Source organism: Mchenga conophoros, linkage group LG1, assembly GCF_057382185.1.
Source record: "Mchenga conophoros isolate Kocher_MC1m ecotype Shallow Benthic linkage group LG1, M_conophoros_male_GT1.1, whole genome shotgun sequence".
In the NCBI taxonomy this organism is placed as follows: Eukaryota; Metazoa; Chordata; class Actinopteri; order Cichliformes; family Cichlidae; genus Mchenga; species Mchenga conophoros.
The window spans coordinates 11635869-11780047 of NC_140526.1; the positions used below are offsets into that span (position 1 = coordinate 11635869).

The following is a 144179-nucleotide window of genomic DNA, read 5'->3' on the forward strand; positions in this document are numbered from 1 at the left end:
AAATGAATGCAGTCATTGCAAATTGGTAGAAGATCCGGTGTTGGCAGGAAGAACAGTTCAAAACATACGAGATTTTGTAAGAAACAGAGGATTAACTGCAAAAAGGCAGAAAAAAATGAACTAAAATAACTGTTTAGAGAGCTGTGGTTTTACATCTTGGTCAGATTGCCAATTGTTGTTAACACTGATGTTCTGTTTAAAGAAAAAAAAGTTCTTGTTAAATACAGAAGTAGTTTGTATTTCATAATTTTTACATTTAATTTATTTAGGGTTTTTTTTGATGGGTTATATTTAAAATAAAAAATTATAAATGCATATTTTCTCCCCTTAATATTTACCTTTAAACTATTAAAATTCATTTTAAATGTTTTTAATTTTTCTGTTTTCTATATTTTTATATTTCTGTGGGAAGCGTGGGCATTTTTGTCCATAGATTTCTTTTTTTATTTATGGTTAAAATTAATGTTCAGATCCAAGAACACTAATAAAATGATGTTCCAGTAATCCTGTGTCCTGTCAGATGTGTATTCATGGTAATGATGAGCTATTTACATATTACATCATTGTCCCTTTAAAGACCCAATATTGCTTTTTTTGGACCTCATAAAACACATTGTTGTCAAGTGGACAATGTCTCCAGAAAACACAATAGAGTCTGGTTGGTGTGTATCAGTGTATCTAGACTTCTATAGGGAGTGTATGAGGTCTGAAGTGACCCAAATTTTTTTCAGATTTTTTCGAACACTTTAACCTCGCTCCCTTGGCTCTAAGTCCTTTCAAAAGGGTAGTCCACTTAAACCACCACCGGGCGGATTGACGTAGTATAGTCCCGCCATACCACATAGACCCGTATGTGTGTGTGTGTGTGTGTGTGTGTGTGTTTCGAAATGGTGCAAGTAGATTATTTGGAAACTATATTTGAAATTGCATCAGCAGGAGCATCATGCCCTGCCTTGCTCACTTTTATTTTCTTAATATTATAAAGTGTTAATATATACTTCCACATACATCCTTCACTTGAACTGGAATTACAATGGAAGCACTTCTCTTTAATACGTTTCCATTTTCACTCATACTGTTGCTTAATCACAAATACTGTAAGGTTTCAGTTCAAGTTGAATGTCTCTTAGCAACAGTTAAGTGGAGGTGCCTTTTCAGATCATCAGAGATCAACTAAAGCACAGTGCAGCCAAACTTGCATGGTTTGAATAAAAAGCACAAGTTAAACATGATTCATGGGTTTCCATTAACTAAAGAAGTTTGTTAAAAGGTTGTTAATGTGTGACTTCACCTCCAGCAGTGAAACTCGTGAAAATCCATTATATAATAAAAACAAAATACTTAAAAAATGTTTGCAAGATACTGAGAGGGGTCTGGTAATTGTGTGATGTAAGAGTTGCTCAGTAACATCCCCAGGCCAGGTTAAAATTGAGAATGAGAGGAACTATGTCCTTTTCAGAGGGAGGACCATTATCCTGCAGAATCTCCTGAAGCTGACATTGGTGCAGTGAAGGACCTTAATAATCTACTTCACCTATGCTCAAAGCTACTGACCCACTGCATAAGCTAGGGGCTTATAGGTTGGGTCAGTAGAAGAATTGTCTTTTTCAAATTAAGTTTGTGACATAGATAAGAAGCAAATACCAGCAAATACCAGAGTCTAACTCAGTATTGACCCTGTAAGATTCAGGACTATTTAAAACAGCACATGGTGTGCACAGCCATTCTCAGTCAGATTTTCTTGTTGTCTTTCTTCCCAGTTCTTCACTGAGTGAAGGATAATTGGAAGCAAGTGAAAACCATCAAAGCGGAACAGAAAATTACACAAATGGGAAAAACAAGGGCAGGAAGTAAAAGGAACAATGACACATATTTAGAAATATGTTTGTCAAAGCCAAACAGAAAATATACAAATGAACCCCATCGAGCATAAAAATATGGACCATAAAAGTATTTCTGCTAATCTGATGGTATGTGCTAACCATACCTTTTTAAAGTTCATTGAAATTACATTAGCTGCTTAAATGAGCTTACTATATCTATATACTACATCTTGTCTAATATTGCAACAAAGCACTTTATTTTTATTTTATTTATTTTTAGGCTAACATGCTAAAAAAAATGTCAAAATAAACTCAATAACTGAAAGAAACCATCGACTGACCAATTCTTACAAAATATTTATTACCAAAGGAATGTCAAAGATTGTCCACATTCAGAGAAGTAGCAAGGAATTAAGAGACAAGAGCTTATCTGACCGTGTTGCTGGCGGTCGAGATTATGCATTATACATTTAATGGTAGAGAAATCAGAGAACCCAAGGGGGGAAAACTTTTAAAATGTTGCAATGCTGGCATGAACTTAAAAAGAAAGAAAGAAAGAAAGAAAGAAAGAAAGAAGAAAAAGACAAAAAGCTCTGGAAATTCTCATGAGAGAGTTTTACAGTTAAGTTTGTAGTTTGTAGTCTTTTTAAGAAAACATTTTTCTTTTGGTTCAGAGCATATTTTTTCATCCAGTCATTGGGTTTTCGTAGCAATCTGGTTTGTTAAGAAACAAAAAACAGGGATTTTAATGTTTTAGTGAGTGTAATACCAGCTTTGAGAAACGTAAAAAGTTCCTTTTTGTGTGACGCTTATATTTATATTAAAGTGCCAAATACCAGAGCACAGGTCATAGCAGTAAACACTGTTCTTTTTCTTCCAAATATAATCATGAAAAAATGTAACTAAAAACTTCTTCCTGTTATTAGCTAAAAAAGAGGAGGTTTTCCCTATTTTCAGTTGGAGACTAGGGATGACTGGTGTGGAGCTGCTTTTTGTGTGGGTGTGTGCGTTTACTGTCAGCAGGTCTGGCTACAGTCAACATGCTGTTTTCAGACTAAAATCACACAAAGATTTTTTCTGATGAAGAGACTTTATTGCGAGTCAGTATATCATGTTTCCTGCCTGCTGTCACCAAATATAAGAAAACATTATAACAGCAGCAGGTGGATGCAAAAACAAAGAATATTACGTCTTTATTTAGGCATTATTTGATCTGAGGACAGACTGTCAGAACAGTCATTTATATCACAGACTAAACATATATATATATACTTACAGTGTTATAGCATCTTTTGCCCGCCATCTGCACATCTAAGATAAACACAGCTGATATTTAACTGCATATTTCTAATCTTTGTCTTTATAGTCAGTTAAATAGAATAGTGTCTTTTGTTGTTCCAAAGCACACCAGCAGCTCTTTCCCTGGTGCATTTTTCAGGCTGAATTTTGTTGTTCCCTGTTTTCTGTGCTTCCCTGTTTGAACCACCTGCCAGCTCTATCACCTTGCCCAAGGGTGAATCTTGGTCTGTGACCCACCTGATAATGACTTTGGGTAGCTTTATTCTAGCTTGCATTGTTTTATAATTCCATTTTCAAAAGGCATTAAAGGAAAAAAATCCCAAGAAATAAACTGTTTCATAATTTATATAGTGTTATTTTCATCTAATAGGTTTTTCACCCAGTATGTCTTTTCGTAAATCATATACATTGCTTTTTAGTGTCGTCTGTTGTGTGTATTAAGTTATTTTATGTGAAATAATTCTTAATTCTTAATCTTGTAAAGGCAGGTGTTGCTCAGATAGATCTCATATGATCAAATACTCAAAGAGAAAGGAGAGAGAGGGAATGCTGGGGTATAGAGATAAAGACAGGAAGAGGAGGAGGCAAGGAGAGAGGTGTCTGTGTAGAAGGTCGTGTTATAAATTGCATTTAGACCTCATTCTGGCAGTTTAACCACAAATGCTGTTGAAGGGCAGTTTACTGACAGGAAGCCATACATCCACGCCTCCTTGAGGGTGCAGTACCATAAAAAAGTATGAGCAGGTCTTCTCCTATGAGTATACACGTTTCAGCTAAATGGTAAAGTAACGGCACTTTTGTTAATTTCTTTCCGTGTTTACACATACAGAGACATTTATTTTGCATGATATTACATTATGTTATAGATAGACACTAGGTGATTCATAGGCAAGGTGCTTATTATTAGGTATGAAAGTAAAGCAGTACTATATGTGAAACATAATATGCTAATCTATGCATCACAGCTTACTGTTACTTACTGCACTTTTTATAGATTCACTTCATGAACCAGTCAGACCTGCCCCAGCCATGCAGCATGCCTTGTACTGTTTATCCTGCAACATTTGATCCTATTCAGAGGAGAGCTTTTTTATTGATGCTTGTAAAAGCGCTGTCTCTCTGCCTTCCAAATTTCAAACCTGTAGCTCATTTGATAAAATTGTGTACCAAGCACGCTTTCTTCACACGCACTAGAAATATATCACAGACAGTACAGGTGGAGATACGGAAAGCCTAAAGTTATGGCTATATATTCTATACCTTTTGAGGTACCTTTGGAGCAGTGAATGGGTTGGAAGGAGATTTTGTGCTGCAGCCACAACAACATGCTGCAGCCAAGAAAGCCATCAGCAAGAGATCAGTCAAAGATGAATTTGGCTAGCTTTCTATCGCTGTACACATGGCACTGACATTCAATAATCTGTAAAGAATGTGTAGGGTATACACTTTGCAACCAGGATTGGAGCATGTGATACCTTATCTTGGAAATGCTTCAGTGAAAGAATGAGCAGCCAAATTTGGAGGAGAGTGGGAGAACTGGGCAACTTCCAGTCGCTGTAATGCCCAAAAACTGTCTCAGAGAACAGAGTCTTTACTGGGTTAGAAGGCAAGCTTACAGTAAGGAGTCATTCAGATCGCCAAAAAAATCCATAGTGTAAAATAGGAAAATAAAAATCGATCAGTAGAACGAAGGCCAGTGCATTAAAATAGGATAGTTTTGGGTGGGATTTTGGTTTTGCTGAGAAACATGGAAGTAGATGGAGGTAGAGTACGAGCACTAAAAAAAAGGTGAAAAATTCTTTATTAATTAATCTATGTTGAAGGTGTAAATTTGAAACTTTAACCAGAGATAACAAGTAAAGAGGTAAAGAAATAAAACCTCAGCGACAGGCATAGACACAATGGGAATTTGAAGAGCAGGCATATATGCCCAGTCAAAGGCTTACTTTTCATTTAACATATATATACTCTCTCTGATCCTGCTGAATTCAAAAAGTAGGATTAGACGGTACAGGTGAAGGAAGTGACTTAACTCTTCCCCTTTAGGCCAAGGTGGCATATATTGCGCATTTAATAGCTGTAAATCTTATCCTTCTAATCTTATACAGAAGGAGGGGAGGAGGCTGTAGCTGAGAAAAAGAGGAATCAAGAGGGATCTGTCGAGTTCACTTAACTCTCAGGTAATTACACCTTAAATTGGGAACACTGAGAACACCTACGCTCACACACTCTGCAGTTTCTCTACAGGCCGTTCACATAGACACACAAATGCACTTATACCCTCTGTCAGACACATGTCCATTCACAAACACACTCACACACGTAATAACTGACCTTTTGTTTTTTGTTTTTTCTTTCCTTTTGCTGTCCATTCCTCCTCCTTCCCACTTTCCCTATTTTTCTCAATCTAGCTTTGTATCTATTAGGTGTGACATTCCATTCTGCTTTTAATCACCTCTTCCTGCTTTGTCCTTTTGGAGCCAAATAACTTTACAGATGATGGTCATAAAAGCTATACATTTCCTGTCAAAGGCTGGACGTGAGTGCAAATCCAAATTCATGATATTGCCATTCACATGTGCCCTGCTGCTTTTCCTCCACATTTCTCCATCTCAGTGCAAATATTTTAAAAGCGTCCTCATTTCTCACATAAAATCAGTATTAACTGATTTAAGTAGAGAAATTATTTAGTTCTTTAGCAAGTTGAATGTTGAAGCACTGAGTGATTTTTTTGAATAATTTAATTATATTGACAGGCAGGCAGAAGATACTTATTTTTAAGTATTAATGTCTTCAGCACAATGTGGGCCACAAACAAAATATATGGATGTAGCGTGGGCATCGTGCGATCAATCGTGTGAAAGTGTAAACGTTGATGTGTTATAGGGTAAAAGGAAAAATGGAGATGACTCATATATATAACGTAAGTCATATGGTATCTACCTTTCATTCATCATTCATGCTGCGGGACTTGGTTTCTTAACCTGGGTCACACATAGTATATCTGTAACATGACAAGTGCTTCACGCCTTGAAATGCAGCATGGTTGGTGGTTGATTTTCCAGTGCGACACATGACTGGCGACGCGACAGCAAGTCAAACATATGTATTCAAAGTCTCAATCTCAATGTGGCTCCAGCGGTACCGACCTCAGGCGGCCGTGAAAGCACTGCCATATTGGGTTGGCTGAAATCACTCTTATCTCGCCCTGGAGAATGTCTTTGGCTGTCCTTGGAGGGGAGTAGTCAGGGATGGAGGGAGGCAGGCAGAGGGTGGTGGGGATGTGGGAGTGGGGATACAGCCATGGGAGCAGGAGGGGGTGGGGGCTGAGCTTTAGGGACTGCAGACATTTGTATTCCTCTCTCATCTGTGACGGCGCTGGAAAGGTGGGGAGGAGGCACAGGAGCAAAGCGCAGCAGGGGCTTTGGCAGGACTGTGGCAGAGGTTCAGGAATCAAAGATGGAATGTTACAAGATCTTTACATCACTTGTCGCTGCTTGGCCTCTACGGACTGGCACGGAGATATTGAAAATAAAGAATGCGATGTCAGATTCAAAGTGAAGGACCACTGAAAAAAAGAGGAAAAGAAGGAGGAGTAAACACACTCTGGGGAGCTTAATGCACTTTGGATTTCTTTGCAAAATCTGGGGGGTTTTCTTTGTTTGTTTGTTTTCGATTGATACTGCAGAAAACACTGAAATTTTATTTCTGTCTCACTCTGGAAAAATTTTGTCACACTAAATTCTGGTGTTTTCAACAGTGTATGTGCTTGTTGTTGTTGGGGTTTTTGTTTTTTTTGTTTGTTTTTTAAGAAGTGTGCTCAGTGTAAATAATCAATTTACCCTTTATGCTCTAACAGAACAATGAGTATTCACCTTTCAGTCTCTCTCGTGGTCAATAAATTCCCTGCAGTTTCAAGTCTATGTTCAGTTCTATGTGTCACCCCACTTAGTAGATGATCTCAAGCAGGATGACTGAAAAATCAATACCACAATAGACACCCACTATACCTAATCAGGATCATCAAAATGGTTGTTTGACCCAAAACAACTGATCTATTCGGGAGTCTGCTACAGAAACACATATCTATCAGCGAGTGATGATCAAGATGTAACCCTAAAAATGAGATGTGGACAGTGTAAATAATCCCAGAGCTACACTATTGATCCGCTGACAGAGCTAAGTGGCTCAAAAAGCCTCTCTGACATCACTTTACCATTACTGAACATAATGGCTTTTTCTGAGTGTGTGCTATTCATCATACAAACATATATGTTCATGCACACACACACATATAGGCAGAGTACACAGGGACACATCTGATCATGTATCACTGTAAAAGTTATTAGCCGAAAAAGAAGTGATGTTGGTGAGATAATGTGTGTAACTGAATAAGACATAAGATATATTGGTTAGGAAATCAACTAGCCAGTCACAGGGAAAATCCATTGATATTAATTTTTGCTTGATAAATCTTCTAGTTTGTTTATTTTGTGAGATTATTTGTTGCCCATCCTGCTTGTTTGTTAGTGAGAACACTTGTTTATGTTTCTGCTTATTTATTTATTTTTGAATTTAAATGAGATAAAACACATTCATTAATATAAAGCCATAATTCCATCATCTAAATATGTCACATTTAGCCATACAGGCAAAAATCCATCTTTTGAAAATGATGTCGTATTCCTTAGTTCTGTCTCGAGTACTCTGTGTTGTTCAAGGAAAGAAAATAGTGACTTTTTACATTCCTCTCTAAAAACTGTTAAACTCCTTTTACTCACTAGTTCCTTTTATGAACTCTTTGAGCAAAGGAGAATGAGAGCGTATCAAATTTAATACAGAAGTAAGACATCTGTTTTCCAAATGTAAGAAACAGTTTGATTGCGGTGATGGTGGGTGTAATGTCATTCTGCCTGTTTGCGTTCAGACAGTAAGAAATGTAATAAAATCACACGCTATGCAAGATTTTACCATCTTTTTGATCTTAGCTTAATTCACACTGGTCTGTATTATTTGTCGTGAATATTCCATGTTGCAACAATGGCTTTTTTGTGCAGTGCATCAAAGGGATAGCAACTGGAGCCCACGATGTTATTTACATGGTTGTTCAGCTTTAGTATTTATCATTGTCAGAATAAAACAAAGACGGATGCCAAAGAGATCCTAGCATCACAGCTTTGTAATTAAATCAACACAACACATGAGCCAACCAGTTCCTCTAACACTCAGTAATTAGCAAGTAAAACAGTACTGAGGCTAATGCACTAATGAGACTAATGGGCAAACTGTGCAATGCACTCCCTGGAATAATGCTGCATTCGTAAGTAGTAAGTAATGTAATCTAATTAACTAAGGTCGTCCATCTACCTGAACAGTCTACAGGAACAACCTTGATATAACCACTAAATTAAGTTAATCAGTTTATTTAAAAAAAAATCATATTCATTTTAAGCTGTTTTGTTCTCTTTTTGAATTGATCTGAAACGGGCCGTATTGACAATCTGGAACATGTTTTATTAAAAACAAAGAATCATAGTGATCTAAAGCTAAGGAAATATTCTGCAACATGTGTTCTCACACTGCTTTGTTTTGTTGCTTTAATTGTTCACAAACTCTTATTTGCCTAGAATTAAAATGCAGTGTCTGGCAGCGTGTTTTGCCTGGAGAAGAAAAACAGTATGTTAGAAGAAGAAGAAGGAAATCATCTGTAAAGCTTGTTTTTATTGAGAATCGTTTTGGTGGAAGTAACCATGCACAAAGACAAGGATTTCAGTGTAGAGATGTGCATGTGTGTTCATTTGTGTTCTGAATGTGAGTTGGTATATATGCCAATCAAGTATCTTCTCATGGTTGTGACTCTGCACAACTGGGTGAATGCAGAGAAAACTGTCCGCTTGAATTTTCATGCGATGCAGTGCATTTGTGCAATGCAAATGAAGTCAGTAGATCAGAAGCCCAGCAACCTGTCTGCAGAGGCCCTGACCTCTGTGAGGCATTGTCAGAGGTCTGATCAGACGAGCACACAAAAGTGAGGGTAGACATCAAAGTGGTTTATTAGCATGACCAACACACACGCCGGCATATGCATGCATATCCACACACTTAAAACACCCATTATTTTTTTAGAGAAGAGGGAACAGGATGGGGTGACTAAGCCCCACTGTCCAAGTTCTTGCCTGGTTTTCATTGCCTGGAACCATTTTATTTAATGAATGCTCCACAGTTAATGACTTCGCCTGTATAATAGTTTATGGTCGAACTATTGGGTCATGGCCCTGTAATATAACTCACAATTTATCCTTTTATATCATTTGCTTCAATTAAATATATTGTGTGTGGACAGCTCCTGTGGGGTTTTGTTTTATCACCGAATGCTAATTATATTCACTCAGATGGGACATGAGTTGTATTCTTCTGAGAGAATGATAAAACGGTGCCCTTTGTAGAAGGAAACGTATGCGGTGGTCACTGGATCACGCCTGTCCTGCATTTTTCCTGGTCACGTGTCCACCTGTGGTGTAATTGCATGGCAGCACTTTTTTCTTTTTTTGCTCTTTCAATTTTCAACAGAAAGTGCAAAAGAAGAAATATATACTTGAAAATATGTCCAGCATTAAGAACTAATGTGTACTTTTCTCTATGATATGAAAATTCTGCTGTAGTGCTGAAAAAAACACGAGGGTCATGAGATGTAGCCATGGACTGCTATGGTGCACAAGAGTATTTTTAGTACACTGAACCCAGTATCCTCTATATATCTCTCTTATACTCTCTGCATGTCTCTCTGTTCTTCCCAGAGCTTCCTCACTATGAAGACACAGACTGTTCTCTCAGGGGAGGAGCTGTCACAGGAAACAGAGAAGGTGTGCATCGCTCCATTTAGAACTCAATTTCTGTCATGCTGAAGGCAGTCAGGGTACATGCAAAATAACTCCAAGTATTTTAGGCACACTGCACAGCTGGGTTAAATAATTTCCCAATACAGCTTGAAGAGGTGTTTGTATAATGCAGCATCTTACAGATCATGTTATGCCAAGGCAACTGCCAAATGGCAGACATGTCTGGACACCTTTCATTTTTGTCCCAAAGGAGCCAGTTGGATTTTCAGCTGTCAACTGGGAGACTTACTTTGACCTTCTACTCTGGTAAGCATTACTTATTCAAATTCCCAGCAGTCTTGTCCACCCATCTAGTTATTAGAACTTTAATGCAAAAAAAAAAAAAAAAACACCCATTCAGAGACTTGTGTGCACCCTCACTATATACCCCTTTATTTTTCATTCAAAAAAGTGACTCGTTTTTTTCAGTTTTTCTCAGTTAAATAAGGAAAAATAAAACACAATTTAAAAAAAAAAAAAAAGCTATTTTAACAGACTCTGTATAATGTATAACCAGACTCTGTAGTGCTTAACATTTCTAGTCCATTATATAAAGTTACATTATTTGAAATTCTGGTCACAGTTCCCAGGTTTCCATAGACAGCAGATATGTCATCCTGATCCTCAAGATATGATCTGGGGGGAAAACAGTCTGAAAGAAATCCATTAAATGGATCAAAAAATCGTCTTTAATTAAGAGCTGTAACAAATTTGACATGTTTGTGCCAGTGCTGAGGAAGATAAACAAATAATTATGGAAATTAATTAGACAACTTCTTAATTTAAGGGATTAAAAGACCATGGCGATTTACTGGAAACGTAAACATCAGAGCTATGAGCCCTGTTCCTGATGTGCAAGGGTATCATCACGGGCAAAATTCTGCACGTGATCATCACACACGTCTGAAATATACGGGAAAAATTGTAGCTCCCTTTGACATTGCACATACTTATGTGGAGAAAGTGTGGATTTCAAATGGCTGCTATCAGCCTAACAGGCTGAGAATTACAGCTGCACCGAGACAACAGTCAGAGAGGAAAGGAAGGGTAAGACAACCGCCCGGAGCTCTCCCGGCTTTCACAGCACATAAAGATACATCTAATAAACTACTGCTAGTTATTGCCAAGGTGGCTTCCCAGAGAAAACAAGCCTGGGTCTCTCAGTGGGAAATATATGTTTGCCTGGTGTGTGCTTTAACATAAGCTTAACGCACAGACTGATTCAATTAGTGGAGAAGTTGTTACTGGAATGGTGTGCTATGTACACAACAGCTGTCACAAGGGAGAAATGAACCCAAAGCTAGTTGCAATACAATGCTCTACTCACTACCTCAACAGTGTTAAGCAATGGTGAAGTTCACTCTACTAGATGACAGAGGTCTAAAACACCCTCACCAAGCTGCTAGGTAAAGCCTATAGACGTGTTTGTTTGATCCTATTACAAAAATGCTATCATATAAACCTATTGGTGTTATACAGGATTTATTTTTTTTATGTTAATTAAAAAAAACATGACAACGTCTTCAAAAGTGAGTTTTTCACATTGTCAGACTGTTTTTTTTTCCCTTTCAGCAGGCTGAGAACTCAGGCTGGCTTTTTCATCCTGTCACTGAACCATACTATCAGATGAAATGTGCCCTGAATTGTTTGGGTCAACAGTTTGAAACAGGTCAGTGCGTCTCTATAACAGGCTTTGATGCTGCCATCCATTCCAAAAACCATATGCTAATAGAACCTTTGTAAGCTCACACCAGGGATGAGCTAAAGGAAAATCTCCTCCAGAGCGAAATGAGCCTTACATTTGCATATGTTGTATATCATTAAGTCATTTTGACATTTCACAAGTGAGAAATTAATCAGTTTTGCCACTTTGCCTCAGAGGGTGGGAACAGAAAGAGATTTTTTCATTATATAATGCTCCCATTTATTCTTTAAAAGTCTTTAACAGACTCCCACCTGAAACGGGGGTGTGAATAGCTCTGCTTAATTGAGCAAGACTACTGAGATCACCTGTCTAATCTCCATGCCACAGGATAAAGAGCTTATCTCAGGCTATGTGTGTAATGAGGCTGCGGTTATGGCTGCCAGTGGCGAGTCATCAGCCACCTAGCATCTTGGACATCCTCCTGTCTCCCAGATTATCTAGCGCACATCCATCATTTTCAGGATGCAATCATCGCTTCTAAAACACTACACCTACAGAGTCTGAGGCATCCGCTGCTGTGCGATGACAAACTGACGATGAAATTGCTTATTATTCACAGCTCTTTGATTGTCGAATATACAGCCAGTCTCTGTATTTCTTTTTAGGGGAATTCTCAAAAGTGTTTTCTCCCCCCTCACTCGTTCTTTCCATTTTCCCCCTCAGAACATAAAAAGAAGATGAGAAGCCCATTGTCTTGTGATAATTTCCCATGGGTGAAGCCCATTGAGTGTTACTGAGCTGTGTCTAATTTGTCCAAGAAGGTGTTAGAGAGGTACTCAAGAATGCTGGATGCTCGTGTTTAGTGGAATGTGAAAGCTCACAGCAGATACCTTCACCATCTGCAGTTCACCACAACGCGGGCATTTCTGCATGTAAACAGAAAACTGTGTCTCTCGGTGCTTGACAAACAGTTATTATGCCCACAGAGGCCACAAAAATATGTTTTGTACACCCCACAAAAGAAAATGAAAAGGGCTGCGGAGATCTGTCTCAAAATTCACCCAAAAAATTCAACCATCACGTTTGTTGAATCAATATGCAATTAGAAGGCAAACAGGTTATTGATAAACTAAAGATTAGGGCAGCAAACCAAGCGCAACATTAAAACACAAGGCAGGGATCAATAATACAATCACAGTTTTATATATTTTATAGCTCATGAAGTACAAATATAAAGAATCATGTTATCTCAACTTTCCAGATTTCCTTAATAGTAAATGTGTTACCCTTCATCCATCAGTCTAAGTATCACTTTGGCAATTAACTCATCAGCAGTCTTTATCCTTACTTGACCTATTGCAGTGGATATTGATGTACAGTTAGAAAAAAGGGAGGAACCTTTTTTCTGCCTTCTGCGTTGAATACTCTGCTTAGACCGATGCATTTGAACTACTTTATTGTTTATATAAAAACATGTCAGTTAGGGCAACATTTAGGGAGCAGCCATCATCAGTTCTGCCTTTGACACGGCATGAAAAACCCAATAAAGCAGTTATTAGTTTTCAATACATGCACAGCCAGTCAATGCTGAAGCATTTGCATGACAATAGCAGTAATGCCTGAAGCCGCTGGGTAACATTTTTCTTCTTTTACATCCCCTCAAAATTGCTGTACAGAGTATTTCAGTGAGAAACACCCCAGAGAGTTTCTACGATTCTCTACAGCTCTCTGCAGCTCCACTATTAAGCAAAATCCATCTTCTATGTAAGCCCTTGATCCTTGGAGGCTGTTTCACCATATACCACAAGACTGGCACTAATAGGCTACTATGAGGCCTGCTGTTAAGATTGCCAAATTCACCTTATTGCACACCAGCGACCGTTTACCTGCTCAGTTGGAGACTTTCTTTGTTGAAGAAATACATTCAGATTTATAATGAAAAAGAAAATGAGGGTAGTTGCAATGGGGGGCTATCGAATCACTCGAACCTCCAGCAAGGCAATCAATATGAGTTGAACTGTTGGGACTTATACTTTCATAATTGTGCTTTGGAATAATTAAATCACATTCAAGCTGAAGTATCACTGACACACAGTAATAATCATTTTACTGATACTGTAACTAGGGGGAGAATTAGGAAAAATATGTAGAGGGTTGTTATTATCGGGAGGTGGAATGCTTGCATTTTTGAAATAATATCAAACAGCACTAATCTTGGTGCAAAAAGAGCTTTAAAATTATACAACCAATTTAAGGTTAAGTCCATTTGATTCAGGGAGTCGTGGTAACCTAATCTTATTTTGATTAGGTCACTACTCAGTGACCCTTATCAAAATGTGAATTCACAGTAAAAAATAGTGTCCTCATCACCTCACAGCAGCGTTACTGTATTCGCTGACAATGCTCTGTTTTCTGTTCTCTGTTTTTGAAGTTTTGGCCTCTCTTGTCATGTCCAAACATGGCACTGCAGACTGGCAGTGCATAATAAAGGGACAGTGAAGAGAGAAGAGCAGTACATTTTCATTCGTCAGAGGCCATTGACTGTGTCACGCTGACTGAAGAGGCAGACTTGTGAACCATGCTGCTCTGATTCATCACAGTCACACACAATACACTCCCTTGAGTAACAGTGATACTAAACGACCGTCTTTCTCATACCCGGAAAAAACATGCAACCCTCAAGAGTGCAATCTGAATAAACATAAAAGAATGAGATGAAGAACAGATTTTTCTTTCCAATCTTACCTGCAGAATATTTTTTAAATATGCCGTGCAAATGGGAAATCCTTACTTCCAAACATACACATCGTGGTTGATCCATGTCTGTTACTGTTGGCAACGACATCAATCACTCAGAATATTCTTTCTCGTTAGCAAAGCTCAGCAAGGCTTTGCACCATCTTCTTAACCAACCCGTGCACACACTTGGATCCCAGTTAATAGGCAGTAAATCCTTATTTTGCATGGTATGACAGCGTGTATTTTATCAAACTGGGTGACACACTTAGCTGGGTTCAAAAGGTAACATGTCAGCTGGAGTGCTTCTCTTGCTGACAAATTGAGGGCTTCAGTGGGAGAGTGATAGGAGAATCGCTAAACCAACACAAGTAGAAAATTTTCCAAGGGGATTCAGTGTTGCAGCTCCTTAATAATTGACAATGCTACAACTTTCATTGTTAAATGTTATTAAATCTACAAAGACGATACACGGGGAAGTGTCCAGTTAGACATGACTGGATCAGAGGACCCCTCAAAGTTGGGAGTGCCAAAAGGGAACAGGGCTACTGCTGAGGAAGGGTCACACTCTGCCAACATCAAACATTTGAGATTAGATCTATTCCTTATCTGAGCCAGTCTGGATATACTCTGTTTACCCTGCAATAACAGCAATACGTGATTTGTGCGAGTGTGAGGAATGAGTTTTTAGGGATACCAGAGAAATGCCTTGAATAATTCCATATAAAAAAATAGAAGTAGGCATCTCCGCCTGGTTCTAGGTCTTCAAGAAGCAAGTAAACCAGTGGTTTTAGTTTGCAGCTTGAGTCATACTACCTATGCAAACCAGCCTTTGACAAAATCTCACACAGTTGTTGATTTTATGTACAAGGAACATTATCAGACTCTACACACGAAAGCTCTGACAAGCTCAAGAATATGACAAATCACCACAAACTTAGGGGACTTGAATATAGTGTTTGGGAGTTAGAAAGAATAATGCTTTTCAGAAAAAGAGGTACAATGTAAAATTTGAACACTGAGCAGAAATTGTTTATGTTTCAAAATACTAATGGATTTAGTGTTTCCGTGTGCAAAAAAGGTGGACTTTTTCTTTTTAATGGTTTACTTTATCAAAATGTTAGACTTATGGCTGAAACAAATGTAAATAGGTGGACAGGAAGGACAATGATATCACAGACATATAGTGAAGCACAATGGTATGAATGTTCAACTCTAGAAAGGGAAATTAATTAAATGAGCCCAAATGGACCTCAAAGCTTTGTGAGGTCTACTTCACAACCAAAGAAGATCAAGAAGTAGTGATTGCCATAGCCATTCCTCCGCAGTCATTTACCTACAACCTTAACCCATTTAACATAAATGGAAGAACATAGAAAGGGTGACTGAGAAAGCCATGGAAGTTTTTTCAGATTTTATCTCAGCTTATAAGGGTTGAAATGTTGTGGGTGAACTAAATACTTGGATGTATTCAAATCCTGTCTGAGGAGCTGTTAATTGTAGAGGAGAGTGCTGGAGTGGTTATCACTTGTCCTAGGCTTGAATCCTCTAGGAAGCAGCTTTATATGGGATGATGATGAGTTGGGATGTTCTCCCTGTACCTGTCTGTGTTCTCTTTGAGTTCTGCTCTACTTTCCTTAAAACTCTAAAGACTGTGGGAGGAATGAGCTGTTGGTTTTTGGCCATAGGTGTGAATGGTTGTCTGTCTCTCTGTAGAGTGGTGAAACTCTGATAGACTGGGTCTACATCGTTAGCCATGACAGCTGGAATAGACTCCAGCTCCTGTGACCCTGAAGCAGAGCTGGTAAGAAAAGATTTGTGACAAACGTATCTTCACCAGGAGGCTCAGAGTTTTGGAAACAGTGAATTTTAAACTACCCCACATTTTATAAGGCAATTCAAATGAACCAGCTAAAACCTGGAGATGTGGCCAGTAATTTAATGCATCAGTAGCTGTATTCAAATTATGTAATGATACTGAATAAAAACTTCTGTTAATTTATTTTACTTTTAAAAATGCTATACATTCTTATTCTAGTAAAGTTTATATTATGCTATTTGTGATTCTAATAAATGATCTATATAGTACTTCTATCCTCCTTCTCTCAGACCACAAATTTTTTTGCTTTAAATACTCAAGAAGAAAGACACACACATAGCTAACAAGGTCAGGCTTCACTTCACTGCAACACACTGCACCTGCACCTTCACCATCAAAGCATGTTATATAAACTAAGTCAGCATGTCAATGTCTCCATACACCATATTCAATTCAATTCAGTTCAATTCAATTTTATTTATATAGCGCCAAATCACAACAACAGTCGCCTCAAGGCGCTTTATATTGTACAATAGATTGTACAATAATAGATACAGAGAAAAACCCAACAATCATATGACCCCCTATGAGCAAGCACTTTGGCAACAGTGGGAAGGAAAAACTCCCTTTTAACAGGAAGAAACCTCCAGAAGAACCAGGCTCAGGGAGGGGCGGGGCCATCTGCTGCAACTGGCTGGGGTGAGAGAAGGAAGACAGGATAAAAGACATGCTGTGGAAGAGAGACAGAGGTTAATAACAGATATGATTCAATGCAGAGAGGTCTATTAACACATACGGAGTGAGAAAGGTGACTGGAAAGGAAAAACTCAATGCATCATGGGAATCCCCAGCCTGCGTCTATTGCAGCATAACTAAGGGAGGATTCAGGGTCACCTGGTCCAGCCCTAACTATATGCTTTAGCAAAAAGGAAAGTTTTAAGCCTAATTTTAAAAGTAGAGATAGTGTCTGTCTCCCGAATCCAAACTGGAAGCTGGTTCCACAGAAGAGGGGCCTGAAAACTGAAGGCTCTCCCTCCCATTCTACTTTTAAATACTCTAGGAACAACAAGTAAGCCTGCAGTGCGAGAGCGAAGTGCTCTAATAGGGTGATATGGCACTACAAGGTCATTAAGATAAGATGGGGCCTGATTATTTAAGACCTTGTATGTGAGGAGCAGGAGTTTGAATTCAGTTCTGGATTTAACAGGGAGCCAATGAAGGGAAGTCAAAACAGGAGAAATCTGCTCTCTCTTTCTAGTCCATGTCCCTTGCTGCAGCATTTTGGATTAGCTGAAGGCTTTTCAGTGAGTTTTTAGGACATCCTGATAATAATGAATTGCAGTAGTCCAGCCTGGAAGTAATAAATGCATGAACTAGTTTTTCAGCGTCACTCTGAGACTGGATATTTCTAATTTTAGAGATGCTGCGCCAATGGAAGAAACCAGTCTTACATATCTGTTTAATATGTGCGTTGAAGGACATATCCTGGTCAAAAATGACTCCAAGGTGTTATCTGGCTTCATGGACAGATAGAGCTGGGTGTCATCTGCATAGCAGTGAAAATTTATGCTATGTCTTCTAATGATACTGCCTAAGGGAAGCATGTATAATGTAAACAGAATTGGTCCTAGTGCTGAACCCTGTAGAACACCATAACTGACCTTAGTGTGTGAAGAGGACTCTCCATTTACATACACACATTGGAGTCTATTGATGATGATGATACAAACCACTGCAGTGCAGTACCTGAAATACCTACAGCGTGCTCTAATCGCTCTAATAGGATATTATGGTCGACAGTATCGAATGCTGCACTAAGGTCTAGCAGGACAAGCACAGAGATGAGTCCACTGTCAGAGGCCATAAGAAGATCATTTGTAACCTTCACTAAAGCTGTTTCTGTGCTGTGATGAGCTCTGAAACTTGACTGACACTCTTCAAATAAGCCATTCCTCTGCAGATGATATGTTAGCTGTTTGACAACTACTCTTTCAAGGATTTTTGATATGAAAGGAAGGTTGGAGATTGGCCTATAATTAGCTAAGACTGCTGGGTCTAGAGATGCTTTTTAGGTAAAGGTTTAACTACGTCCTGTGGTACATAGCTGATTATTAGAGATAGGTTGATCATATTTAAGATTGAAGCATTAATTAATGGCAGGACTTCTTTGAGCAGTTTTGTAGGAATGGGGTCTAAAAGACACGTTGATAGTTTGGAGGAAGTAATTATTGAAGTTATCAATGGTACTAAGAGTAGCTGTAGATAATATTACATCTGTGGGATGATTACTGGTAATTTTTTCTCTAATGATAAAAATTTTATTTGTGAAGAAGTTCATGAAGTCATTACTAGTTAAGGTTAAAGGGATGGTTGGCTCAAAAGAGCTCTGACTTTTTGTCAGCCTGGCTACAGTGCTGAAGAGAAACCTGGGGTTGTTCTTATTTTCTTCAATCAGTGATGAATAGTAAGACGTTCTGGCTTTGCGGAGGGCTTTCTTATAAAGCAGCAAACTATTTCTAAATGATGATCTTCTAAATTTGTGACACGCCATTTCCTCTCCAGCTTACGAGTCATCTGCTTTAGGCTACGTGTTTGAGAATTATACCACAGAGTCAGGTACTTCTGATTAGAGACCTTAGTTTTCACAGGAGCTACAGTATCCAGAGTCGTACGCAGTGAGGAGGTAAAATTATTAACAAGATAATTGACCTCTGTTGGAGTAGCGTTCAGGTAGCTGCTCTGCTCTATGTTGGTACAGGGCATTGAAAATGATAACAGTGGGTGGATTATATTCTTAAACTTAGTTACAGCGCTTTCAGAAAGACATCTACTGTGATGAAGTCTACTCTCCACCGCTGTGTAATCAATTATTGTAAATGTAAATGTTATCAGGAAATGATCAGACAGGAGAGGGTTTTCAGGAAACACTGTTAAATGTTCAGTTTCTATACCATATGTTAAAACAAGATCTAGAGTGTGATTAAAGTGGTGGGTGGGTTCTTTTACACTTTGAGAGAAGCCAATTGAGTCTAATAACAGATTAAATGCCATTTTTAGCATCTACATGAATGTGGACGATAGATGATAACAAGTAAGACTGGTTTCTGAGATTCACAGCTGGGGTGGACAGGTTAAGCATCAGGCTTTCAAATGAATTAAAAGTCTGTCTTGGTCTTTCGTGTGAAAAATTGCTGCCACACCGCCCCCTCGGCCTGTGCTTCGAGGTTTCTGGTAGTTAGAATGACTCGGGGGTGTTGATTCATTTAAACGAACATAATCATCCTGCTGCAACCAGGTTTCTGTAAGGCAGAGTAAATCGATTTGTTGATCAATTATTAAGTCATGTACTAACAGAGACTTGGAGGAGAGAGACCTAATATTTAATAATCCACATTTCACTGTTTTACTCTTTGGTTCAGATGTGGATACTGTATTGTTCTTTCTTTGTGATTTTTTTATGTTTAAGTTGTTTATTGCTGGTTTTTAGTTTGTTTTTGTCTGTTTGGGAGCTGACACAGTCTCAATGGAGATGGGTTTTTTGGGGGGTAACAGGAGGAGAGAAGCTGCAGAGCGGTGTGTAAGACTGCAACTCTGCTTCCTGGTCCCAACTCTGGATAGTCATATTTTGGGGGGTTTAATAAATTTGTCCATATTTCTGGAAATGAGAGCTGCTCCATCCAAAGTGGGATGGATACCGTCCATCCTAACAAGACCAGTTTTCCTCCAGAAGGTTTGCCAATTATCTATGAAGCCCACATCGTTTTTTGGACACCACTCAGACAGCCAGCAATTTAAGGAGAACATGCAGCTAAACATGTCACTCCTGGTCTGGTCTGATTGGGGAGGGGACCAGAGAAAACTACAGAGTCCAACATTGTTTATATAATGTACATCCCCACCTACGTCTGAACAGATGGAAAGATCCACATTTAAGTCAAATTAGTAATTATAGTAATTATAATTATGATGCATTCAGAGCACCAGTCTGCAGCAGCCATCGTTTCTTTAACATTCAAAGATGACATACATGCTGTTGCTAAAGGAGGTAGCTTTTAAGCTCCCAGTGTTTGTTCTGATTGACAGCCATGGGAAAGCAAGCACAGTCAGACTAAAAAAAAAAAGCATAACACTGACGCACACAGAGACACAAGGGATGAAACCCCACAGAATAGCATGCATGTATTGGTGCTCTAACCTCTTCTGTATATATTACATCACTTTTGTTCCGAACTCCATTTTTGGTTTGGGCACTGAACTTGTAGAGGTTGTATCTTAAATTTCATTTTGACATTTCGTAATGTAGAGTCTCTAGACATGTTATATACTGGATTAAAGCCTATATTTGACTGGTGTCATGTGTTTAATACCACTAAATCTGTACCAGTGCATATCTTTGTAAAGATAATGGATTAGCTACTGTATGTTTCTCTACTGATTCCTTACTGATTATGGTTGAAAGCAATGGTTTAACTTCAGTGTTTAACTGGTCCTCAGTAGGGCAACAAGTTATGTTAAGCATACTTTCTGTTTATCAGCAGTTGCTTCCCTTCATTTCAAACTGTTCCTGCAGTACATTCACAATGGGAGCTTCACAGTCCGACCACTGTCTTCCGCTGTCTACATGAGCAATAAGATATATTTTTTTTGCTTGAGGATCTTGTTGTTGATGGACAGTAGACTTTAGTGTTTATTTAGCAAAAGAGACCTGGTGGACTCAGATTTTTTAAAAACAAACAAAAAAAGCAGTGGTGGTAAGAACACGGTGTATATGTGCCAGTGTGGGTGCATGAAAAAGCAGTGAGAACCATTTAGAAAATGCAAAGCAGAGAAAAATAAACATTACATTGATTTTTTGTGTGTATGTGTGTGTGTGTGTGTGTTTGCTACATTTATTTTAGGTGTCAGGAAGCCAACAATGGTCTTGTGTGCTACAGCACAATTTAGCATGACAACAGTGTGTTTTGCATGCAAATATGATTAGGATTCTTTTAAGCTGTTTTCATGTCATCTTGGATTTTGCTCATTACCACTGAGAAATGTATTAGTCAAACTGAACATAAACATACATATTTATATAGAGTGCTTCAGTTATTTCCTCAGCAATTTTTCACATACTGTAATTTCTTTTCAGCTGGTTTATTTCACAGATTCACAGCATAAGTGAGAAGGATTACCAGCTTCTTTTCATATGCAAAGCTTAAATGCTACCAAAAACATTTTTAAAGGATTTGCGAGTAGTTATTGCTGAGCTGTTGTGATAATAAAACATGCAATTACAATATTGAAAACAGTGAGCTTAGAAGATGCTGAACTGTCTATAAAAACTGTTGTATCTTAACACAAAACATTAAGTTAAATGAAACTCTAAAAATATAAAAATGGAGACTACATAGCCTAGTTTCATATTTAGTTGATATGACTTTTTAAAGTTTTTCTTATTTTTTTCAGCCGTCACTGGGGCATTTTCTCTTCCCACATTTTCAGAGCCAGCAGATGTAAAGAGGAAAATAAACTTGTCATATGTCTTGCACTGCATATCAAACATTTGAGTTGCCAGCAGTAACTCCTGAATGCATTAATATTCACCTGGAGCAAACCTAAGCTGTCATCTTGTCTGAACTCTGTAGATGAAAATCCTGCCATGCTAACACCCCTATTACTGTCACCTCGATGAAAGGAAAGTTTGCACTAGATCCTCTAAGTAACTTGTTTTTAATTAGTAGCACTTTGTTGATGATACTCGCAGTTCATTTAGACAGCAAATAACTTGTGCAGTATCAAATGATCACTAGAATAACAGATTCCCTTTTAGATTAAATGCAAATGTGGGAATGTAAGCAGTTTAGCATATTAATCAAACACTGCCGAAATTCTGACTCAGTCCATTTCTTTTAAAGAAGGGGTTGTCACTTCTGTAAGTATGAAAGGTTTTTCTGTCTGTTCTTGTGAGAAGTACTCATATTTTTGCCAATAAACTACCAACATTTCTGACACGGTTTTAATACTATGGTTTAAGCAGGATCCTATATATCCATCCATACGTACATCACCTTTCTTCAGCTTATTTACCAGGGCTGTGGGGAGGCTGGAGCCTCAATACTATATCTTCAGAAATTAATTTTTATCAAACCCTGCTTTTGAAGGCTCCATAAGACTCTATTTGAATCCTATGAGGTGCTGGATTACAGGGTTTGCATTTTAAATAGTGTTGTTGAAGGCAGCCGGAGAAAACTGGTGAATGCATTTGCAGCAGTGGGACAAAGGATCTGTAATATCAAGCCTGGCAACCTAAATGACACACCTGCTCTTGCCTAACACTGATCCTCTTAGACCTATAGGAGGAGACAGGTTATTAGCTAGCATCACTCTCTGTACTTATTACATTGTGAGTCCGAATAAATGCAGCAGAGCAGTTAAACATGCAGTGTGTACTGTAAAGGCAAACTTGAAATATACCTGAGGCCTAAATTATTGTCTTCTTCTGTTTGAAAGGCTATTTTTCCCAGAAATAAAAGAACAGTGCTGCAATAACTAAGCCTATCCCAACCCATTCCTTGTCTTTTAAAGATTTTTTAAATGCATGATACACTAGCTGATCAGTTCAATGCCCTGGCGGCAAGGTAAAATTGTCCTCGTAAAGTGCACGGGAATTACAATGGTCAGATTTTTTTTTTTTTTTTTTTTGCAAGTCGATTGTGCAGAAATGGCAGAATTTCAGGACAGAAATAATAGATTTAGTTTTGATCTCTAGAGCATGGAGTTGTCTCTCCCAGGGGCCTGCCAGGGTTAAACTCTGATCTGCACACCATGACTTGCTCAAGGCTATGTGTGTGGTGTTATTAAAAAGAAATATTGCTTCATAAAAACCTGCTGCGCTGCAACCAGGACTCCCATTAATGCAGACTGTTGCTGTCTCTGGGAGGTGGAATGGGACTTTTTTTTTTCATCTGTCCTCCTATTGCAAAGGCAATTAGTGTTGTGGCCCCAAAACCCTATCAGTCAAATAGATTGAAAGACACATTGGAGAGAGATGTTTACTTGTATTGTTCCTTTAAACAAATCACATCCTCTACCCGTGGATTTGTATAATGGACTTAGCAGGAAGGTACGCAATTTTAGTTCAGGCTCTGGCTGGTCATTTGCAATGCAGTTTGCAATTAAAACGCACTGCAGTGGCCATCTGGACAAAAGAGCAACAAGAATAAGCAAATGACAGTTTACCCTTGAGCTCCACTGGTGAAAAAAGGTCTCTTTTTAATACTGCTTTATATGTCTGGACAACTGCACAAGAATGGGACAGGTCCTATTTATTTTAATGACTCAATTTCACTGGTAAGCTACCTCAAAGTCAACATAAACCGTTCCAACTATATGGCAGCAAGCGATTCATCAAGTATTGTCAAGGACCAGCAGTAAGTTTAAGAAACCTCCCTGTGTTATTCAACGGCTGCCTCACACCCAGAAGCTCAGACATGCTCTGCATTTACCAGAACATGTCCTCATGGATGCCAATAGAGAGACAAGCTAGAGATTAGACTCTACTTGGTTAGTACACAGAGGTGCGATTGTGCTTTCGACGGTTACGATAAGCTTCCCGAAGTCCGGTAGGTGGCAGTGCAGTGTTCTCAGGTAGGGAGGGCAGGTTGTGGAGGAGTGGGGGGGCGTGTGTTCCTCTTGCACAAGCGCTCGTATGTTGCTTAAACCTGACGTGGGTCGCAGCCGAGCGCTTAGAGCGACAGCGGCGTGTGTGCGCGCGAGAGTGTGTGCGTGTGTGTGACGGGGACAGAGTTGCGGCAGGGCAGATCAGAAAGTGCCAGTAGCTATTCTTTGGCCGGCTCGCGCAGTCCTCTTTGGACCGCCAGAGTCGCACGAGACTGGCGACACGCTCCGAAGCCAGTCGGCTGGCCGCGTGTGACCCGAGAATCCCTCACTGATGACCAGACTCGGGCTGCTCTGGCACGAAAGGTGGAACTAAACTACATGAATTGATTTGAGAGCGATGAACTGGCAGCATGGCCAAGTGGTTCAAGGAGCACCTAGGATTCAAAACTACCAAAACACCACCACCGGCTCCTCCGAAACCGGACTACAGACACTGTCACACCGGTGTGCCCGGTGCGCCTGGCTTCCAACAAACAAGCTCCGGGACCACCTTTCCGAGTCCCGCTCAGCCGGACATCCTCGCTGCCTACAAACTACAAAAGGACCTGGATTTCGAGGATCCGTACACTCCAGGTGGAAATATCTCATTCCCCCCGAGCTTGAACACTGTGGGGTCACCGGATATCAAGTATGTGTCACCAAAGCACCGACTTATCAAGGTGGAAACAATCGAAAAGAGCAGCCCAGCTCCCGGCGGGGGTGTCACGGTCACCCAGGCTGTCCCCGTAGGGAGCGTTAAATCTCCTACTTCACCTCCCTCGGACCTCGACAACAAGGAGAAGGTGGGTAAAGTTTGGTCCTTTCAGCCTGCCCCCGAGTCGTATACAGAGCAACAACTTTCTGCCTCCCACTAATATTTGTATGTGAACAAATCGTTTCCCTCAAAACCAAATTAGAGCTATTTCGTTTAAAACTTTACTCAAGGGAAAACGTGTGTGGTGAACATGGCACTTTACTGCTGTGAGGAATTAATCGTCACAACCGGCAGAACTTGTTATCACAATCGCACAACGGCTTTCCACCAGAATTGCGACATCAGCCCCTGTAAAAAGCTACACCACAGAGACTGTATGCCGTATGATAAATAGCTCAGTTTGTCAGCTGATATGCCCGGTTTTCATTTTAATGCAAAAAATGATCTTTCGCTCACCTTTTGAGCCTTCACGTGCAGACGCACTGCTGTCAGCCCATCTGTAGCTTCTTCTCGAGCAACTGTGATCTCGACAGTGGCTTTAATTTAACTTTAATCTAATCTTGTTTATCTAGACAGACCAATTTAGCGAATGTTCATTGCAGTAAAGCCTGCTGTCTTAGAGGGAAATTACTTGTGATGAGTTTATGGATATATTATGCTCTAATTTGATCCTCTCCTGGCTCTGCCAGCACATACTTCGCACCTTTTGCTTTTTTAACTTTCTCAGAGTGAATGTGGAGACTGACAGCCAGACAACACGCTGTGCCTTGGAGCATGCTGTCATGCCAGGCTTCTCAGGAATCCATGCACTGGGCTTATTTGGAGAAAGCTGAGATGTTTGGTATTAGTGGGCGTAAGGACATGTGGTTTTATAAGATTGATCCAGCTTAAGAATATTTTCAGTCTCTGCATACCTTGTTAACTGAAACCTGTGCTCATAACTCAGAGCACGCCTCAGTCACCTCTCTTATAAAATTTTTGCGTGCCTCTTGGCTTCACCTGCATGTTACTTCCTCCAGCACCTTTCACACTTGTCTTGTGACATTTGGAGTGTTCAACACTTTCATTTATACTCCAGTGTGTCTGCAGCCTGCCACAAGAGTGTTGCGCGAAGGAAGTCCAGGTTTAATGACGCGCAAGAAGATTGTTACCATCCCCTGAATTTCCCATATACCCTCAACACAAAAAACAGGAACCAAGTGAAACTCATAAAATGATATTCTGTTTCAGTGTTTGTTTTCCCACACTGTCAGCTCGTTTTCTTTTTTTTCCTATTTTTTTTATCAGACCTCATTAACTTGGTATGCCGGTTTGAGAATCAGGCAGCTATGTGTTATCAGAAGAAAAAGCAGGAAATGAAAATACACAGTTTTAACCAGGCACTGCAGCTGTTCTAGCTGATTAAAGAAATTACAGTTGTCTCTTGTTAATTGAAGCTTATTTAGATCTCACTAATTTAGAATTACACTTGCATCTGTGCTTCACCTCTCTCCCCATATGTGCACACATGGCTTTAATGTACAGACAATTGATGGCATAGTATGGGCTAAATACCTCACGCCGAGAAGCATGTTTGGTGTTATAGATGAGCTAAATCAATACTGACAGCTGGGGAGCTTAAGCAGTATGTCAAGAGAAGGTTTTTAAGGCTTTCTTGTCAGGTGATGAAGTTTCAATAAAAACGTGCAGTAACGGAGAGAGGAGTGAGATGAAGTAGCAAAAATAGCTGCCAAAAAATATTACACTGTTTCACAAATCTTTCCCCCACAAAAAAACATGGGTATGTCCCATATATTTACTTCTCTAAATGATGGATGAGAAATTTGGAGAAAAGCCCTTGAAATGCCGTAAGCTACGCTCCTTAACTTCCTGAAAGAGCATTGTGAGGCTTTTGTGAGGATTACATTTTGTGTGGAAGCTGAGGATTTCTTTTCCGACTGTTGCCGGCCACGGTAATTGTTTGTAAATCCTTGTTAAAGGGATTCTCCTGGTGTGGATTTTAAAAATGCTGTTAATGAAGTTATGTGTTCCATCAATCTCTGCAGTAAGCCTAATGTTAAGAGGTTAAAGGTAGGTGGTCGTCTTTGTGAGTTCTTCGTGTTTAACAGTTTCATAGCTATTTTTCTTTAGGCATTGTGTTACCACAAATGTAGGGGTATCTGCATAATGATAAAAAGAAGTGTGTTTCCACCTTGTAGCACATATCTAAGCGTAGATTCCCAGTCATAGTGATAGTTATTTGTCTTGCTGTAGACTAAATGCTGACTGCTAGGAGACTCTGTAAAAAGCGCACAAGTGCCTTAACAGCACTGCTCAGTTACATTGATGTTTTAATTACTTGACTCATGAATTCTAATTATATCACTGCTTGCCTAATGCCTGAAATGCCAATAGCAGAGTGGAGTGAATTTTCTGAAGTGAGAACACTGTATCTATTCTTACAATTTCAAAGTGTTCCATTTCATCTCATAAAATTTCAAATAATCTTTTTGCGCTTACTTTGATTTGCACTTTTAACATGGAGTTTTATGCAGACTATGGCGTTTAACTCATAGATTAATATTTTCAAAGTATTGTGATGCATTTTGTTTTTAATGATGCCAAGCCCTTCATGGTACAGTGAGCTGAGAGAGATGATCAATTATCATCCTGCCTTGGAGATAATTAAAGGCCTCATCTCCCAGCTCATCGCTCTACTCAGCACTAACTTAACTTCTCTCAAGGACACCCAAAAGTGGTGATGAGCTCCATTTGAAAATGTGTAAACAAAAGCAATAACGGAGAGCTGACAGGGTGCTGCATCTGGGCGGAGTGGTGCCTGTCATCATCGGTATCTGTCAATGCACCTGGGAAACGGCTGTTCCATCTAACTTTGGCTCTTTTTACTGCCCGTAGTACCTTTGATTCAGTGATCCCACAAGCCAGCTTGTATTTCTGTCTATAGAAATGAGTAGTTGGATCAGGCTTGCAGACAGTTGTTGTGCAGCCTGCAGAGGCATCTGGATAGACAGATATCCTCTATGCTTATTTTCCTTCTGTGCACCTTTTTACAAGACCTCACTCTGAATTTCAATAGATTTTGCTGGAGGAGAAAAAACTGTGGTATACCCTCCCAAGATCGGTAGTGTTTTTCGCATTCTTGGAGGATATAAGAACGTACTATGTGCTGCTAGTGTCTTCCATTACCAACAGATAGTACAGCCCCCCCCCCCCCCCCCCCCCCCCCCCCAAAAAAAAAAAAAAATCACGTTAAGTTCCCATTAATATGTTCCCTTGTATCTGAACTGGATTGGTGAACAGTTGTCGATAAACGCAATGAGAGACTGATACACAGAGATTCCTACATTTGCTAGGGTTAAAATCCAATCTTATCAGCCATATGCATTAAAAGTGATCAGCTTGGGAAAAGTTAATGTGCTATTTCTTATTTTTTTTAACTTTACCATAGCATTCACGTATAGCTGTTGTCTTGGGGTAAAGTTTAGGGATTGTATTACTATAAAAAGGTCGGGAATGCAAAAACATCAAACTTGGTACGAGTTCATATACTTCTACCGACACATTTCCTTGTCTTTTGCATTGGTCAGACTGTCTGGACTGCATGCACATTACACTGCCGGTAGTGCATGTTTAATCTCCGCTCAGCTTCATTTCCCCACACCCTGAATATTTCCGCTTGGCCTTTCACCCTGGCACTCCAGACATCAGTGGAGTTGTATAAATGCATCCCACTGGCCTTTCACGGTCTCATCTCTGCCAGTGATAGGAAAAATGTCAAGCACAAACATCAATATCACCTGGGTCTGCGAGAGTGCTTTTCTTCAGGGAGCCAGAAAATGGATGAAAACATGAGAGCCCATCATGTTTTGTTATAGCTCACCTTTTACTTGCAGTTCTCTGGCTTTTTGTATCAGACGGAGGCTGGCGAGGTTGATAGCAGGCCTGACTGGTTGTTGGAGCAGTGCGGTTTGGCAGCTGTTTCTCTAGTCTTTCACGAACCTATTTGTGTTCGCTCAGTTGGAAGAATATATCTTAAAGTCATGTCTTTCGTATGTTGCATTGTTGAATAAATATAGTATAATGAAATTATTGTATAGCAGTACTAAAAAGGGATGTGTGGTGTTTTTTGTTGTTTTTTTTCCACTGCTGTGACAATTTTATGCCCAAGTTGAAATAATCAACAGATTGGTGTGAAAGCTGTGTCGTGCTGTCTTGTGTTTTGCAGCTGCTGTTTCTCATAATCATGCTCGGTAGTTGCGGGCACATTGTGACTCACTATTTTGATAAATTGTGTTAAACTGTGTCACATAATTAAGTTTGCGTGTTGTTATGGCTTTTCTGAATCATAGCAATGAGGACTAGACAGTGATGTTACTGGTGAGATATGCCAAGCTTGATTGTAAGAGTGTTTTCTTCATTTCCACTTTGACCCATGTATCCACTAAAGGGCTCAGGAATGCCTTGAATTTCCTGAGTTATGCTAAGCATCTACAGCATTTTTTTTTTAATCATACTGTCCAATAATAAGTTTTATTTGCCCTCTGCCACAGATGTAGTCTTTCATTCCAAACATTTTTTATACTCACCGTTTCTATGCTCTATTGTTGTTGATAACAGAGCTTTACAATGCATTCCTGACCTGAACAAGAATCTTAGAAGGGCTCTTTGAACGGAAGGAAGGATCACTGAGTTTAACAACTCAAATGTTTAAGCTCCACCTCGTCTAAAACAGTATGAGGTCATCTTGTTGTGGAAGATGTGAGCCATCATGTAACAGTTACTCTTTTAAAGTATGGAAAGGTTTTGCCTTTTGTCAAGATATCATTTTGGTGGAAACACAAATCCATTTAATTTACATCATGACATTGTAAGCTAACATCATTGAGTGTAATAACTAGCCATGGCTAAAGTGGATTTTTTGTTTTTTGTTTTTTTTCCCCAGCCATCCCACCACGTGCGCATAAAAGTTGTAGGCCTCGGGAATAATGGCCCTTAGCCATTGTTTGCTCATTTTCTTTTCTCTCCAACAGGGAACCTTCCTCCCACTTTAAAGAGTCCCGATGGAGTCTGTTGTGTTTGTTGCTCGATTTGCTTTTTCCAGCTTTGCGCCGAAACATCAGTCGTATAGTTCCACCAGGTCACAATTAGCCTGCAGACTAGTGCTGCAGCTCTGGCGGCTAGGGAGTTGTAGACACATGGCTCTGTTTTGTTTAATGACAGTGTGTGTAGCTGAGTGTACAAGCAGGCAGCCCTGGTCTGCAGGCAGGTCGTCACACACAGATTAAAAGAGAAACAAATGAGTTTGCATGCCATCTGAGACACAAAGAGAGAATTTGCATAAAGCAGTGGCTTTTTGCCGTATTTTTGCAAGCTCACTCTAACTCTGATTTAAAAGCCATGCAAACTTCATCTGTAACCAAATAGTTATTTTTTTTGCCTTGCTGTAGAGGTCCTAGAGATAGACTGATTTGCTTTTTTTCTTTTCTTTTCTAATTTGGTGCATGCAAGTGGCTGCTGTTGTTTTTGTGTCACACTGCAGGAGGCAGCCAGACTTCCGTCTTGCAAACAGAGCTGCCCTGTGATCTAAGTGCCCACCAGGAAGCCGAACACTTCCATTTCTTCTGAGCGGGATTCCAGACTTTTCATTTCATGCATTCTTTGAATGAGAGAAGATTTGAGTAAAAGAAATAGAACTGCTGTAATGCTACTGCATCATTTATGCAGACAAGATAGTGTTTTACTCCTTTTGTTTCTTAAAATTAGTCTGTTTGTTTGTTTTTTTTAATCAGTTGTTTTGGTGATAAGATTAAAGGAATAGAATTAAACCACTGTCTGAAGTTGTATGGTAGCAAATGCAGAGTGGCTTGGTTGCTCCAGGATTAAGGAAGTGCTCCCTTCCTGACAGGAAGTGTTTACAACTTGGTGACATTCCCTTTTTAACTTGACAAGTTTGTGCTTGCCCCTCTTTTCTGGCTGCCTATTCTGCTTTTCCCTCTTTTAATAAAATGCTCCTGGTGGCTGTTTTTACTTGAGAATTCTGAAAGTTTCAAGTGGCAAAAGGCACATAACTTTGTTGAAACAGAGTAGTGACTGTTCCTCAACCATCTGAACGTAGCCTTTCTTGCCGTTTGCTATGCTCCTTAGAGAGGTGGGAAGCCGCGTAGCAATAGCAGCGGTATGGAACTCCACCCTGCGCTAGCTCTATTGTCATAGTGGGCAGTGTATAGCAACCTTAGTACATCCTCACCAAGCAGAGGCAATCTGAGGCCACAGAGCTCCCAGTCTCAGTCAGCTCATCCTCACATAGCGTGAAAACATTTCTAGCTTTGTTTAACGCCGCCAGTGCGTTTTGTTTTCCTCCCTGCTCAGTGAATCACACTTTCATAATCAAAGCTTCTTTCCCTGTGGATCCCATCGTGTTATTACATGAAGCCCTATTCTCCTGTTTGTCACTTTGTCTTATAGAAGCTATCACTAAAATATGGCGTTTTTTTTTTTTTACATGTACATTATGATAAAACCATCAAATGGGAGCATATTGCATTTTCACTGCAAATGCCAGCATAAACATTCAGTGGGCAGACAACTTTTTCTTTCCATCTTAAATTATTCTTATATCTTAAAACCGAGGCATTATATCGTAATGCCTGTAGTGTTGAGGACAAATTGTTTGTTCACACTAGCACAGGATTATCATATTTAATGAAAATTCCTACATTCCATCACAGTACCTGAATTATTCTTGACTCTTGTGTGGCACCACTTAGTGTATGTAGCAGAAACACTGCCAATAAATCTATCACACAAGGATGGGGACAGAGAAAGGAAATTGGATTTTGTCAAGCGTGTCGTCAAGTACTTAATCTTGAATATCTGTCACATATTAAAAGCAGCGTCCCCTCTACAGGGTGCAACCCGCTGGCTTCTCTCTCCCCCCCCCCTCCCTTCCCCTCGCTGGAGTTTTTAAGTGGCTGTGTGGAGTGCGTTTCAATGAAGGGGATCCTTGGGGACAGGTTGGGGTGTTTTCTGCTAACAAACTATGCATATGCATTTATCAGGAGATCGGGAAAGAGTAGGTAATTGCAGAAAAGTGGGGGTGCAGATTTAGCTCTTTATATATGTGAAATAATCCACACTGGATACTATTCGTGGAGTAGATCCGCAGGTAGATCCGCAGGAAATGTTGTTTGAGCAATTAATATAAGAGACCATGTCATAAAACATGCTTATATCTACTTACTTTTTGACCTGTAAAATTGATTGTTTAGTGGCTTAAATGTCACATTGTAGCTTGTTTGGATGATTTCTGAATCTTAATTTAAACCCTTACTTCTTGCCTTTTTCCAATGCCACCAAATTATTTTCTTACACTGTCTTTCTTCTGACTTTTTGAGCTTCCCCCAACAAGTCGATACAAAAAGCCATACATTTTTTTCAATAGCTAACGATGACTGGCTTAATAATTATTATAATCACTGAGAACAAGCTTTTGTTTCAAGTTAATTTTGTGAGCACTCTACATAAAATTAGGAAAAGGCACAAGACAGCTTTAATTGGAGCGATTGTTTAAATTGCCCTATTATTGTGGTCGAGGTTGCAGTGTTCTGTGTTAAGTACAACCAAAATGCAGTTTAGAGTGTAGAGGTTCTATAGCCTACTCTCATTTGCTTTTAAAGATGCTTTTGGGGAAGGTAATAATGTCTAAAAAGAACTCTGCACTACAAAGGCAGTACTTCAAAAATTACACTATGTGATTCTGTCAATCTCCCTTATTGAATTAGGATCTGTGAGAATCCTAATCCACTTGTAAATGGGATAAGGAAGGCAAATGATTTGATACTCATGATTGGCAGTTGTCTTAGTAAAGAAGTCTACTCACAGGTGGTGATGTTAAAGTGTGAAATGTGTGCTTTTCTGGGTCACTAGCAGCTGATTAGACTTGCTGAACATAGTTAAACCTTTAGTATAAAGGCACATGCTATACAGATATAAAACATACCATATTTAAAACCTACAAACACTGCACAAGTGTGTCTGCTCAAGTTGCACAAATGCACACATTGAGATGGGTTTCAGCAAGGCCTTGATCACTCCCAAAAGTGTTCGTTATCAGTCCACATTACTCATGAGTATCAACTATCCAAGTTGATTCTCATGAGCTCACAAAGAACTTCCAGAACGTCTACTCTGAGCTGAAAAAAGATCACGAAAAGGTAAAAATAACATAGTCTTCTGTCATTTTTACTTGCTGTCATTGTGGTTGACAGTTGTATTTCTTCCTCTGTCTTTATTTCACTGCACAGTTAATGGTGCTCTCACAGTGCCGGTGTGGGGACGATCCAGGTGTACTTGATATCTTTTACATCCCCTTCCTTTCTGACTCAACTGTTTTCTACATTGCCGGATTGTCTCTCCACTGAATTGTGACGCATGGTATCAGTTTTGCTGTTGCTGCATCTGGAAGCATTCCCATGCAAACCATGATTAACAACAGCCTAAATCACTTGTGCCAAAAGAACCAGCTTCACCCTAGCTGGCGTGCGAAAGCCGCTCCACATGGGCAAGAGTGCAGAGATCAGAACAACATTTTAATGTGGTCTAAATCTTAACAGGGGTGGGGTGTAATAAATAAGTCAGCACCCACAATGCAGATGTCTGAGGACGACACGTGCACAACTGATGGCTGTGCATGGGCTGCAGTATTTTTGAGTATGCTAATAGTAGCTGCTGGTACACTAAATGGTGCTATGAAAAGAAAATGAAAGGGGCTTCTGTTTATTTTACAGCGCGACTCCTGATCAGGCTATAAATGCTCTGAAGAAGTGTGGGGGGTGCTTTTATCTTGTTTCCTTCGAAGTCTCCATTTTTTTTTCTTGCCTTGCTGATGCATGTTTACTGACACTGAATTGCTGCTCTCGACTGATTCTCCAATTAGATTAAAAGCAAATCAAATGAACACACCTTGAAATAAACAGGGTTTTTGTTTATTTCCACTGAAGTGCTCTTCATTGCTGCATGGACTGCAGTAGCTTGTGACTGATTGCAAGGCAGCGCCTTTAGAGCAAATATATTAATTTGATTAGGTACCCCTGCAGACTCCTAAGCAGGCCTTTAAAGGATGCACATCGCTCTTCAAAGCTTCCAAAGAGGCAAAATGCTCTAACAGCAACCATGTTTCTTAGGAAACATTTCAATAAAGTTTCATTAATGTCAGGCCTGTATGGTAGGAACTGCACTCCTGCACCGTCTCTCCTTTAGAGGCAAAGCCAGTTTTCCATCTACCTAATCTATTTGGGAGATGCAGAACCCAGCAAAGCTCAGGACTGCACAAGGGGCTTTCAATGAAATGTAACCAGATTTGTGCTTGCTTCTTAGAAACATAAAAGTATCTTATTGATGGTAACTGTGTTATGTCAACAGAGAGCCTGTGATCGCTTTTGCTTAAATAAATTGCCTTGAGGGAGTGTTTCTCACTGGTATGTTCTTTGGGGGGGGGGGAAATGTAGCCACGTTATCTTAGGATGACTGCCCACACAGCATTCATCCTGTGTTTATAGACAACGATAAGGTGGGAGAGCTATCAGCAGAGGCATTTCAATGAGGTACAGCTTGCTGAGTTTGGATTTACATGAACATTTTTTTCCACCCCACAGGAGAAAGCATTCTTTATACAAGTCAGTCTCCAATAGTGTCTCCTCAGCTTTTGTCTTTTCTCCCCTCCCCTCCTATATTCTTTAACTTGACTGTTCTTTAAATAGTGGCATGTTTTCCTTTTTTTGTTACACCGAAGAACAAAAGAGCAACAAGAACAAAGAAGCCTTTTGAAATGCCTTAATGCAATTGACCCACTAAGCACAGACTTGTATTAGGTTATCGGTGGCTGAAATCCCTTGTGGCGCGAGACATAAATCACACACGTCAGTCCTCTTTCTTTTTTTTTTTCTTTCTCCCTTCTCCCTCTTTCTGCAGCCTGCTGACTTTTGTGGTAGTTATAGGGCTTGAACCCTGACTAGCCTCTGATGCATTCTATTCCTCATGTGTATATGACATTAATATCATCACTCTGCTTGCGTTTATTTAACAGGAGTGGTGTTAATCCCAATTTTCCTCTTTTTTTTTTTTATGGTTAAAGTCTTTTTTTTTTCTGTTTCCTGAAAAAACCATCCATTTGCTGATGGATTAGGGTTGTAAAATGCCAACAATGGACATGTAGCTTGCTCAGTATTCAGCGATCTATTGTGTTGCCCTTAAACCATTTGTGCTCAAATTTCATCTAATGCAGTTTGTGGATTTCAATTTTTTTCGTTTGGATTCTTTTGTTCTTGATTATCTGATGAGCCGACTAAACACATTATGCTTTAAGACTGCTGGAGGATCGCAGCCTGCGCTTTCTCACTTCTAATGGAAGACCAGGGTAAAATCAAAGTGTAATCCTAGAAGCTCTAGCATCACGGACATTGAGCCAAAGTGGCAGGTGCCTATTATAGCCTCCCTCCATTGCTAATGTTCTCCCTCTGTTCCCACTGATTTGAAGTCGGTTTCATCGCCTGAGAGCCGCAGTGCAGTTCAAGAAGTCTGTTGCTATCTCCTTGGCCACGTCTTATACCTGCCAGAGCTCTGGCAGGTATAAGACGTGGCCAGCCGAAATCTGAACTGTGGAATGAAAGTAATTGAGTGAGTTCTCTCTCTATGCTGCAGACCAGTAAAGGACCTAGATACCACAGGGACATGGCCTAAGCCCGTCAGGTGGCTTTGTGAGATTTATATAGACTTACATCACAGCTTAGCAAAGACCTGATATATGGAGGCACTGCAGTCTTGTGCTGAGGGGGGAATTTTACTTTCATGACAAGTGTGGCTTGGCTGCAGTCTTGACACACCCTGGCATGCCGTAAGGCAGATGGTGTGTCCCCAGGCGACGCCACTGCTCTCTAGCACCCCTCTCCTCAAAGCCCCTTGTTCGTCCTACTGACAAGTAGTCATTAGTGCAGTGGGACAAGAAGAACACATTGGAACAATTTGGATATATTAACCACCTCCTCTGTCCTATCTTGAATTGGACTGCAGGGCTTGTATGATGGCACCAAATAGACTTTATCTGACTGTGAGTAGTTTAGAGATCTCCAAGTGCAAAACAATGACCTGCGTGGGATGAAATTCATAATGTTCTTACCAGCTTATGGATGACAATAAAATACCATACGTGTACACATTACTGGTCTAAAGACCAAAATAATAATAATGATCATATAGTCTACAATTTTCCGTGAGGTATTTATCAAACAGCTCAGTGTCACTCTTTTTAATGAGATTTTGCCTCATAACTCAAAATGAAACTTAACTGATGACCTCGATATATCAGTACTACATAGTTTCATTTGATATTGGTGGGGAGACTGAAAACTAGTTGGTCTGATACTTAAGTTTGGTTTTGAATTAAAAAAAGATGAGTTCACATTCGGTTCTAACTGAAATACAAACACAAGCAACATGCCGAAAAACCATTTACTTCCCAGCTTTGAGCCTCATATATACATGCACTTTACCATGCAAATCATTATGACAAGCACTTATGAGCAGGAATGAGAGATCATGATTAATAGTACTGTTAATCACAAGTGTGGATGCATCCCTTTAATCCGTCCAACAGATTTCTTGATTGTAGCTCCAAAACAGAATGTTTTAAATTATTTAAAGGGTTTTTGAAATACTGAAAGCTCCTGCAGATAAGCAGAGAAGAAGAATTCAAGGCCCACTTATCACTGATTGCACATAGCTGTTTTATGTTTGTAGTTTAGGAAGGTAAAATGATGCTTACGTTTGAGTGAAGTGTTTTGCTTTCTCTGCCCACCCGTGCTATGCTACTATCTTTGTTAAACAGCTAACATTTTGAAGCCTTGAACATTAAGCACTGGTAGACTGCAAGACTGATTAATTTAAATTCAAGCTTCTGGCAAAACAAAGGATGGCGTTTGAATCTCAAATGATGGCTTTGGTTTCTATCCACGATCGCATCCATCCCCTCTCTTTCAGAAGTTTTGTGCCCAGCCTTTATTTGTCCTACATTATGTCAACAGGAAAGGCAAAGTATGATGTCATGCATTTGGTGTGGTTCCACGCATTACTCGAGTGATTGCCATTATTTCCTGAAATTTGCTCAAACATCCTTTGGCCCATGATGAAGGTGCATTAAGTGGTAAGGTGATTGAGTTCAAGCAGGGAGCTCTGCTAACACACTGCTAGGAGTAAACATACAGTATAGTATAGTTTTTGCTATGTGAACATGGGAGCTCTAGCTTGTACTCGTACATTGCTGTGCAGTTGTATTGTGTTAAAGTGAATTCATCTGGAGGAAAGCAGTTATGTAAATGAATGATACACCTTTTAAAGTCACTTTAAGAGTCACTCTGCTGCAATAAGTAAACCACAGTAAGATATCTACTGGACTTGTTTGCCATTAAGGAGAATCCAGTTTTTATTAATGAGGGTTACTTATTCTTAGATTTTGGCTGTGTTTGTAGTTTCTGTGTCTGAAGTGGATTTGCCACATAATATGATTACCGATGGCTGTTTTCAAGCAAGAAGGTGCAAGCTGGTAATGATACTGGATCTGATGCATAATTTTAGGGTCTCTTGGGCTGCAAAGATGTCACTTATCAGACTGCCTGAATTTTAATCTCGCTTTTCTGTAAATATGTATATCTTTTGCAGCGCAAAAACAAACCAGGACGATGTTTGTATTGGATTTTTCCCGCTGTTTGAATTCACAGCAGCAAAACATTCAAGGAACCCATAATTATGTTGTGGCAGAAGAAAAGTCCTAGTTATTTTCCCCAAACAGATGGAGAGTGAATACTGAAGAAAGCAGATTTAACTCAGAGTAGCTGCTATGAACACATCCGCGGTGCTTTACTTTCTATGCTATTATAGCCTAATCCACATATAGTGAGGATGATCTGAGCAGGAATATACCTGCCAGCGTTTCCCTGTCACTAAGCAGCTTACAAATTATCCCTAGACAGTGAACTTGCATTTAATACTTGGAAACTTTTCAAGATGTCTTTTTCTTCTTTTTTTTTAAATGTGTGACTGCATTAAATGATACTTAACCTTGATCGATGATGTTAAAATTCCTGCGTTTCTGGCACGAATTTTGAGGGTGTATCTGTGCATTTTCTTCCCTGAGGGTTGGCAGGTGTGTGTGTGTGTGTGTGTGTGTGTGTGTGTGTGTGTGTGTGTGTGTGTGTGTGTGGCACTCTCATGGGTGGCCTGGATATGGAGTTGGCTTTCGGGGAGTATGCTTTCTCTGCGGCAAAAATGGACAGAGGTTTCTCTCAAAAGAACGCTGGCTCGGTGGAGGCACAGCATGGCGAGCATGAGCCTCAGTCCACCTCCACTCTGCCCCTCCCGCTCCCATCCACCAGATGAGTGATGAGCTTGTTTATAATGAGACCAAATCCCTTCCTGTTACACATGACTCATTGGGTGTAGTGCCAGTCGTACATATTCACACAGTCATTTAGGTGTTTTCTTGTTTGTGCACTGACCTTTAAAAAAAAAAAGAAAAGGCCCTTTTACTAACATGTTTTCAGATTACGTAACACGCACTGCCCTGCCCTTCTCTTCTCTTGTAACCACTGATTGGTAGGAGCAGACAGAGGCTCCAGAGAAAAAGTGCGTTTTCTAGCCACTGGTCCAAATGACCTCAGTCACACACCCTTATTAGAGCCAGTGCTCAAGAGGACAGATGGTTCAAATGGGAGTTTATATCCTTTCAAATTCAAGGTCCATAGTTTTGAAGTGGTGTGCTCATAAATGAAGCAAACATTTCAAGGAAAGCAATATCCCCCCAAGGCACTGTACAAGTGGGCTAGCTTTGCTCCCTAAAGGTTTGAGCTGTATTTCTGGGTCTCAGGACATCCACCTAATTGCCATCCACTGCACAAAATGCTCAGCAAAAAAGCAAGACTGCAATTAGCCGTGGCTCACTGCCAGCTCGGGATAAATCTGCCAAATTGTTTCTCTTAAGAAAGTTGAGCAGTTGTGGTCTTCTTTCCTCTACTTTTGAAATGTAGGCCTGTCACAAGGCTATCATATAATTAGGCAAACCAGCAGTAGCAGAGTGTGCTGTAAGGCTAAAAGCTGAGGCATTGTGGCGGTGTGCTGGGGCATGCAGAGGTGGGGCATTATTTATGTATTTCACCCTTTATTCTCTGGCTTGCCTCAGTGGATATTGCTTGGTACTGTCCGGGGCCAAAGTGGTGTCTGTCACAAAGCACCATACTCATGTTGAGTGTTCAGCAGTGTTCCCCGGTTGCTCTTTCAAACTTTTTCTCTCCTTCAACCTGACCTTATTTCTTTTCTTTTTTTAAAAATCTCCTACAGCTCATTATTCTTGAAGACTACGCGGACCCTTTTGATGCCGAGCAGGCTGGCGGCACTCAGACCACCACAGAAAAAGTGACAACTGAGAACGATGGTTACATGGAGCCATACGAAGCCCAGAAGATGATGGCAGGTAGGTCAACATGTTAAATCTTCTCTCTAGTCACCCTTTTGTGTGTCCGCATGTGTCACATGACTGTTTCTAACCCTCTCCACACCTGCAGTAATCACAAGTTAAGGACTTATTGTAGTGGAGTGGTCATTAATATGCAGTGTGATGAGGTTATATGAATTAATGAAGAGGCTCAGATGCCCTGATGCCATTTTACAAGACAGGTGCAGCAGAGCATAAATGACTAGTGTGTCACAAAAGATGTCAAACCATTTTCAAAAGCTGTGATTTTGCCCATAAGAAAAAAATCATGCAAGGATTTAAATGATGCAATGCTTCTAGGAGAAGGAGATTTTATATGTATATATTTTTCATTGAACTGTGCAGACACGGAGACAACCGCTTGCTGTGATTTCCAGGAAGGCTTTTTTTTTAAATTCTCGACAACAATAGCTGTGTGCTAACACAAGAATTTAGTCTAACCACATTCCCCATATGGCTTCGTCACTGCACGTTCATCCTGTGGCTGAGCAAAGCGGTGACAAAGAGCAAGGAATATGCACAAGGAAAAAGAGAACTGAGGAAATATCTTTAAGCAAACAAAACAAGTGGCAGCTGTTTTCCTCTCTTTTACTGACTTTAGTATCCAAGATGAGAATGATGGAAAATATGAATAGCAGATTTGGAACTGTGAATTGACTAAAAGGTATTGTATATGATAGTCCCGATCCACAGACATATGATCCGTATACTGTTTCCTCTAACCAGCCCTTACATTGCTCCATTTGCTACCACGGAGGCAGGACGTGAATGTCTCTGTCCCTCTACAACAATTTTCTTTTAATGGGCCTCCAGACAATCTCTTGTTTTTATCTGTCTTACTGGTTTGACCTCTGGCCGAGTCTTTGCCTCTGCAGAGTACAAAAACTCAGGATAAATCTCCTCTCTCGGAATGAGAAAGCCGTAAAAGGAAAAAAGAAATTTCAACAAGACTTGTGGTATCGCTAGAATCTTGAGCTTATTCCAAGTTCTTGGCTGCTTTATAAATTTTACTTGACACAGCTCTGCATTTGGCTATATTGACAAACAGTTCTATTCTGGCAGTAGCTGTCTGTTTGATTCAATTAAGTTTTCACTTTATTTTTCTGGTCGTTGCTATCTTTGTAACCTGAGGTGGTGTTATTTTCAGGCTTCCTGCTTTCATTTTTTATGTATTGATTGCCATTTTTTGGTGGGGTGTTGTATAAAGAGAGCTTTGAAGAGATCTATATATACTTACTGTCTATATTTTAATATTCAAAGTCCTTGGATTGCTATTTCCTCAATGGATGCCATCAGGGACATGAAAGAAGTTATTACATTTAACATACTGGCCACATACAGCGCTGTGCAAAAGTCTTGAACATCCCCTTCGATCGTTTATATTTTGATGCCCAGAAGCGAGATGTTCTTGTGATGCAGTAAAAGCATACCTGGATAGATAAAAAACCCTTGGATTGGCCTCCCCAGAGTCAGGACCTCAACAGTATAGGATCATCTTGACACAGAATGGAACAAAAGCCAAGCAACATCCAAAGAGAAAATACATTTTGACTGTCTTTTAAGAGATGTATTCATGAAGTCCACTTAAAGAAACCACAAGAAAGCTTCAGGTTCAGGCTGTGTTGAACAGCAGAGGCGATCGTAGCAAATATCAGAAATGTACAAACTCTGTTTTTGCCTTATACCCTGTATTTCCATGTATGTTTGCGGATGTTGCAGTAAATCGCTGCACCTATTCCCCTGGCAAAATATATAAAGAAATTATGGGTGGCTCAAGACCTTTGCACAGAACCAAGTATAGAAGAAACACTGGGGATGAATAATCTTTTTAGTAAATGCTTTCCTCCATATTCACACAGCTACCAAATTCCAGATTCAAACTTGGAAGCTGCACACTACAGCCCCACTGGTACAGTTGGGGGTCAAATGCCTCACCCAAGGGCGTCTCAGAGATATGAGGGTCAGGCTCTTTCACTTTCTCCCACTGTGCAAGGCCGGATGCACGCACCAATGCATCAACATACTGGCTATGCTATAGAGTAATTGCTGCATCTTTCGTTCTGACAGCATCTTAGTCAGGCAGAGCTGCACACTCAGAATTTCATCAGCTAACAGGAGAAGGAGGAACTATTGCACAGACTGCTGCACTCTAGCAAAAGAGGTCCTTTTGACCCTAATTCTGTCTAATTATGTCACTACTGGTTCCACAGATGGGTGCAGATGGACACCAAACCCTAAACATGCCAGCACAACACAAACTTTTCTATTTATGACTGTCAAAGCAAGTTTTAATTATTTAATTACTGCTGGCCAAGTTTATACCGTCTATAAAATGGTCTGTCTACCTTCTCATAAAATGGACCGTAACCGTCTCAACTTGCAAACTCAAAGTTGTGTGTAAAATAGTCTCTTATGAAAACATCTTTCCAATTAATTTTAATTCCGTTGTTTTCATTCTAATTCTGTTTGTTTTAAACTTCCATTGTTTTCATTCAAATTCTATTCATTTCATTGAAATTCCGTTGTTTTCATTCAGATGCTGTTGTTTTCATTCAGATGCTGTTGTTTTCATTCAGATGCTGTTGTTTTCATTCAGATGCTGTCGTTTTCATGTTGTTTTCATTCAAATTCTGTCGTTTTCATTCAAATTCCGTTGTTTTCATGTCGTTTTCATTCAAATTCCGTTGTTTTCATGTCGTTTTCATTCAAATTCTGTCGTTTTCATTCAAATTCTGTCGTTTTCATTCAAATTCCGTTGTTTTCATGTCGTTTTCATTCAAATTCTGTCGTTTTCATTCAAATTCTGTCGTTTTCATTCAAATTCTGTCGTTTTCATTCAAATTCTGTTGTTTTCATGTCGTTTTCATTCAAATTCTGTCGTTTTCATGTCGTTTTCATTCAAATTCTGTCGTTTTCATTCAAATTCTGTCGTTTTCATTCAAATTCCGTTGTTTTCATGTCGTTTTCATTCAAATTCCGTTGTTTTCATGTCGTTTTCATTCAAATTCCGTTGTTTTCATGTCGTTTTCATTCAAATTCTGTCGTTTTCATTCAAATTCCGTTGTTTTCATGTCGTTTTCATTCAAATTCTGTTGTTTTCATGTCGTTTTCATTCAAATTCTGTTGTTTTCATGTCGTTTTCATTCAAATTCCGTTGTTTTCATGTCGTTTTCATTCAAATTCCGTTGTTTTCATGTCGTTTTCATTCAAATTCTGTCGTTTTCATTCAAATTCTGTCGTTTTCATTCAAATTCTGTCGTTTTCATTCAAATTCCGTTGTTTTCATGTCGTTTTCATTCAAATTCTGTCGTTTTCATTCAAATTCTGTCGTTTTCATTCAAATTCTGTCGTTTTCATTCAAATTCTGTTGTTTTCATGTCGTTTTCATTCAAATTCTGTCGTTTTCATGTCGTTTTCATGTCGTTTTCATTCAAATTCTGTCGTTTTCATTCAAATTCTGTCGTTTTCATTCAAATTCTGTCGTTTTCATTCAAATTCCGTTGTTTTCATGTCGTTTTCATTCAAATTCCGTTGTTTTCATGTCGTTTTCATTCAAATTCCGTCGTTTTCATTCAAATTCCGTCGTTTTCATGTCGTTTTCATTCAAATTCTGTCGTTTTCATGTCGTTTTCATTCAAATTCTGTCGTTTTCATTCAAATTCTGTTGTTTTCATGTCGTTTTCATTCAAATTCTGTCGTTTTCATTCAAATTCCGTTGTTTTCATGTCGTTTTCATTCAAATTCCGTCGTTTTCATTCAAATTCTGTCGTTTTCATTCAAATTCTGTCGTTTTCATTCAAATTCCGTTGTTTTCATGTCGTTTTCATTCAAATTCTGTTGTTTTCATGTCGTTTTCATTCAAATTCTGTCGTTTTCATTCAAATTCCGTTGTTTTCATGTCGTTTTCATTCAAATTCCGTCGTTTTCATTCAAATTCCGTCGTTTTCATTCAAATTCCGTCGTTTTCATGTCGTTTTCATTCAAATTCCGTCGTTTTCATTCAAATTCCGTCGTTTTCATTCAAATTCCGTCGTTTTCATGTCGTTTTCATTCAAATTCTGTCGTTTTCATTCAAATTCTGTCGTTTTCATTCAAATTCTGTCGTTTTCATTCAAATTCCGTTGTTTTCATGTCGTTTTCATTCAAATTCCGTTGTTTTCATGTCGTTTTCATTCAAATTCCATTGTTTTCATTCAAATTCTGTCGTTTTCATTCAAATTCTGTCGTTTTCATTCAAATTCCGTCGTTTTCATGTCGTTTTCATTCAAATTCTGTCGTTTTCATGTCGTTTTCATTCAAATTCTGTCGTTTTCATTCAAATTCTGTCGTTTTCATTCAAATTCTGTCGTTTTCATTCAAATTCCGTCGTTTTCATGTCGTTTTCATTCAAATTCTGTCGTTTTCATGTCGTTTTCATTCAAATTCTGTCGTTTTCATTCAAATTCTGTCGTTTTCATTCAAATTCCGTCGTTTTCATTCAAATTCCGTCGTTTTCATTCAAATTCCGTTGTTTTCATGTCGTTTTCATTCAAATTCTGTCGTTTTCATTCAAATTCCGTTGTTTTCATGTCGTTTTCATTTAAATTCTGTCGTTTTCATTCAAATTCTGTCGTTTTCATTCAAATTCTGTCGTTTTCATTCAAATTCCGTCGTTTTCATGTCGTTTTCATTTAAATTCTGTCGTTTTCATTCAAATTCTGTCGTTTTCATGTCGTTTTCATTCAAATTCTGTCGTTTTCATTCAAATTCCGTCGTTTTCATGTCGTTTTCATGTCGTTTTCATTCAAATTCCGTCGTTTTCGTTTTCATTCAAATTCCGTCGTTGTCATTCTAATTCTACTCTTATTCCAATTCTATTGTTTGTTTTAGAATTCTGTTGCTTTCATTCAAACTCTGTTCTATACATTCTAATTCCGTCGTTTTCATTTAAATTCTTTTGTTTTTGATCAAATTCTGTTCTTTTCATTCAAATTCCATTGTTTTCATTCAAATTCCGTTGTTTTCATTTTAAGAAGTGGACTGAAAATGACTCATCCGCTGACTTTTTAACTGTTTCTTTATAGAAACTGTTTCATCTTAACTGTTTCATCATCTTCTTCTAGCTTTTTATGTGTCTACACGTCTGCGCTCACCTCATTCAGCAGACACACACGTTGGTTCAGTCGAAGTGTGAGCGTTTAATACATTTTCTGATCAGTGACAGTAATTATACTGTAGTGTCTTCAGATAACCTCATTTGAACTGCATAGTTCCTTGTTTTGTGACACAAAAGCCATGTCATAAACACCGGGAACCACAGACTCAGGTATACAATTCCAAGAGTTTGATGACATCTTTAGAGTTTAATCGTTACTTGTGGTTTTGCACAGCTTTGAGTAGAAATTTGGTTGTGATCAGCCAAAAGGCAGCTGTATGAACAACAGCATGACTAAGCGGAAGTTACTTCAAAGACTGGGACATGCCAGCAATTTGAAATATAAGGAAAAGAAGAAGAACATTTGAGCATTGCTGTTATTTTCAGATTGCTCCCTAGAGGTGTATTCTGGTCACCTACATGTGTATGTCTGTGATCACTGTGAGCTCAAATTTGAACACAATTTCTGTGTTAAACTGACCCAGATTTCACTGGTGACAAGTGCTTGGTTTCCAGTTAGGATTTAAAAATGAAAGGGAAGAATTCAGTGGAAAAGTCTGTAGCATCCAAACTCAGAAGAAGCACACTGATCTTCAGTGTCAACAAGACTTTGTGCACCATGAGTTCATTTCGAGGGTCAAGTTTAGAATCAGTTCAACTTTAACATCCTAAGGCAACTGAGGATGAACATAACTTGAACTGTGGTGCGTGTCTTGTTGCTGTGCGCCTACACACAGTGCACTGAAAAGCCTTCACTGTGTCAAAATGGCAACTCTCAAACTTGAGTTGGAGGAAATCCAGTGTACATTACAGATGCACATGTGCAGGTGGTCACAAGTGACAGTGGTAATGGAAGCAGTGCCTGCCTCGAAGATGAGTCCAGTCTATTTTACATCTGCACCCTAATGATCATACCTTGTAATAATGAAAGAAAGTCTCCCCTTATACTATATACTATATAAGGATGCTTTTCTTTTACAACTTTGTATCAAAGGCATATTCCACTGACGTGCACATGCATTGATTGTTTTCTTGATCCCTTGCCATTGCTATAAATGAAATTTGAAAGCTTGCACACCTGAAAAAGATTGCTGTATAGATTCTATTATTAAAAAAAGAATTATGTTTTTAACTGGTTTCAAGTGAACTGTTTTGAGACCGGAAGGTGTTATTTTGAAGATACAATTATAATTCCTTAACAACATTCACACCTTAAACACACAAAGACACACATTCAACCTCATAGTGGGAGGTGTGTCATGTAAGGCCTGAGGTGAAGTGCCACAGCCGTTTACATAACAAAGTGTGCATTCCTGCTATTTGTGTGTGTTGGCACGCGCACTGTCGGGTACTGTTGTACGCGTGTGTATGTGTTTGAGACCGAGACCTGTGTGCCTGTGTATGTGCTGTGTGCTCCGTGTCTCTTTTCCCAAGAGCCATCCTTAGTGAGGTTGAGCTGGCTGATTTATGGGCCTACTGGAGGGGCATGTCACAACTTCCTTAACCTGAAAAGCCAGCCCCACCCCCCATAAGCTTCTCCGCACTGGCTGCTGGCAGGGAATCATTGCACCTCCTGTAGTTATGTGAAGATGTGCACAGACACACTGTCTTTATGTTTCCTGCGTGTGTTTCTAGAATGCCTTGAATGTTTGTCATGTCTACACGCGTCAGCCTTTGCATGTGCTATTTCTGTTTGAGAGTAGGAGTCTGTGGTACATGTGTGTATAACCCCAATAGAAGACTATCCCCCCTTATTACTTGTGATATTAATGCTTATTGTGGCATGCAACTAATTTGAATGTTTATGACAAAAAGACGTTTTCCTTTCTAGTATTTCACACCTTCCCCTACAAGTATACACACACATCTCCTCAGCTATTACAGGAAATAGCCTATGACCTAATCATAGGAGGAGTTATTTGGGAAAAGAAAAGCCTGAATAAACCCTTGCAATTTTTTTTTTAATTTTTTTTTTTAATATTATCTCCTCCACTTGACTCCGTCATACATTATTGTAGCTGTTGAGACTTGTTCCACTGACAAGTACAAGGGGCTGGACTAGTACTGCAGGGCAGCCTGCGTCAAGCTATTTCTCAATGAACGCGCACACACACACACACACACACACACACTCATCCTCATGCTTCCCAGTCAGCTAGCCAGGCAGACAACCATGTGAGAGATTTCCCACAGTACAGAAGAGGCCTGTTGTGCAAACATCTTGCACGATTGAGCTCTCCTGAGCAAACAAACTCCAGCGCGGCCCACTTGCCAGTCCTCAAACCGTAGCTACACCACACCAAAAATGTGTTTGTATTTGGAGGTATCGTACAAAAATAACCCAGTGTGAAATATTTTATGCTAGTGGTGAATTTATTACACACAGTGTCAAAGTTGTAACCTCAATTTGTCCTCATCCCATCTTTTAGGTCATGCTCTGTCATTTCACGGCATGGGAGTTGTGCAAGAGGGCCAAAATGCCCAAAGCAAAAAAAGAAAAAAACCTTGATGTTTTTCCATGATGGTTGACTCAGAGTAGATGGGTATTCATTCCTTCTCTTACTCTCTCTCTTTTGTGACTGAAACACATGCCGGGAAAAAGCTCCTAGATTTGGCACCTCATGCACCGCACTCAAAATGCTGTGGAGACCATCCATTGCCAAGGATGATTCATTAGCCGTGGAGTTAGTTATTTCAGTTACTCATGATAGTGTGGTGTTAAGCCTCTGTTGCCTCTACAATATAGGTGCCAGGAATATTACCAGTTTAGAACTAGTTTAAGTGGATGAGAGAACATGTTTAGATGTGTCATTGTTGGAGATGGAGAAAGTGAAAGCAAAGAGTTGAAATAAAAGCAAAAGGCAGGAGAAACTAAATCAAAAGAGAGCAACTGTCCATGACAGAAAGTAAAGGGAGTGACAAGAGAAGAAGACCTAGAGGCAAAGACGGTGGGAACAAATTCGTGTTACAGCACCTGTGGGTTACTTTGTGGAGTCTTTTTTTTTTTTTTAAGGGCAAAGAATGGAAGCATAGTGTGCCAAAAGGTTTCCACCTCCCCCACACTCGGTCATGGCAGTGTAAACTCACCCCAGGCAATGGCAGGTACATGTGGCTGCACATTTCTTGGCCTGTAACACGGCTTTTATTGCCTCAAGCTGTAACTCGAGGGATATCCGGAGCCTGTACTGACAGTGGCACTTTTGTAAAGTGATATGTTTTTTAACATTTCTGGAAGTCCGTGCAATCATTATATGAATTTAGATTCCCAGGAGTGTTTTGTTAGTTTAGCATAAAATGATTCAGCAATTATCCTCTCCGGTTTGGTTTTCTGTTCCTTCACATCAGTCTCGGAGTATTTGAAGAATTACTTAAGAATTACCTCAGCAAAACATTTATGCATTACCCCAGCTGATTATAGGCAGCTATAAATAAGTCCTGACTGCAAGGCCAGTAGCTGTGAACTGGATAGGAAAGTGAATAATTAACACCCTCCTCCTTCTCTTGCACCTTACAAACTACTATTTAAGTTCATTTGGGCCATGTAATTAACTCAAAGCTGCTCTTTTTTTCCTCTCTCTCTATTTTTGTACCAGTTTATATAAAAAAAAAAGTTAAAACATGAAGATTTCCTAACAAATGAGAGAAATGTCTACAACCAGTTTTTGTACTGTGTACTGACTGGAACATTATGATGTGCTGCTAATTTGGGGTAAGAAGTGTAGGTGGATTTCACAACAATGACTAGCAGAAGAACATTCATAGTGAAAAGAAAAATCAAAAGTGAAAGTGCATTACTTTACATTCTCAGGGGTAAACTGTTATAATGAAGCTGTGGAGCCAACAGCACGAGATGTGGGAAACGTTTCCATGCCAGCCTCTGCTTTAAGCAGGAGTAGTTATGTGAGGTCACCAGAGTTCACTGCTTGCACCTCACTAACAAACTTTATCCAGGAGTCTGTATTAATAAAAATAACATCAGTGGCGTCACTCTTTTTAAGTTGTAGTGCAGAAAGATACAGCATGTGTATATGTTTATACTAATATAATCTAATATAATATAATGAGTTTCTATTAAGTTACTTGACCTTCCCCTTCTTCAGTCTGGGACTTGGACACTTTTTAGACATGATTTATTGCAGTGTGTCAAATTAATGTTAGATCGGCAGGACAGGTAATGTTTCCTATTTAGCTCCCACGTTAGCCAATAGCCACTACCATACTGATAACTTAACAGATGGCTTACGTTAGTTGTGTGCGCTGCCCATGTTAGCATTGAAAATGATACAGTTCTTAGACGTTGCTGAAACAGCAGCTTGGCTGACCTCTCCCTCTCGACTGACCTCTCATAACATGCTGTTCGGTGTTGTGCGTATCAACTACTTTTCATGTGTTCGACTGTTAGTGAGGGGAGGGGCTGCGTGCCTGCCTGTTTCCAACCGGGTTCCATAGTTACAGTAACCTTATTTTCAAGGTTTTCTACTGACCACAGAGTCTGTACTTATCCCACTGAGGCTGACTATAATTTATGAGTGTTTATTTAATAGATAACAGCGAAACGGTCCTCTTTTACACTCTGCTCTCTGACTGGTCATTAAGTCTGCACCCCATTCACTGCTGCTTGCCAGATGTTGTCAGAAGCGAGCTACCCATTTATGTCACGTCTTCATGATCCCATGAGAAGTGACTGACAGTTATTACACATTGATCTGACAGGGTGGTACCAAGTGATGCAAAACCAGTCCTTCACAGTCCCAGAGCTGGTGTCAGGTGGTCCTTTTTTGGCTTGGTGCTATTGTTGGGCCCATATTATTTTAACTTTTAAAAATGGTCTTGTCAACAAAATGCGCTGTGTAATAAGAGCAGAGCTGGGTCTTATTTCTAGAAATACTGAACTGTAAAGTGATCCTGCTCAAGAAAGAAACAACATTTAGAGAAGAACTGCAGTTTCATCTAGCTGTTATGTTCAGCGTGGAATGGTTCGGTTTGATGGGTTTCAATATGGTATGCTGGTGTTTTGGGACATAAATTTCCTTTTTCATTATTTCATGAGAACATGAACTACAAATGAATAAAATGTGGAGATTTTCTTTGGTTACTTCTAAGATTTCATTGGTTCTTTGATTCATTTATGAAGCCTTATCCTCACATAAGGAAGATAAATGTCAAGCTCTGCTCAATAATTAGCTTAAACAAAGACACCCACTTTATAAATAGTCTGACTTCCTCCTCTTCCTTGATTCCCTGTGGCTATAATCTCTGGTTTGTTAGAGGAAGTAAAGGCTAAGTTATTTCAAAGAAACACGTGGAAATTTTGCTGTTATTTGAACTGTTGTTCAAATAAAAGGGACGTAACTTTTATCTGATGCTCAGCCGCCAGAATGTGAAAAATGAGCCTCTATTGAACTGTGCGCGGTGCTGAACAACAACACATGCTCAGCAAAATATTTCCTCCCTATACTGGTGTTTTTAAAACAGTTTTTGTGTGCTTCCTTGACTTTGACAGTGACATACAGTCCAGCAGGTTATGGCTATGTGGTTTTGTGTATGTGTAAGTGTGTCTCTGGCCTGCTGGATAATGGCCAGCAGCCTCCGTGGTGTGGACGGTCATTTGGCAGAGCTGAGGAACGGAAGGTGTAGGAGGTGGGAGGAGAAGGGAAGAACAGGAAGACTGACGACTTATTGATGAAATGAGAAATCTCTAGCTCAGCCTGATAACCTCCCTCCCTCTCACTTAGTGATGAATGGCATCCAGCACTGGAGCTCAAGCAGCTCACACATGGCTTTGTGCACGTTGGTGCTGCATTTGTCGATATATATTCTGCATTTCCATTAGATATTCACACACGCGGTGATGAGAGAACAGCATTTCAATTAGCCGTTGGTGTTTCGCTCGGTAAATACAAAAGCAAAAATATCTGATGACATGAACTTTCTTTCTTATTCTTTTAAATTTGATAGATTCAATGATTCAGCGGTTCACTGAAAAAGCAGCAGTAGGTTAGTCAATATTGAAAATAACTGAGTTACTCCAACGTCACTCATCCATAAATCACATGATGTTGTTTGGCTTTTGATGAAAACATGATGAAATCGTTACTTATGTAAGAGCCGATTCCTAGAGCCAAGCAGGTTTTTGAAATGGAAAGTGAGGAGGTAACGTGACTTTCACATTACAGTTCTGGTATGAAAACCACTATATAGACGCCCTTATCATGCTTTCTGTGATGATGTCACTTGAGCGTAATTTGGTCCGTCGAGGAAATATTTATATATAACTGCAGTTATTGTTATTATTGTGTTTTATGGTCACACACTACAACTGGTATGACAATGAATGATTTTTAACAAGCTTGCAGATGGACATAGACACAAAGGCACCAAAATTAGCAGCACGTCTGCAAGGAAGCAATGGGTACTGGCAAGAGAGTTCTCTCAGGCCTCTGATATCCCACTGAGTCGGTCTGTGCCAAGCCAAGGATGGCAGACCCACTATCCAGACCCACTATCCATCCGTCACAGCTGAGTGGATTGGGAGGGGGGTAAGGAGTAGAGATGAGGGACTGGGCAACCGCTATGGCGCAGGTTGGAGGTGCTGAAGTCATTCATTTTAAAGGTAAGATTAATGACACCATTAATCCATGTCTGGGCCACTGCAGAGGAGGACAGGGCAGAATTCATACCCGCTGCTGGCTACCTGGGGCCTGCGGCACACATGCATGAGCTCTGCTAATGCACGCGTGCATGCACAGAGGCTGCTCTCGTGCGCTCCTTAACACTTTTCACTGAGTCATTTTATATGTCAAGTAGCCATTTGCCCTGAAGTGGTGAAGGAACTTCAGGCTGTAGTTTGTGTCCTTGTTGGAGGCAGTTACTTTATGGGAGTTATTGGTCTGATTTTTATTGGCTGGCTGCTGAGAGAACAAGCGAGAGCATGACAGACTCACTGAATTACTAATAGACAAACTGATAGCACCAACCTCACCTCAGACGTGTGTGTGTGTGTGTGTGTGTGTGTGTGTGTGTGTGTGGTTTTTTTTCTCTGCGGAATCGACGGTTGAGCTAGAGTGGAAATCGGCCTGTTGACACTCTGGTGTGACAGGGAGCATTTAGGTGTGAGTATGTGCGAGTGGGCGGCTAGCACTCTGCAGCTGTTGAAGGACACGAAAAGAACAGATGGGGAACCAACAAAAAAAAAACTGGAAAGACTGGAACACTCGGCACTCACAGGGATGCAAATGTACAATATACTTAAGCCAGTACAAAACATTTAAAGGCATAGAAGGCGCTGCTTCTTTTTTCTTTTTTGTATGACAGAAAGATTCAAAATGTGCCTCATTAGTTTATTAGTTTCAGTGGCATGAATTTTGAGGTGATAGTGTGTGAATGTTCATAAATCTCATAAAGTAGAAAGCCAGTCTCAGAGTGTTACAGTTTGTGTTTGTCACTTTTGTAACTGTACAGTTCAAGCCGTGCTCGCGTGCAGTTTAAGCTCACCTCCACATTCACCTGACTTTAGGTGAATGTGTTTTAAGGACAGCGAAAGAATGAAACAGAGGAAGGAGATGCTCTGCAGTGCATACAAAAGAACAGCTTTATAGTGTCTGAAATTTCATTCAAGCTCCAGTTCTGATGTCTCACATCAGATATTTCACCAAACCACCCAGAATGTCTCAGGCTCATTTCATTAGAGACTTAGAAAAATGAGAAATATTGCGATTACATTTTTTCTGGCACTTTAAATTTCTTATATACAGTGTTACTACTCACTGTTGTTTCTGGGTGCTTCTGGGTGAAACGGGTTATTTTTATATCTGATTGCTCGCGCTTGTCTGTGTGAGCAGTGCAGTCCGAAGACACTTGGCCGGTAACTGCTGTTTCATTGTGATTAATGCAGGTGGAGAGGCCCGTTGACAAAAAGGTTTGGATTCAGAGGGTTTGAAGTGCCAGCATACTTCTTCTCTCCTTTTCTTTCTGCCTTCTTTGTCTTGTTTTTTGCTCTAGTATTCACCTCATGGTTTTTCAGGTTCTTGCTATCATCTAGCCAGGAGGCAGAAGTCTGGGACATTCCTGTTGTCCCTGTGATAGACAATGGATTAAGCTCCTTTATAATAAGCCTTGTTGTCTTGTAAAATAACCCAGCTTTTTTTTTCCTTCCCTGGAAGCCAATTTACTGGTGACATTTATTCAGGAATGACCTTCTCCGGATTTGTCTTCCACAGACACACGCCGTTATCTCCCCTAGCAGAGTAATCCAGCTATTATTGTAGCTTGATTTAAACATTTACCCTTTCCTTTTTTTTAGTTTTTATGTCTTCACGTCTTTGTGCTGAACAATGAATACGTGTGTACTATTTCTATTAATGCTGTATCACCTAACAGTCATTTTGGCTCCAGCGCATCTGTTCTGCTTTGCTCCGTTCGGCTCACGAGCACGTGATGTCAGAGTCCCTCTTCTTTATAGAAGATGCCATCCTAAACTTGAGGTGACTAATTAAAATAGGGAACCAGCACTATAAAGACACAAGGGAGATTATAACCTTATCAGAGCATGTCAAGTGTGTGTTCTAAGATTCGAGATCCAATTAGCCAGATGGATGGTTACAGCATAACACGCTCTCCTGTGCATACATTCCCATCTGCATGTTTTAAGCCTGGTGCTGGGGAAAAAAAATCTTTTTAGGTCTTTAAAACTGCAAGTTTTTGTAGCAAACATTTAAATCAGAATGAGAATACTTTAATAAACCCTAAGGAAATTATGTGGGTTACTGTTGCTCCAAGACAGTAACAGTAACAGACTAAACTAATTAAATAATACAATATATTACAAAGTTTACAAATTTAAGAAATGGCACTAATATATACAAATCACTCAATTCTAAATATCAAGAATATTTCAGTAGTGAAATATATAACATTGACATTTAACTCTAACCTGTGAACTTTGCACACACTCTACAGTAAAATAATAAATGACAGAGTGTAACTATTGCAGTGTTTACAGTGTGTTAGGTGGAGGAGTTGTACAGGGAGATGGCCACGAGCAGGAACGATTTCCTGTGTCGTTCAGTGGTGCTTTTTGGTAATCTCAGTCTGTCACTGAACATGCTCCTTTGACTAGCCAGCACGTCATGGAGTGGGTGGGAGCTATTTTCCAGCATTGTCCTTATCTTGGACAACATCCGCCTCTCAGACACCACCCTAAGGGAGTCCAGCTCCATCCCCACAACATTACTGGCCTTGCGGATCAGTTTATTGAGTCTGTTGGCATCTGCGACCCTCAACCTGCTGCCCCAGCATGCAACAGCATAGAGGATGGCACTGGCCACAACAGACTCGTAAAAAATCCTCAATATTGTCTGACAGATGCTGAAAGACCTCAGAAAATAGAGACGACTCTGGCCCTTCCTGTAGAGTCCAGTGGTGTTTTTAACCCAGTCAAGTTTAGTGTCTATGTACACTCAAAGATATTTATAGTCTTCCACAATGTCCACATTGACCCCCTGGATTGAAACAGGGGTCAAGGTTTTCCAGAAAAAGAAAAGATACACATTTGCAGCTATAAGACCAACACTAGCATTTAAACGTGGCCTTGGGAGACTATGGCAGCTGTTGTTGTGTCTTAAATCTTTTTTTTTTTTTTTTTAAAGATGAAATATTTCACACAGGCAATCTGTGACCTTTTCCCCTCATTACTGATTCCATCAGGAGGATAATTGCTCTTTGGAAAGCCTAATATTTGTCATTACGGGACAAAATTCAGAGTTTGGTGTTCTTTCTCTCTAGGTCTGTAGCACACCCTACTCTCTTTGTTCACATCCCATCTTATCAATCACACAGTGCGATCGTGGGTGCAATGAGGTAAGGCGCTGGGTCTGCCCGGGGCCCGGCTGGTGGGTATGGGTTGTAATAGTTTGGTGCAGCCTGTTAATTTGATACGGTGTGTGGCTGAGGAGCCTCATTAAGGGCAGCAGCTCACCGAAGGAAATGCGGCTCTCCATCACCAGCAGGACACCACTGGCAAGAGCAAAATGGGATGGAGGTAAATAGATGGAGGAAAGGAAGAGACATCATTTGGAAAGAGGATGAAAGTGAAGGAGAAAAGACTCTAGGTCTGACAGTATTAAAACAGCAAACATAAGTGGAGAAGCAATGGGGACACTGAAGGGGCACTGATATACTCTCATCCATAGACCATAAATACTCCATTCAGAAAGGAGTTGTTTTTTTTTTTTTTTGTTTTTTTTAATAAACCTTACACACAGTTTTCCCCAGAATAGTTTACCTGTCATTTAGACTAAAATAAATCTTTGAGATGAAAGTCAGAAAGTATACTCGAGGCTGTCATCCGCTTTTTATTCTCAACGGCATTGTTGGTTTAGAGAGTGAGTGTGGGAGGCTGAGTGTTTGTGACAGTAGAGAAGCAGAAGAAATGGCACAGGATTGCTATCACCAGCCAACCAGAATGAGTATGAAGATGGAGGCTGAGAGAGGGGAAAAAAAATATTGGAGAAACAAATAAGAGGAGAGAAGAGGCAAGGAAGCAGAGAATGAGGTAGTACAGCGAGAGAGGTTCATTTCCATTCAAGCATTGCATTTTGTCGCCTGCTCTGTGCACCAGTGTGGTCTCACTTTTTTTTGTAGCACAGAGGAGATGAGATGCAGCCACGGACAGAGTGAATTATTAATGTAAAAATCTCCTTCTCCACCGAATCCAATAAGTTGCCTATGATTTGGCTGTCAGAAAGATTGGTGGTCTGGATAAGGGAAACTCGTGGATGTCGAGCCTTGAGTTCTCCTCCCCAGGTAATTGACTCGTGCGCTGTATTGACTTTCTGGTGGTGGTGATTAAGGGAGCTGGGGCCAGACTTGAGCACAGACTCGGGAGGGTGGGACCTCACAGCAAGCCTATCCCTTGTGGCCCTTGCCCAGAGCAACAGGGTCATGGTTAACCCACATCTCAGTGATCTGAAAATACTGATGGCTGTATTGATGCAGATGAGTGGATACTTGGAACTGAAGTAGTGTCTTTGCTTTTGCTTCTTCTGCTGTGTTCTTCTCTCACGCATCCTTACTTCTTATGTTAGGTTATTCAATCTTCAAAACTAAATGGGAAAGAGGACACATTCCTTCAGTCTGGGTAGTTTCATATTTAGCTTCCTACAAACTATTTTGCACTGAAATTGATTTCCTTCTAACAACTGCTTCTTTTCACAGTTTTATTCCCATTTTATTAGGTGTATATATTTGACTGTGGAGCGATAATTTGATTTGTTTTCTATTTTTATGTTTCTAAAACACAGGTTTGCTATTCTTCAAAGCACACAATTTTCCTGTCTTTGTAGCACAGTTTGAATTTATGAGTTGTACTTAGCTTGTGCAACATTTTGATTCAAAACATGTCTTCTCCATTGCATATGTCTTTCTCCTTTTTTCCATAGCTGTCTATCTTTTGTCAGGGAGTATATCAGAAAAAGAAAGCGAGTCAGAGTGGGTTGTGGGTTGTGAAGTTACCTCAGAGAAATCCAGCAGGAGCTAGAAGCTGACCGCTGTTCATGTGGGATCACTACAGGGGATAAAGCACTGGCTGGTTGACCTGGAGTCGTCCCTGGCGGACAGTTAGGCTACCTGATTGTACTGGTTCATGCCTTCACAATACAGAATGACAATAGATTTTTTTGGGACTGAAAAACAGGAACTGAAGCTACACATTGTAAGTTCTTTTTTTCTTTTTTAGTTTTAGGAAAAACTAAAGGTATAGTTGTCCATATTCATCCCTTTCTTTTCTGAGTTACAGCAGCCTGTGGTGCTTTTTACAGAAGAGCATTTGCATTTCAAATGACCATTGTCCAAATCTCTAAACAATCAAAGTTCAGTATAATCATGACATCATTAATACCAAGCTGACAGTTATCCTCTCAGATTACGGCATCTTTTAACCTGTGTTTATTTTCTCTCTGTATGATTAATGCCACTTCAGATTTCAGAGTCAGTGCCCTGTTAGGGATAACGCAACCTCACAGTCTCTGGTTTGGTCTTAAAACAACATCAGTCTAACTTCCAGCATATATGTGTCCTTGTTTAACCAGCCAGATGTGTCATCTGTGATCTGACTCATCCTCTGAAGAATCGTGGCCAGTCTTCACTTTACTGTTGGTTAGCCAGTGAGCAAGCATGGCTGAACACACACACACACACGGACCTTCCTTTTAACCTTCATGGCGTCACTTGCTCTTGAGTTACTGCCACTCGCTGTTAGTAAATTGGATCTGCACTGGCAAACACGGCACATGCCTTAGTCTATTATAAATCACTGCTTTTGTTTACATCCTAAGAATCAGAACATGTTATAGTCCGTCATGTTGGAAGCCTACTCAGAGGTGTGGCAGTTGTGATGTTTTACATTGACCTGATAGGATGTGAATTTAAGTCTTGTCTAAATACTACTGCATTGTATTGTCAGGAGACAGATTTTGATGATGTACCTTTGAGCACTGGTATATCTTCAGTCTACATAACCTTCCCTGTATTGTAACCTAAAATGGACATTATTAAAAATTATATATAGTTGATATAATAGAGGTAGTTGACTCCCCCAGATTCTTTACCTATGAATAAAACAGGAGCATATTGGAACTTTTTACAACAGAGCCACAGACACACCAAATATTATACACAGAATCCTATATCCTGTCTTGAAATATTGTCAAAGCATATTTGTATTAAGCAGTATCAGCCTGCGTTATATTTGGGCTTGTGCGTGGCTCGGACACTGTTCATGATGACGAGCACCTAAAGCGTTGGGCTTGAAGGAGTAAAAGTGAAGAGAGTGGCAATAAATATCCCAAAAACCACAACTAGTGACATTTCCGATTTTCAGGCCTCGCTGACAGCAGGAAATCCTCCATCCTGTTAAGAGTGGCTTTATGGTGCGCCTTTCACTGCTCGAGCAGTCACCAATCACCCAGAGCCAAAGAGACACATCCAGTGCAGCAACGTGTGTGTTAAAATGGTCCTCAGGTGCACAAGAATCAATTTGCACTGTGCCCACGTCAGTTGGTTTTTTGATGTGGTGTTTTTATTTGGGGTATTTATTTTTCCAGTGATACTTACAGACATGATGCTTGATAATGCAACCATTTCACCCTTTTCATATGTGCAAGCACATCAGTATTGTGTGCTGAGTGCTCCTGAATGTGAGTGAAGAAAACCTCTTCACAGTGCTGTTTTCTGCAGGCAGTAATTTCATTATCAGACCTCAGAGCTCATTAAACCCAAGCAGATGTGGCAGACAGAGATGTGTTGCTTACACAAGGCAGCAGGTGAATTAGAGACCAGTCTAAGTAGCATGTGCTGTATGTCTGTGTCTCAATACAGTCTAGATAAGATTAAATGTTAATTAGAATATGTTTAATAGTTGAAATACATTTTTAAACGTTTAATAAGTCAAGCCTATGTTAGGAAAAATGATAGTAAACATTGAATTATTCTTTCTTTATTTAATTAATTGTAACAGCTTTACATTTATTATTTACATTGTCTTATTTTTATGAAAACACCATCATTAATCATATTTAAATCACAAGTCTTGCAAAAAAATGTTTATTAACACATCACATTTGCATCTTATGATATCACATAAGCAGCGTGAAATTTCTTTCTGATGAAAAATGGATTCTGCCATGAAGTTCATTTGAAAGTGAGATTAAAGAGTAATTACAACTTCACATCCAGTGATTATTGCCTCGTGAATATAATCAATATCTTTGTTTACTCAGGACAATTCCAGTGCCTGTTTTGCTTCTTGCTCTGATTGAGTGGGGTGATTGGGACCATGTTATTATTCATGATGATGCCAGAGTATCTCAGTAGGCTGAGCATATGTGCTTTCTTTTGAACTTTTATCATTAAGATAAATGACTGAGATTAGTTAGAAAGGCGTTAGGCTTTCCTTTAGAGTTTCCAAAGGTGGGAAGTTTTTTGCATTCCACCAGAGTGGATCCATTGCCAGTAAAGTGAAACATTTAAGACCTGCCACTCTCAGAAATTCAGAAGTAAATGATTAACCGATTCCACTCAGTTGTTCCATTATTTCCTCGTCTGTTCATATGCGCTCGTGTTGCACTCACTGAAAAACAAAGCAAAGGTATTCATTACTTTCAACCCCTCCATCTCAGGGTTAACCCTCCACTGCCCTGCATAAGTCCACAGATGTCTGGCCTCACCGTGCTCCTCTCTGCTCCCGCTCAGTGCTCCGTCAGCAGGCCCACGTGTCACTGTCAGTGGGTCACTAGCAGGGCATCCAGGCTTGGACTCCAAGCCCATCAACACCTCCCTGGGGTCCCCGAGGCCACCTGCAGACTATCTGTGCCAGGTCAAGCCAGGCCAGTCGTGGGGTCGAATGGAGGTGGACTATGTCCTGAGGAAAAAGCCGAAGAAGGAGCAGAAGCTTTGCCCTGCTTAGAGCATATGGTCTTCCCAGCTATCCTGGAGCCTGTTGGTCACCTCTGAATGGAACCCCTCACAAAAGCAGGCTTTGTCAGTGTGTGCGCCGTAGTGAAGCTGTGCCTGTCCTTCTTTTTGGCAGAGACCTGCTGCTCGGTGGGCACTGGGACACGAGAATGAGCAAAGAACAGCTGGCCCATTCAGAGCAGACTGCTGCCCCACAGGAAACCCTCTCCATATCCTCTCTGCCTAGCTCATCAGCACCCACAAACACACAGAGGAGACTTGGCTCTATTTCTTTCCCTTCTCACTCCATTCTTTTTGCTGCCTTTGTGTCCCCTGGCTGCCTTCTCAGTTTGGATTTAGCAAATAGAATAAACAGGACAGATAAAGCAGACTGAAGTGAACAACTTCAGTCAAAACGATTCTCCACACCAAAGGCTGGTGGTGCATAGTAATTTTAAGTTAACTGCAAGTATCAAAGAACATTATGCGTGCGATTTCTGCCTATGGACATGGTGTTGGTGCTAGTCAGAGAACGGTGAGACTCACTCGACAAGAGAATGAAGTTGTGTACAATGCTTTTTGTATGTGATGTCGTTAATTAGACAGTGTGTTAGCTTAGATTCTTTTTCCAAAGTGCGAAGGAATGAAGCAGTCTAATTTGATTACATTGATTTAACTAGAAAAGAGAGTGACAATGAACTCATTCTCATGTTGTTCCTGGAAACACATTTAGCTAAGTCAGTCTGACTTCGAGCCAACACATCCCCTGTGGTTGTTTTGTGACCATGCTCATGAAATTGTTTAAGATATTCATATGTACATATGGTCATTGCTCTTATTTATTTATTTTTTTTCCATCTTTGACCCACTATGAGGGTATGCAAATACCCTGAGCACCCTGAAAGCTCTCCCCGCTCCTCAGGGATCAGATGGAGAGACCCTTACCCTCTTCAGTCTCTGCTCAGTAACCAGTACTCCCTCTGTGTTAAGAGGTAAGATTCAGTACAACAAAACACTTGAGCAATAAAGCCTCTATACTTGGATTGCACCAGGTGGGTAATTTCCTGACCATACAAAGCAGTGTTGAGTCTCCAGGACCATCAGAATAACAACAGGCTTTTCTTATCCTGTATAACATTTTTACCCAGTAACCCCAGATGATTGTAACACCAAAGCCACTTAAGGGAACATTACCTAACTTTTTTTTTTTTTTTTTTTTTTTTGTAAAAGCCAGTTAAGATTTGATTTTTGAGATACTCACTATTTTTAAGAAAACGACTTAAATGAAATATTTTCAGTTTAATGTGTGTGACAGTAGTAAAAAAACTGAAATGATGGCATTACAAAAGTATTTTTTAGTAACCTGTGGCCTTCAGCATGCTGGTGAACAATTTGAAGCCTCACATGCAGCAGACAGGATTATCAGTGCTAGGTAGTCCTGGGCCATGGTTGGCAAATAGAAAATTGGACTTTTAGGAAGCAGGAACAAATTTCCAGAGGTGGGACCAAGTCATTGTTTTGCAAGTCTCAAGTAAGTCTCAAGTCTTTATCCTCAAGTCTCAAGTCAAGTCTCAAGTAATGTCAGGCAAGTCCGAGTCGAGTCTCAAGTCACTGGTGTAAAAGTCCGAGTCAAGTCACAAGTCTTAAACTTTGAATTTCAAGTCCTTTCGAGTCTTTAAAAAAAAAAATGAAAAAAGAATGTTGCAGTTATGCTAAATGTAAATATTAGACCATGTAATTTTAAAATCTGTGTTTTTCTCAACACATGACAAAATAGTGAACTTAGAAAATATACACAAATTGTGAAATTGCACCTCTATAAAATGCAGCTCAATTAAACCTAGCTCCAAGAATAATTTTCACCGACAGTTCTGAGATAAGCTGCATGTTATTCTTGGATGCGGTTGTAGGACCAGCTTTAAAATCGCATGACAAAAATATCATACATATTAAAAAAAACTGCATCACCAACGTAGCCTGGACAACATTTGCTAGTTAGATGAAGTCAGCTATCTCATCGTAGCATATTTATATGCATATTTATAATTATACGGTTCTTGGAGTGAGTGCACACACTCATGAAGTTTAGCGCAATATTGTGTCAGGACAATTCACTATTTATGCACAATAAACAAAGGAGCATAGCGCGACAATTTCTGTTCAGCGCCAGACTTGCTTGTAACCTATATCACCAATTATGTTATGAAAATGACGTATTAACTACTAAAAAACACTGACCTTCGTGTAAATGCTTGGAGCAGACTAACCTGTGAGCTGGAGTGTTCTGGGACGTTATATTTGATCTTTAAATGGCTGAAATCCAGGCCATCCGTCGCGTCTTTGTTACTTCGGAAACATGGCTCGAACAATTTCTCTTCAACGTCGTAATCCGATAACAACCGATCTCTTTACCCGTCAGCTTCCCGTGGCTGTCATGTGACCGGCTATTGCAGTTAATGATACAACAGCTTCTTGACATTTTTGTGTTTCTTTTTATCGCTGTATAACTGATTTTAATTGAAAGCCTGCGTGCGCTAGTACCTCTTGCCACGAGTTCCCAGAATCCTTTGCGGTTTTACCCCTGAATGACATCACATTTTCAATCTCTATATAATATGCATGTTAAGTTTTATATTTGGGGTGAAATATCAAGTCTTTTCAAGTAAACCGGTTCAAGTCCAATTCAAGTCCCAAGTCATTGGTGTAAAAGTCCAAGTCAAGTCACAAGTCTTAGAACATTTTTTCAAGTCAAGTCTAAAGTCATAAAATTAATGACTCGAGTCTGACTCGAGTCCAAGTCATGTGACTCGAGTCCACACCTCTGCAAATTTCTACCTTCAAGAAGAAATTGAGAGATTTTTGTCTCTTGATTAGAAATCTTCCAGGGTGAGATTGACACTTTAGTAACAGGAAGTCATGTGAAAATGGAATTGGAGGTGGAAGTTATCAGTTTTCCAGTGGCTCAAATTCTCATTTGTAGTCATGATTTGTGTGAAGTGACCAAAAGAGTGAGAGAGCCACTTTTTTAGTTGTACAAGTGGCGTCATCCTCAGCATAGGGCAAGGAACCCAAGCTGCTATTATATGTGAACTTAAGACAGTGTTTAGCAAATCTGTTCGCCAAACATTTCTCAGTGGGATAATGTTTGTAACAGTGTGTATGCATAAACAGCTTTAGGCATAAGTTGATTTGATTGAGAAATGGATTTTAAAAAAATTTATTACTTTACAGTACTCCAAGGGCCAGATTTACTAATGGTCTGCATTAGCAAAAAACAAACAAACAACCTCTTTAAACCCTTTTTAAAAAGCTACTCCCAGTGTTTACTAAAGGGGCACAGGGTCACTTTGGTGACTGAAAATGTTGGATACAGGTATTTTTCAAAGAGCCTTGCAATATGTGCTTGTAGAAGTTTTTCTTAGGGACAGACTTTGTGAGGGCCTATTCAACTGAATCACGGAAGCATGATTTGCTAAGGTTTGCAGCAGGCAATTTACTGCAACTTTTTTTTTTTTTTTTAATTGTATACAATATAATAAAAAGTATGCCTTATTTTATGCCTGGTGTTTTTGTGGGAGTTGACACTAGGAGGGTTATGTGGACTGGGGGGGGGGAGTGATTTTATCGGAGGAAGTGGGTAGATGTCAAAGGTGGATCGCTCAATGCTGTGAGCCTAGTCCTTAAGCTTTTGCCGTGTCCTTTTACTCTACATTGAGTCCTCACTCTGCATGTTTAAACCTGATTCCAACATATTTCATCATCAGGAGTAGTGGGATTTTGATGAAATGGAGCATAACTTAACTGAACCAAAGTGAGAATCCGAGGGAGCTGGAGAATCTCACTACGAGACTCATACATGGGTGCATGTTGTTGTACAGGCAGTGTTTCAGATTTTGGCACATAACGAAAATATCTTGTGTCTCATGCGTGCCTGTGCTCAATGCACTCACGCACACAGAGAAACCTTTTTAAAAATGTATCCTTCCTGGTATCTGTTAGAAACCAAATTGATGTTTGCCAGTAATAAATAATAAACATAAATGCTTCATGTTCTTCTTCTGCATAGCCTACAGGTCAAGTTAGTTTCTATAATTGAATATTTTGTAATAAGCAGTCAACCTATTGGTACACATTTCTCCAGAAAACCACAGTCTCAACCAGCAAGATGATAAGCACTCCTCAGCAATTTCTAACCGAAGCATTTGTCTCAATATCAAAACGATATGGATTCTTCTTCAGCTGCTTCTCATTGATTTGAATTGGCATACTGTTTCTGAAGAGAAATGGATTCGTATACCTGTGTTTACGCTGTATTATTTTGGTTAGATTGCTCAGTCCCTCGTCCTCTTTGCTAATTTTGATGCACTAATTTGTGGCGCTCTTTGGAGAATATTGGTCATTAATGAAATGAACTTGCTGTGTCTATGCAGTTCTGACCTCACATTCTGGCCCTGAGTGTTTTATGTTAATGTTTTGTATGTTGAAATGCAATAGAGCATGTATTTGGTTTCTCATTTACTTGCCCCATGCGCACAAATATGCCCAGATTAAAATATCGAAGGCTTTATCCCCATTACTTGCAGATGCATTGAATTTTCTGAGGCCTCTTCCTTGGATGCTCTTCTCATATTTAACTGGAAGTCCTGAGGGATTGTTTGCTATGAATACTGGATTTATGTATGCAGGTAGTGATTATTCAAACTACTGCAAGCAAACAGTGAAGTGAGTCTGTGTATGAGTTTCCATATATGTGTAAACATAGGGATTAGAGTGCCAGATGGCTTTATGAAGAGTGACATATTTAAGTCTGTAAAAGACTTGTGTCATTTCTACTTACATTAGGTAAAAGCTATGCCATCGCAGCTGGATTATAGATAAACCGTCACTAAACTCATTTGGATTTTGTACATCTATGAAGCCCATTCTTCATAGTGGACGTTTTTCTCTGTAGGACTTGTTCGCATGCTGTGGTTTCATCTTGAGTAATTAGACTCTTTGGGCTTTCTTAGAGCTGTGAAGTGCCATGCAGAAAATCCCAGCATGAGCAGCCCACAGTCTTTCTTAGACAAGTGTGACCCAGTATTTCCTGCAGCGACTGTGCACACTGAGGATGCAGAGAGGGGCTGCTAGGGTTTTGGAAGGAGAGGAGGGGGTTTATGTACAGCAACCGCAGCATTTTTTGCGAAACCTTGTGGCTTCTCCATTTCTCATTCCAGCTTGCCTCCTGCTCCCTGGGGAGTTTTGGTATCACCCGCTACATATATCAAAGTTCCTTTGCAGTTCCAGCCGGGCCCCCTTTATTTTCCAAGTCTTCCAGCTTGGTAGCCCGTTCAATGGAAACTTCAGAATTTCTAATGGAACAGTTGGGGACCTGGTGAGAGACAGGGGCCCCTGATTTCAGGTGGGCAGACACAGTGTTTACTTGCTGCCTGGTCCGATTATGACAGCTGCGTGGAGGCGTGTGGCAACAGAGTCGCTTCATCTGCGAAGAAAGTGTGCGAATGAAGACGGAAGCACCACCCACCCACGCTCTCCATATCCTGACAAAGGAAAGCCATTCACCGGGTCAGACGGTGCCAGACACTTGCAAGGATCACTCGTCCCGCACTCTTTTCGTACCTCTTTGTCTCTTTTCACTCTGTGTTTCTTTCTCTCCCCCTCTGCCACTTAGCCTCAGTGTTTGGAGGAAGATTGCATAAGCGCTGGACTGCTTTAACTCCGGGCAAAGCGAAGGAGTTTAATTGAAAAGGAGATCCGGAATGAAAACTCCCATTCCTTTTCAGGCCTCTGTTCTGTGAAAGCACGGAAATGTACCAGGGGAAAGAAGACGAAATGTACAGGAGAGACATTGAAAGAAATAGGTCATGTTCTTAAAACAAAATGAAAGGGAGGCAGTCTGACATCCCGCCGTCTCTGCACTACCTATAATGATCTTGGGTTCCTTATTTTTATTTTTATTTTTTAAACTTAGCCGAGTCTAACAAACTGTATCACATGCAACATACTTTTCTGTCCTAAGAAAAGGTATGCAGTTCCTGCAATAAAGCAAAACAAAACAGTCTCTAGTGTGTAGCATAATACAAAAGAGCTACTGAACTATCATTTTCTGTAATATAATAATATTACAGTAAACCTTTTGGGATGTAGGCTAAGAATTCTTTGTTTACGTATTGTGTTTATGAACCCTTTTTTTTTTAAAGTGATGGATGGGTATGTGCTGGTGAATATGAGTTTTATATGCAAGCCTGTCTGTCTTTGCACAAGACGAATGGAACATAGTGTGGTGCTGTTGTGTAATGTTTGAATTTGCTCTAAAGCTTTCTTTTCTTTTAGCTTTGGCTTTTTCCCTTTTTACTCATTTTGATTGACTTTAATCCCTGAATAAGGTTGCAGCTTTTGTTCAGTGACCATGTTTGTCCTGCAGTTCAACGCTGTCAGTACAAGGCAAGGCGTACTCTATGTATATTTAAATGTGTAACAAGGTCATGCTGACAGAGAGCATGTTTGCTTTTTTCCCAAAATAAATAAAGCATCTGGTTCCCCGCCATCTCTCATCTGAGAATGCCACTCCTGTTTGTCGGAGGATTCTCGTGCTCACACTCCCGATTGTTGAGCCTCACTGCTTTGACACCTTTTCTTCATACTGATGATGTTTACTAATGGGACTAGGTGTCCACTGCCAAAGTTAGGACTGAGTCAGCTGATGTTTATCAGTGTTTCCTACAAAGAGAAGTATTGCCAAGGCTGCAGATATACCAAGTCTTGTAGAAATACCCAAGAGGCCTGAGTAAGTCTAAAAAGATAAGTGTGCACTCCTGCCCACACAGGCCTTTCAATCTTGAAACGACACTATGCAAACACAAGATCCCGTTGGCTGATAATTTATTCAACAGAACTGAAGGCCTTACAAGGTTAAGAGCCACAGAGTCAAAAAGGCTCTTCTGCCTATTAATTGGCTTTGATCATTAGATGATGCATTATTAAAATGTCCTAAATAGCTGAGGCGGATCCAGGAAAGTGTTGAATCAGAGAGATGAGGTTGCAAAGAGCAGGATCTGAATGCTTGCCATGCTGAAATTTTGCCACTGCCTTAGGTTAATGGTGAGAATGTCTAAGATATAAAACGATGAGATATCTGGATATATGTCTTTTATTCCGTATGTCTAAAATGATTGTTTTCCTAAGATCGGTGCTTCCCAGTTAATGCACAGCCATGCCCTGCTGTCGTAAAGCCACAATATATGAGTTAAGATAATGCAGACCTTAGTGCCGGTGCTGCCATTATGTATTCACTTCACTACATTTGTGGGCCTCGAGGTTGATTTGTCCTCACTTCATAAGTGGCCTCAGGCATGTTCTGAAGTTCAAGCTGGCCCTTCAGATGCAGGGCAGAAAATCCGTTCGGCAATGTCACTTTTCAAGTAGAGTTGTGTAAACTCTACTTCTGCTGCGATAAGTCGGATAAGATGAGTTTTTATCGGGTTGGGAGTCGAGGAGTTCTTTTGTTGTTTCCTTGATGCTCCCATTTGGCCTCTACTGCCACAGAGCTGGTGATTTATAAAATCTTAAACTATAGTACCTTAATTTTTCTTTTGTGAGGATTCATGGATATATTACTTCAAATGTGTGATGTTTGTTTTGGCACTGCTATTTGTTTTCTTTGCCAGACTGTAATACTGTAAATAGCATGTTTATGCATTAAGCTAATTTAACACCCTTATGTTTGCACATAGCATGGAACTTTTACTCTAAAAATAGCTTTCTTAGTCTCGACGGTTGGTGTGTTGAAACTTCACCTGTGCCTGAGTCAGCATTGTAAATACTGAGACTGAAAGTTATTGGATAGCTGAAAATAACCCATCAGATGCCCTCATATGGAAAAGGTATGTCATCTTGCTCCAGTTAAGTATGACTGTTGATTCATTGTACCTTCTCCTTATGACAGGCAAGCAATTGTGTGGCTTGTAAAGGGCTATTATTACTGCTCTTATGGTAGGTCTACTGTTGGAATTCTAATTCTATGTGAATTACAGTGGCAATCTGAGAGCTGCCCAAAGAAAAAGCTTGAATTGAGACAATGGAGAGTAACAGCTAAAGGTTTTCTAAATAAAGCCAACATCAGCTCGGTGATGCAGACGTATATGCTTTGTAGCCTAATACTGTAAATAGTCAGCAGTTGTAAGTTTGTCGACACAGCTGCAGTGATGCAACTGCAGCAGCACTCCAGCTATTTTTGAACCACTCAGTCTGTTTTTCATTGAGGCATTCCTACCACAAAATGAATGGATACACACAGAAATGTGTCCATTCAGCTACTTAAGGACTCTGTCATGTCAACATTACTTATCTCACCCTTCTGAGATACAGGTCTTTTATGTTACCTTTTGTAAGAAAGCAAAACAAATGCAATCAATGAGGAGCAAAAAAAAAAAAAGAGCGTATCTCACTACTTTACATTAAAAGCTATAGATTTTTCTCAGTTATTAGTGCTTAGTATCTTTTTTACTGTCTCCAAAATCAGCCTGTAATCCATTTATTTTGGCTAAAATAAAATAACATGTTCAGTGCCATCTAACAGCAAATGTAATTTTTACCTGAGTTAATGTATAAACTGACATTACCTAGGCTGAGGCAATATAGCTTCCCCCCTTAAGCGAACGAAAATACAAAATGCCTGCGATTTACAACCCTGTGAAAGCATGCTTTTGGTGTCACAGGAAGGTTTTGATCTTCCTATCTGGATTAATAAATGTCACTCACAAATTAGTTTACATAGCTGCTGCTGCTGTTGTTGCTGAGTAATACTGTAAACATAGGGACACAGACAGGAAAATGATAAACATATGGCTTATAACAGTAAGCCTGATTCAGTTTCAGAGAGCACAGTGATGTTCAAGTCAAAAGCTGTCAGTTGTTCCTGTGTTTATTCCTGTTAGCGTTTGATGAATTTAATGCAGAGGTTCGTAGCAATGCAGGGGGAAATGCTGTTAAGCTGATATTTGACTTTTCTGACACATTTGGATGGTGCCTCCAACTCTGTTCTGTGTGCAGTTGCCAAATATCTGCTTCTGGATTGGCAGCTCTCCTTCATAGCTGATTTATATTCATAGAGTTTGTCCTGTGCGCCCCTGACCCTACATTTTCATAGTTGAAAGACCTTATTGTTCGTGTTGTAGGGAAATAGCCTGCGGATCCCAGTATCTGCTAAACATGATGAACAATCGCTGCCGTTATTGTTATGATGATGATAATAAGAAATAAGCACTGTAGATATTATAAAATAAAGCGCACAGCTGTGTTGTTGTGGGGGTTTTTTGTTTTTAATTTCCTTGTACCCGCCTATAAATAACGACAGAACAAATTTATTTTCATAAGACATAGCAAGCTTTAACAAAGTTAAATAGACACTTGTCAGTTTCCAGTTTTATTCCTAATTTCAATAAAACAGTGGAACACAAATATTTCAGTGGATTGCGATAACATTGCCTCTCATGAAACTGAAGGTTGAATCTCTGATCATGGAATTTCATTCTTAGGAAAATTAGGAATGAAGCCGTGCCACGCTAGCTTTCAAGTGTTTGTAAAATACACAGATTTAACACTTTCAGTACTGCATCACTAAGTAATATGATATGAATGCAGTGGTTTAATTAAGTGGGGCGATTATTAGACAGGAGAACCACTCTGATTTTTAAGGATGTACATGAGCCAACTAGCCAGCATTTATGGCACATAAACACACATTTTAGTGGTTTCCTTTGATTTCTGAATGTGTGTGTATAGTTTTGGAAAAGTGGTTTAAAAAAAACAAAACACTGCCACCCAGTATCACTCTAACTACATCCCAATAAATATAGTTTAGCATCTGGAGAAAACTGAGCCTGACAGGCCTTGACAGGCCTAGTTGTGGTTGCTAAATTATGTCTTGAGGATTGCTGTTGAGGGGAAAAGTTAAGTGAAAGGTCAGTGGTCCAGTCATGCACCGTATCTCTCCTAACTACACTCATTACATGCATTTATTCAGACCCAACAGCAGTGCAGAGTTCCAGATGCAGTGTGAGGTTTAGTTTAGACCAAAGGGTTACACGTCCTCCTGTTGCCATGAATCCATCCAGCCACATTTCAGCTCCCTCCAGTGCTCCTTAGTCCGGTTTCTGTTGCAGTAGCACTGCAGTTAGCCAGCTAACAGAGTCTGACGTCTGACTGCCACTCTGTATTCTAACAGCACACACCTTTTCATTCAAGACACATTTAATTAAAATGTCCTCAATTTTCAGACCATGCAAAGATATTTTAATCTGCTCCCATTACGGACAGTAGAGCGCTAAATAAATGGAAGAAGTGGAAATTAGATTGAACTTGAGTTTATATGTGATGATAGGATGGTTGGCTGTGACTTCTAATGGCATTAAAAAGAATTAAAGGTATTAACATCACCAGGGTGAGAGCAGGTATAATTGAGACATGGCACACAGCCAGCAAAGTGACAGAAGGCTCTGTTTTAAGTGACAAGAAAATGAGAAATTGGGAATGCTCCGCAGCTACTGCTGATTGTGATAAGCTGATAACTGTGCAAATGTGAGATAAATGTGATGTGGATAAAGCCCATCTGTGTTCCTTCCATTAAAAGGTCGATTAAGAAAATAGGCAATTGTTAAATTTTGCATTCACCACAGGTGTTCCTGTTTAAGAAACCAGGTAACTTTTAAGAGTCATTCTTAAAGTAAAATTATTACAGTTTTTTTTTTGTACAGCAATACAATATTTTGCATTTTTTTTTTTTGTTAAACTTCTCATTCCTGAGTAAAACAGGATTGCCAGTTTGCCTCTGTAACGTGAAGCTCATTGAGCAGTTCTGTTCGTTAGCAGCACAATGTTAGAATAAGATGCAGGGCTGAGTGCTGCTGTTTGCCCGGCCATCTAGCCTCCATCATTGTCACAGGAATGACAGAAAAACTGAGACCAGCTGCCCCAACCCATTACTGCTGCGAATGTGCAGAGTGGTGCCCACACACACACACACACACACGCACTCTCCACTCTCCGACACATTTAGCTGTCTGGCTTTTGTTCTAATGGAAGAACTGGCTTGGCTTTTAAAAGCGGTCAATTAAGCCCAATTGAGAGAAGGAGGGAAATCAGCATGTTACTTAATGAATGTCAGGAGACAAGTAATTATGACATGTCTGGAGAATGTGACTCTGGCATGAAAATGAGCTGATCCGGACATTTGTGAGGCTGGCGATTGATGCGTTGGATGTATTCGTCTTTATCGTGTAATCATCCGTGGAGTGTGTCATGACTGAAAATTAACTCATTTATGCAGTCTTTGTTACAGTACCATCATGAGCTACCTTTTGACAAATTACAACTCCTCCTTAAACAACTGCTTTTCAGACAAAGTATTGTACATACACATACAAACTTGTTTTCATATCTTAGTGAGGACCTCTTATTGATATAATGCTTTGCCTAGCCGCTTACCCTAACCATCAAAAATGAATGCCTAGTCCTAACCCTCAGCCTAAACCTAACCTTAACCTAATTGTAACCCTGACACTAAAACCACATTTTGAGCCTCAAAAATTCCTTCAAACTCATGGGGACGGGCATTTTGCCCTTATTAGTGACCGTTGGACCCCACAAGTATAGTACCATGGGTATTTTCTGTCCCCACAAAGATGTCTAAATATGTACACACCCACTTTTCAAATCAATTCATTTCCATGTTATTAATATTGCGCCAAATCACAACAGTTGCCTTAAGGTAGGGCTGTTCGATATAATGATATATATCGGATGACGATATAAAAACGTCTATCGTTTCATTTTACGCTATTGTTTGTTTCGTGGTGTCACTTTACGGCAATATTTTTTTCATCGTTTTGATGGTCACTGTAGTGGCTATGTTAATTTCTTAAAGTTCTCTCTTTCTCTTACATTTAATATAACCACACTAAGGACAGACAAGCGCCTGTTTTTATGCGTTGTGGTTAGCAACAACGACGGTAACACCATCGCGTGTCCACTTGTTTATTTTCCACATAAACCTTTCACAATAAACCTCAACATCCTGTTGAGATTTTTCAAAATAAACTGAATCACGTGAAAGAGCAGATTATTTACGGATGAGAAGTAAAAAAGAGCCGCCAGGTGCTAAAAAAGAAACCTTAGACTCAAACATTAGAACAGGCTTTCCCCCGCAGCACGCCGTGTAATAAATACTCTCAAAGAAAACGGCGGCCGTTACAACTTATGTCTAAAAATTTATAGTTTCATACATCGGTTAAAACACTCGACTCCAGGTACATGACGCGCAGCTGAAAACACTTCCCGCAAGTCGAGCTGCCTGAGATTCACAGAATCTGCAAAAATGTTACATTTTTGTGATTTATATCGTTATCGGACGATAGAATTCTTATATCGGGATATGAGATTTTGGTCATATCGCACAGCCCTACCTTAAGGCACTCTATATTGTAAGGTTAAAAACTCCACAATAAACATTCTGTGTTTGTTTGACTGCTACACTGTTGAAAATACTCCCCACCCCACCACCACTTACAGCCTAAAACACTGATGCCTTATCTGAATGAACTTATTAGAAATTTGTGTTAAATAGCAGTTGGACAGGTGTATCTAACAAAGTGGCCAGTGAGTGTGTATAAAAAGTGGATTTTTTTCTTTTCTTGGAGCATCAACTCTAGATTCAGTTTTATCAGATGTCAGAGAGCGCCTTAAGTCTCCAGCATGGCATCATGCTGCACCAGCAGCAGCAACTACAAAGGCATTTGTTTGACACAGTGGTGTCTCTCTCTCATTTTTCGATTCTTTTATTAACTCAATTTCTCATCCGTTTCTGTAAGGGGGTGGCGGAAAAATGCTGAAATTGACCCTGGCTCCTTTTCTCCTTCCTGAGTACTCCCTGAAGTCAGCACAGTGTTGCTTTCACTGTGTTTTTTAGCTTTACGTTGTGTCTTGTCATTTTAAAGTCCTCAGCATAAAAAAAGTATTATTTTTAAGTGAGAACAAAGGAAATCAGGTAGAAAGCCGATTCTACCTTATATATCTGATTTACCTGTTGTTTTTAGTTTGGGTATATTTCTTATTACTGTTTGACTGTCCTGTCAGTCTGCATCATCTGCTTCTTCTGTGTTGTGTTTAGTTTACTACAGTACAAGCATTCTCTTATAAAGGGGCTGTCTTAATTTGTCTCATAATGAGGTTGGTAGATTAGATAGCTGTAAGGCTAAAATTAATTTCCTGCTGTTATAAATATGCCTTAAAATCAGATGACCTTGCAATAAAGATGACACTGACAATACTTAAGATTAATTTTCAACTATGAGCTTTCTTATCTATCCATTCTTTTCTGGTGTCACCACCCCACTGCTTTGAAGTGGTTATATTTGTAGATCAGTGGACATGACTTTTGTTCAACTTACTGTAGCAAGAAGTCATCTGTGTCCTACTGCCAGCCATCAGTGTTGTAAACACAGCAATACTCTTTGCCAAAGTACTTCCACAGATGGCTCAATGAAGCACTCTGCCTTGTTGTTCCTGTTTATTCAGCACTGCTCATCCCCATAATGAAATAGCTTCATTACAGCAATTTGCACTCATTCAGCAGTCTGGGAGAGCATGCAGATGCTCAAGTTGCACCGGTAAGCATTGAGAAAATGAACCCGTCCCGCTCTTCAAAAAACAGCAGTAATTCTGATAACATTGAGAACTCCATGTAATGTGTTTGTCAAATTACAGATTTGGGCAACCAGAACACATCCATTCACTTGTCTACATATGGCCTAGCTGGAACGAGCAATAGGAGATGCAAATTATGGCACAAGAGAATTCAGACGGGATTTCTCCCAGACCTTGTAACTTATTGGATTTTTGTTGCAGTTTGGCAGGTGGTCTGCGGTTGAGATTTTTCATTGCTCCAAAAACGTTGGACCCCATCTGAAGCAGACCTGTGGAATCTGATCTGCATACATTAGGATTCCAATAAAAAAGGGATAGCTGAACCCAACAAACAGCCTACCTGAAACGAAGGATAGCTGAGCCCAGTCCATAATGAGGCTGTAATGGAGAGAAAACAGAAACCTCATCGGCAGCACAAGGAATAACACGAGCAGCGAGTAAGAACTAAAAGGAACTAAAATAGTTTGCTTATGTGCTTCATAATTTTATATAAAAATTAATCCAGACATTTTACATATTGACCCACAAATCCTGTAAAGGATCTTCCCTGACCCAATTCGACTAAGTGGCGTTTGTACCTTTTCCAACTCAACTGAGTTCAAAAAGACAGGTCTGACCGGACCTATGAAGACTTCTAATTTCCACTACATCTCCTCAGAGGCATAGCTGTTTTCAGTATTTTTAAATAAATGGTTTTAATGATAAAGCCATAATGCTCTGCTTCAGTGTTAAACCAAAATGCAGACTTCTTAAGTATCTCTCATAGGCAGTTTCTGTATGGATGAGCACAGTCTGTGTCCATCCATACAGACACTGCCTATATGGATGAGCACAGTCTTTGGGGATCCAGCTGCTCTCAGCACATGCTAGCCTTACAGAAACTTTAATTCCCTGCACTAGTACCCATAACTGGAAGAAGTTGTTCATTGCATGCGGTTAAGATGGCAGCAAAACGTGTGTGCGATACAAACAGTAACCTGCTGACTCAGTTCATTTTGTGGCAATGGTTTCCTGCTAATAATAGAATAGAATAGAATGTTGACCTGCTTTGATTGTGGAAAATCAAAAATTCTGACAGGAAATATGCAGTGTTTGTGTGACTTAAAGCTAGTGATAGAAAATCATCAGTTATTAATAGATACACGGTGATGTTTCCTTAAGGGCACAATGTTTATGTAAGACCAGCAGATGTTGGTGACTTGAGGGGAAATCCAGGCTTTGATCACCAGGATAATCGTTTACTTCATTTGACTATAAATCAAAGTCATCTTCTTAGTGGGGAACCTGTTAACTATGCAGCCATGCAGCCAAGCTAAGGACCAAAAAGCAGAACACTCTTCACCAAGTTATTCTCCTCACAGCCTCCTCGCAGTAATCATCTCCAGACCTGGTCACGCCACTGCCCGGTGACTCAGTTCATCCTTTTCCGAAAGTACTGTTTGTGTCATTTCACGGCACTTCAAAGCACTGTGAGTAGCTGCCGCAACACTCTGTTGTCAAAAGAAATACAGCAGAGAAATAGTGTGGCGAGCAATCTTAGGCATATGACCAAGAGTGTTGTTGTTTGGATTTCTTTCTGCCAAGTCTCACTCTGTGTTTCATTCCACTCTTGTCGGCTTACCTGTTCATTTTTTTCTTCATTGTTTTGAGGTGCAGTAAGCTAACCTGTATTGCGCTGAAGCTGGTTTAAGAACTTAATTTCCAAAGGATGATGTTCACCGCACCAAAATATTGTCATGTTTATTCACTTGATAATGATAGACTTGGATATTGCTGTTTTCAGTATTCACTTCTTACAACTGTGTTCTCCTTTCACTCCAGAATCTGGAAAGTAATTTTCTATTTTTCAAAGGTCATTTGAGGGCCCAGTCATGTAAATGATGAAGCCTCGCATGTTCCTCCATTTCCTATCCTTATAAACAACCAGGAAATTGAAAGAAATAATTCTTGATAGAATGGTAAACCTTCCTGAAATGGGTTTTCCATGACATTTCAGTACGCTTTGCTATCCTCCTTTTGGTGGTACAAATATAGTTTCCCTTGTGCCAGTGTGGGTGCTGCAGACCTGCAATCTCTATTTAAATATTATGAATTTATTCTACAGCTTTCTCTAATTCACATCAGAGAATGTTAAGTGCTGGGCTGTGTTGCAACTTCAGAAGACCAGGATGGTCTTTGATCCAAGAGAGTGCAGTTAAGAGGTTGTCTGTCTCTTAATTGTTCACTGCTGGAGAAACTGCAGCACCAACAGCTGATTGAACCTACAGTAATACTGAAGGATAGTCACTGCGCATCACTGAGCGTGTGTGTTTTTATCTATGTTTACAGATTCTGCTTTAGTAAAGTTGCAGTTTGGAGTTCCCGTAATAGCATGTTTTACATCCTGCAAGTGCACATTTACAAATGTGCTGTGCTGTTGCATTTGTTGGTTTATATCGTGTTTTTCTGACTAATTCGATGTTGTTCATGAATATTAGAATGGTACCAGGTTATCTGGAGACAAACGAAAAAATGTGTTAACTGAGGCCTGATTTAGACTCCTGCTGTGAATCACTGTGGAGTCTAATACATAACCTACATAAGTGGCTGACAGCGTTGCTTGCATTTATGCTTGTGCTGGTAGATTATGTGTCAGTTAACTTGTGCTCATGTCCCAGAGTTTTATATGCAGTGCAAACAAGTAAAGTGCTGGGACTTTTTTACTTCCAGCGTCGTCGTCTTTGTTTTCAGGGTGCAAACATGTTTTTCTTCTTTTGTCCTTTTACGTTCCCTCACCTACATTCTAATATTTTTCAATCGCTCTTCAGGAATTTGCTAACATTTGTGAGTCTTTATATTAATTGTATGATTTGTATTCCATATACTGTGACATGGTTGTTATTCTGTTACTGAAAAACTCAAAAATTGCAACAAAAAGTAGCCCGAAATGCAGATGGCAGGTTACGTCATAGGTTATATTGTAGAAGTTTGCAGTTACTGTGTAGCAATGACATAGAATTCTTGCCAAATAAGGCTGAAGTTTGCATTGATACTGATCAAAGATCACTTTTGACCGTGGTTGGGATTTGGGACTTTATAAGGAAACAGACTTGAACTGAATAAAAATAAATTAGCTTTATCCATTGCTAGCAAACAAAACAGCTAGCACCAAATTGGAGTTGACCTGTGATGTTCGATAGAGATGAAAGCAATAACTGAGCTGAGCTGCAGTCCATGTCTTATTGCCCTGTGCAAAATATTCACACTTATAAACACTTAAAAGAAGTAAAGAAAATCTGCTGCTTTCGATTATCCCAAATTCTAAAAATAAACCTGGAAAATAAACGTTAATTATCTAAAATGCTACTAAATGGACTAAAATGTTGCATCATAAATCATGCTTGATTTGTCCAGAAAGAATGCTTTTTCGATTTTTGTTTTGGAGCTCCCTGATTATGTCTTGTTTTGAAATTGTGGTGCCCTGAGAAAAAATTGGACTTCATTTTTGCTTGCCCCCATATGTTTAGCATTTGAGTCCAACACTGAGCCTTAAGGTTGGGCCTGAGGCCTTTCGCAGTGTGGCAGATGGTGGATTATCCAAACAAGTGGACAAATTACCTCGGATTCCCCTCTGCGTCTGGGTGCTGTTGAGAGTAGCAAGAGCCCAGCAGCCAGACCTGCCAACAGTGGGTCAGCTGGCACAGAGGGCTGTTCACACACTACCCTGCCTTACTTCCTGGCATCTTCATTTCCCCTCTTCTGTTTTTTTTTTTTTTTTTCATCCCATTTTTCAACTCTTGCTCATTCTCCTTCCACTTGGCAAGGTTTCATTCACCGCAAATGGACCTTGGAGTGGTTTTGTTTCAATACAACTCCCCTTTTTGGTTTCGGTGGATATTGTTCATGGCCTTGATTTGTGGATGATTTAAAGAGACATCTGCAGATGGGCTTCTTGTGATTGATTGTTTCTGCCTCTGCTGCTCTCTCCTGGAAACTGTGTAATTATGATGAGAAGGACAACAAATGGCTTGTGTTCAGTCATGATCTATTGTAGGTAAAAACAATAAAAAACAAGTGAGACTGTATCATTAGTTCTTCGGGGCTCCATTTTTTTTTAAAGAGAGGAGGAGACTAGGCTAATCTCATTTACCCCTAACAGTTCTAAGAAGCTATGTGTCACCTTCCAGAAAATGCTCAGGACGTCTAATCTAGCACTGTCATACAATAGACCTTGATGGTGATAAATTATGCTTTTAAGATGTGAGTCTTAAGTCTTAATGGTGATCAAATGCCTCTTTCCTAATTGAATTGTCCTGCAGGCATTACATGGTCCATGTAAGTGTATCAGGACGGGAGCCAGGGGAGGCTGAAGATTCTTGATGCTCTGTTCAAATAGACCCTGAATGGCTAATGAATGTTATTAATGAAGCCTGCTAATGCAAGCAGACAGCCATTCAAAATTAACCATTTCAAGGGAACAAAAGCGTAAGGATGGGATAATCCTCCTCATCTGCAACAACCGTGTCATCTTTTTCATCCATTCACGCGTGTATTCATGAGTTCTTGGAGCCGTAAATATTTTTCAGCCTCATCTGCCGCTCCGCCCCTTGTGTCCTATCAAGACTCACTTGTGAGCTGGGCTCCCTGTTTTGCAGACTGCCAGTGGAAAGGTCAGGTATCATTTAGCCAGCAGAGAATGCTTTCGCTGGTGCCACATCCTCCACACTGTGTCCACAAGAATTTACACAACAGCAGTGGAAAATGTCAGTACACACAGAGCATGATGATAAGACGCTTCCGACAATATTCTCGTCTTTCCCACTGTTATTTAGACTGTAAGTGTTGAATCGTTCTGTTTCTCTTGTGACATGATCGCATATAGAGTACACACAAGAAAGGTGATAATGTCATTCAGCAATCTTGGGTTTTTTTGTTTTTTTTTGTCTTTCTCTGTAGTGTGTGAAGCAGAGGCTGACAAGTTATAGAAAATTTGAGCCAGAAGAAATTGGCCCCTCCTGTTCCTGACAGGATTTTGGTAGCTTCCTATGTCTCAGCAGGAAGTGCAAAAAGTCAGACTTCTCAGTCTTTCATCTCCACGCCCACAGAACTAGAACACAGAACCCCTGTCTCCTCCGTATGTTTTGTAGGGCAGGGCCTGCCTACATGTTTGTTTCTTTCCCTGTCACACATTTCACACACGCACACGTATATAGACAAGTAGACCTACAATCAAAAGTCTTACTCCTCGCATAAGATGGCAGAGATTGCTTCCTTCCTCCCCGCTAACATTTCTTCATTTGCCTAATGTCCTGTCAGTCCCGTAGAGGCTCCTTTTCAGCAAAACTATGTTTTATTCATTGAAGAAAACAGAGCGCTCAAGTTAGAAATACACTTGTCAGAAGTTAACAGCACAACTGTGCATAGCAGAAAGATTATGACCGTTCAACAGTCAGCCGCGACACGTGTGGAATCCGGCGTGTGTGCTCCCTAAAGAGAGCGCATGAGGAGCAGTCGGGAGTGAGGCAGCAGGTGCAAGAATGTGTTAGCAGCTCTGAGCGGGATGGGTCTTGTCAGCCCACCCCTGTTACTCTGTAGGGAGGTGGGGTAGGGAGTATTTTTCGTGGCAGTGCGGCACATCCATGCGTGTGATTGTCAGCCACTGGTATGCATCTTGTGTGCTCTCCACACATTTGTGCCAATCGTCTGTGGCGTCAAATGTGTTCATGTAGCTACTTGTCTCATATTTGTGCGTACCAGGTGACCTTTCATTAACATGGCCTTTTTTGAATACAGTCGCCCACACAGCTGCAGAAGGAGACAAATCCAGAAGCCTCCCACTCGCTAGTGCTATAACCAGCTAAATACCAGACTAACAGCAGGTATGCAGCCTTGTGAAGCCATGATATTGTAGTTTAGACCACAGTAATAGATGGTTTTGACCTAAAAGGTGGAGTTCTCTGTATGTGTGTTCTCGTGCATGCTTGAGTATGTGAATAACTATTGTTAAAAAAAGGCCAGCATGTCATTCCTTCCAACTAGCGTGATATACAGAGGGAGCTGGCTTAAATCAATAGTAGCATTCCTACAAAACATACTCGGCAGCTGCTTATAACACTTTGATATCACGCTCCCTGCCCTAGTGACAGAATGAGCTTCATCCTGCTCCACGGCCTGGCTCTTTGTGTTTTGCTTGCATCCACATTTTGTGAAAGGGATTTTGGCAATGGAGAAGGCATTCCTGCTGGGGTTGAAGGAGGCGGCCAAACCACATGGAGGATGATTACACTCCTGAGGGAAACAGTGGAAGAAGTGGGAGAGTAAAACCTAGTTTGGCTCATCTTTACTACATGTTGACTGCCTGCAATGGCTTCCGTATATACTATAAATGTAAAAGTGCATTTTTTATTTATTTTTTTTGCCACAAAGAGTTAGTTGCAGTGCAAACAAGCCGTTCTTTTGACTTGTACTGTCACACCAACTTCTGCTGCTTCATCAGTGGGATGAGCCTTATAGCTTGGCAGTTCTTTCAGCCTTCTGCTGGGTTTTTTTGTTTTTTGTTTTCTCTGCAATGGCATGGACCATTATTGGATCCGGGAAAGGGATGAGGCAAAAATTACTCACTCAGCATTATCCAGTTTTTATTGGCATGAGTGTTTTTACAGGATTCCCGCTGACTTTTAAAGGCGGGGTATGAATATATTTTAAGGGACATTCTAACGCAAGTCCTGAGCCTGATTCCGGTCAAATGTTAATAACTGTTCTGCAATAGTGACACACTCTTTCCCAAAATACAGCGCTGGCAAACTGTAGTTTCATTGGTGGTGTTTTTTTGGAACTTGAACTATAAAAATCAGGAGAGCGCTGACGGATGTTTGGCAGAGGAACGACCAGCGCTGCTGCTGTTGCTGCTGGCAAATTTGTGGAGAAGCCCACATGGCATACTGCAGGCACATGTCTGGGGTCCAGCCAACAGAGAGGTGTCATAAAAGTGTCAAAAAGGTGTGGGACCTGGCATAGCAGACACTGACATCGTATTATTACGTTGCGAGCTGTTTTTTACTGCGAATCAAGGCAGCTATGTTTGTCTTTCCTCAATCCTATCTGATTAAATCATGTTCGTAGCTATTATACAGTTTTGCACATTTTTTAAATTATATTTGATTGAATTTTTTTTTAAAGACTAGATTGGGATGCACTTATGATTTCAGATTGTCTGCAAGGCCAATTTATACTTTGTTAAATTAAAGTCAGCAGCTCATAAATAAAATTTAAACTAAGAGTAAGAAGAATAACGTTACAAGTGTAAATAAATGAGCAAAAAGTTGTGCTAAAAAAACAATTTAAAAAAAAAAGGTTAAGAGTGAAGTTAAACTTCCGCTGAATTTCTTTTTTTTTTTATATATATATTTCCACAAGAAAATGCAAAGCAGAGATCCTGTCGTCAAAATTGTATACTAATTCTAGGGTCGGTCATTACGAGCCTTTATTGACGAGCCCTTTTGTTATGGTAGTACTTTAACCTGACACATAGAAAAAAGTCGAAAATCTTTAGCACTAATTCCCACACACCATCAATCAGCTGTCCATAAATTACTCCTGCTCCTGTAGTTTATGAAGTGCCACATGTCATACCCCACTTAAGGACGCGAGCGCTGTGGAAGTCGTTTAGGTGCTTAAGAAATGTATTCATGAGGAGCGATAGAACTAGTTTATTCCAGGTTTACTTTGCAACTTTTTTTTTTCACTGGTAATCAGTTTTGTTTACAAGAGCTCATTTTCTACAGTGCACTCTTGGGGTCGATTAGCATTCATTGTTCAGTCATCTGGAGTTTTTGTTTTGTGTTTGACTCATTAAGGAAAATGAGCTCGCTTTTATGTGATAGCTCCTTGTAGAGTGTGAATAAAGCAAATTTGAAGAAGAGTAAAATTAAGAGCTTCATTTGGAGTGAGACTGAACTGACGTTTGAGTTTCATTACATACCGTCACCATGAGCACACATTGGCTCATGTGCCTTTAATCTTCACCATAACTACACGTCAACTTTTATCACAATTTTTTTTTTAATAAAATCGACTTTGGTTGGAAACAAGATTTGAATTGACAACCGTGTTGAAATGTATTCTTGTCCTTTCTTTTGAAATGACATTTCTTTTCTTCTTCTTTTTGCCAGCTATTGCATTGTCTTGTTTACTCCTCAAGGGCAGGTGCTCAGCAGTATTGATGTGTAAGCTCGTGCCATGAATTTTAAAACGCTTTGATTAACAGTGAGCCATGTGAAAGCTAATGAAATTTTAATATGTATTGTTTGTATGGAAACAAAAAATATGCATCATCCCATTCGCTGTTGTCAAATATTGACCTAAATACCAACAAGGGATAAAGAATTTTAATTTTGATACAGTGTGACAAATCAATCAAAAGGCTTTTGAGTGTCATGAAAGATGATGTAATAAAACAAGAGAGAAAAGCGTTAATAAAAAAGAAATCAATACATCATGTGAGTTAATAAAAGGCACGGGTACAAATTCATGAGATAAAAATATGCTATAAATTTCTTGTTTGGATCTGAATATCACAGCAACACAGCAACTGTACTGTGACACAAATGCATTCCAGCTTGTGGATGCATTCATTAGCATGACCAACATTCATGTTTACTTTCGCTCTCTGTACATCTTATAAGAATGGTGAAATATTGCGTAAAAACCCCTGCTGTTATACTCCATTTCTGCCTTTTCCTCAGTGCCACAATGGCGCATGAGAAAATGATGCAAATGACCATCTGCTACGACGGTGTTTGTTCTTCCAGTCTGCGCTGTAGTCAGGCAGGTCTTGGTCTCAGCTACACCTGTTGGGAGCTTGGTTAGCATATTTGTGCCAACTGGTAGGCATGCGGGTAAAACGTCCATGAAAATGAAGAGAGATTTCGTGGGAGCATATAAGGACTTTACTGCACTTCCCTTTCTAAAACCCAGATTTAATGTGGTTTGGTTGCACAGAGAAAGAACGATGCACATTTGGATGTTTTATTGCAAATTGCTCGGTCCTTTTTACCTTAGTTTTATAAGAAATGCCGTGGCCCTTACTGCTAGCTCATATTTCATGTGCCTTCCCAGCTCTGGTCTATCAGCCCTGTCAGACTGAATCAGGTTGGACAGAGCTGAGAGGTCTGACTGGACTTTATCAGAGGTTTCTCTCCAGGCTGTCTAATGTCTGATCTAATGGAAGCTGAAGAGGACAGACAACAAACACACTAACATACACACACAGGGTAGACTTTCACTCTTGTGCAGCTCACTGGATATATTGCAGATCCAAAGACCAAAGTACATAAAGGCGCTAGAGGAGTGAAGTGTATGACGTTAATCATTTTGCTTATATAAAGCTTTTACGATATGTTATTGGTTTTCTTTTTCTTTTGTTTGCTTTTTGAAACCAGTGCATATGTGTAAAGTTTAGCTGGAGTAACCGACAGCGCAGTCTCTAGCTGTAGTCAGACACTTTTACAGTAGGTTTTAATTAGGCTTTGGCTATTTGCAATGATTCATGTCTGATCGTTGGACTGGATGCTTTCAGTATTAGAGCGTGGGCTTTATACAAAATGCATTCCACCAGAAACATAAAACATGAAAAACATTATCCACTCTCCCATTATATCGTTAGAGCCACATCTCTGCCACATCTTTTCTTTTTATAGAGGATGAAGTTGAATGGCTAAAATAAAACCAGCGCAGCACAAATGCCTGAGTGATCAAGTTATCAATTACGTCTGACCTCAAGGGAGTCTGTTTTCTGAATGCTGTTGGCAAAATACACTTCAGTAAAAATTCGATCATTTCCTGAACAAAGGTCCAATTTTGAAAGTTTATTTTGTGTATTTGCCAAAAGACTTGTATTGCTCATTCTGCATTTTAGCTCAATATGTTGCAGTTTGCTGTGGAAATCTGATAAGTGGACTGCAACTATCCTTTTGTAAAATATTTCGAACCCACTTTCTCTAAGACTGTTGGTGTTCCCCATTGTTTAATCTGCTGGCAGTCATGTTGTTTCATTTGCTCAGAAGCAGGGTGACAGGGATCAGATCACAGGCAGTCATGTAAACACTGTTAGCAGCTTACAGTGGTAATCCGCCTTTACTGTATTTACTTCTCCTCATGTGTAATCAAGTGGGGAACACCTACCAAGAGGCAGCACTCATCTGAAGGTCAAAACAGCACAAGTGTCAAGAGAGACCACGGTCAATGCTGTGTAACTATTTGCATTGCCCGAGCCTCGCTAATGCACGTTTTCCCCAAGGACACGTACGTCCTCTGGAATAGCAGGATTGGTACACAGGTCACAATGCTGCACCAGCAGAAGTAGCTATCTCGGATAAAGAGAACAAATCAATACCAAGCACTCTGGCGTCTCCCTATGTACCCCCCCTTTAGCCTGAAAATCTAACTTTTTTTGGACATAATAAATATTTATGCCTTTCTGTTGAGCTAATTACACTATTTCTCCTACTTCGTTGCAATAGCGTCCTCATTTATGCGCAATATGACTCATAAATGAGCCATGACTTTGAAGTGATGGAATAGTAAGAGTGGCATTATGCTTTATTATTTAAATGCTCATTGGGTGTATTTGTAGTTTAGACTTTACTGTGAATTACGAGTAGCAAAACTGAGGTCACGCACAGTTCAGGTTGTATAATTTTGCCACAAGAAATGATTTGCTTCTGTCCTCTGTTTGCAACCCAGTTTGAGAGTAAAATATGTCAGCGTTTGAGCATGAATCTATCTCCACTAATGAGAGACAGCCTAAGGAGAGCGCGGTGTCTGTCAGCACCGTTAAGTGCGGAGGTGATAGAACTTAATTTTCCTCATATTTCTAGGCTGCGGCTTCTGTCTGCATTGTTGTGCTGCAGGGGGAGATTATCGGATTATCACACAATGAGGCAAAATGTAGAAAAAAAAAATAGACTTAAAAGCGTGAGATTCTCGCGCCTTCACCGCTTAAGTGTTTAGTGCGTGTGTTGTTTTTTCTGTTTTTATTTGTTGAAGCTAGACTCTTGGGGAAGTATAACTGGAAATCCAACGTGATTATCTTTGTATATTATACAAACTTATCTTTAAAAAGTTGTGAACCAAAAACACAAGAAGATGATTTGCAGATCGTATAAACTATATATTTAATTGGGAATTGTATGATTTTTGAATGGTGATATTTGGGAAATTTGTAATCTTTGGGGTTTTTTGGATGTTTTTTTTTTTTTATCAATCTTTTTTATGTAAAATTTTACAATTTAAATCTTTCTTTGTTTGTTTATATTGGCAAATAATTTGGGGAGGATAAGACAGCCCTTGTAGGCCCTATATAGCACTTTCCTTTCCAATGTCCAGTCCATTTTCCAACGCATTTTCTTTCTAAAAGAGAAGTAGAATGAGCTGTCTTGACATTCCCGGGAGGAATGTGAGCTAGTTGAAGGTTGTGGCAGCAAGGTGGTGGGGGCGCGAGTGGGTCTTTGCTGACTGTTGCTGGAGGCCTTTCAACATTAATGGGCTATTGACCCCCAATGGGGTAGAGGCATGAAGTGGCAATACATCATAGCCACATCCACGTGTCATCTGACTCCCCTGTCCCCCTCTTCTGTGACAACCCAGGAATCAGGACAAAAGGTGCTTACCACTCTCTTCTTCCCATTTCCATTCCCAAAACCAATCCCATTCCCATGCTGTCTTCTCCTTTCACCAGCTATACACAACCTGAACTCTGGATGCACTCCCCTCTAATCCACCGTATGTCTTATCTCAGCTCAGGAACAATAGCTACAGAGTGTAGCATGGCTCAGAGCTACAGTCGTCAGAAAAAATGTTCTGCTCCCATAAGGCTGTGGGACACTGCATCCAGCAGCATCAGCCAAGCAGCCTGTCTCTGCTTCACATGAAGTCTTCCTCACTGTTTGTCGAGAAATTATTTCGGCTTCTGTGTGTTTGACTGTCGGTTGAAATGGAATTTCTATTACTGCAGTGCAGTTGACAGCCAGAGCAAATGACTTCTCGTATCTGTGCTTGCTGTCATTGTGTCAGTATGCTGATCTGTCGCTTGTCTTTTGTTTGTTCACCATGAAGCGGTATAAATTAGCTGTTCGGACTATGCTGTGATTCATGTTGTTAGGTAGGCACCTGTCCAAGCCACTGTTCCCATTAATCTTCTATTAATGAGCTTTTACCTCAGTCCTAATGAGCTGTGATTGCAGCTACGCAAAGAATCAATGCCACCTTATATGCGCTGGTCCTACAGTGGGCAGGCGTTTATGTAGGTGAGGCAGTGCCAATCAGACAGTGATGCGAGAATCAAATCACAGGGAGTCGATTTTACAGTGTTAAATGATCCCATGGTAATCAGAAAATCCAGTTAATTACTCATTACTGCCAGACTGTGTCAGCTATTAAGCTGATCCTTTAAATAAAACAGGAAGCTCTTAGGCTTAACTCAAGACTTATTCAAGTGTTAAGTTTGTGTGTGTTGAGTGCTTGACCTCATCAAGTAGTTTGCTGACAGTGATGACGATGTCAGTGAGTTGGGAGTAGTCCAACACTTTGGCCAAAATTTAAATATGACCTGAATCCTGCTGACTGATAATCTCTCAATGTGTCTTAGCACCACAGTCAGATTGATATTTGTAAAATATTTGCATAACAATTTGCCAACTGTATTATGAATTCTGGATGACTTTGTTGATCTCTTAGGTTTTTACCTGCTGTAGACAACATTCATGGTTCTCAGACAATGTTTGAAACCAGTGTTGTGAAAATTCCCATCATGCATCCTGATCTGTCACAGTCCAGATACTGGATCTCCGAGGGTACGCTGTGGAGTCTAGCAAGGGGCACAACCTACAGAACTTGCAAAGTAGTGCATCTAGAAATCACATTCATTCTGGACATACAAGAAGTGATCAGATTGGAATTTGGGGAGTTTAGAGGCTGGGTCATTTTCGGACTGATTTTATCTTCTATTTATTTTGGCGCAAGCATTCCAGCAAAAGTACATCTCTAGGCTGATGATGCGATTATATACATGTATGCCACCTCTGTAGAGCAGGCAGAACAAGAGTTCCAGACTGCATTTCACTCTTGAAAAACTGCATTTAGAACTGGTTGTAAATGTTCAAAAGACAAAATTTATGGTATAGTCAAAAGCTCACCCACCCACGCTTGATGGTTTTAGCATTGTTACTTCTGAGACTAAATCTGTTCCACCACACCTACAAGTATTTGGGTTCATGGTGTTTCTCTTGAATGTAAACATTGCTAAAGAGGTAGAGCTGATCGTCTACCAGTTAGAGGTTCAGTGGTTTGATTCCCGCTTCCTCTAGTCTGCATGCCAAAGTAATTAAGTCATAAATCTTGCAACTGATGACTTGCAGAAGGCAGCACTGATATATATTTTTTCTCTATAAAGCAATACTAGGTACACTTGTTTTCTTTGTAGCCTTTCCTGATACGAATAGTTAAGTGTGCTCCTCTAAATGGTTGTTTTTGATTTGCTTAGACCTCGGATACATCTGGGGAAAAAACTGTTTTCATATTACGCACGTTAGACATGGATCACTCTACAGAAAGAAATCATCTTAAACATGAGTTTAAAAGCATCATAAGAAATGCAGTAAAGGAAATCTGAAGATGTTTTTTCTTTAGAGGCTGGTAAAATTTAGAGTATTGTGTATTAGTTATAGTTGGTAATGGTGTGACTGATTAGTAAGGATTTCCCCTCCTATGAGAATTAAAGCAAGAAGACTATGTTGAAGAGGATTTTTACGTCTCCTTCATATTTAAAACCAGTTCACAGCAAAAGCCTCCTCTTGGCTCCTGACCCTTCAGAAGCAGTGGTCTCTTAATATTGAGCTTCAAATATCAAGTGATATGTGTTCATTAGAGCTGTCCGCTGTTATGTATTTTTATTATGTATATCTATTCTTGCCACACTCTCCCACCATCTGTGCTTCCTGCTTTCATTCTCCTCAACTTCCTGATGTTCTCTCTTTATATTTCTCTCTGTGGCAAACTTGCATCACCTGACTGTCTCTAATTTTCTTTTTTTTCCTCCCCTTCTCTATTCACTCGCTGTCACTGTTGTCTTTTTTTTTTTTTTTTTTTTTTAAATACATCCCTACTGTCTCCTTCCGATGCTTTCCTCTCTTCCCCTCGTCGCTCTCTGTCTCCGCTACTTTGTCTGGCTTACTTCCGTCACCGCCCGCCTCTGTCTTGTTTTCTGCTTTGTGTATGTTGTCTCTTTAGGCTTACTCTCTTTTCCAGTAAGGGAATGAATCCATATACATGTCAGAGTGCTGTGGAAGACACTGTTCATCTTCTACTCCCTCAGGCCACCTAGAGAAACAAACAATTTACGCATAAAGTGCACACACTAACACAGGCATGCCTTCGCTGGGACATGATATGTGACTGGCTGGTTCCAATGCCTTCTTTTATGTTTTGCTATTTTGATAGAAGGTTCTTTTTGTACCATCGCTGAACAAATTAGTACATATTTATGTCTTGTATTAAATAATTTTAATAGATTTTCTTTCACCAGTTCACAAAGGTGACCCAATTATGTGGGTTTGCTGACAAGCGCCTGTCACTGTGTGTCATTTGTTTCTCAGTAAGTACAGCCTTCAACAGAAACAGAAATTATAGGAAGGAACGAACCAAAAATAGTGTGGCAAGACCCAAAATATTCTCCTCTCTGGACCAAGCATGAATAGACTAGATCTGACACTTAGTTTCCAGGCTTCCCATAAATATATATATATATATATATACATAGGTGTGTGTGTGTGTGTGTGTGTGTGTGTGTGTGTGTGTGTGTGTGTGTGTGTGTGTGTGTGTGTGTGTGTGAGACTGTCACAGGCCTCAATGTGTATCCACCTCAAGTGCAGTGTTAAGCCAGGAGAAAGGAGGAGCGAGAGAACAAACGACATGGCTGTTTTTGTTCCATCTGCAGGAGGCTGATGGAGACACAGATGCACGTCCTCCACACACGTGGACAAACGTGTCACAGCATGAGCATGGATAGGAAAAACATTTACGCTGAGTGGTTCACAAAAACTCTTTATAATATATATTTATTATGAATTTTTTTTTTTTTAAGTTGATATTTTCAGACTGTTAAAAAGGCATACATAAATGTATTCATGTTTGTCTTTTCTCCTTTTTGTTCTATAAAACATAGAGATGAAATCATAATTTAGCCAAGATACAGACACAAAGATGACAGGACTGTGGTGTCTTTGTTTACTGAAACTTTTCTCCCAGAGATCTGTGGGGAACCGTCAGCAGCAAGAGCCTCCTCTTGGCTCTAGTCACTAAGCAGATTTATACTCAACACAGAGGCGCCATGGGTCAATGAACAAACACCTTTACTTGTCAGTGAGCTTTCTGACTGACACACAGTACCTGTGGGTGGCCCCCGATATTGCTCAAATCTCTGGCTTTGAACACCAGATCAACCCCGTTTTCTCGTCACAGACTAGGCCAATCAAACGGAACGAAATCAAAGCTTTGTTCATCAGCTCCTTTTCTACCTCTGTTAAATATGTGTCTTTGGGAGGACCATGTCTTTTATTATTTTAGCGAATCAGAAAGCAAATGCAATTAAATGTATCTGTTTAATACATGAACAAAAAAGCCATTTTTAGTCTCATTTTCTACATCCAGTTTCACTTGTGATATTTTGTAATTCACTTTAAGGAGTTGCTGTCAGCAGAAATTCACCTTGTTAAAAAGCAAGCCAACTCAAATGATAAAGGATTTCTTTTAAGAGTGATTTAGCTGGTAGAGCAGGCAGAGCAAATCCTTAAGCCTGGATATTTTCTGCACATTGTTTTCTAGGGGTGTAAAGTCAGTCACATTTAATCCTTCAGTAGTGCTCAAGAGATGCCCTCAATCAAATCCAGATATTCCCTGTGCCCCTGAAAGCGCCTCACAGCAGCAAATTCTCTCTGGCTCAGTGTGAGTGGGTGGGTGGTAGTCAACCAGAGAGGCAGATAAATGTGTTTTTCTTTTACATATTACACTCTTTAGCCTCACAATAAAAGCACGGTTATGTAGTTGTTTGCTACTTTCTTGCAAATGCAGTGAATTTACTGACGGTCAATAATGGAAATGGAGGAAAATAACACAGAATCGGTCTGGATGATGGTGATGGCAGGATGGTTTGATCAGTTCTTTATGTGCAGCAGGATGCGGCTGCCAGGTTTGTTGCAGTTAATGTTTTTTGATTTAATCCAGAGCTTTCTGACTGCCCTTGCGCTGCCATGATAATATGCCCAGAGGGCTACTCATGCAGTAAGTAGAACAGGAGCCTCCCTGGATTTATAGCAAGGAACATGTTCCTCTCTCTCAGAATTAATCTCCTTAGTTTGGAACCACAGGAAGAAAAATGAAAACAAAGATTGGATCTGCCTCTTATTTTGGAGATTAAATTTTCTTTTTCCTATTTTATTTTATTTTACTTTGGTTTTTTTGCCTTCAGTTGTGGACACCTATTATTTTGGCATGCAGTATTTGTCATTTTTCATTAGGGAAAATTGCTTCTCGGTGCAAAGGCAGATGTTCGGTTCTCAGCAGTGTGCTGCCATCGCAAACATCTTTTTTAGTAGCACTAAACAGATGGTTGTGGGTGTTAGATTGCTGCCACTACATGACTTTTGAAAACCCTGTTGAGGGTGGTGGACTGTATTAGGGCTTTTCCAACATACAAAAACAATGTTGCTGCCCCCTAGAGAGGTTTATAAATCACATTTTGCAAGCTTTTTTGGGGGGGTGGCTGTAAAAAGCAAAAAGTGGAAGTGCAGCATCTGGACAGGAACTCTGACATCCGGGGAGGGGAAGGTATGAGGTAGATCAAGAGAGGGTGTGGTGCTTGACTTCTGACCCTGATCAGAGGGTAGGGGTCAAATGCAAAATATAGGCTGCAGCAGTGTTGCTACATGCAACCCCACGGTCAGGCCAGTCTCTGCAATTTGTCTTGACAGATGTGCCCCCTCCCTGTTTACTAAACGTGTATCAACAGGAACTGACGAGATGAATAAGACGAGCAGTAGGAAAGAAGGAAGAACGAAAGGTTGGGAGGAAGAATTTTTTTTTTTTTTTTTTTTTTTAAATGCAAATAAAGGTAAGGAGGCCAACAAGGCTCCTGTCTCCATACACAAGCCTGGTTTAGCAGGGAGTCTCAGTCCACCGCAACAGTTTATTGAAGGCAGCATGCCTTCAATTAAAGGGTTCTTTCCACATGGTGTACTCACCCCACCAATGTAACACCTCCCCCATTAATTTTCCCCCTTCCTTGCAACTTGCTTTCTTTCCCTTCTTCCAGAGTTATTTGTTCTTCTGCAACAAAGGTAGGGCCTAATCGTGGTAGGATCTCATAACACCAAGGCTTTTAACTGCCAAGATCAAAGAGTGCAAGTTTGTCTAATGCGGGATTACGTTCAGATACGGGACCTGGCAGCCTCACCTCACTCCACCCCTACACCACCACCAGTGGCGGGTAGCTCCATTAGGCTCAACGCATTGCTCATTTTTCCGCAAGAGCTCCCTTGGGCCAAGAGGCAATTATGCAGTAGTGTGGCATAATATTTCATTCTCTTCACATCGCATTGCTCTATGGTGGTTCTGGCCGCTAACAGCTTCATGTGGCCCAGGAGGAAAGGTGCAGGCTGCTAACAACTTCATGTGAGAAGAGGAAGGTTGGAGAGGGGAGGAGGCGGTGGAAGAGGGAGAGGAGAGTTCTCAAGGGCATGATGCTTCATTAGCATCGTCAGGTCTTTTTCACCTTCTTACATGGAGAGTGAAAGGGTGGGCATGCGTTTTAGTTGTGGTCAGGTGATGTTAACTAGATTTGCGACGTGACTCATGAGTATAAAAATGTACACTGGATTGACAGTTTTGCTCCTTGCATGCAACAGTTACAGGGGGAAAGTCATATTTGGTTAACACGCTTAAGATGTTTTACTTTGTATTTCCACCGCCTTTGAACAACAAAGCAACGTTCAATGCCTTCTGTTTCACTGATGATTATACATGTAAACAAAAGAAAACGTAGACGTTTTATAACTGATGTCTATAGACAAACTGGCAATGTTCCAGAAACCAGTTAATGGTGTATGTTCCAGGAGGGTACCAAAGTTTAAAAACAGAGCCCTTTCTTGAACTCTACAAAGATTGCACAAAGTATAATGTCATTATGCCCACATTTGTTTTTGTCCAACCACCATGATAGATAAAATCACCTCCTCCTCCTTCTTTTTTTTTTTTTTTTTTTTTTGATCCTGCTATTTCTTTTCTGGCACTGTAAATCCTCTCCTGCATTTCATCTTTTCCTGAGTGGTGGCACATAAACTTAATACAATAAGTATTTGCTGCTAAATGATGTCACATTCATAAGGAAAATCCCTTTCTGGGTTGAACAGCAGGGTTGAGGATGTGGGTTGTGCCCACATCTTTTCTGCCAGTTGCAAACATCCGTGTTTCTTGAAGAGAGGTCATTCTGAAAAAAAAAAAAAAAAATTCTAATGCATTAGGTCACCAGGTGGTCATCATTTCTGTTTGTGCGTCTAGCCAAGAATTTAAGTCTGATGGAGAAATGCTGACAAGTAGTACAAAGGTTGCTATGAAATCATACATTAGGTAGGTTGTGGGGAAAATATCTAGTATGTCATATTTCTTCTTCAAGTGATACTTGATGAATACACTGTAGCACTGTTTCTGTGTTTTTGTATTATTAAAACGAGCATGTCGTGTGTCAGTACTTAACCACTTTGTGTGGTGACGCCATAATGCAGTGAATCACTACATAATAGGTGTTTGTCTGCTTTTTCAAGCTATTTTTTATTACTCAGTTACACAGATATTATGGAAAATTGTTCTACAGTGTATTGGGAATTGCTTTTTTTGTGACACTGTTATTATTGTGGCTAACCTGTCGTTCCTGTATTATATCAATAGTTATTCTGGGATCCACCTCCAAAACCAATGATTAAAGTATTTCTACACTAGAGGGAATAGGCTCAAAGGATTTAAGGCTTTATGTGGCTTGAGAACTAAATTGAGGCTACAAAACATTTTATTTAAAAGAAACCACAGCTTGCTTCACTTTTGTGACATCAAGATCAGGGGCGTTATTTGGCCCTTTGACATTTTCACATAATTTACGACAAAATTATTCTAACGCTTGTGACGGTTTCTGTTGGTTTCAAAGAGTTGTTAAATGTTACAGAGAGAAAGAAAATTGGTACTTTATATTCAACTCAGTTCTGACAGTGATGGGCATGTTCATCGAGGACCGCTGTGTGATTTCTACGCTTTCTGCAGAGAGCTGCTTTTGCATGAACTCAACCTTTTTTTTATTTTTTATTTCAGTGCAGACTCGCTTCCCACTTTCTGCAAATAGCAACAGCAAACTGTCACTGCCATTCACTGAATAATAGTTGTAGGAGGCCCTGCCTTTCAATTTATTCATGCCCAATTTTGCTTTCTGACTATTGTTGATGGCAGATTTCAGTGAGAATAGCCTGCTTTTGACAGTGCTCTGTACCTGATATCGCAGGACTTGTGCTATCTGCACCCATCTTATGCCGGTATTAACTATTGCATTGCCTTGCTATTTTACATATGGCCTCTGACTGAGATGCTTCTAGCTGTTGTACAAGAAATGCATTTGGTATTTTAGACAAAGCACATTCTTTTAATATTGTACAACAGTGTTTTGATAACTTGGCTCACCACAAGTTACTACATTGTTAGTCTGTTTTTTTGCTGTTTATTTTCTAAATTTATTATTATATTTTATTTATTATTTCTATATTACTGTAAATTTGCCAAACCCACTAAGTGAGGGACTTGCTCAGCCTATGGATACTTTCTCATTTGAACACATAGAAAACAAGATTCTAGTCTTCAGCTTGATAGGTGATGCTAGTTGTGCCCTTTGGCCATCAAACTGATGTCACTGGTCACAGTTTTATTCCTGTATTAACACAGATGCTAAAAGTGTAAATGTGAGGCTACTTCTTCCATATTTCTTCCATATTCCGTGCTTTACAAGAAATATCCACTTCAGGCCTGATAAAATATGTTGTCTTTGTGTTTGCCAGTGAACCTACAGTCATAACTTTATAGCTTTCATCTATAAAGTTTTATGTCAGAGACCTAGCATTAACAATGAGTCTTTCTCATGTTTTTTAGAGATCAGGTCTGGCGGGAGAGGTCCTAAGGACGGACCCGTGAGGCAGCTGCCCTTGTACGACACACCATACGAGCCAGCTGAGAACGGTGGCGACTCAGACCCTGACCGATTGCGCTGCCCCAGAGAAAGCAGACTGCCCCAGGATGATGAGCGACCCCCTGAGGAGTACGACCAGCCCTGGGAGTGGAAGAAGGAGAGGATTTCCAAAGCCTTTGCAGGTAGGACTGACTGACCGAATTGTTATGACCACTGAAGGAGAATATAAACCTCACTGTAACTTACGGCACAGAGAGAAGTAAGTGAAATAAATCTTGAAAGTACTGCAAAGAAGACTTTTGAACAAGAGATGCATAATGCACTTTTACTCTGAAAACATTATTTCTACCTTTTTAGTAAGTATCTTTAAAAAGGGGGGAAAAAACAAACAGAATTTCATTTCGATCTGTTTCGCAGTCTTTGTTCTAATGTCAAATGCTCAGAGACTGAATCTAACGGCTCAACTGTCAAGCTTTTAACACAACGTAATCTGAACCTGTTTCTCTTTACTAACCCAGACGTCTGTTTTTCCAGCACTAACAAATTTGATTATGGCTTCTGTCAGGTTATGAGGCTCCCGTTGCTGCTGCTGCTGCTGCCTTTACCTTTCTGTTTAAGCTTTTTTCCCCCCCTCTCCTCTGCACCTGCTACTTTCATTTTGCAGGTGTCCAGAACACTGTTTACTGTTTTCATCCAGCTCCTGCCTGTTTAAACTAAGTTGATACCTACGCTGCTCAGGGAGGCATGATTGGTTGCGCAGGTGCATGTAGGTCCAGGTAGTCACTGTGGTTTTAAGAGCTTCAGCATGGCTAAAACAGCCATAACATCAAACAGGGCTGTTCCTGGAAAGATATGCCGCCAGAATATAAATATGCACCCCAAATTTAAAAAAAAAAAAAAGAAGTATTTTATCCTTTTTTTCAAGAAAATCAGCAGTCCTTGACTATTTTCAATCGCCCCATTTTTCTCTTCATATATATATATTTTTGTTCTTTTTCATCCTTGAACAGCTCTGCTTTGTTATGACTGCATTAGCTACGAGGGCTCTGTAAATGGCACTGGATCAGATCCCTACGGCAGAAAGGACTCCAAATCCCTCACAGGTACCAATGGAGGCGGGACTGGGGATTGTCTCCTTTTTTTTTCTTTTTCTTTTTTTCTTCTTTTTTTTTTTTGTATGATGTTTTTAGAGCTTTTTGAAACTGATGCCTGAACCTCTGGGTTGCACTCTACTTTCTGGAAATGCTGTTTAAAATTACAAGCTTGTTTTACAGTTTATTAGCGATGTCACGATTTGATTAACATTTGAATCCTAAGTGCTGTTTTCTCCAAATGAACCCAGCGGTCACCTACTGAAAAACGCCTTGGAAAATGTTGCTAATTAGAATGACATTATCAGTATGCTACTTGCACAATCCCCCAGAGCTTGAAGTGGACTAAAAAAAAAAAGGCAAAGGCATGGTAGAAGTACTTCAGATTAGTCTTTCAGCAGGCGCACAATTTTAGCAAGTGCAGTAGCACTGCTTAAAAGAAGAGGCAATGGGGTTGAAGGGTGCAGGGGTGGAAGTGAAGCAAACTGTGTTTACTCGTCCACCCTTTGCAGTGTTAATTATTCTTTTTCCATGACAAGAATAGTGCGGTTTGGCTTTCTGTGGAAATGATCATTATACAAACTGAAAATATGGCAAAGTGGTCTCTGATGCACAGCAAAATAAAAACAACACGCATGCATTATTAAAACCACGCATGGCCTCAAGGCTCATTTTGGTGTATAGTTGAGGGGGGGGAACAAGTGGCAAAGCTTGTAATTTGGTTTTTCGACATGCAAAAGTAATTGCGCGGTATAGCACCGTAAATCAAAACTCACTGTGATGCAAAGTACAAAAATAATTCACATTTTTGTAATTAAATTTCTTTATAGTTAGATTTTTTCTACAAATGTCTCTATTTTATGTGTCCTTTATTTTTCCCTTTGTGCTCTGAAATCACAGATGAAGTGCACTGCAATAAAGTAAAACGGTTACAATACAGAAGATGAAAGAGGCATTAATCCCTTGTGGTGTTGTGCTGTTAATGGGTTGTTTCAACGGACTTCACACAGTCACGCAGTTGAAGGGAATTATTCCATAAATATCATTTACATGCACAGCTACGTTTTAATATCAACAATAAAGCATGTAATTAATGCCACATCTCCAACCCACTTTCATCACAATTGTTGAATCTAATTTGGATGTAATGCCTCGAAGAGCCGGTCAGAGCTAGTGACTATTTCAAAACGGATCCATCCCAAATCGCTGGAATAGCGCACTTTTCTATTTGTGTAGATTATTTGTAATGTTATTAATGATGGAGAAGGTCTGCTCCCTCATTTTTAAGTACGTGTAAAGTCTTATGTGGCATTGCAAAGGAAACAAACTCATGAATCTCATTTGCTGGAGAATAGTCTCATAAGAGTATTTGGTGCATACCTGCAGGTAATGAGAGTACTGGTATGTACCAATCAATGGTGCTTACAGATAGCATAAGTTCTTGAAATAAATGAGAAAATTATCTTTGTCCACTGAGAGGTTTTGGGCTAGTTTTGAAGATTTCCACAGATAGATAGCATTCAGCTAGATGTATCTGACTGTGGCAGGAGTTGTGATTTAAGGGATTCATTGGCTCATGTTAGGCAGAGTGTAGTGAGACTCTGTAGGCAAATGTATAAAATAAATTTGTCAGTGTGTTCATTTGTCATCCTTCCATGTTTCCACTTAATTTCTGTTTCCTGTTTACTTCTGTGTACCCTCGGCCCCGAGGTTTTCATAGGAGTCGCGTTCTTTTGCCTGTGCTAGTGATTAGTTAAATAAGGGATGCTGCATTCTTAATCACTTTCCTTCTCTCCCTCATTATTTTTCTGTCAAGCAGCACTCAGGAGAGTTTGTTTAAGACACTATTTACCAACACATCCCTCTTTCAACTCCCCCCTCTTACAGAGAGTGTCCCTCTTTTGATGATGATTAATTCAATTTCCAGTGCATGTCAAAGTATATTGGTTTGGAATTGAAGAGATAAGTCTTTAAGTTGTCTTTCAAGGAAAGCTGCAGTGTAAAAAGTACTTTGATTTATTACTGGATTGTGTTCTGTTTTATGCTTAAGTCAAGCCGAAATAATTCCCCAACATTTGAACACCAGAAAAGGGAAGAAAGGAAAAAAGAAGAAAGACATCTCTAGGACAAGCCTTGTCAGCATGGGCTTGTTGCTTTCGCAGGTGTCAGTGCAGACCAGCCTTGGATCCTGACATCAAGGGGCTTAGAGAAAGTTTCATACCTTTCAAGCTTGAAGTTTGTGTGCTTGCACCCATGTCTCTGATCTTTGCAACAAGCTTACCTGCGACTTCAGGACATTATACATTGCTTCAATGTTTAAGTCATGTGAGCCAAATGCTTAGCAGTTATCCCCATTTAATCTCTTCTGGCACGGTTTTAAGAGTTAGGTTAGGGCCCAGCTACTCTTGTCTTTTCCCAGAGATGCTTTATTGCACCGCTGTCGAATATATTTTGGATCCATTCGTTTTCTCATTGCCAGGAAATCTGTGGCATAAATGAGTCACAGATCCAATACGGAATTGTCCTACACCCTTAGTCGAGACAGGGTTACTCGGGCGGTCCTGTAATTTTAGATCATGAACTTTCTGTGCGTTAGAGCTTGAGAAGCCTAAACGCCTTTTTTTGTAATTTACCAAACCTAGTTGTAGTTGAAGTGATTGTTCGATTTTCAGAACCACTAACCATTTTGCAGAAAAGTCGATGTTTTGACAGAAAAAAACAAAGGTCCAAATTAAAAACTAAACATACATGAACATGTAAAACAAAAACCTTGGCTTAATTTTTATCATAAGCTTTAAAAATATTACCCAAACCACCAATTTAAAGAAGTAACTATATTTTCCAAGCTTTCCATTGTAAATTTCTATCAGATTTTGTAGGACTAAATCTGATTTAAGTTTGTTTTATGCAGAATATGACAACATTTTTATTTGTTTTATATATAGATTTGTAATTGTTTGACTGTTCATGTTCAGATCTCCCTGATTTCCATTGTGGTGATGCTGCCATGCCTCCAGATGTCAGCAGTTAAGTAAATACGTTATCAGGCTGCGGTAAGTTGTGATTCCAGCCTTTCTGTGCTCAGATAGCCTGTTTTTTAAAATAGGACTAATTATAGCTCAGTGGGCTTTTTAGGTTTCCAGAGGGCACTTCTCCTCAGCAACATTTCTATAGTTGCTGAAGCACTTTACGCCTGTGTAATATAAATGATTAATGATATTGTTCACCATTTAGATTTAGAAGCGGTTTTCTGAACCCATCAAAACCTTCACAGTTCATATTCCCACAATTATGTGGGAAATGAAAATGTCGCCAAACAAAGTATTAGCACATAATGAAAAAAGATGAACAACCTTGCTAAATTGTGCAGTAGGTGTTTCAAAAATAAAGGAAAAAAAACAATTAAATAAGTACCAAGTGCCGCCTACGCCCTCCCACAGTGGTATAACACGGTAATGCAATCTGTATAAAAGACTATTTGTCTTCATTAATGCTGGGGAGGCAAAGTAGAGTAATGCTCCTTGCTGCAGCCCCCTTTTCCTCAGCTGTCCCTATCACAGCCTGCCTGCACGCCTGTTCACAACACTTGGTCTGGTGTTATTATTCACTGTTGAACTATCTCCTGACAGGTATGCAATGGAATGTAAATCCTCTGCCTTGTTAGGGGGTTGGGAGGCTGTGTACTTGCGGTTTAGTTAATCACTCATCCTCACTGTCCCTCTCCACCCCAGCGCCACACCATACTCGGCTGCCGAACACAGGTACTCGACACAACCTCTATCCTTACTCCCTGGATGCTGAGTAAGTGATGGATGATTCTGGAGGTGAAGTGTGACCAAGATGCATTAGAATTTGACCATATATGAAGCGTTAGTATATGAGGCCCGTGTAGGGTTTGTCCATATGTCTATCACCCTGTACATTTTGGCTCTGCATATAGTATCCTCCCTCTCACAGCCAGACGTGGACACGTCGCCATTGGAAATCCGAGTGCTGTCTCAGCAGGAGTGGGACTAAGAGCCACTGTTACCTAATCTCCTTGCCCTGTTACCTGCTACTAACTCCTTTCACTTGACTCCTGGCCTGCAGGGTACCGTGCATTTAACACTGAAGATCAGAGGCAGTTTAGTCGCTTAGCCCCTCAGGTCTTGGGAAACTTTATGGGTTTTTTTAATGAATCTTCATGGACTTAACGACCTAGAAATCTGAGATCTGATTCTAATGTTCTAAAATAAATAATTGATTCAGTTACAGTCCTACCGTGGTGTCTTGCAACAGGGTTAAAGCCAGCTGTTTTGTGGGTGTCGGGGTTCAGTTTCTCTGTGCTTGGCTGATCCGATATCCCCCACCGCTGCCTGTCACTCTGCAGCGCTGTCTCGTCCTACTGGCCTCTGCTGCAACACCCTGCTGATAACCTTCCTGTCAGCCCTCTTTCATGAGCCTCAAATGTGTCCCACCGTTCTCTACGGAGCGCTGCTGCCATGGGTCTTATCTTCACTCACACACATTGGCCACACACAACAGCACTGTAAACCTCCCGCTATAAGTGTAGAAGCAGCGTTTTGCCAGAAAGCCCCCATGGAAGCTCCTGCTGGCCAGCTGTCAGTAACCCATCTTTCCCTTCTCTCTATATGGAAGAGCATGGAAAAAGGCCTTGCTGTCATCTCTTAACCATCACCCATTTTCTGTGTCACTTTCATTTTTAATACAAACGCAGGTCCTTTCAAAAGAAAGCCGGACTATGTAATGTGATGGATACAGTATACCGGAAAAATTATGAAGTGGCATTTCAGTTCCCCTGGAGCATTACACAGTTGTTATCTGTAATGATTTGAGTGCAGATGGAACAAACACGTCTTCGGAAGAGGCTGTTTTTGTATTTCGAGCTCTTCCGCTCATAATGTGCGGCATAAACATCACAATACTCCAGCTTGTTTTGAATATGCATGCAATTAGCCAGCCAAATTAAGCAGAACTAAATTAAACGGCATTGGTGGAAAACAAGCATAGCTGGTGATTTATGGTGCTGCACTGTTTACAGTGATGAAGTGCCATGGGCTAATGAAAAGCCCGGGTAAACAAATACCTGGCTTTGAGAGGAAAAAAAAAAAAGAACGGCTCCTGGAAGAACAAAGGAAAGGAAAGTGCATACCCCTATCCATTATTTTTTATTCTTTTTATTTACTACACTGTCAACACAAAACAAAGTACATATCCAATGGGAGGAGTACAATGGGAGGGACATGAGTGATGGGTTTTCTTTTCAAATTTTTAACATGGCCACTTTTGAGCGACAGCTGCTTCGCAAGTTCCAGACAGGCAATAACCTGCTTTTTGTGTCAACAGGAGGAGGTGTGTACTAATATTGAATGAGGATTATCCAGGTGAGGAAGGTTAGACGACAAAAAAGATCGGATGTATTCACATGAACGTTCAGAATTATTAATTGGGCTCTGCATTATTGCTCTTTTCATTTAGAAAGGTGCTGTGCAAATATGACTCAGATTATTAACACATATAACTAACCTAACCTACAAAATGCACAGTATTTATGTCATACTGAGCATGATTTACATTTTCTACTTGATATGCGTGTGCGGTCTCTGATGCAGTTAACCTGTACACAGAGTACAATTTACCACCCACAGACCTGATAATGGGTCTAAATCTACATTAGCTGTAAACAGGTATGTATTGATAGAGGGCAGTGTGATAGAGCCAGTGTGGGCAGTGTGATCTGTGAAAATGTGGGCTGCAGTGTGCTAAGCCTTCAGGTCCATGTGTAAATCACCTGAACTGCTGTTGTCACCTCGGTGCTGAATATGAATTTGTCCCTGCAGTGTAAAGATGCACTCATCTGTGCAGCAGCGTGGCATCTAAAGTCAGTGACAACCTTAGGAGTAACAATACCTTAAAATGCTTCACAAGGTGAGGCACCCAGGTTTAAAAAAACGCACACAAACACACCCAAAACCCTGACTATTGAATCAGTTTTCCTTAATTTTCACAGTGCTAAATGCTATTATTCAGCTGTGCAACCAAGCGAGTCTGAACCACGCTCGCTGAAATCATCTCCTCGTCCCCACACTGAGGCTGCAGAGTGGAGGCAGCCTTCTGCTCCCCCAAACAATTACACGCTAATCTGCAATGTGAAATGAGTATTAGGCTTTTAATCTCATAGGAAGAGAGTCCCCTACTTCACCCCAAAGTAGAGGAAGTTATATTATCTAGCAGAGTTTTTGACCTTCTGTATCCACTCCTCTAGCCTACACCTCTCCCATCAGGACAGACAGCAAGCAGCTCCTCCTTCCAGCCACCTTTCTCTAGATTAGCCCCCTGACACCCCAGGCCCGGCTATTTAATTGCTTGTCGGATTGAATATTCTCCAGTCTCCCCTTCATCTAGCTTGCTGATATTGCTTCTCATTAACATGTCCTGTACCACCACCATGGTTCAATTCCTTTCAGGGAGGAAGACAGGTTCATAACATTATGTTCATCCTCCTACTAAAAACTAGTCTGTGCACCAGCGTTAATAGTATATCTGATTTGCATCAACCCATCTATTTGCCTGTTGTTTGTCCATGTTTGAACAATTCTGCCACTCCCTTTATTGGACAGATGACCGAATATTTGCTGTATATCAGTCACAATGAGGGTTTCGGATGTTTGGGGTTTGTTCTGAGAGCCTTTCTTGCCATTGTTGTTCCGTACTTTAAACTTAACGTACTCATCGAATGCATTTGGTTTTGATAAAGGAGATAAGAGAATGAAGGATGACATGTATTTAATAGGATGACGTGTTTTGTTTTTTGTTTTTGTTTTTAACTTATAAGACCTTAAAAGAAACCGTTAATAGTTATGTGCCAAAAGTAGCTGCACATTAAAATTCTTTTCTTTTACAGTACTTTCGTAACTGGAATAAAATCTCCAGCACCATGGACAGTGACCTTAGAATTTGCTCAATCGCTGTGGCTTTGATGGCACAAAGATGTCTTTTGAGACCTCTGCAAAATCTAAGCAAAAATAACACAACCACCCGAGGAACATGCAGTCGTTCACCAAAGCTATTACCCATGGATTGCATTTATTTATTAGCCTTGGCTCGATCACTGGCTTTCTCTTGTATGAAGAAAAACATTCCCCTTTCTGTCTCATTCATTAATTATCCTTGGCTGGTTAAAAAGTGGCCCTGTGCTGGAAACAGATGTGCTGCTGCATGAGTGCTCAATTATCCTGGTAAAGCCCCAACTGCATGAGGCATACATTATTTAAGGGGCAAAGCCAGGGTAGCGTCCATTGCCTTCATGGATTACTCTTAGGTACTTTTTAGCTACAGATATTGTCTACACTCTGACTTGGCTTAATATAGAGGCCTGGGGTCTTTGTCATCAAACACAGCACCAACTGTTACAGTAGAGTGTATGCAGCTGTGCTGTTTTCACTGATCATCTAGTTTGGCTTAAGGCAGGTTTGTATTTTATAGTTTGCTCATTAAAAGTACAGTATTATTACTTGGGCCTGAATGTTATTTAAGGATATTATGCACTGTATCATGCATTAGAGCTTGAACAATTCGGCCTTAAGAACTTCTTGTTGCATCTATCTAGTGTATCTCTCCCAAGGTGAGACTGTAGTTATTGGCTGAATCTCAGTGCATTATTGAATTTGATAATTGAAAACTTTCACATTCCTTTTGTTACCTTCAGGGCCTCTCAGCAATCTGAGTATCCAGCTCTGCATCAGAGTGGAAGCGGATATAAAATCCAGCCCTACTTTTAGAACTAACGTTCCTTCCTTTCCAGTCCTCTTGTATTCCTTCCTTTTCTAGCCCACAGCTGCTGCTGAATTTTGGATCACAGTATAAACCAACTCTCCTGCTCTTATCCACAGTATTTTTCACTTACCCCTTTTACCTTTTGTCTTTTTCTTCTGTTTTCTGTCATTACTTCCCTTTCCTAACTCACTTCCTTTCTTTATTATTCTTGTTGCTATCGTTTCCTTGCCTCCATCTCTCCTCTGGTGACACTTGCAGTAGAGATTAAAGTGATCAAGGACCTACCATGGCCCCCTCCTGTCGGCCAGCTCAACACCAGCCCTCCCCCAGTGGAGGAGCTTGAGTCTCCTTCCCAGACAGCTCAGCCCTCGCCAGGACAGACGAGCTGTGACCAGCACCACCATGGTGGGTGTTGGTGTTCATTGTCCAGCATCCTTTCCATCAGTTACCCTGGCACTCCAGTCCATCTTCCTATTCCCTGTTGGCATGTTTGTCCGTCCATTTTTTCATCCGTCCATCCGTCTATCCGTCCATCCGTCCGTCCATCCATCCATCCATCCGTCTTTAATTAATGAAGGCATGGTGTTTTACATAGCATACAGCTCAGTATTTTAGTTCTACTGAACATTTAAAAAACATTACTAGCCAAGCATATGCAGCTACCAAAACATAGGTAGGGTTAGTCTGCTACTGCAATGTATGATTATGTTTGTCCCAAATTTTCTGGTCACTGAAGACGTACTGAAAGAGTTACCATATGTGAGAAGTACTGAAAAATCTGACTATAGGTATTAGCTCTGTAATGACTGCTCTTTTCCATCTGGAATACATGTGGCAGAAAATCACCAACTCTTTTGCAGGTTTTAGGCTGAAGCCTCATTAGTTTTAATTGTGCCGAACTGCCTTCTGCATGCGTAATTGCCATTCGCTGTGACCCCCATTTCCTCTTGTCAACATACTCGTAACCATCCCAGATGTCCCTCTGGTCTGCTGTTCTCTACAAGTGGCTCACACGAATTAGGAAATCAAACTCATTGGAGACGAATTCAGTTCTTGACTTATTGCCATATTTACCTTTTTCATTGCATGCAGTGGATAAGTAATTGACCTATTTTTAACTGAGAGAGCCATTAGTTTATTTTTGTAGCTCTCTCACACACTTGCCCTCTGTCTGCTGTCATTATCCAGAGAAAAGAAGGACATGTAGCAGAACTAATTTCAGGAATGGGATTTCCCCTGACAGAGTGGAAAGACTTAGTGAGGCCATGTAAGAGGACACCAATGTGTGTTGTAGGCGAGGACAGGGCGAGGAGTTGATTTATGCCCGTAAATCCATGAGAAAGGTTCTGGTTCCTTCGGTGAAGTGAGTGGGTTTAAGATCGGCATCCAGCTGTAAAGTGATCCCCTCTCTGTCTCAGCCGGTATGGCCCTAGTCTACATCTTTAGGGGTCAAAGGTCCAAGTGGTAGACTTGGGGAGGGGGCTTGATGGCCTCCACAACCCTTGTGAATACAGTTGCAATGTACTCTCTTGACCTCAGCATATAGGCAGACATTCAGTCACACATCAAGACATTAGTCATCTGTTACATGAGTCAGCCAGACTAGAAAGCTGGATAGGGTCATTTGTTTAGTCCTTAGATATATAACATCATTACCAAAATTCAAATGCAGATCAGCAGAACAAATAATACATCTACACCTTACGCCCAGACACTTTTTTCTGGATGTGATACAGAGATTCCTATCTTTTTAATTTTTTTAACATGAATTAATTATATGTACTTTGAAGCATTTATCTTACCTCATTTTTCTTTTAATCTAAGAAACCAAAGTAATTAAAAAGTATCCAGTTTTAATTTTAAATGAATTCCCCAGCTGACACTTGGTAGGGTCACTCCTTTGTCTTGGAAAACCTAATTTGGAATTTCCTTTTGAAATTTATTTAAAAGAAGAGAGCGTATTCCTAGATGGTTGACTCATCAGAGATAAAGCTTATAGCTTCAAACGGCCACAGTGGGGCTCTAAAATATAGTATTATAAAAGCCATGCAGCAATTATTTTAGTTCCTGGTGCATATAATTAATATCGGCGTAAAAGTTTAATCCTATTTTTAGCGTGCACTGCATTCTAATAAGCTGGAAACCTGTTAATCATTTCACAAGTCCTAGCTGGAAAACTTAATTTTCACCTCACAATGCAGCAGCCGATGAAACACTTTGCCCCTCAGACTAGTCATCCTTTGTAATAGGAGTATCATTAGTAAATGAGAATTAATTAGCCTGCTTAATTAGAGAAATCTGTGCACAGGGGGAAGAGGAGACAGTAGTAGTAGTTAAATTGTGCTGAGTCGTCAGTGACAGATGTCACCACACTTTTGTGGTTTTTATTTTTTGATTCCCTTCGTTTTTATTTTGATTACTGTGACTTCTACTTTGGAGTGTTTTTTATGTTGTTAGACAGTGACATTATTATGTACTGTGCTGACCTGTGCCTTGCTCTGCAGCACTATATTACATAGCAGTGCTTTATCTCGTGGTTTGTAATCGTGGAATGTCCTTTTGCCATTTCTTTTTAATCTGTGCCTTAGCCAATCAGCTCTTTCCCCATCCTCTTATGTGTGTGGGGTGTGTGTGTGCGTGTTATTTACTTTTCTTTTTTTTATATAGTTGTCTCTAAAGGAAGCTGTGTGTCTGAAGGGGACAGGTCTTTCAGCCATCTGTCACCATCTGACTGACAGTTCAATCTGATACACAAATTCCATTTGCAGTGCTTTACAAGCAACAATTCTGATAACATACACAGTTGCCCATGTGCCTTTATGTGTTTATTTCAAGAGAAGTGTGTTACCGTGTGTGTGTGCGTGCGTGTGGAGGTTTTCACCCTCTCGTCCCTCTTAAGCTTCCTCATACGGCTTTTGTTCCCCCGTGGGCCAATCCTCTAGTCAATCTCCTGTCGTCCATGTTTCGAACTGTGTGCTCTGGAGAATGAGAGAGGGGAATTGGTTTGCCTCACTCCCACTGATTTTCTGCCTTAAAACATAACTCTACATCAGTTTCGGAATGGTGATGGTGAGGCGCCCAGCTAACAAAGCAGACATGAGTCCATTCACTCTTGAGCAAATAAAAATGATGGCTTTTGTTTAGTTTGGGGGGCTCTTTCTTCAGGGTAATACTCTCCTTGTAGAGCACTGCACTCTGCCTGCAGTGAAGCCTCCACTTTGACAAGAAAGGTTGACGGGGTGAGCTACACTAAGAATAGCCACTCAACCCACCCTTTCTTGGTAGCGGAGAGGGGGGAGAAAACAGTTTAATCACGATCAAATAAATCACTGATTGTTGTGTCTGGGTAAGAGGAGGGAAATGTGAAGAGCTGAGGTCAGGCACATGGGTGAGTGGATTGTAGATACAAAATTGATCTATGTAGGGAAAAGCCAAGATTGCATCCTGTATCCTTAACGATGTCTGATACCTTTTCCAGCCTCTTATGGTTGCGTCACTAATCAGTGAAGAGATGATAATATTATGTTCACAGTCAATTCTCAATATGGAAGTGCAAGTAGACTGTTTAAGGGTTTTGTTGTAGTAGTAGGTGTAATTGGCGACAGTCTGCCCTGCAGTGGGACCATCAGAGATAACAGATCAAAACACCCCTTTTTTCCTGTGGAGACATTCCTCCACAGTCCATTTTCCCCTATCTGTTTCTACCACTGAGTGGCAAGAGAGCTCGGGGAAAAAGTCAGAGTTAGAATGATGAGGCAAGAGTGATAGAAGAGAAGGCAAAGGGCAGAAGAAGGTTGGACACATGCAAACAGAGAGAAATCGAAAGCAAAGGACAGGGAGCAATTGGCTCCATCTTCATGTTGTGATCTGTCAGCATTGACAGGAGCTGAATGGAACAAACATGCATCTTCCATGTCCCCTTGGTCAGTTTCCATGGAAACGCCATTTCTCACCTTTACACATATACAATATATTCATCTGACTTGGATCAAATTCCCAGTATTCAGCATGTAATTTAAATGGACTCTATGATATAAAATAATGCAGACACAACACGGGATCATAATGTGAATTACTATATTAGGAGCGACAGACCTCAAGGACATGGATCAGCAACTTGTATTCTTCCAAGGGTGAGACCTAGAATTTACCCAGCTGTCATGCAACAGTACAATTTTGCTGTCATTTTACCAGCCCGCTGTCGGCCTTTAATGAACAAATGTGCAGAGGCAAAGATAACAGCCGGAATGATTTGAAATAATCATTTCCACAAGTTTATGTTTGGGGAATCGCATCATTGAGCCAAAGGCCAACGAGTTCAACCGCAAGTAGAGTGTGGAGGTTAAGGGGAGCCCCTAGTGGTCAGACCTGAAACAGCTGTAATCTGTCAAAAAAAAGCACTGCTTGCGATGACATCATGGTATGTCATAGAAAGTATTCGAAAAAGAAAAGATATTCCTAAAGGACTACAACTGCACTACTGTAAAAATACTTCATTACAAGCTTTTCTTCCGATATCCTGAGTTAATAAGCAGTAGTTCACTGTTAATGGAAGTGGCACTTCTTTTAATTACTATAATTAAAATACTTGTTTTAATTGCTGGTAATTAAACATTGAATAACTTTACACATGACAGCAACCACTAACCAGCTTTTTTTGAATGGTAACACTCTTTATCATTTAATTGCATTTTATAAGCTGATCATGTGGGGGGTTTTTTGGGTTTTTTTTAAATGAAATATCTTGAAAAAGAGCAGGCTCTATAGAAACACATGTATCAGTTGTAGCTGAAATGTCATAGAGGTGAGCAATAAAGTGGCACAACATCTAAATACTCAAGTAAACTACTTGTAGTAAGTAGTGTTGAATTGATTTAAACTGTCAGCCCTTCCACTCTGTGTGATACAGAGGCACTTGGCAAGCTCACAATCTGTAAAGTGTAATGCTATCCTCTGACTGGAATGCAGAGTCTAGACAGATGTAGACGTGTTGTTAAGATCACACTGCCTGTCTCTGTGTATAGTGTCTGCCATGTTCTGCCTGGTAATTAAACACTAGATGCAAGGATGGCCATTAGTGACAGAGAGCAGCAAAGATTGATGTTGCCTAGTAGATGAGAGTTTCATACGACATTAACCACTTCCATCAAAAAAACAAAAACGGCTATCTGTTGGTCTTGAGCCATATAGAAGCAGGCGACAATAACCAGGAAAAGCTTGTCATACGGTTGATGTAGGAAGCCGCCCCTCTGTTATTGCTTGAGAAGCGTGTCAGTAGCTTTAAATAGTTTTTTTTGTTTTGTTTTGGGGTTTTTTGGGGGGGGGGGGATTTCAGAAGCTTTAGATGTTATGGCATGAAGCACAGTGATGGATTACTGAGGAAAAATGTCTCAGCTGCCTGTGACGCATGATAATTACTCTTACATCCACTGTCCAGCCTTTTATTCCTTTAGCTTGTGCAACTCTTTCCCACAAGTGTAAATTCACATTTAATTTGTCCTTGAGAGCATTATCTTCTGTTTGCTGATTGGCTGTGAAGTTGCCCCGTGACCCCTGGCATTTCATGTGTGCGCATAGGTCACTTTAAGCCCCCAAACACCATCAAACACTTCCCTGTGAGGCTGCCAAGAGAGCTTGTCATGTCCACAGTTGACCGTGAGAGTTTGAAAAGCTAGTTCAATGTTTAACTTGCAGAACCTGGGTGTTGGAGTTGGGCGTGCACTTAAGTGTGTGCACATTTGCGTGTACTTAAAGAGTGAAAATGCTCAGCCATACAGTAGTATATATGGGATTATTTACAGGCGCATGAGCTTGTTTTGGAGGAAGGTTGCGTGTGTGTGTATTTTGCCTAACTGGAATGTGTACACGGGCAAGCTAGATTGATTTATGTCTCTTTCATCATGTGTACATGTCCTTCAGTAGGATGAGTTAAACAGAGCGGCTCTGTGTGTGCGCGTGTGTGCAAGTTGGTAAAAGCACAGCGTGGATTTCGGTTCTCACACTTTGCAGTAGTCGAGTTTAATTGATACATGTGACACCGTGGATGTTGTAACTTGTAAACACAATTTGTTTTTCCAAGTGACCTTAATCTGAAGTGTAGCTCAATGGTGTTTACAGGTGTTTGTCTTTATTAAGAGCCATTTTGAACCATCAAATCTGTCCAGAATGAAATCTTTTCAGCTGTATTTTCTCTTATTACAGTCCAGTTTGATGGTGTGGAGAAGTCTCGAATGTCGCCCACCAAGGAGGGGAAAACTCGGCCGCTGCAGCGACATTCCAGTGGCTGTCTGGTCAACACCAAAATGACTTCACTGGACCACTGCAGCTCCTCTCTCGGGGAACGTATCGATCCCACAATGCCGCTGGAAAGCCAGTTGTGAGTCAAATCTTGGTTTTTCTTTAGCAGCTTTGACTCTTTCTTACTTAACATTCCTTTGTTCCTCCTCCTTTCTCATCCTCGTTTCCTGTCGTTTGCTGTAGCTGGTACCATGGAGCCATCAGCCGAACAGATGCAGAGTCTCTGCTTAGGCTCTGTAAGGAGGCCAGCTATCTTGTGAGAAACAGCGAGACCAGCAAGAACGACTACTCCCTCTCTCTCAAGTAAGAACTCTGCTCTCGTCTCCTAAATGACCATCCACAAACAGTATAATCAGATGCACAGTTTCGGTTGGCAGCCTTGGTGAAAATGTGATTCCAAATACTCGGGGCCGTTTTGCCTGTTGTGACAACTTGTGTCAGTGATTTGTACACGGAACACACACTCACGAAACAGTGTGACCTATCATAGTAGCTACACTTACTTAGTGGCAGAGTACACACAGTGGACTAGTGTAACATCATTCCCTGTCAAGGTGCGGACATACCTGCTGACTCTTCCATTTCTGTATGGTAATAGCTTTCACCCTTCAGACCTCTATCCCCCACCTGCTGTACACCTTGCCCGTGGCTCGTCCTCCACCTCCGCTCAGTAACCCCTCTGACAGAATCTGCTCCTCGAATTGCTGATGTACCCGCAACTTGGCTAATGGTGCACTTTCATCGTTGACCTCCTGATCCCCGCCGCGTCCAGCAGAGGGTTCGAAAAAAAGCTACTCTGAAATGTTACGTGTAGCCTGACAGTTGGAAGAGGTTACTTTAGCCTGAAGTCCTACAGTGCAGTCCCATCGCTTTGATAGGAATGTGGAGTTTTGCTGGATTTGTTTTGACGATCGTTGCTACCAGGTGTCACGGCTACGGCGTCGGAAACATAATCAGAAATATGAAACGGCCTGAAAGTCTTCCAAAACCAACAGTGTTTAACCGGCTTCGATATCTGTTAACAAATAGTCTTGTCAAACTGACTTTATATATGCTCCATTAACCATTGCAGGCAAGGTTCAGTCCCATGACATTTAGAAAAATCTCTGCAACTATGTGGGAGCCATCAGATGAAATAAAACTGTAGTATGTAGAGACACATTGATTAGCCTTTGTTTTTTGAGTGGAGTCAGCCTGCTGAAGGCTTATATAACTTGGAAGACAAAGATAATAATTCTGCTTGCTGCTGCTCCAATTCTCTTGACAAGTACCGTAGTCGACTGCCTGTGTAACTCCCTGTCTCATTGGCTGATCATCTGTATGACTGCTTCTTGTTCTGCCTTGCTGACTGAAAAGAAGACGCACTGTTAGGATGCTGACTTAGTACACTGGCTTTTGGATGACTGCAAACAGCAGGAGAAAAATATTTGTCTGAATATGTAACAATTGTCCCAAATGTTGTCATTTTGAATTAAATGCATTGTGTCGTAAATGCATGCTTAAAGCTAAGCACTATAAAAAGACAAACAGACATGTTAACAGTTAATGCACAGATGTTTTATCGCATAGTCATTGTAGAAGACTGGCACACAAAACAGTCTAATATGAAGTTACTGGGAAAGTAAAACCAAAAGAATTTTCCTTGGAGTTAGGAATATGTAATAATGTCAGTTTAAGCAACAAAAATAACTTGTTTAGCACTCAAAAGACACATATTGATGTGTGTAAAGTGCAAACCTGAATATGTGATCTAGAAAAGTAAAAAGTCTGCTTTTTTTTTTTTTTTAACAAAATGGTAAAGATAACAAGTGAATATTTTTGCTGCGGGATGATGATATGCAGAGTAATGATGAAGACAGCGAGTTTGACGAAAGCCTCTCTAATAAGCAAAAGCCCCATTTTGAAATATGAAAATGTAGTGTATAATTTGTGCCAGGCTTGAGAGTATTAATCCATCCATCTCTCTCGTATGTTTAAAAAGAGACTGGCCGTCTAATGCCATTGGGGTTACCTCCAGTAATGAAATAGCTGATTGTTAGATTATCTGAGTGAGGGAGAAGGGAGGCGGGGGAGTGAGGAAGGCCTGGAGCCATGAAACTTATTTAGCTTTTTTTTTTCTATACTGAACACAGCCAGGCCACGATAAGAGCAATGGTCAGTAAAGTTGTATTTAGTGATGAGAGGTTAAAACATGTTTTAACCTTCTAGTTCAGTAATGGTCTCATTCCACTAATCCACATTTAAAGGATGTTCAGATGGACCTTTATAATAATGGCCTGTACTATCAGAGAACAGTTTGGAAAGTGTTTTCGTGAGGTCGGATCCTTCTGCTCCCCTGTTACTGCGCTTTTCTGATGGTTACTCTTTTAAGAGATAAAACGTTGACTGGCTTCTGTGACACATTTAATAGCTGTTTGTCAGTCTGAAAACAAGGAGAGGACAAAGGCCATGCCGATGAGGTCATTAGTGTTGATGCAGAATTATTTACTCGTCTCGACTTAGTGAGAACTATAGAATAAAGTGTCTCGAGCACTTTAGGAATACCTTTTCACTGTCTGTTAGAGCGTTTCGCTCCAGGGCCTACTTTCAAGGTTTTTTGGAATCTTAAGTAGAATGAGGTTTAATGTTGCCTGGGAATAGCTGTGGTCTGCCAATAGCACTGGAAATCAGTGGTTTCCCCCTGTTATTCCACACCCTGTTGCGGGAGCTCACTTTAACCATATGAGATCTTAAAGTTGTAAGCAACCAAACATCTTAGGAGTTTAACCTTCTTATTTTTGTATTGATAGACTTAAATAACAGCAGATTGTTCATAATTTCTGTGTAACTGTGTGTCAGCACATTTGGGTTATAGAATCTTGTGCTCTTGATGTAAACCAGCTGAAACCTAGAAAACGATCGTCATGCTCATTTGTGGAAATGGCATGTCCCTACAAATATGAGTTCAGCCTCCTCACTCAAGCCCGTCTCCCCTGCTGCCACAGAAAATGAGTGGAAACCCAAGGTGAAGATCCGACATGTCTGAGGTTACTGAAAAATGTATGAGGCCGCGAGGTGCCACATATGTGTATTGCATTATTGATAAAGACAGACGTCACTGAGACCTCCTGCCTCAAGAGTCCTCTGGCCTTACGGAAAGCTTTTCCCTCCTAAACCCCTTTTTATGTTCACCTGTCCCCACCTGCTCCTCTTCTTTACTCTCAGTGGAGAGAACCTTTTTTTTTGGTATTTGAGTTGTATTAAAGCCTTCACAGGGCTTTCAAAGCACAGTGTCATTTCATTTTTCACGTCACAAGAGAGCTCTGCAGAGCCTGTTTCCACTGGTTGAGGAGGGGAAATGTATCCCAAAGACTGTTTGATGCCAGTGGGGTAAATGGGGTAAGTTAGCAACTTACTGGTGTGTTCTATCGCTGGAACACCTCCAAAGACACTATTTTTGAACATTTTTAGATGCAAAATGTCAGCTTCATATTATGACACATAATAGACGAATGACTGCATGGAGCACAAAAATTAGCCTGACCTTTCTCAGCCGAAGAACAAAACTATGCCAAGAGTTGTTTGTATGTTTATTTGTCTGCCACTTCACCCACTTACCTTAGCGTCGATAACGTACAGAATGGTATCATCCCAGGGAGGTTTAGTGTATGCTAATATAAAATCATGAGTACATACGACATCCGATGCCCAGAAAGGCTTAAAAAGGTCAGCCCTTTTGCTATGGTTCACTATCTTGTTGGCATATGACTTTGCTTTTTCTGCTGCCTTAGATTCATAACACAGAGAGTATCAATCATGAAGCCATCCAATATATGGAAGGAGAAGATAAGCTGTGATTGCTGTCAGGCTGTTCCTGCTCTGAGTGGTACTCGGTTTAAATCAAAGTCATAAACCTCAATAAACAAGACAGCACACCTCCCCAGTCAGATTAATCCTGATTAGACAAATATAAGTTCACGAACGCAGTGTTATGATAACACCACAAAGGCCTGTCTTTTCAAAAATAGCCCCGTATTCATTTTATTTTATCAGCAACACTACCGTGTTGCTCTGTTGTCCTGGTTTCTGTCTCTGCAGGACTGTAACATAATAAGCAGCTTTGAGCACCAAATGGAAAATCAGCTGGGAATCTAAAAATGATGCTATTGATGTGTTTGCCTTTTTAAGTGTGCCTCTGTGTAACCTAACACCGTTCTCCCAGCGCTCCATGTGAAGATTCATCAAATGCACTTTGCAGGAAAGATTTTTTTTTTTTTTTTTTTTTGTAAATGAGCTCTGAAAGCACCATTTGCAGAATCATAGCATTTTTGAGACCCGTGGCAACGGAGATTTGGAAATCTGCACAATAATGGAGAGGTGGCACTCGTGTGTATTTCAGTTTAATGGCTTAGAAATCCTGCAGCTTTTTGTTTCAGTTCTTACACATAAAAAGCTCCGAACTAGCTTTGAAATATTTTGGATATTTATAGTAATAATCTCAATCATGCTAACCCCAAAACACGCACTTCTTTATCTGTTAAAATAAAGAAAAATCTGTGCTTTATTCCTGATCAGTGTCCCTAAATTGAACCTGTGTGTGTATATGTATATATGTGTATGTATTTATATGTATATATGTATGTATATGTGTATATGTATTTTGTTGTTGGTTTTTTTGTTTTTCCTTTCATCTTATTGCTATCTTTGTTCTGGGTTTTCTCTGTGCATCAGAGAGAGAACATATCCACCGGCATCATACATGCAATTAGGAGATAAGTAAAGAACGGCCTGATGCTTCAGGTGCCTAAAGCCAAGTTGTCACTCCTGTTCATCAAAGATAATGGGCATAACTACAAAAATATGCATATATTTACTGTGGAAAAACATCAATTTATTTGCTGTAGTTGCTTCATGTGGCAGCCTCATCAACAGCCTTGACAGCCCACTGCTCCTGTCTGTTGTGGTTAGTGCATTTTCACAGTTTTCACAAGAGCCCTGCTCGGTATAAACTTTGAAGCACAGAATGGAATAGTGTAGATTATACTGACTGGCCTCATAAGTAAATACCTTTACAGCTGTTATCCTTAGGTTAGTGAAAAATAGGAGTTTTATTACTACATGTGGTTAACATATTATCCCCTCTTACCTTTTGCACGAGAGTTTATTTTCCAAAAAATAAATGTTAGGCAGGTGCTGGTGCACTTTATTTTTGAGGACAGGTTATAATGTCAATGAACTGTGCCTAAAGCAATCATAACCTGCTGGAGGTATTAGCTGCTGATTGAAAAAGCTGTTATGCTAATTTAGTCTGTAAAGTCAAATTACTAAAAGAGAATATTTACAAAACATGCTACAGTGAACATTAGTTTTGTGTCACTTACTCGCTAAAGCTTACTGTTGCATCTCTTCCCAAGTGGAAAAAAAAGAAGTAATTTTCTATTTTAAAGCAGAAGATTACTGGCAAGCTGTAAAATGTATTGATCGAAGGCTCCTTGGAACACGCGGGGAGCTTTTAATTTGCTGTGCATTTATTGCTGCAGCTTGAGTGATTTATCCTGGGGGTTCATTAGCCTCATCCTTATGCACTGCATGTGAAACCCAGCACCTTAAGCAACCTGCCTTTTAGTCCCCTCCCCTGACACCTCCAAAGTTATCAGAGGTAATCCAGCTTTCAGAGCGCTGTCACATACTGTGGGGAACAACTACTGGAGAAGTAAATGAGGGGAAGCTGACAAAAGAGGATATCTGTTGGGACTCCCATAGATTGATGCTTTTGACATACTTGTTGTCTCTTGTTAGTGTTTTTTAAGGCATGCTTGTGGTGTGACTCCAGGAATGGCAATATCAGTCTGCTCGCTAATCGGTCAATACGTTGCTTTGATCCATACTGATATCTCCCAACTACAGTATTTAGAACCTCTACAAATTGGCTCGACTGTTTTCGACGGTTTTGAGTGAAATGTCTTTACGTCAGCTGAATGAACTGTCATCAAATTCCTTTTTGGGTGAAAGGACAGAGCCTGAAGCAAGGAAAGGCCTCTTTGCTCCTGAAATATAGGAAGTGGGGACAAAACAAATTATTTTTTTCAAAGATTTTTTTGTGTCAGAGCATGATAAAAATAATCTGGTTTTGTCTTGTAAAGATCAGAATTTTGTTTTGAGCTTTTTCTGTCTTCCTCTGTCTCCAGGAGTAGCCAGGGCTTCATGCACATGAAGCTGTCACGGACCAAGGAGAACAAGTACATCCTGGGCCAGAACAGCTGCCCTTTCGACAGCGTGCCTGAGATCATCCATTTCTACTCCAGCCGCAAGCTGCCCATCAAAGGTGCTGAACATATGTCCCTGCTCTACCCTGTAGCCATCAGGACACTATAGTACTCCAGGTCTCTTGCAGGCATCTGCTTTGCAGTACTTTGGGCCAACCTGTGGCTCGCTGTTTCCTGTCCCTCTGGAAAGAGCCCACTAGGCTCACGGGAAGATGAACAGTGGCATCCTAAACTGCTGATCTTGACTCACCTCACTGGCCAACAGATTCCAGACCTGTTTGAAGGCCCTCTGCTTACTATCTCATACATACAGACTCAGATTTGCAGAAGTTTTTTATTATTTTATTTTATGTTATGTTATGTTATTTTATTTATGATAGACATCTGCTTAGTAGATCAGACTGACTATCTACAGAACATCATTTCACTGACTGTTGAGCTGATTACCCATAGCACTTAAGACGTAAAGAAAAAGAAAGGTACAACTTAACGTTTGTCACTGGGATTTGCCTTTTAGCATAAACTGTTGTACCCTGTGAGTACACAAAATGACGATTATATTTGAAATGTTTGTTTGAGTGTCTCATTCGGTTAGGCTCTGTTGCTACTGTAATCATATTGCAAAGGGGATTTGAAGATTATAAGACCTCTGTAAGGGAAGCAACATTTATGATGCATGTCGAACGATATTGTCCACGTGTGCCTCATACAGTGGCCGGGATATTAAATAAACTGGCTGTGTATGAATGGAGCGTCCCCAGCTGCGTGGAAACAACAAGCCTGTGAGCTGTGCAGACTGATCTCTCTATCTTGTCATAGTGCATGTTGTCTGCTATCCATCATTGAGTGGGTGTATCACACCAGTGACAATGTAAGTACCGTGGTGTTGAGACAGGCAGGAGAGCATGATGGATGGGTCAACCCATCTGACACAGTACATTTGGCTGAGGCTAAAGACCAGAGCCTGTCCAAATGGACCAAATTATCCCCACTACCCCTGCTTAGAATGGCTTTGCATCGGGAGAATGAAATATGCTTGTATTGTCTACCTCAGAAAATCAATTTCATTCGCCCATGTGCAGATCAATAGGTACAATGGGATTGCAGACATTGATCTGCTCTCTCTTCGACATTCCCAATTCCCTTAAAGAATGCATCATTAGTTTTAGGAATATGCTTTTTTGCTTTTTTTTTTTTATACAATTAATCTGAGATTTGTTTAATGAAAACACAAGCAGTTTTTTGTTTTTTCAGATCAGCAACTGTATGTATAGTGACTATTATAATACTGTGCAACGTAAGAAATGTTTGGTTAATGCCTTATAAAATGCATGGGTCAAATCAGTCCGCTTAGATCAGTCGATTTCTAATTCTGCTTTTAACAATTGTTCTGTGACTGTAATTTATTCTGGGGTGATTATTACTGATGTGTTACTCCTTTGTGATTGGCCCGTTCCCCCCCACCCCTACCCTCATCGTTCTGTGCCAACGTGATCGTGTTTTATGGGACTACTCCAGCCTCTTTTGCTGTGGTGCTTCAGCATTTTTGTTGTTTCCAGTTCTGCTAAGTGCAAGTTTGCCTCGGTGGCCTCACTCTGGGACACAAGTCACCGCGTCTCCTGTCCGACAGGATTGTCAAACCTCGTGTGAGAGACGATTGCGTACCCGTCCGCACACACATCGATTACAGTCCAGCGTGTCCAAACCGGATAATCACCTACCTTCAACCTGTCATGCTTCCACTTTTCATTAAAATCTCCAGATGTCTATACTAGGTGTAAGCGTGAGTATGCATGTGTCCAACAGGTCTGTGTGTGCAGTATTTGTATGCACATGAGAATGTGTGCACACACTCAGAATTGCAGTCGTTTTCTTCTTATTATTATTTTTTTAACCCCGCTGGCCCCTGGTGACAGGTACAGCTCAAACCTCTTAGATTGTCACCTCTACCCCCCCACCTATGGCTGACTTTTTTCTTTTTTTTTTATTTGTTTGTTGTTGTTTTTACCCCCTTTCTTCCTGTATTCTTTCATTAAGCTGATTGGATTTTAACAACTCAAAGTAATGACATGCTTGCTTCTAATGTTACTGGCAAATTATAAGCCGAAGAAGCCGGTTTTCCAACAGTAGTCGCACCGCGAAGTGATTTTAATAAGGCTGCCTGATGCATGTGTGACCAAACTTCTTCTTCATTGGTGAACTTTAACACTTTTTATGAGCTGAAAAACCCATTGGTTTAATGAGCAATTAGAAAAAAAAGTTGGGGGGGGAGAGGCTTTAGTCCTACCTAAAAGTTACAGACACTAAGAGTTAGAAACTGACTTATGTGAGCATGACCACTCTGTATAAAGCCAAATTAACTTTTGGCTTTAATACTATCTCTGCTGTGTGCTATGCAACTAAACTACAGTCATTGAAGGGAAAATGTCAGGTGTGTGCCTCCTACAAATGTTAATGACAAATGTGATGGTACAAGATGTCTGCCAGGAAGAAATTTAATCACTAGAGTGGCATTAGTAAAAAATAAACTGCAGAATGTGGTATGTATTTAGAGGTATATTTTGCTGGTGCATTAAGTGAAGAGACAGGTGCTGTTATCGCATGAGGGTGTCTCATCATGGCACTGCAGCTTTATCGAGGAATAGTGCATTGTTGAAGTGGACCTATGTGCTTCTCGAGAGAAGATATCCAAATAGGAAATGCAAATTTAAAATTAACCGTGTGTGTGTTGAATTCTTTATGTTGCGAATGTTCACTACTTAAGAGATCAAATGTTGAAAGTAGCTCTTTATTAAGTTACTGCTGCTGATGAGTGTTACCCTACTATAGGAAAGATCCTGCGTATGATGGCAGCACTGTCTAGAGAGAGGCCTTAGCTTTGGAGAGTAAGAAGATGGAAAGATGTAGAAGAAGAATAAAGGAGACAGAGGAGAGGGTGTTCTTGAAAAAAGGGTGATGCAGTCAGCAGACGCTCTCTTTACGTTTGTGTATCTATTTATGAGAACCTGAAAGAACCCTTCTCCTCCCTCGGAAGTGTCTTAAAGCTTGTGTGTGTTGGTGTACGTACACACACAATGTGCATGCTTGAAGCAGTGTTTGTTGAATGAGTGAGTGTGTGTGCGCGCGCATGTGTGTGCACTGGTGTAAGCAGCCATCAGCCACAGACTTGCCCTGAGACTTGACTGTGGTAAAGTGGAAACTTTGAGTTTTCTTTGTGTACATTTTCGTGCCATGTATGTATGCACTACTTCAACATATCTCTGTACAGTCCCTCATGGCCAAATGTATATATTGAATGTATTGTATGGGGACATAGAGGCATCAAGGTTCAAAATAAATACAAAATAAATACATTTCAAAAATAAAGTTGGGTTTGATTTGACAGTCCCTGTTTTACACTGACTCAGATCAATAAAGCAAACTCGTAATTATTTGGTAAAAGAAGCGGGGGGAAAAGACCCTTTTCAGAATCTCAGCCATGACCAGTTACCATGGTGAGGCCCTTCAATAAACAGTGAAGAGCGACCATTGTTTGAGTCAAGGACAGAATGCTGAAGCTATTATCAAGCCAGTACTGCAAACCATTGTTGTTCTTTATTGATCCACTTTGTTGCAGTCTCGTAATATATTTTTCACTCTGTTCTTCATTCCAGTACAATTATCTTGACTTGCCTTTGAAGTTTAATTGGCAGCGTTTCCTACATTTAGTTTCCCGGTTCCCTTTAATCACATCTTTCGACCTTTATTGTACATCAGAATTATATGTAAGGTGTACTCATCCATCCTAGATTTTACAGAGTGTGAATAATACATGATTTTTTTTTTTTAGCATTTGGAAAAAACCTCAAGTGACAGATTGAGCAGCCATTTCTTGGCCAACTGTTAATTTTCCCTGGTGATGGTTTTATTCATAGGTCTGTAAAGGTTTCTGAAACAACTGCTAGAAAGAAGAAAAAAAATCAGTGCCGTTAATTTGTTTAATGTGACAAGTTTTTTGTTTGTTTGTTTTTTAACTTTTCTAAAAAATTTACTTCCTGTAAATGGATAAAAGCTGCACTGTTTTCTGTTAGTTCTTTACTTTTCAACCAGACAGTTCACCATGGCACTATCATATACTGAGTCCAGCTGTTGAAGGTAATTGGAACGGTGAACTATGCAAAAGCCACAACTTTAGGTTAGTTTAAATCAAATTGTTCTGTGTATTTTCTTTTGTTTCAGCAATTTCTTAGCAGAACTATAAAATAAAAAATGACAGTGAACATTGTCGGTTTACATTTTCCTTCATTTTCTCATACCCAACACAAATTAATCTGACTTACAACCTCGGTCAAAAAGAGACAATTAAAACAGAACTTTGCATTTTCAGTTTTTTTAACCACTTACGCAGCTTAGGTTCATGAAGGGAACTGGAGCTTATCCCAGCTGCCACAGAGAGAGATGGGGAAAACCCTCAACAGGTTGCCAGTCCATCACAGAGCTAACACAGAGAGACAGACAATCTCACACTCTCACATCCACGCCTAAAGCCAATTTAGAATCACCAGTTAAACTGAAATGCATGTCTTTGGATTGTTGGAGAAAGCTTTGTACCCTCAGAAACTCCCCTCAGTAGTTTTTCTAGAATATTTACCCTTCTCTTTGCTTCAATTCTGTTCTCCTCAAGAGAAGCTCCGTGAAGGGTTAAAGCACCCTGGATGAAATGCATCAAAGAACCTTTTGTGGGCAAAAAGTGTGCCGCAAAAGAAGGCTAACGAATAAAAGCATGGCTTGAAAGCAATGAATGGGCCACAAGGGGATAAAATGGCCTCGTGTCTATCAGAAGCTCATTTCATATTCTGCTCAGTCACGATGGGCAGAAAGCAATCTCAGGTAACAGACCTTATGTTAATAACATGTGAGTTGCCTCCTTTCAGAAAAACAAAAGTGCATGGAAGCCATTATACCAGCCCTATCCCATCCTCCTGCAACAGCACGTCAGAGGATTTCATCTAGAGAATAGTGTTGGTAATGTTCTGCTTGTCTGTGAAGCTGCTTGATTAGACAAGCTTTTACACCATTTCAAAAGGCCTGATATTGATGATTTCTATTGGCCTAATATATTGCCCTTAATGACACGCTCCAGAACCTTGCTCATTACCTGAATCCCAGGTCACTGTGGGAATAATTGGGCAGATTTGTGCCAGCTTCAAAGCTCAGGGCCTGATTCATTAAAAAGGACCCTTTTCCAACTGTTTAAGCCATTTCTGGTCCATGTCTTAAAAATATCTGTATGTATATATGTATATGTATATATGTATATATGTATATGTATATATGTATATGTATATATGTATATGTATATGTGTGTATATGTATATATGTGTGTATATGTATATATGTGTGTATATGTATATGTGTATATATGTATATATATGTGTATATATGTATATATATGTGTATATATGTATATATATGTGTATATATGTATATGTATGTATATGTGTATATGTATATGTATATATGTATATGTGTGTATATATATATATATATATATATATATATATATATATATATATATATATATATATATATATATATATATATATATAATTTATTTTATCAACTTTCCTCCTGACGATGCTGTCTGTGTTGAGCGCTCAGTGGATCTGCGCTTGACAGTGCAGCCTAAGCGGAGTAGTCAAACGCAGATTCACTGAGCACAGGGCAAGCTAGCGAGACAGAAGTTAAGCTCTCCTTCCAACATGGCAAATTGAACCTCCCCCACCCTCATTCAGATCTGGCGTTTGGAACTATTTTGGTTTTCATGTGACATATGACCCTGAAGGTAAGCGCGTCATGGACTAAAGTAAAACAGTATGTTGGATGTGCCACGCAATGCTCAATTACATGGGTGGGAGCTAGTGTGTTAGCGCAGTTAGCTCGTTAAGGTGTTGGCCGTCTAGCCCCATGCACGGGCGATCTTCGGTAGCTCGTTAACGGAGATTTGCCGTGTTGTGGCGTTAACGTCATGTCAACGAGTGGGAACACAACAAATATGACTGCACATTTACACCGACATCATCCTAGTGCAAAGACAAGTGGAAGCAGAAAAAAAACAACAAGCACGCATGCTACAAACTTTACCCCAGTCATTTAGACAGCCGTTAGCACATGATTCTTCTTATGGGGACCTGATATGTTTAATATGCTGCTGAGAATATAGCCCAGAAGAAGCGGATAGTATAGCTTTTATTTTGGAAAGAGACATTTCTCTGTAATAAACTCTCTTTTCCAAAGATGAGTGATTCCTCAATCAGATACAGGGCTCGCAAAGTCACTAGCCCCACGTCCTGGGGCTAGCGATTTTTCCAGTCTGCCCTTCCCGTCGGGCTATCGTAGGAAGGAAAAATATATGTCAATGCTTTTGCATTCTTTCAGAAATGTAGCTGGGTAATTATGTCATTGGCATCGGTGAGCCACTGCCAATATGTGACATATTGAAATCGCGTTTGAATTTGCTCTTGTTTTTTGCTTTCACTTTGCAATCGTGTGAACTGTGTATAGAGAGCGACAGCACTGATTGGTGAGTGATGATAATTTGCGCACCAATTCCTCTGACATTGTCTTATTAATCGTTAGCTTACTATGCAAACATGACAAGTGAAATCTCCTGCAGCAAGCTTAAACATGTGAGAGGTTGATTGCGCAGAGAATCGCTGAGCGTTATGTGAGTGCGTGTGTAAAAGCAGCAGGATATATATTGTAGCGGGTCAGGGCTGTTCGGGGTTCTGTTTGTACAGTTATGTTTTGTTTATGTTGCTATAGTGACGGGTGACACCCTCTCGCTGCGACGGTGTGCCCTTCCGGGGTCAGAGGGCGCCCTCTGTGTTGTTGTTGTTGTTGCTATGCTGTTGCCTCGCTGAGCAGTTAGCTAGCGGTAGTGTTCTCCCTGGCTAGCTCACGGGAAGCAAGACCAAACGACACCTCCGTCTCCTCCTTGTCTGAACTCGCCACATTGGTGTCAGAAGTGGGATGATGGTGGCACCCCATGTTGTTCTGACCCGTGTTTTTTCCCCCGCCGGTCGTGACCAGCCGGTGCGCCAAAAGAAGGCACCTGGACATTTGCAGGACTTTGTGTGGGGTAATGGGGTCGTCGGGGACGACTGACCCCTTAGGTGGGGGCTATGTAGCGGGTCAGGGCTGTTCGGGGTTCTGTTTGTACAGTTATGTTTTGTTTATGTTGCTATAGTGACGGGTGACGCCCTCTCGCTGCGACGGTGTGTCCTTCCGGGGTCAGAGGGAGCCCTGTGTGTTGTTGTTGTTGTTGTTGCTGTGCTGTTGCCGCGCTGAGCAGTTAGCTAGCGGCAGTGTTCTTCTGCAGATGTCAATAAACGGCTGTGCTCCCTGGCTAGCTCACGGGAAGCAAGACCAAACGACACCTTCGTCTCCTCCTTGTCTGAGCTCGCCACAATATTTTAATTCTGCTGAGCCAAATAAGACAGGTCGGGGTGAAGAAGTGACAGCCAAAGAAAAGCTTACCACAAAACGGAAAAGTTATGACAAATCAGACGATAAGGCAAAAAGAAAGTGCAGCTTTATGGTTTCATGGACAAAAGAATTTCTGTGGCTGCAATATGACAAGCGAAATAACCAGGGCTGCACATAAGTGGTCCGCAGGTGCGCATTCGCTGTCAAAATAAAAAACGGGCACAAGATCAGAAGTTGCAACGCGTGTTTGCGTACATAAGATTTTCAGGAGGAGGACAGACATTTGTTTAGAACTCTTAAAGATGTCGAAGAAGCAAGCTCCTTTAAGCAATTACTGTGATGTTCCTCCACCTCCAAAGAAATGTCAGAAGGAGTCCGAACCACAAAAGAAGCACGTATTCTCGGAAAAGTAGTTGCAGGAGGTGAGCTGGCTTCAAACAAATGATGAACGCACAGAGATGTGGGGCGGAATGTGCCGTGAAAATTTAATAAATGACAAATTAAAAAGGCATGAACATTTTTTTTTGTATCAAAAAAATATCGAACCGAACCGTGAATTTTGTGTATTGTTGCACCCCTACTATATCGATATATATATATATATATATATATATATATATATATATATATATATATATATATATATATATATATATATATATATATAGATAGATAGATAGATAGATAGATAGATAGATAGATAGATAGATAGATAGATAGATAGATAGATAGATAGATAGAGAGATAGAGAGATAGATAGATAGATAGATAGAGAGATATAGATAGATGGAAAGGTGAAAACAGAGTCGACAGGTACCAACAGTTTCTATAGTGTTTTATAATTTCAGGGATTACACAGTCAATACTACAGCTGCCAACAAAAGGGACTTAAATATGGTGTGTAATAACATGTTTTCCATACTGTATGTGTGGCAGCATTTCGCACACCATCGAGCATCTCCATGACAACTTCTCATAGTGCCATTTGCCACAGTAAACTGTTCAGAATAGTATGGAAGCTGTGCTTTAGATACAGTAGTATGCATTCAAAACACCAGTATATATAATATGAACTGAATTTATTCTGCAGCTAAAGCAAGCACCAATAAGCCACATCTACTCTGTTGGCTTCAAATTAAACAATTCTTTCTGAAAGACTGAAACGGTCTCCTTTTTAATATGCAAGAAAGGCAATGGCACTTTTATTCACCATTGTTCTTTTGAACCTGTGACACAGTTTCCTTCAGCACAATAGAAATGCTTTATTTTTAAAATACCCTTGGAGGCAGTTGGAGGTGGAAATTGCCCGCAGGTGTGCGTGCATATAAAATGGTAATGGGGACAGACAGACACAAAGCGCTGTTTGGGTGCTGTGCTCATGAAAGGCCAATCCACTGATTGAGCTGTCACATTCACAGATGCCGTAATAAAACTAAGCAGGGCAATTACTGTAGATGGAGAACGGTAGGTAGCAGAAGAAGAGGGGGTGGAAGGGTGTATGTGTGTGCGTGTTTAGGGGGGGGGGGGGGGGGGGGGTTAACAATATGTCCTCCCCTTGAATACCCCAACGGGAGACAACAAAACAAAGCAAATGTATCCGTCTGTAATAATGCTGGGGGGGAAAGGGGGCTTAACTAATGTAACAATTCTCCAACAAGCACAGGAATATCAGAGAATGCTAATAAAGCTTTCACCTTATCTGTGCAACTTTTTCTTTTATGCTGATGTCTGTCTAGGCGCATTGTGCTCCTTTGAAGGAAATGAAGGCACACAACTTCAAACACAAACCATTTACCAAGAAATGTTCAGCAAAAAACTGATCAAACCCAAGACTTTAAATTAATAGGGGGGGTAAAGGGCAGCAAGTGTGCTAAGATGATAATCAGGCAACTCTCCACAGTACTAAACTACTGCATTGCCATCTAGTGTACACAAAGGGGAATTGCATATGCAGGCAGGATAATGTAAATACAGAATAAGTGTTACGTGCATTAAATGGAACTTCTGGAGCTGAAATAAAAGAAGATTTTATTTAACACATTTATATGAAACAACAACTTGAAAACTGATCTTTTATAGAGGTGTGGGAAATGTTAAAAATCTACAATGGGCCATATGCCTGTGCATACCTTCAAGTCATTAGGCAGAAAAGAAACCAAATAAAAAATTTTTAATTTTAGTCATTACAAAATTAAATCAACATTTAAACCTGACGAGTCAATTAATTCTATTAATGATGGTATATATGGTAGTAAAGAAAATATAGCCAATACCTTTTTAAATGAACTTTGAGTTGTATTCTTTAAGGTTTTAATACTGCAAACAAACTATAAATCTGGCATGGACAATGCTTGAATGGTAATTATGAACAAGTTTATTAGAAGATTTGTCTCATCAATAAGAAACAAAATGGCCTGTGGAGATGAGCTGAATTGCTTCTGTTCTTTATTGGGAAACGTTAAGAAATCCTTACACTGTCACTCATAATTTGCTCTATTGTTTCTGGGCAGCAGGGTGACCAGCTTTTTTAAGCTCTCTTATCTATAAAAGGCTGTCCGTGGGGTACGGGCTCAGAGTCCTTGGCCTCCGGCAAATATGAGCTCGAGGGCAGCCTGGATGTCACCATCTGTGGCCTGTAGCGCCCTCAGCATCAGCTCCTCATCCTGAATCCCCATATCTCTGAGCTGCTGCATCTGGGACTGCCAGCGGCCCTAGCAAAACAAAAACATGTTCAAGGCCTAATCTTTTATCCACACATAGCCCTGTCTAAACAAGCTTGCAGCTGCACTACATACCTAAGCCAATACCCATTGAGGAAAATGGCAGTTATATTATTATTTTCTCCATAAACTGAACACATGTGGGATTTATTCAGTTAGTTCACCTGCAGAGCAGACATGTTGGTGGCTTGCAGAGCTTGCTGTAGTGCTTGGCTGAAAAGATCGTTACTGACTGGTGTCCCTGCTGGCATGGGGGCTATGCCACTGGAGGGGTCCGACTTAATCAAAGACAGGATGAGAAATAAAAGCAAGCAATGAGTGTTAGGAATAATGCTTTTGTAATTTTTTTTAATGTGTAACATTATAATCTTAAGTAAATTTTGCATAAATGTACTATTTTAAAGATTTAAGCATGTTTTTGAATATCTATCGCAAAATGGAAATAACCCTCACTTGGCTTGCCGTTGTCGGAGTGACAGCGCTGCTATCAGGAGTGCTAGCAAGGGCCAGTGCAGTTGCCAGCTCACTCTGTGTAATAGGTCTCGGTCCTGTTGCTCCACTATGGCTCAGGGACACTGGACGCATTCCTGCAGAGACTCCGCCTCTGTTAGAGGGGCCTGCTGGGCTACTCTGTCACACATATTTAGGCACACCAAGTGACGTTATGGCTATTAACAACATTAAACATCACACGGCATCAGTGTTTCTATACATGATCTTTGCAGTTTTGTATTGACTTACAGACTGGAATTCATCCTCATCATCTGACATGCCCTCAAACATGAAGCCTCCTGCCAAAAAACACAAAAAGCTTTGTCTGATTAATAACCTGGACATTCACTTAAAAGAAACACGCACAATATTATTAAAAGGAAGAAACAGCACAATGAATTTTAGATGATTTTGCAGTTGGAACTACTTTATCGATATGCTCCTCCTTCAGTTCAGTTATATTGCTTACCCGGCATATCGCTGTATGAACTGGCTGATACATTGCGAGAAGAGCTGGCACTGGACTGAGCGGGCATACTGCCTGCCACAGAATGCAGGACCAGGATGATGGCATTGACAAGGGCCGGATGTGAACTGATTAACCTATGAGAGACAGACAACCATCCACCGCACTGTACATGAATATTATGCGTCATAACAGAGCTGAAATCAGAGGAAAGCCATACTCACCCATCCAACATGTTGGGGTCTGTAAACTGTACAAAGAGATCTTTATCCTGGAGAACTCCTGAGTGTGGATTTAAGGAAATTGTTACTATTTGCATGGTACAACAAAACCCGCTTAAAGATGTTCATAAAACTCAGAATGACCTTACCTAGAGCAACTGGGTCTGACCTGAGTCCAGGTGTGGCTACAATAATCTGATCCAGAGACTCTTTGTTTGTCAGCATTTTATAGACCTATGAGAGGGGAAAAGACAATAAATATAGTAGCAGAAGAAGAAGTGGTGATGTAGCAGCAGTTACAGTAACAGCTGTGGTATTTACTAGTGTTTTCTTACGATAACATATGAAACTTCTGCCTCTCTGTTAGGGTTAGCTTTGTTTCTTTGATCGCAAACTCCTCAGAGACCATCAAGAGTTTAAGTAACCAAACTTGGCACAAGGGTGCATCTTAGGACCCTCGAGTTTATAATCGATATCAGAGATGATAAGATCATCCTGTTGCCTAACAACCAACTAGCAAACTAAAATGACTAAATTGTAGTATTATTCATGATATATTATGTCATCAAGTGTCTTGGCAGCCACCAAGCAATGAGCTAAAAAAAACCTGTTTTTAGCCACATGAAAGCATCTTATTGTTTTATTTTCATGCCAGTAACATCTCATTTATAGCCTCAAAAGTTGAATTATACATGTCTAGCAACCAGTTAGCAATTGGCTAAAATTACCCATTTTTAGCATATAATACTACTACTACTACTACTACAACAATAATAATAATAATAATAATAACAATAATAATAATAATAATAATAATAATGGATTGCATTTATATGGCGCTTTTCAAGGCACCCAAAGCGCTTTACAATTCCACTATTCATTCACTCTCAAATTCACACACTGGTGGAGGCAGACTGACAGAAGCGAGGCTGCCATATCGCACCATCGGCCCCTCTGGCCAACACCAGTAGGGTAGGGTAAAGTGTCTTGCCCAAGGACACAACAACCAGGACAGAGAGCCCGGGGATCGAACCGGCAACCTTCCAGTTATAGATGAGCTTGTTGGGAACAACATCTATTAAATCTACTGTAGATGTTATAGGTTAACATCTATTAACCTGATTTTTTTTTTTGTTTCACTTTTCTCGTGGCAATGCAGTCTATCAGTATGCCAAAAAGTACAAACAGGCCAAGCAATACTGTAGCATGGGCAAGTACTAGTTGTTCAAATACAGTACATTATATAGAATGTAAATGACAAGTTGAGGATGATAGCAATGATGTTTGAGGGCCATAACACAGCACCCAAAGCATGTGAACTAACAAGTACGTCTGATTATATACATCTACAGGACCTACTGTATCATCTGACCTGACTTTTATGAGCTACACTATATGGACCAAAGAACTGGGGCAAACACTTCATAACTCTTTACTCCCTGAAAGGACTGAAAGGATATCACTAAAGCACTTCTGGATGGATGCAAACTGCATTTCGTTGCCCTGTACCTGTGCATGTGCAATGACAATAAAGTTGAATTCTATTCTATTCTATTCTATTCTAAAGGTCACTATAAGTAACGGTTGAACTTGTTTTTCTGAAGTGAATGGCTTCTGCCATATGTCAGGCCTGCTTAAAGAACAAGATTACTGGGTTTGGTCTCTGCGTGTGCAGCTTGGAAAAACCCAGAAACAATTCCAATGGATGTTAAACAACATCTCTTAAAAAAAAAAAAAAAAAGATTTATTCTGGGGTGTCAGAAAACTCATCATTAAGGGTACGGGGAGTTCATCAAATGCTGTCTTTATGGGGGAAAGATTTAATAATTGAATAAGGTGCCCCTGGAGCTCCAGTGGACCAAGGGCAAGCAGCTCTTGTAATGCATATGTGGCACACTTGTTTTGTTCATATAGTGCACTATCAATAGCAGTGACTTATTTATACCAGTTTATGTAGAATCCACCTAGTCCAATCTTTTTTTAAGCCAACATGCTGTAATGTTGCTGAGATTGAATGCTGCAAAGGCTGCAACAGTTAAACTCATTTATGTTTAAAGCAGCTCCTAGTGGCCTGGGGTCTGTTTATCCATAGCTCCGACATGCAACTAGGGTGATGCAATCAGAGGTAAACACCACTGAACAAAGATGTGACATCATCCAAAGGACAGTGGAGAAGATTCCAGCATGGTCAAGGACAAACGCTTATTTGTTTACTTATTTATGTATTTATTTTAGTTTAAGGCATGACAAAAATAAAATTTAGTGCCTGTGTCAAATAACTTTATGCAAGCTGTGAAGCCACATGGCCTAAAAAAAAGAAAAGAAAAATAAAGAGCTAAGCCAATGAATTATGAATGATTTTTGTTTTTCCATTCTTACAGCTGATTCATGTTTTCACTTGATAACTATTCCCTTAACTCAACACAAAACAACATTTCTTTTCTGGAACTACACTTCTGTCTGTTCAAGGCATGTAATCACTGTAAAAATAATAATAATAATAATAATAATAATAAAAAGCACAAGAAGCAGCTGTGAAACCACCACAAAATATTTCCAGCTGAGTGGTTCATATTTAGGGCCAACTGTTTTAAGCATACTTGTCATTAATGGAAGAGTACAATGTCTTTCAAAAACACAAAATGTCAACACTTGTGTACTTTTCTCTGAAAGATGAACTACCTTGTCTAATGGCAGGGCTCTGGAAAGTAAAGAAGCTAATGATAGAAAGTAAAGAAGCTAATGATAGAAAGTAAAGAAGCTAATGATAGCTTCAGGACAAGACATGAGACTCAAAGTGACCTTCAGTGGTCCCATTCTACTGCATGCGTCAGTTGCAGGTGCTGAAATGAGTTTCTTATTCCGGTACTTTACTTCAAATAGAGTTAACACATCATGGACTAACACTGGAAAACCAATGTTAATTTTAAAAGTCATTAACTAATCTAATATACTGTGCATAACAGCATTCACGCCTTGCTGAAACAGCAGCTTGTTTACACATTTGCCTAACAAGCAAAAGATCTCTGATTCTTCTTTTCCTCAAACAAAATTTAGATATTAGCCAAAATGGTTGTTGTGGAGAGAGAGAAATCTCATAAGAAGTGAATGAAGGATCAAGTTCTTTTTAACACTCACTAAAAATTAGCTGAAATCCTAAGCAGCTCAGTTACCGTCAGTGTGTTTCCTCTCCTCTACTCACCGAGTCCCTGTAGGCCGAGCTGAGAGAATGAAGAGCAGCATGAAACACCCTGAACTCCCTTGCTGCAGTTACCCTGTTTACTGGCTCTGGAAAATACAAACACACATTCAGATTCACACGTTCAATGTCATTTACAGCTTAAACACAGTTTTAAGCTTAAATGATGCATACACACAGACCTGGACTACTCTCTGGCTCTGGCCACGTCTTTTTGAGGATGTGTAAGGTGGATCCTGGTTGAATCCCACAGGCATCCAGTGTAAGGTCATCTTTAAGTTTGCGTCCACAGTGGACCAACTCTGGTAAACACACAGAAGAGTGGTGAGATTTTCACATAGAGACATGCACAGATTTCACTGACAGCTAAAGGATGATGAACAATAAGCATGCACTTCATGCTGTATGTCAAGGTCTCATATCAACCCAAGTTTAACAGTGGAGGTTTTTGGGTGTACCTATTAGTTCAGGGTCTGGGATAGAGTCTGGGAACTGAGCTGCAACAAGCTGTTTCAGGGTGGCGACCCTGTATCCTCCAGGTGGAACATCACCTGGCATCATCTCCGGGAAGTGGAAGGTAGATTTGGGCTGATCAACCAGCTTCAAAGACAGATTCCATTCTGACGAGGCCATCTCTTCCTGTTTAATAACCCTACACACCTGCAATTAGTCCACAGAACACAAGCTTAACACAGTGGGGTAGACCACAACATATACACTGTTAGCTAACAGTATAATATTACACTTCACTCTGCTTCAGTGTGAAGATAAGGCAGGTCTTTTTGACACAAAATAAACCTCAGACCCATGATCCACAGGAGGAACTCACGACAAAATGCGCTATTACCTGACGATTACCTTTTCTACGAGGTTGTAATGAATCACGTTACCACTCGACCCGGTTAGCTGCCTAGCGTTTGCTCACGAAGCATGCCGAATTTTCTAAATTAAACTTTTCATGCCGTTTAGTTTGGGTGATTTAAAACATTTTTTTTAAATAACTGAGCCTTACAGAACTAAGAATAAAACTAAAACTCTATACGAATAACTGCACACTCACCCTTTTGTTGACACTGAATTCACTTCCTGGTTTTAGTCACGTGTCTAGGTTGCGTTTACGTCCACTGTCCAAACGAAGGAGTTTTCACTTTTCTGTGATATTCATAGATAGATATATTTTCGAATATTTGTGATGACTCTTTAATACACACACACACACACACGCACACACACACACACACACACACACACACAAATGAAAAATAAATGCTAATCCAACTTAGCTCTCGGTCAGACTGTTACATCAGTATCTCTATCCCACGTCATCTGTGGGAACACCACATAGAATGACTTTCATATCCTACCTGTCCAAGATGGAATCAGTCCAAAATTCCCCAGCCCTCAACTGATAAACCTTTTGTAAACCACTTTTTTAAAACTACCTTGATCGCTGTAGTAGGGATTCACTTAATACCAAAATGGGCTTTCATGCTCTGAAATCAGTATTCAGAGAATGGGCATCAGTTTACTGATATGGAGATTACTAATGACAGAGATTATTAATGACTTTGTGTTAACAGCTGTGGATAGATTATATTTTATATTATATTTTCTTTGTTTTCTGATGATGCTGACTTAACTATATTGGACTGACTGTCCAATAAAGTGCATGCAGTATATACTGCACTGAATGGTTAATTAGTCCACTTTTACATGCAGTATTGAAAGAAGGTTTTACACAGAAACATGTAAAACTCTGAATATTGTTTCCAGGTGTGAGGAAAGTGTTTTGAGAGCCTTGCTGAGGGAACTGGTAGTGTTACCAATTGGAATAAACAAACATGCAAATATTCTAATATAAGGAATCATTAATATGTAAATTCATCAGTCACTATCTATGTCTGTTGCATAAAGCAGATTAATAATGACATTCTTCCATATCACAAAATCAACATCAACAAAGCAAATAAAACAACATCTCACAAAACAGGGATGGGCTATGGGCTATTATCACAAAGGTAAACAATACTATGAATAATAGATTATATTAAATGAGCTAATTATTTTCTAGAAATCTTGATTTGATTGGTTAACATGTGCTACAACATTTAAAAGACTAGTCTGAATTACCAATAAACCGCTAGACAAGTGTAAGTGGCCACTTTGAATGAGCAATAAGTGCCCTTGGGTAGCTAATCAATTACTTTAGATGAGCAATTAACGAGTAAACATTTGTGAAAAACATAATTGACAGGAAATATGTCAGCCTGTTTCTCTGTAGCTGTACCTATCCATTACTAATCTGTCACTGAAGGAAAAGGAAGGGGGAAAGAAAAATTTTAACATGCTTTTTAAAGTTCATAAAATCAGGATTGTATTATAATGCAAATCAAATTTCGGGGAATAACTGGAGAAAAAAAAGTCCTACTGCTGCTAATACCATTAAATTATACACTTCTGTAATCGCCTTGTTATCACCAGTTCTGCAATCATTGATAGACTTTATCAAAAAATTATACCCTTTATACAAAAAAACAACCTTTATGTATTATCCCTTGCATTGCTTGTATTTGCTGCTAATATCCTACCAAATGACAATGTGCACAACTATCGACACATTCTCAGCTTTCTTTCACTCCAGTTTCCCTCATTGTTTAGCAGCTCTTAGGTGTCTGTGTGGGTCTGGCCTCTGTAGAAATTTCTTTCTGTCTTATTTTGCTTGTTGGTTCTAAAGTTTTGTGTTTAGGTTTGCTTACACTCCTGTCTCATTGTCTTTATTTTTTATCATCTGTGTGCTTACTCTGCTTTGTCCACTTCTCTTGGTTACCCTTATGTATATTAAAGTCTACTGTCTTCTCCTCAGCCTTTATCACCATGCATGTTTATCCTTCTAGTGTGTTTCCCACTCTTATTCTTGCATGTTTGTGGACTTTTTTCATTTCTGAATTGGATCGAAGCAACAAACAAAACATTACCTTTAGTAGCGAATGAGATCCATTCGCTACTAAAGGTGCGTTTTGTGTGTGTTTACTTTGCCTGCCTTCTCAGTCTGCATCTAGGCCCCAATTTCAAGCTTTTTGACAAATAATTTTGTTTTCTCCTGAAGGGTATACTATAAATGTATTTCAACACAACCAAGCTTTCTTTGCCGTAGCTGGCTCGACAAAATTCAAAACCCAGCTGGATATGATGGGTATCATGACAGCGGTTATCAACTTTCTCAGTTAAGCTAGGCTTTTTGCTTCAGGCTCTGTGCTTGCTCACAAGAAAAAGTGCATTTCATGGGTTGCATAACTCTTCTTTCACACAAAATGATCCTTATGAGCGCTGACTGCTCCAATAAGAGACATTAGCAGATGATGATGATAAAATTGTGATGAAAAATCAATAAAGAACATCTAAAATATAACAGTAAAATGCAATCATGTTGCAAATGAGACAAAAGATTAATACTGTATAAAATAGTTTATCTTGGGCTTTAACAATTTAACAATTTACATGAAGAGTGGTAAACATTTAATTCCAGTTTAAAAAAAAAAAAAAAAAAAAATATATATATATATATATATATATATATATATATATATATATATATATGTATATTTATCACTGAGCGCACTCTAAATACCACTATATTTTTTTCTTTTTTTTTCACATCTGCACATTAGAGCTCTGAAATGTCAAACTTTAATCAATTTAAAGATACATTTTTACCATCCCATAGCCCATAACTTTAGTTTGTCAGCAGATCAAAGTGAAATTAATTTGCCAAGCCATTAATATCACTTTGTAGCACACCCCTCTGTTATTGTGTTGTTTTGTTCTGAATGTTGTGTTTTATGAAATACAGCAATGCTGTATGTGGAAAGAAAAGTCGATGACTGCATGTGGGGAAAAAAAGTGTGCCAAATAATGCTTAATTTATGGCACCATGAGTGTGTCCATTTCCATATGTATTTGGCTATGGAGAAGGGTTTTCAATCAACCTAAAAGTGCTCCAGTGCAGTCCTCCACAATCTCAACTGCAGATTGCTGGATGTGGGTAGTGCTGTGTATAGGTCGAATGCTGACCAGAACAGGGAAAAGAAAAGGAAGAAAACAGCAGAATCCACCAAGAATGGAAGAAGCACAAAAAACCCATCAAAGATATTACAAATAATTGAACATTGTATGAATATTGCAGACAGTGGCTGCAGTGGACAGTTTCCATTATTTTTATTTCGTTTTTGTCTCTGTGGCTGGCTGATGGACCAAGAACAGCACAAGCAAGAGTATCATACTTTTGACACAACCCCTATCTGACAACAGACACTGTTTGTAGCTCTTCACAGACTGCCACAGATGTCCAGTGCACTAGCACTGCTGAACCATAATTTCCTGTTTAGGCGGCACATGGATGGTGCCAGTGTGTGGGGGGCTTTTTTCAGTGGCGTTGTTTTGAAATTGCAACCAAATTGCAAGCATCCAAAAATGATTTACAATAATTTGTGTTATCCCCGGGTGAAAACAAAAATTTGCCAAGCACAATACAATTCATTCTTTTGTTATTTGTGTGTGTTTTTATTTTATTTATTTATTAACCTATTAATTAAAAAAATGTACATTTTACCACATTAGGGCCACCATACCTTTTAGGACCATACGATCTGCACACACTTGGACTTGGAAGTACTCAGTCAAACCATGTATTTATCCTGAAATACTGTAACGTGGCAAGAAAAGTCGATGAGTTCACGGAAAAAAGGTACGACACTAAATGGTTAACTGGGGGATGGGGGTCAGCATGACATCACTGCTGGACGAAGCAGCAAGGAGTGGTTTCTGTGAAGAGCTCCCCGTCCCAAATCAATGGAACATACCCAAACACTCAGGAAAAACGCCCTCTAGTTTTATCCAGCGTCAAAACAAAGTGTTATAGCCGTGCTTTGCTCTAAGAGGAATGAACTGCTCTGGAAAATCACACCGCCAGCGCTGAACAGAGAAAAGAGTCGCCTCCGCTGGAGGGTTGGTGGTTTTCAAGTTTCTCCCTCTTGTCATGGTAAGCATTTATACATAGTGTTTGGGGGCAAAAGCACCAGCTAACCGGCATGTTTTGTTTGTATCATAGTGAAAAAGCTAACGGGAAACTTAGGTTATTTTAAAAGACGAGCAACAGCTGGGGAGAAGGGAAACTCCACGAAGTCGGACCAGGGAGGCGCTATGGCTGACTTAAACAGGCTTAGTCTGCTCTGTTCACCGGGTCTAGAGACACGTCTGGTACAGATGTTTGTAGCTTACCTTTTAAACAAGTCGTGGGCCTACTAAGCTAGACCGTGTACTCTATCAAAAATGGAGCTAAAAAGCTCATATTTATGAATTAAACGGACTGCGCCCTCGTTTGATAGAAAGTGAGCATTGCATTTAACGGTAGTTCCAAATAAAGTAACATTCATAAAGAAGCTGCTTACTACTGCAATATCTTCCTCCAGTTTCCTCATATTTTCTTTCTTTGTGTTTTTGATTGAGCTGTGGCGATGGAGGCCCGTGTTATATTACCGTTACTAGATTCAAACAAACTACATGTGGGGTAAATAGTACCCTGGTAGTACTAAAAAGTCCTACCAGACTGATAATTTGATATATCTAACCTAAAATCACACAAACAAGCTATGCAGGCTAAAGGTTTGAATATTAAGAACACATATACTTTATTTACTTTGAATACAGTTTAACACCCCTGTTATAAATTTAAATAAAGGCTAAAGTTTTTTTGTGCGAGGTCTCTTTACACTCAAATATTTCCTCCATTAACTGTTATAACTGTTAACTGCTGTTTCAGCCGCTGTTCTGCTTCAGTACAGATCTCTTATGTGATTTTTATGAGACTTGTATGTGTTTACTTTTGTAAACTAGAACCAAATCAGACAAATCAAATCTCAATATGCGGGGGATAAAAATGCTTGCACGCATAAAGTGGCAAACCAGGTTATCCTAGATTACATTGGTCACCAATCTGTACTCTAAGACAGATTGGGGCTTCATATTTCTACCATAGAAAGACAAGGCTTTCTCCTAATCTTTGCTTCTTAATGCAAAACTTGAAGGATAAGTTTTTCTCTAGAGTGAACTTCTTGGATGTCACAGCAGGATGACAGTCAGGAAAGTGAGGTTGCAATAAAATAATTTCCCCCAGGGATCAATAAAGTATTCTGATTCTGATTCTGATTCTGAAGTCGGCATATTTGCTCTTTAAAGAAAACAAGCTTAGAAGGTTGGAAGCCACAGGAATGGTACAAAGAGGATGTTGCCTGCCGTCATCCTGCAATTGTCACTTGATTGTGCAGCTGCGCTTAGCAGGCAGGTAGATCTACCCGTGGGAAGCAGGAGGATGTAGAATTTATCATTCAGGATATTTCTCTCTGAAAACTGATCACTGAAAAAAAAGCAAAGAGCTGGCTAGGGGATGAGCTTATTTAGTCTTTTTTACAGGTGCGCTACCTTCTTTTAGTTCTTGTTTTGCTTCCCCATGCCAATCCACATGCAGCATATATCAAGAATGCCATAAGATAAAAGTTTCTCTAAACTTTGCAGATTACCAAGAGCCAAATATCGATTCATACAGATGTATACCCCTGCCTCATAGCCGTCACTAAATTACATGTTGAACACTAGTATGAGACTCAAGGTGGCGCTGTAGTGAAAACTAAATTCGGCATTCAGTAGTAAAAGTCAAACTTTTATACAGCTCCTTAGCCATAAGCCCTTTTTTAAAGTTTAAGATATGCTTTTCAGTTTGATGAGCGAATTATATGTTATATTATACTTTTATTAGGTAATGCTGTAAATGATTTGACTAAAGGAATCCAGTCATTCCTAAGAGGACTCAGGTAAAATCTAGTTATGCCTCTATATAAATTTCAGGGGCTCTGTTTTTGTCTTTAAGGTTAAAAAAATGTCAGTATTGTGAGTAAGGTGAATGATGGTCCAGATGATTTGAGGAGCTTGGTAACGATGCTTTATGCCAATCAGACATTTCAGTCAGAAAGGTGAGTCAAGATTTAATATCTTGGATTCAAGAGTGTAGTAGTAAAGAAAGAGGACCACTATAACTGAGATTACTTGAAAGAATAGAGTGATGGTACAATGAGCAGGGCAAAATTGTTCATCTTAATGTTCTGTGACATCTCAAGAATCATTTCCCTTTCCCCTGACCTCAATAAGAACTTTAATAGTCCTTAACATATAGTGTCAAAATGATATAAAAGGGCAATTATGACTCAAAAGCTTACAACTAATCACTAAGAGAAATTTGAGCTTTTTTTTTGCTGTCAAGCAAGCTTTTGAACCCCTTTCTTTTTTTCATTTATATGGTCTTATAACAGTGCTGTCAATTAACTATTATAATACCATGAAAATAATTTAAATGTCAAAACCTGAATAAAAAGCTGGCAGTACTTTTTATATATTGATGTATGATGGTAATGGATAATATTCAACTGCAACTTCCTACAGTTAAGCTTTATTGTATTCTTATATAAAGTTTGTGACATGCAAGTTTAGTTAACGAAATCTTAAATTGAAAAAGGAAAGAAACAAAAGCTGGTAAGGGGTCAGCAATGTGACTCATTCAGTAAAATCTGTTTGATGGCTTCCTGATGTCTGGGCTGCACAGACTGAGTCAGACTGTGGTTTGGTGTGTTGGCAGACTACAGTTCATGCTACCATTAGGAATATATTTAGGTAAAGCTGGAAAAATGCTGGCTACAATACACATCTGCTCTTTTATTCAATGAATATTTATTCTCATTGTTGAGTCTCGCTGCTGTGAAGAATTCAGTGTCTCTAAGGTTAGAAAAATTCACATTGTGATACAGAAAGTCTGGAGTGGAGAGCAGAGCTGTTGTGGAAAATGCGATGAAACGGCACTCCGGCCCACATCCTCTCTGCTGAAGCCATAAATGGAAACTCATGGAAAAAGCTTTGGCTAAGCCATGAGGTGGAGCTACATGATGAAATGATTCATAGCACTAAAACAAAACATTTGATCCATCAGCTGTTTTCCCATTTTGAAATGTGTTTGCACATGCAAAACATAACGCAAAATTTCCAGAACTTGTAGATTTGTATGATCCACCAGAAACTTTTATCACTTGTGGTGAGTGGTAGGGCGTTGCCCAGCTTACAGTCATACCTGGATTTTCAGGGTTTTCATCAAAGCAGTGAATCACACTCAGTGATTGCTATAAATCCTGGATAATCCTCATTCATGTGGTATAAAAGAAAAAAACAAAGCCCTGAGCTAATTTTCTGTGTTTTCAAAGAAGTTGCATCGAGGTAGGACTACCCGGATGTGGCAAAAGCAGTGATTATATTGGTCAGTAATTATCTAGATTATTTAAATACACCAACGTTAACTTTAAAGGGTGTCTTTTTACAAGTGATTTATTCGATCTTTAAAAACTTTGGAGTGAACTTTTAATGAAAAAAGCGAGGGATACTGCGGGAAACAGAGTCATTTGGCCCCTGCCAGCCCACAGTCTCTACTGGGATGTCAGCGGGTGCAGAAAGGGGCAACAAAAGGCAGATTCGCATTGCTCAGGAGAGCTACACGATAGCCAGAGAGAAAGAGATGGAAAGCTGAGGTCAACAACTGATGCTGTGGTCGTACGCCTCCAAAACCAGACCAAATGAGAGACCATGGGAGACGAAAGCAGCTGCAGGCAACCGTTAAGGATCCTTCCACAGTTTCACCTACAGAAGCCTTTTATGACTTTTGCTCCTTCTACCTAGATGTTTTTAACTCGAAGCAATGGGAGTTATCTACAGAATGTACAGTTGTGGTTAGAAGTTTACGTATACTTATCATGGGCATACATTTTTTTAAGTAATTAAAGATGCATGCTGTGCAATCATTTCACTCTGGAAAAAGAATTGGTTCAACAAAATCATTAAAAGCCCCAAATAACCCTTATATTCATGCCCATGATAAGCACATGTCAACTTCTGACCACAAACATATATGAAAAGTTCAGTTTTCCTTGTCCAATTAAGTTATATTTTTTAAATAATTGACCGTTTTTTGTTATTAACATTGTTAACAATGTGAGAATTACTCACGCATGTAGTATTATAATCCACAAAATACCAGTTTCCTTTCTGCTTTAATAGCCAAAATATTGTTCATCAATATTGTTTATCTCAAGAAAGCATTACCTAGAGATTGTGTGTACAATAGTTGCAAAATGTAACAAAAAATGTAACAAAGTGGTGCTTTCTAACTTGTGTGTTTTTTACACTGTTTTACACCACTAGTTCATATTCTGTGGTTGTATCACAGTGACTTTCTTTCTTTGGGGAAAAAACAATAGTCTTCAGTTTTATCCAAGATGCAAAATCAGGGCTTTGTCTCAGCAAATACAGATACAAATAATGACCTTTACCAATCTAGCTGAGATAAGTATCTTATAAATATTTCATGCATAGGAGAGTGGAGGTAGACAAGGAGGAGATAGTTTTGTCTGGCTGTACTTAGTCCTCACAAAGTGTTTCCCTCTGGGGAGTGGAGAAAATGATTTGGCTGCTTCCTGTCAACTTTGAAAGTCCCCATTTGTCATCACAGCTTTACTCGCTCTGAAAAGAAAGAAGCTTTCAGCAGGCCAGAGAAAGGACTTGTCTTAGTCACCTTCACGTGTAACTTGGTTTGTCAGTAAAGTTTGTAAATGACAAAATTAATTTGAGATTTTCATATAGCACATATTGTCTTCTCATCTCAAATTCTCTCCACTTGGGAGAACAAGTTAAAGAACGCCAAGACACATTAGTATAAGGCAACCCGTCTGGTTTCAGTAATCCTCCAATCAGCTCATCACCTTATGTTGCTATACTATTGTGTCCTTGTTATAAAAATCTCGGGGCTCCTCATATGTCTGTGTTTTTTCCTCCGCAGCGCTGTGTCTGAAGAAGTTGACCTGCACTTTGAATCCATCCTGAAAGACCATGCTGTCCCTCCTGCTGTCCGCAGTGCTGGCTGTCCAAGCGATGGGTGGGTGTTGCTGCTCCCTCTGCCCTGCTATTAGATTCGAGTGGCTGCGGTGGGAAATGTCATCGCTTGTTAAACAATACACCCTGCAGGGCCTATTAGTCTTTTGCCTTCAAAAGCTTCACTGGGAAAAAACAACCGTTCAAATGAGGCTACTCCCAAAAAATAATGTGCCAATAGTTTAAAAGTTATAAACTGTCCCTGTTTAAACCCACATCAACTGAAATGAGTTGTCAGAGAGCAAATTCCTATTTAAACAGATGTCTGGCTAAAGGAGAAAAGGGATATTTTTCAAAGTAATTCTTTTGAGTTTAGTTTTAAAGGGTTACAACTTCATCATATGAGGGTGTTTTGTATTTTCTTTATAATTCAGCTTGTAAAAGAGAACAGCTTTGACCTTTTCCAAGCATGTGAGGAGTGGCGAGAGCTCTGGGCATAGGTAAGGTGCGCTGTGAAAAATGCTAGAAGTTGAGTTTTCCTGCCTTGACTCAAGAAGGGTGATGAGGAAGTCATCGTATTATATTTATAACACCGGGAAGCAGGGTGCTGGTGGTTGATGTTGCAACTGAGGATGCATGACTCGCATACTCAAAAGTTTCACTTCAGTAGAAATGACGCTCAAAGAAAACTTGTCATCATAAAAAAGAAACAAATAGCCTGGGCTGACGTGATGGCATCTCATGACAGTAAATAAAAGAAGGGAATGGCATATGCCGAAAGAAGTATCAACAGTGCATATATTTCAACATCAGCCCTTTCTCAGTTGGTGTGTGGCTGATGCCATGTAAATTTAAATCTCATATTGAGTACCATTCTTCTATATTAATATATAGCCTGAAGAAGAAGGACAAAATCAGTTCGCAAATCCTCAAAGTTCACAAAGAACTTTTATCGTCCAAAATGCCATCATTTAAAGAGCTTTTTTTGCCTTTTCTGCTCTCCGGTTGAGCTGACACAACCTCCTATCGGCCATCAGTGGCACATTACAATTTTGACTCAGTGGACCTAAGTGTCTTCAGTGGTTCATTAGGGACCCATTCTCTCCCAGCACAAATGGGCCTGCGGCCTGCTCATTACTGGCTGTATAGCATCCACTGCCTAACTCGCTTCCCTCAGTGGGAGGGAAGAGGAGGAGGTGTCAGGGACTGATGGAGCTCTTTAACTCACGGGTAATGGGCTATATTGTAGCTCACACAATGATTCACTTTCTGCTAACTGGAGCACTAAGTGAATTAGTTGGAGTCTAGTTTGATACTACAGTCTGCCTATGTAACACCGTATCATATTACAAAAGTCTCATATTTTGTGGACATTATTTAAACTATTATTATCACCACTTCCTGTAGCTTTAGAGAGCTTCTGCTGGCACACACAGAAACCTACAGACTTGTGCATTTAACTGAGCATCTATTTATATGTGTGGACGGCTGTGCTGATATGATCCAGGGTCTCCGAGGTCTCTAACTCCCTCGCTGGGATTACTTGCTGTAATCTTTGTTGTACTCAACCATGTCATTTCTTGATAATTCCTGCAAGTTCCCATATCAGCAGACGTGATTTTACTTTGTGGGCTTTGCCAAAACACTTTGTGAGAATGGTATGTTTTGGGGTAAAAAAAAAGAAAAAGAAATAAGGCATATGACAGCACTGTCATCCCAGCATAGTAACTTTGTCTCTGTAGCTCCCAGCTGTATCCTGACTCAGGAGTCAGATGATGGATTATTCTCAGTAAAATCTCTCCCTGATGTTACTCATACAGCACTGCACAGCTGTTGCCTCCAGAGCTAGGATGAGCCTTGTCTGTAGGTGGATGTTGTTTTTCTCTATTTAGGAAGCAGGAGAGAGAAAAGATTGCCACCCTGCTCAGAATTGGCTTTGACCCCTGACCTTAAGTGTTACTTAATTTTTTTTAACACACTCATTATAACGTATTGTGGTTACAGGTGTCTGCAAAATGCAAAATAAATTGCAGATCTGTGTACAGTAATGCCTGAGCCACAACAGTTAGCTGAGTACAGTAACAGTCTTGGCTTGCAGCACACAGCAGTGTCAGCCTGTTGCAGAGCTAACAGGGGGCTGTCTAGCTAATTGCTTGTTGTTGTCATACTCTGTGTTCAGTTAGCACAGTCACTAGGCTGCCAGAGCTCGCTGTGGGCAGCTCTTAGAAACCAAACAATGAAAGAGAATCGCATCCATGCAAATGTAGAATTGAAAACCAGACACGATTTTTACTCTCAGTGATGGCAACTGTAAGGTAATTCAAATTAACTAGCATAATTGGATAGATTGCATCTAGTAAAGTAGTCGCCAGGCACAGATTATGGCAGGGCCCCAGAGCGTGAAAATAGCCCGCTCATGCCTTCATCTCTAGTGTACTTTTTAAAGGTCTGCTAACTATGAATACCCTCTTCCTTCCCTCCTTTTCTCTTCACAGCAATTGATTCTGCAGAGAGGGGACACTTTAGCCTGTGCACAAATTCAATTTAGGGTTATTACCCTGTATCAGTGATGTTTTTGCTAATTTGATTGTGTCCAGTAAAGTATCCTTTTAAAAACAATCGAGGACAGGCTCAACAAAGATTGGTTTCGCTGCAGTGCATACATAATGACGAGTCTCTGTTGGCTTGCCTCTGTCTCACTGTTTCCCAGCTCTTCTTTTCTTACAGTGCACTTATTGAAATAGAGTGCATTACCCAACAAGCACCTCATGATTATTTCAACAAGTCTTAAAAATGCTGGCTTGTGGATCGTTAAAAAATTGATACAGGTAATATGCCGAGATTGCAGTTCTGGAGGGGAAGAGAGGCCTGAAGCCATATGTGGGCCTGCTGTGTGTCTAGTAGGCTTTGATGAATGTGTTGAACGGGTGCTGATCTGTGCTTGGGAAGTGTCACAGCTACTACTGGCTTGCTGCGAAAGCATCCCAGCAGCTGACAGAGGGAGACCCCTGCTTGCCTGGTGTTGCGTCTGACACACGGCGGTGGTGACGTCAGGTGCTGTGGGGATAAAACTCTGCCTCTGTCTTTTGTCGTGATGTGTCGGGTTGTTTCATGTTCAACTCCAACAACAAACACCTATCAAACTGAATTTGCATGCGTGATCTGCATTGTTTAGTTACATTTTTTGGTCTGAAAAAACCCAACCATAATTGTGAGATATGTACAAGAAACTTCTTCAGTACCCCTTCTTTGGTAGATGTTGCACATTACTACAGCAAAATCTACTTCATAGTACATTTTGAGGTCTCATTGCAATTATTTTGTCGTAGGAGCCAATTTTGAGTTTCAGTTTCTTGCCTAACTGCGTGACATTTGAATCCCTTTCAGATACCTCGTAGTGACAAATATTTGAAATTATAGCCTTCCCCTACTTTGGATTAATTTTCAGCTTCTTCAGCCACTGTTGGCGTTACTAAAACATTTGAAGAGTATGAGAAATTATCAGCTCTAGATTCATCATCAAATAACAGTTCTTACTAACAATTTGTGACCTAGTGGAGCATTAACAAGTAAATGAATTCGTTTTTCACCTTTTGTAATTGGAAACAAACTGCAGCACTTATTTTTGTTAGGCTTTAAATATTAGAAATCATGTTCACTTTACTAATATCTGACCCCATGACCCTACTGCTACCTTCAGGCGCTCTCATGTACACCATCTCTTCACTAGTTTTTCTGTCTCCTGTTCATCAAAGGCTCTCTGTCCCTCCAGCTTGTAAGCCAGAGGCTTGCCTTTATCTGCCCACTGTTCTTTAGCCAACACCATCTGACTGCCGAAATCCGTTAACGAGTTATTGACGGGATATGAGATGACATACTTCTATGAAGAAACAAAGGCAGAAAAAACACAGGTAGAGAACAAGTAAGAGATGAATGAGAAAAAGGAAAATAGAGCAATGATAATTCCTGTTGTGATTTATGATATTTTTTGAGAATAAGCTCTCGGTCCTCAGTGATTCCTATCCATATCATACTTACTATGCACATGCTCCCATCACTCAGTTAATGTTTTCCAAATGCATTTTTTTTTTTCAAATAGGAGTGTTATGGACATGCACATCTGCTCTGACACCATGAAATCAAAAGCTAGTGTTCCCCTCAGACTTATACAGGGATTGGTAATATCATAAGAGTAATCGGTATGAAAGGGCTTGCAGATCCTTTGAGCAAAATCCTTTGATGTTCAGGTAGAGCGTAATGTGTAGAATAGAAATGTGCTGAGCTACAGTTACATTCATCAACAGAGGGGGGCACTATTGTAAAAGCATTTTTCTCCTGCGTCTCTCCCTGCCCAACCAAAACCCACTGTCGGTGCAGTCTGTTAGTATTGCACCTTACGTACCGGTTTGCTTTGCTGTGTCAATATTGCCCCAGCAATTTCCCCTCCAGTGCTTGTGCTTGATGTTCCTTATGTATTAAATCATATTAGCACTTGTTGTATCATGTTTCAGCAGGGCTGTACCTTTTAAACATGCACTTACTGTGTTAAACACTCATTGTGCAAATAGCTCCATTCCCTGTTAGTGAATTGATGCCATTATTAGCTTTATGAAGTGGGACAGAATGGAATGAAATTAACTCTAATTGGAGCAAAGACACTTTTTTGTAGTGCTAAAAAATGATTATTGAACTGAGTGTTAAAAATATTTTTTTTTGTAGTGGACATTGATGATAAAGACTGGAGGTATCTTTGTAGATTACTGCAGAAACTCCTGATTTGAATAATGACGTGTGTGTGTGTGTGTGTGTGTGTGTGTGTGTGTGTGTGTGTGTCAAGGACATTGGAAGGGGCCCAGGTAGTGATGTAGCACTGTGTATACATGTGTGTGTTTGTGTCTGTGGCTGATGGAACCTCTCTGCTCCAGAGCAACTTTGTAACAGTGTCTCCATTGTAGTGTCAGGGTACCTCATGTCCAAATCCTCTGACAGTGTGATGCTGTGGAGCTGTCAGCAGTCATACAGGTGTGGAATATCAATGTGCTGTCTGGCCTTTGGGTGTCTGTTTCTGCATGAAGTTGTGTCTCTGTCTCTATATGTGTATATGTCAGTAGGATTGTGTTTATGGACCTGGATTTTGTTTAAAATTGCATTCATAGAGATAACACTGATACATTTCATCAATACTAACACTTTATGTAGCCTTTCCCTTTTCCAACAAAGCATAGTAGTGATCTACTGCAATATACACATTTGTACAGCACTTGTTACTCCTACTGCACAATACTGTTTGTGCAAAACCTTTCAGCTCTTTGAAAGACAGCAGGAATGGCATAACCATCTTTTTATTTTTTAAATCTTGTAGTAACATCCATGCAGAACTGACCCTTTTTGGCATCAGCACAGTTTGTTTTTCCAAGCATTTTTTTTCCAGAAGGGATCAGATTTTGCAACGATCAACAGTTTGATTAAACTCATGACTAGGGATGGGTACCGGTATCGTTCTGACATAAACGGTAGTAACCAGACCGAAAAGCAGTGCACATTTCGGTGCTTTATTTCGGTGCTTTATTTTCCTGAGATGTCATACACTTTGAATTCTAGCCAATCATTTTACGTTTC

General features: G+C 40.0%; 4 protein-coding genes across 9 annotated transcripts in view; 3 read left to right on the forward strand and 1 right to left on the reverse strand.

Annotated features, from left to right (window-relative positions):
* LOC146582954 (uncharacterized) overlaps positions 1-707 on the forward strand; it is a 12120-nt gene extending 11413 nt beyond the window's left edge. The window contains exon 8 of the mRNA XM_085279851.1: positions 1-707. This exon is cut by the window's left edge and continues 124 nt beyond it. Within this exon, the coding sequence (XP_085135977.1) occupies positions 1-124 (124 nt within the window). The 3' untranslated portion in view covers positions 125-707.
* Positions 708-23867: 23160 nt separating this feature from the next.
* On the forward strand, positions 23868-117404 carry shf (Src homology 2 domain containing F). Of its 4 annotated transcripts, XM_085260251.1 has the most exons (8): positions 23868-24644; positions 38942-39074; positions 92593-92811; positions 93640-93732; positions 101755-101901; positions 107698-107872; positions 107977-108096; positions 113961-117404. In XM_085260251.1, the coding sequence occupies exons 1-8, from the start codon at positions 24213-24215 to the stop codon at positions 114145-114147; spliced, it is 1506 nt and encodes a 501-aa protein (XP_085116377.1). In that variant the 5' UTR covers positions 23868-24212; the 3' UTR covers positions 114148-117404. The 4 variants fall into 4 exon arrangements, with proteins under 4 accessions (XP_085116377.1, XP_085116225.1, XP_085116143.1 ...); XM_085260099.1 differs by lacking the exon at positions 101755-101901 and having other exon boundaries at positions 23869-24644; XM_085260017.1 differs by lacking the exon at positions 93640-93732 and having other exon boundaries at positions 23869-24644.
* A 6112-nt stretch (positions 117405-123516) lies between these two features.
* On the reverse strand, positions 123517-129729 carry ubl7b (ubiquitin-like 7b (bone marrow stromal cell-derived)). Of its 3 annotated transcripts, none has more exons than XM_085260376.1 (11): positions 129664-129729; positions 129062-129263; positions 128786-128905; positions 128607-128692; positions 125554-125638; positions 125408-125465; positions 125187-125320; positions 124967-125016; positions 124679-124855; positions 124390-124503; positions 123517-124216 (listed from the first exon to the last, which is right to left on the reverse strand). In XM_085260376.1, exons 2-11 carry the CDS (start codon positions 129234-129236, stop codon positions 124076-124078), a joined length of 1140 nt encoding a protein of 379 aa, XP_085116502.1. In that variant the 5' UTR covers positions 129237-129263; positions 129664-129729; the 3' UTR covers positions 123517-124075. The 3 variants fall into 3 exon arrangements, with proteins under 3 accessions (XP_085116502.1, XP_085116661.1, XP_085116579.1); XM_085260535.1 differs by lacking the exon at positions 129664-129729 and adding an exon at positions 129462-129653; XM_085260453.1 differs by lacking the exon at positions 129664-129729 and adding an exon at positions 129451-129653.
* A 3689-nt stretch (positions 129730-133418) lies between these two features.
* cd276 (CD276 molecule) overlaps positions 133419-144179 on the forward strand; it is a 76338-nt gene continuing 65577 nt past the window's right edge. Inside the window, exons 1-2 of the mRNA XM_085260648.1 lie at positions 133419-133641; positions 138529-138624. Coding sequence (XP_085116774.1) covers positions 138579-138624 — 46 coding nt within the window. The 5' untranslated portion in view covers positions 133419-133641; positions 138529-138578. The remainder of the gene's footprint in view (positions 133642-138528; positions 138625-144179) is intronic.

What these genes read in the sequence shown, in the direction of transcription:
- shf (XM_085260251.1), top strand. Translation starts at nt 24,213, where the DNA reads ATGGCCAAGTGGTTCAAGGAGCACCTAGGATTCAAAACTACCAAAACA. An exon ending in ACCTCGACAACAAGGAGAAG is followed by an intron (nt 24,645 to 38,941) that starts GTGGGTAAAGTT and finishes AATCTCCTACAG; the next exon opens with CTCATTATTCTTGAAGACTA. An exon ending in AGCCCAGAAGATGATGGCAG is followed by an intron (nt 39,075 to 92,592) that starts GTAGGTCAACAT and finishes CATGTTTTTTAG; the next exon opens with AGATCAGGTCTGGCGGGAGA.
- ubl7b (XM_085260376.1), bottom strand. Translation starts at nt 129,236, where the DNA reads ATGGCCTCGTCAGAATGGAATCTGTCTTTGAAGCTGGTTGATCAGCCC. An exon ending in GTCAGACCCAGTTGCTCTAG is followed by an intron (nt 125,466 to 125,553) that starts GTAAGGTCATTC and finishes ATCCACACTCAG; the next exon opens with GAGTTCTCCAGGATAAAGAT. An exon ending in CTCCGACAACGGCAAGCCAA is followed by an intron (nt 124,504 to 124,678) that starts GTGAGGGTTATT and finishes TCTTTGATTAAG; the next exon opens with TCGGACCCCTCCAGTGGCAT.